Source organism: Mesocricetus auratus, unplaced genomic scaffold (assembly GCF_017639785.1).
Source record: "Mesocricetus auratus isolate SY011 unplaced genomic scaffold, BCM_Maur_2.0 Super-Scaffold_100028, whole genome shotgun sequence".
In the NCBI taxonomy this organism is placed as follows: Eukaryota; Metazoa; Chordata; class Mammalia; order Rodentia; family Cricetidae; genus Mesocricetus; species Mesocricetus auratus.
Genome location: NW_024429209.1, coordinates 14,337,616 through 14,478,953, shown reverse-complemented (window position 1 = coordinate 14,478,953; position 141,338 = coordinate 14,337,616). Strand labels below are relative to the sequence as shown.

Below are 141,338 nucleotides of genomic sequence, written 5' to 3'. Positions count from 1 at the left end.
CAAGACATTTGTCCTGTCCTCATCCTAGACTCCTTTCGCTCTGACCCGTGACAGTTCTAGCAGAGTCACCATGGCGACCTCTCCCACGTCCCTAGCACACATGGATGGAGTTGGTTCTTGGAGTAAAGTTGACACAGGGTAGTAGACAGAGGTCTTCCTCAGACAAAAAAGTGACCCAGGATCCCCGTGTCCCAGGTGAGTGACAAGCCCTCTGGACACTGAAAAAATACTTCTATGTATGTATGTGGGGGGGGGCACAGGCACATGTGAGGCACATGTGTGCCACAGCGTGAGTGTGGTCAGAGGACAGTTAGCTAGATTCAATTCTCTTCTCCCACCACAGGGGTCCTAGGGTTTTCCGGTCTAGGTTCTAGGGGGCCGGGCTTGGCAGCAAGTGCCTTGAGCCATTTTACCAAGTCTGCTTGGGGATTTGACCAGCGTGAAGCCTGAGCAGGTCAGTGTGACGGCCTGACGATTGTTGTTTGTCGCAAAATGTTGAGTAGAAGATGGTAGAATTTCTGATAGCATGTGTACATGTGTGGGTGTATGTGTGCGCACAGGCGAACCTGGCCATGTCTGTGTGTAGGCCAGAGGCTGATGTTGGAATCTTTCTCGATGGCTCTCTACCTTAATCTCCGAGGCAGGGCACCTCTCTGGAATCCCACCCCTGCCATCTCCCTGGGCCAGCGAGTTAGCTTGCTCCAGGGCTCCTGTTTCTGCTCCCACATTCGAGGATGACAGGCAGCTGCTGTGTCCAGCTGGCACTTGCAGGGTACCAGGGACTTAAACTTTTCGTTCTCACTCTTGTGTGGCAAGCGCTTGACCTGCCGGGAACCCCTACACACATACACTCCCCCTCCGTCGCCTTTGCTGGGACTGGATGGCAGAGCCTGGTCCCCAGGAAGGCTGCTGTGTTGGTCATGGGTCTGACCACCATCTGACAGAGGAGACAGTGGCCCATCTCAAACGACTGACGTTTGGGGGTCCTTCCCTGTTCACAGCATGAGCTGTGACTCGGTCCCTAGGCACCTCCCCTGTTCAAAGTGTGTGGTTCAGGGCTGCCTCCTGTCCCAGCACACACAAACTCATTCGCTCATGTAATCCCAGCACTCAGGAGGTGGAGACAGGAGGATCCGGGCTTCAACACTAGCCTCAGCCAGACAGAGACTGCAGGGTCAGCCTGGACTACACAAAACCCTGTCTAAACCAAGGAAAAGAAACTGAGTGTGGTGGGCACATCTTTAACCCCTGGGTTTGGGAAGCAGAGGCAGATCCAGCCAGGGTTACATCGTGAGACTGTCAAAAAAAGAGGAGAGAGGTGCCAGGGCCTATGGCTCAGAGGTTAAGAGCACTGGCTGCCTTCCAGAGATACTGAGTTCAATTCCCAGTAACCACATGGTGCCTCACAGCCATCTGTAATGAGGTCAAGTGCCCTCTTCTGGTCTGAAGGCACACATGCAGGCAGAACACTGTAAAAATAAATCCTTTTTTTTTCTTTTTGGGTTTTTTTTTTTTTTTTGGGCGGGGGTGGTGGTTTCAAGACAGTTTTTCTCTGTATTGCTTTGGAGCCTGTCCTGGAACTCACCTTGTAGACCAGAGATCCGCCTGCCTCTGCCTCTGGAGTGCTGGGATTAAAGGTATGCACCACCACCACCACCACCGCCGCCCGGCCTTAAAGAAATAAATCTTTCAAAAAAGAGGAAAGAAAGTGTCTTAGTTGCTTTTCTATTTCTGTGACGTGCCACCATGGTTGTGGCTAGTCTTGTAAATAAGTGTTTAATTGGGACTGGCTTACGGTTTCAGAGCTTTAGTTCATTATCATCATGGTGGGACCCGGCAGCACTCAGGCAACACCATGCTGGAGACGGAGCTGAGAGTCCTACATCTGGATCCACAGACATCAGGAAGAGAGAGACAGACACTAGGCCTAGCTGGGGCTTTTGACACCTCAAAGCCCACCCCCAGTGACTACAGACAAGGCCACACCTGTGGTGATTTTTTTGTTTTTGATCTAATAAATTAAGCTTGCCTGAAGACCAGAGTGCAAAGCTAGCCACACTAGTCAGCCATAGAGGTCCGGCAGTGTCTACAGTGGCACATACCTCTAATCCCAGCAGCCATGCTAGTTAGCCATAGAGGAGGTGCATGCCTCTAATCCCAGCACTAGAGAGGAATATACGGCGGGCGGAGACCGGAATGCAGGGATCTAGTCTGCAGTCACGCTGAGGACAGGATCGTCCTTTAGGTCTGAGCCTTGGTGGAGGTGAAAACTTCTAGTGGTTGGCTGCTTTGTTTCTCTGATCTTCATCTCGAACCCCAATGTCTGCCTCTGAGATTTTATTATTCGTGCTATACACACCTCCTACTCCTTCCCAACTGGGCACCAAGTATTCAAACATATGGGCGTATGGGTGGGGGGGAGGCGTTCCCAGTCAAATCACCACAGAAAGAAAGGAAAAGAAGAAAAGAAAACCAGACTGCCTGAGGAACCCAGGTGTCCACGGAAGTGGTGATTTCAGAAGAAATCTGAGGAAAAAAATAACAAAAAGAAAAATAATGGTGGCACAAAGCACAATCTCCACTCTTGGGAAGCTGAGGCCCAAGACACCACCTCAGAGTCATCCCTAAATTCACAGCCAGCATACACAGGTGCTTGTCACCAAGCCTGATGACCTGTGTGCAGTCCCCAGAACCCACATGGTGTAAGGAAGGAGAGAGCCAGCTCCTGCAGGCTGTGCTCTGACTGCCCACCTTGTGTTGGTGTGAATAAGAATGTCCCTCGTAGGCTCATATACTTGAATGCTTAGACACTGGGGAGTGGCTCCACTTGGGAAGGATTAGGGGGTGTGGTCTAGTTGGAGTAGTGGGAGGGGCTTGTTGGAGGAAGTGTGTCACTGGGTGGCTCTACTTGAGAAGGATTAGGGGGTGTGGTCTAGTTGGAGTAGTGGGAAGGGCTTGTTGGAGGAAGTGTGTCACTGGGTGGCTCCACTTGAGAAGGATTAGGGGGTGTGGTCTTGTTGGAGTAGTGGGAGGGGCTTGTTGGAGGAAGTGTGTCACTGCGTGGCCGGTTTTGAAGCTTCAAAAGCCCAAGCCAGGCCCAGTGTCTCTCTCTCCCTGAGGATCCAGGTGTGGAACTCTCAGCCCCTTCTCCAGCACCGTGTCTGCCTGCAGACTGCCACTCTTCCCGGCATGACGGCAATGGACTAAAACTCCGAACCGTTAGCCAGCCCTAGTTAAACGTTTTCTTTTATAAGACTCGCCGTGGTCACGGTGTCTCTTCATAGCAGCAGAGCAGTGACTAAGACAGCACCCCCCACACACTAAAATAAATAAAAGTGTAAAAACGAGAAATCATGACACACAGATGACCATGCAACCCCAGCCTCTGGCTCACCCTTGTAGTTCTAGCCTTGGGAGGCTAAGGCGAGATTCTGATTATTAGCTGGAGGCTAGCCTGCGCTACACACTGAGACACTATCTCCAAAACAAGTCAAATAAACCATGCGGCCCAAAGAGAGGTAAATCAGTTTCCCAGCATGCACCTGCATCATTGGCGTGCTCTGACACCATCAGGAGCACAGCATGGAGGACTGTGGGTGCTTCTTCAAGTCGTCTCTGCCACAGCAGTGGCGGAGCCGCAGTGAAGACCCCTCCCGGCACGTGCCCAGTGTCTCCCCGGGAGAACTCCCAGGGGACGAATTGCCAGGTGGAAGGAGATGCTGATTTGGGAAAGGAAAAAGAGATACGCCTCCTCCCTCCCTCCCTCCAACCTCTCTCCTCCCTCCTCTCTTTCACTCCTCCCTTCCTGCCATCCAGTCTGCCCTTATGCTTGCTGTGTAGCCGAAGATGACCTTGAACTTCTGATGCTCCTGCCTCTGCCTCATGAGTGCTGGGGATCACAGGTGTGCATCGCCACCCTTGGCTGATCTGCTTTTCAAAAAGCAATGCTCAAACACAGAAACACAGTTCAGGAAGACTCTATGGGACGCAGACCTGTAGGAAGGGAGCTTGCCTTGTGTGAAACCCGGGTTCCTGCCCTCCCACAACACAGACTCCAGAGGTCCAGGCAGGAGGATCAGAAGTTCAAGGTCATCCCCCACTATGTATTGAGTTTTATACCAGCTGGGGACACATAAGACCCCTCCTCAAACTACACTAAATTAAACGTGTTTAATTTTTGTTGTTACTGTTTTTTGAGACAGGGTTTCTCTGTAACTTTTTGGAGCCTGTCTTGGAACTTGTAGACCAGGGTGGCCTCGAACTCACAGAGATCTGCCTGCTTCTGCCTCCTGAGGGCTGGGATTAATTGCATGTACCACCACCTCGGGGTCTCCACTTCTGTTTTTGAAGCCCAGATAAACTCAAGGGCCAGACAGGAATCCAACATAGTGTAGTTTTTGCTTTGGTTACCTGTGGATGAAACAAAATTGGGCGCTGGGCTGTGACTCAGGGGTTCCAGGTCCCGAGGTAGATTTCTACATGTGAAGCCCCTGGGTTAGCTGCCTACCTAGTATGGAGGCAGAAACCAAAGGGACACAGTCATGTCTACCTGCCAGCAAGTACAATGTACGACAATTAGCAGTAGGAAGAAAAGTCGAGCCAGGCAGATGCCAAGGACGGAAGGCTGTTGGTTGTCTGAGAAACCCTAATGAGGGCAGCAAGGCTTAGGGCCGGAAAGGAGCATCTACGGGGCCATGAATTATGCATGGCTACTGTTAAATATTTCATCCACTCTTAAGCATGGTTTGTCTTAGCACAGCTAAATGAGGAATAAAAAAAAAAAAAAAGGCTGTGGTCGGAAGCCGCATGGGTCTAGTCATCTTCCTAGGCCGTGGAGCAACCACCAAGATCCCAAAGACAGTGTCCTGGGGCACACGGTGCAAGCCAGAGCCCGCAGTATGACCTTTGCCCTCAGGAGGGTGAGGGCTGGCAGAGTGACTTCACCTCCACCTTCCCGATCGGGACCATATTCTTCGGCTCAGCACGCTGGTTTTAAGGCTGTAGGCAGGGCTCCTAAGGGGTCTGAGTTCCCCTGGGAGTAAGTGGGCAGCCCAGCAGGATGTCTGCACTTCACGAGGAGGCGGGAGGCGCCTGCCCCACCTGGCCAGCTGCCCAACCCGGCTGCTGCTGGCGCTGCTCCCTTTACCACGGATTTTCTCCGGCTCCCTTGGCTCTGTGTGCCCGGCTGTTGGAGCCACACGCCAGCCCCACTGGGCACGGGCACTGGGAACACAAGCCAAGGTCTCCTAGGGAGGAGGGCGGGCACCAAGGCAAGCGCCCAGGGAACAGGCTCCTGGGCAGCAGACTGGCATCCACGGAGTATTGTGCGTGCGTGCGTGCGTGAACAAAAACTGGGCTGGCTTAGTGGGTAAAGGCGCTTGCTGCCAAGCCTTATGAGCCAGGTTCCAAACCAGGGACATCTGACCCCCACAAATTGTTCTCTGACCTCCACATGTGTGGGTACAGTGGCAAATGCACACACATACACTTAACAAATAAATAAAAAGCAATGAAGTAAAATTTAGGCCAGTGAGACGGCTCAGTGCTTAAAGATGGATTTATGTGCCGAGTGCAATCCCCAGCTGAAATGTGGGGATATTTTGCTCGACCATCCCCCATCACTTAAAGGTGGAAGGAGAGACTGATGTCACATAGGTGACCTCTGTCTTCCCCACACTCCGTGGTGTGCACTCTCTCCCCAATTAAAAAGAAAGAAAGAGAGAAAGAAAGAGAGAAACCCAAAACAAATGAATAAAGAAACGTGTGCGTCCAGCACTCGGGAGGCAGAGGCAGGTGGATCTCTGTGAGTTCGAGGCCAGCCTGGTCTACCAAGCGAGTTCCAGGACAGCCTCCAAGACAATACAGAGAAACCCTGTCTCGAAAAAAAAAAAAAAAAAAAAAAAAAAAAAGAAACGTGCGCGTGTGGTTTGGAGACAGGCATTCTTACGTAACACAAGGTGACCACTAACTCTCAATCCTCCTGCCTCAACTTTCAGTGTGGGGATTGCAAGTGTGGATTCTCGTTCCTGCCTGTGTGTATTTGTTCATTTACTTATTGACAGGGTATCGAAGCTCAAGCTGGTCTCAAATTTGTTATGCAGCTGAGGATGACCTTTGAACCCCTGACCCTTTGGCCTTTACCTCTAGAATGCTGACAACCCAGGCATGTACCAAAATCCTGGGTTATGCTGTGCTGGGGATAGAACCCAGCACCGTGTGGATTCTAGGCAAGGACTCTACCAACTAAGCCGTCTCCAAGACCATGGGTTTTTACTTATTTTTCTTAAAATTTTGCATTTATTTATGTGTGTGTGTGTAGGTGCCTGTGTGCTGTGATAGAAATTTGGAGGTCAGAAGTCAACTTTCAGGAGTCAGTTTTCTCCCGCCACTGTGTGGATCTTGGGGATCAAACTCGGGCATCAGGATTGGTGGCAGGTGCCTTTGCCTGCTAAAGTTAGCTCTCCAGCCCCGTGTGTTACGAGAACAGAGTTTTCCCCAGGAGTCACCCGAAGAAACAGTCATTGTCTTTGCATGGCACCCCGTGGACTGCAGGGCGCAGATGCTTCTGATTCCAGTCGAGTCCAGGAATCGCGCATCTCTCTGCAAAGCCATGCGGCTGGCACCGCTGCCCTTGTTCAGCATTGTCCTGGCATCCTTGGAAGGCAGGCACTCACGACTCGCCCTCCAGCCCTCCTCGCCCGTCCTCTCAGGCTATCTGCTAAGTTAATGATTTAGTTTCTGAGTCACTAAGCACACACTTGGACAGTCAGTCAGGGCACATACCTGACACAAGCAGCTGGGGGCTGGAAATAGCCTGATTGGTATCTCCGTCCCTCCTGGCCAGGTAGCCTGGGAACAAAAGTTATGTTCTAGAAGAACTCCGTGTAGGCTGCGTGCTTGAGTTGGGAGCAGCCTGCTCAGGGCTTGGAAATGATGGCCTGAGTGCTGTTTGCTCGTGCCGTGCCCTTGAGCAGGGACCCGGGGTTCTGCATGGAAGAAGGAGGTTGTGCCGATGGGCATCAGTGGGTTGTAATGGGTCCAGAGCCAGCCTCTCCCCTAGCAGATGACGCCGCAGCACGGAGATGCTGTTCTCGGGGGCTCGTTGTCTGTTCATCGTCTGCCTGCCTTCAGCGATCCCAGCCCTGCTGCGGGGAGAGGCTGGAGCCTTCCCCACTGCTTCTGAAGGGTCACATTCCTGCACCTTGGTGACTTGCAGGTCAGGACTTCTCTAGGCACAGTTACTGCAGTGAGAACCTGAGCCACACTGGGGCTAGCCTCGTCTACAGAGCCAGCCAATGAATGACACCACTGCAGATGAATTCCAGGCTCCCGGAATGGATGCTCTGAGCCTGATGTGGCACCAGAGCTGACGGGGTCAAAGACAAAGGCCTTGGGGGCTTGTTAAAGCTGGGAATGCTACAGAGCCCAGGGCACCAGTCAACCCTGCAGCATTTGCTTGGCCTGTAGGGCCAGGGGAAGAAAAGACAGGTGTTTTCTCATTCTCAGGACTTGAAAGGCAGAGGCAGGAGGATTAGGGGTTCAAAGTCATCCTGGGGTACATAGGGAGTTTGAGGCCAGCCTAGATTACAGGAGACACTGCCCTAAAGTCAGAGAGGAGGCACAGTGGCTCGAACCCACAGTCCCAGCACTCACGCTGGCGCTCTGATCTGCACTGTATGTTTCAGACCAGCCAGAACCACACAGTTAGACCCCATTTCAAGAAGCAGACAGACAGACAGACACACACACACACACACACACACACACACACTGAGCCAGCAAGAAGGCTCCGTGGTAAAAATGCTTGCTGAGCAATGGAAGGAGAGAATGGACTCCTGGAAGCTATCCTCTGACAAGCACACTCTGGCTCCAAGCTTCCCACTCAGAGACACCACACTCAAACACAAAAGCCCGAAAATGCTACAGCGACGCTCATTACTTTGAATGCTAGCTTAAAAACTCAATAGGGGCCGGAGCAATGGCTCAGCAGTTAGGAGTGCCAGTTGCTCTTGCAGAGGACCCAGGTTCAGGCCTAGCACTCATGGGATCCAGAGAGTTTCTCTGATGTCTGTGGGCAACAGGCACCCATGTAGTGCACAAACACACATGCAGGAAAAACATTCGTACATATAAAATCAAATTTCAAAGTAAATAAGAGTGAATGAGGGCCGGGCGTTGGTGGCGCACTCCTTTAATCCCAGCACTCGGGAGGCAGAGGCAGGCGGATCTCTGTGAGTTTGAGACCAGCCTGGACTACCAATCGAGTTCCAGGACAGCCTCCAAAGTCAAAACCCTGTCTCGAAAAACCAAAAAAAAAAAAAAAAAAAAAAAAAAGAGTGAATGAGGGCAGCCTGAAGAGATGGTTCAGTTGCAGAGGACCGGAATGTTTAATATCAAACTGTGGGTTCCTGGAATCCCCCAAGAGTAGTCTTGGGCCTACACATACCCAAACGGTAGCTCTTGAAGTACTGAACCCCTACTCTGGGGGTCCAGGGGCCCCCACTTGTCAGCCCCATCCACCCTGTCCCACTCTAGCGCCAGGACATGTGGACCAGCAAGAAGACCACTAGCACGATACACTCCCGCCACTGCGGAGGGACGGTTATGTAAGTTACATATGAGATTTGTGTCCATAAGTGAATGTCACGTGTGTGGGCGTCCACAAAGGCTGGAGAGAGCGCTGGGTCCCCTGGATCTCCTGGAGCTGGAGCTGCAGGCTGTTCTGAGCCACCGGTGGGTCATGGGTGCTGGGAATCAAGCCAGGGTCCTCTGGAAGAGCAGCCATTGCTCCTAATCACGGAGCCACCTCTCCAGTCTGTGACTGGTACTCTGGCTGTTTTTCTTGTATTGTCTGTACTTAGCCCTTCTTCCTGTGAGGCTAGCACCTGATGTGAGGGAACACCTCCCCAAGGTTAGGGCAATGACGTCGGCACAGGCACAGATTGAGTCAAGGACTCCGAGGAGCAGAATAGGAGTCTCTAGGGGTCACCTTTGCCAGCACATGGAGGGAACCCTGTACCTGAGAGAAAAGCTAAGTGGGTTCAGAAGAGGAAGCAGGGAAGGTCCTGCCTAGATTGTAGTCACCAGCCACTCACAGCCACTTATTCCCTGTGCATGTATGTGGCATGCTCATGTATGTGACATGTACATATACATAGGAAAACACACGAGTGGAGGCCTAAGGTTGACACTGAATGTCTTCTCAATTGCTCTCCATCTTATTTTTCTTTAGACATTTATTTTTAAGAATTTGTGCCAGGTATGGTGGCACACACCTTTGATCACAGGGCTCTGGAGGCAGAGGCGGGAGGATCTCTGTAATTTCAAGGTCAGACTGGTCTACAGAGTGAGTTCCTGTTTGTTCTATACAGAGAGCCCATCTCAAAAAAACAAAACCAACGAAGAATTTGCATGTGTGAGCGTGCACAGATTGCACAGATGTGGTGAGGGAGTTGGCTTTCTCCTTCCATAATGTGGCTTCTGGGGACCGAACTCAGATTGTTAAGAGTTGGCAGCAATTAGAGGTAGAAAGATGGTTCAGTGGTTTAGAGCACTGACCGCTCTTCCAGAGGTCCTGAGTTCAATTCCCAGCAACCACATGGTGGCTCACAACCATCTGTAATGACATCTGGTGCCCTCTTCTGGCCTGCAGACAGACATGCAGACAGAACACTGTATACATAATAAACAAACAAACAAATAAATCTTAAAAAAAAAAGTTGGCAGCAATCACTGAACCATCTTGCTGGCCCTCCAGCTTGTTTTTCTGATACCAGGTCTCTTGCTAAATTAGGAGCGGATTCCACTAAAGTGACTAGTCAGCCAGTCCCAGGCAGGGCTACACAGCCACACCTGGCTCTTTCGTGAGAGCTGGGGATCTAGACTCAGGTGCTCATGCTTGTATGATGAGCCCCTTCCCGAAGGAAGCACTGCCTCAGTGCTCTGCTTACTTTTTTGGTGTCAGGGCTCGAACCTACAAATTCGTGCACATTAGGCTAGATCTCTACAACTGTGTACACTTTTGAGATGGGAGTCCAGATTGTCCCGGTTGGCCTGGAACATGCCATCCTGCCTCAGCCTATCCCAGTAGCTGGAATGATGGGCCTGTGCTCCTGGGTCTGGCAGCCGTCAATGTTTTCAATCAGTTAACACAGCGGTGCACATCTCTTGGGTGCACTATCTACTTTATTATTTAAAGATTTTATGTATACTGTGTTCTGGCTGCATGTATGCTTGCAGGCCAGAGGAGGGCACCAGATCTCATTATGGATGGTAGTGAGCCACCATGTGGTTGCTGGGAATTGAACTCAGGATCTCTGGAAGAGCAGCCAGTGCTCTTAACCACTGAGCCATCTATCCAGCCCCTTTATTATTATTATTATTATTTTAAGATAATGTTTTGCTGTACAGCCCTGGCATATGCTATTTTGCCTGGCTATTTTTTAAAATTTCTCGGGTATGTGTTTTGCTTGTCTGTGTGTATGTGTGCACCATGTGCATGCCTGGTGTCTGTGGCGGTCAGAAGAGGCATCAGAGCCCCTGGAACTGGAGTCAGATGGTTGTAACTGTCATGTGGGTGCTGGGAATTCAACTAAGGTCCTCTGGAAAAGCAGCCAGTGCTCCTAACTGCTGAGTCATCTCTCAGCCACCACCGTCTACATCTTAAACATGCAGGTGCCACACCAGGCTGGCCACTCTACACATCCTGATAGATAGCAGTTCGAGAAATCCTCACTGGCCAGCCTGGTCTACAAAAGCAAGTTCCAGGACAGCTAGGGCAACACAGAGAAACCCTGTCTCAAAAACAAAACATTTATATAAACACACACTTTAAAAAACAGAAATCCTAGTCTCAGTTATTCGATTCCACAAGACAGGAAATTGCGCTGGCTTTGGAATTACCCCCATCCCCAAACTCCCAAAACCAAGCCTCTTGGTGTAGGCCCATGACCATCACACTGCCCACACACTGGGGTGGCACAGGCCATGATTCAGTCCAGGTCTAGAAACTCACCCACAGACTTAAGAATATTCATACCGGCCTTGGCAAGATGACTCGGTGGTAGAAGCGCTTGGTGTTGAGACCATGGATCCTGGGAGCCCAAGTCGCAGGAGTGGACTCGTTTCTGAGAGCTAGCCTTTGCGTTCTTCATACTTGTGGCCCACTCACCCCTCCCCACAAAATAAAGGATACACATACCTCCAAACCAACCCCAGCTTCTTGGGAGCCCGAGTCAGGACAATGCTGAGTTCAAGGCCAACCTGGGCTACATAGTGAGATCAAAAAAAAAAAAAAAACAAAACAAAATAAAGAGGCCATATGTGATGACACATGATTTTAATCCCAGCACTCAGGAGGCAGAGGCAGGTGAGTCTCATTGAGTTCAAGGCCAGCCTAGTCACATATCAAGTTCCCAGGCCAGATACAAGAAAGAAGCCAAGGCTAGTGGCGTATGCCTTTAATACCGATACCTGGTAGTGGAGAGAGGGTCAAAACTAGTTTTACAAGTTCAAGGCCAGCCTAGGGCTACAGGAAACTTTCTCAAAACAATGCTCCCAGATTAAAAAACTGAAATCAAGTAACAAAAATTCAAAAGAGAAAACCAAATCGTACCCTTTGACATCTGGGTATGGGCCTCTGAGAACCCAGTGCACTGGAGGCAGTGAGAGCCAACTCCTACAAGTCGTCCTCTGCCTTTCACAAGCCAGCTGTGGCACACACACAAATACACGTGTGCTCATACATGAAACAAACACTTCATCTAAATAGCACATGGTCTACTGTTGGATCACAGAGATCCAACTGCCTCTGCCCCGAGTGCTGGGATTAAAGAAAGACATGATACGGTACCTGGCCTAAAATTAAAAAACAGAAAACCGCCTTTAATCCTAGCACTCGGGAGGCAGAGGCAGGCAGATCTCTGAGTTTGAGGCCAGCCTGGTCTACAAAGTGAGTTCCAGGACAGTCTCCAAAACAATACAGAGAAACCCTGTCTCGAAAAACAACAACAAAAACAGAAAACAATGACCCCAGGGAACCGGCAGGATGGCAATGTGCCTGTAATCCCAGCTACAGGAGACTGAGGCCGGCAGTCTGAGGCCAGCCTGGACTATTGTGTGAGGTGTGGTGTGTGGCTTGGGGTGAGCATGTGGTAACTGTGAGATCAGGTAGGTGCTCAGCCCTTAGCACCAGAAAAGGAAGACAGTAAACCAACTGTGGCTCTGTCTCCCACTACGTACCTAATGGACACCTGGTAAATATGCTTAAGTACTCTTCTCATATAATTTCAAACAAGAAAGTAGCCTTTATACAAGTCCGTTTTTATTTGTAAAAAATAATATGTAACTAAAGCTAACTTGATTTTTAAAATCAAAGTTCATTTAGTGATAATGTACACATTATAATAAAATTGTAGTAAAATACTGACATTTGATAGTTTAAACAAAGTATCATTCATGTAAAAATCATGTTATAGCATGTAAAATTTAATTAGAAAATTCATGGTTCACACAGCACAGCGTCTTATTGACACAGGTGACAAGGACAGAAGAGTTCACAGTGAGGCTTGACGTTCACTACAACGGAGTGCAGGCTAAGCTGCTAAGGCTCAGGTTCTCGTCATCAGGTGCGTAAGAACCGAGCCACCGGGACTGGACCCCCACAGCCCAGTCTCACTCACTTCATCAGCGACACCTTGGCGCAAACACTATCGTCCTTACGTTAAGACAGGCGCCAGCAGCTTTGCTCTCCATTTTCAGACAGAAGATAAATCTGTGTTTTACAGTTAAAATTTGTACAAAAGTCAAGCCCTGAAGTTTTCCCCCAAGAGAAAAGCTCTAATGTTAAAACTCTGTTAAAAAAGAGAGAGAAGAGAGGTAGTGCATGGGAGTATTTGTACGTACAATGTTGAGCCTGTGTGCCACTTAGCTCGAGTACAACTGAGCCTTCTACACCTAGCGCTACTTTCCACCTGAGAACCACACTGCGAACTCACGCACGGTGTGAGAGCCAGGATGCTGTCAGCAAGCGGTGCTGTGCGAGAGGAAGAACTCGTGAATTCGACACGAAGTCACTGGGTCGCTGCGCCCAGCCTCGGCTGGGCGTCTGCAAAGAACATGTTCAGCACTGACTGAGTCCAGCTCCCCTCACTGGATCAAGACTTCATTTCTGCCGGCTCTTGCTGTAGAGAAAATGCGTCCTTCACCTTGGAGTCATCGGAGTCTTCGCTGTTGTAATGGTACACAACTGTGAGTGTCTACACTTGCCCCACCATAAGGTTAAGTAATAAATAACTGTCCTCCTGGGAACTTGGGAAGAGTGAGTCCACACACGTGGATCTCGGTGCCTGTGCATGCAACACGGTGGCATCAGGGGAGGGGGATAGCTGCTGTTCCCTCCTCCTGAATGGATGCAGAAGAGAATAAATAACCCATATAATTAACACCCCTTCGGGTGGCGAACTTGACACAGACTTCCTGAAGTGCAGGCAGCACCCTAGGATCCCCAGGAAGAAAAACTCCATCTTTTGTATAAAAGTGCACATCTGTCCTGTTTGTTAGTCTCTCAACCTGGGGTCCTTTTTATTCAACATGATCCACACTGCCTGGTACACTGGAAGAGTGCGGAGCACACTAACTGCACAACACGCGCACACACGCATGCGCACGCGCACACACACATGCACACACACATACGCACGCGCACACATGCACGCAAATGCACACGCGCACACATACGCGCACACACACGCATGCACTCACACACGCGCACACGTACATGCAGGGACAATCTCCACTGGACTGGGGGTACGGAAGCTAAGGGGCAGTCGGTAGGACTGAGGCACCCTGAAACTCTGAAGCACAGGATGGAGACAAGGGGGTGCTCCAGGGCGGGACAGTGGGAGCAGCTCTATACATGACCAGCTAGTTAAAGTCTTCAAAAACAGGAAAACAGAACAAAAACTGCACATGAAAAAACAATCAGTCACACTTAACAGAGGAGCACTGTTAAAGGTCAGAGTATATAAATGCTGGGAAGCCAAGAACTGAGTGAGGTCCCCAGCAGAAAAGGAGACATTAGACTTCACAGAGGACAAGAGGACAGCTCTGCAGGGCACGTGCAAAGACTGCAGCAGGACCCCAGGCAGGAGCAGCATCCAGTGTCACAGAGAGCAGCAAAGGCCTCGCGCCTGCGTCGTCGCAGTCCGGCGGCAGTCACCCCGCCCCAGCCACACTTTAGGCTCGCCCGTGGACACTGAGGCCTGCTCCACGGTGACAGTCTTGTGTCACACTTACAGTGCGTGGAAACACACGTGGTGGGCTCACAACGTTATGATCGTTCCATCTTCCTCTAAAAGCCTCTGGCCCGGAGCGCGGGGTCCCAACTCTGTGTCCAGGCTGCCGGGCACAGGCACCGGGTCCTGTGGAGGAGAGAACCCGTTCTGCCCCGCCTCGAAGCTGAGCTCTATCTGCGTCAGGGACTCCAGGCTCTGGGCATCCGGGGCAGCCTTTGGGATCTGCTGTGGCTCGCCACTGTCTTCAATGATGATGTCGTCCTCATCGCTGTCCTGGTCCTCTGGCTCAAAGCTGGCTTCCACCTGCTGTGGGTAGCCCAGGAGGCTGTTGTCGGTGGACTGGCTGGAGCTGCCGGAAGTGCGACTGTTCCTCACCACGTTGTTCCTCTGGTTAGCTGGCCGCACGGTGATGATGAGGTTGCGGCTGTTGGCTATCATCATGTCGGTCACTTGGTCCAGGCTCTTCCCCGACACCTCTATACCGTTTACTTCTAAAACCTCATCATTGACGGCTAGCAGTCCCGTGCTCTGGGCCAGACCCCCGGGGACAAGCCGGGATATGAAGATCCCGGGGACTTTCTCTAAGCCGTGTGGTGTCACCCGGACACTGGAGCCGTCGCGGATGTAGAAGCCCAGGGGCTTCTCTGTGCCATACTTGTACAGCCGGACCCTTCTGTGGGTCTCCGGGAGGATGTCCACATCTATGATGGACGACACTGGCCGGAAGTCCTGGGGCATGCTGATGACGATGTGGGGCTTCTTCCTGTGGTTGTCAGGACGCAGCACATTGCTCAGCACGTTCTTCTTCCTGATGAGGGTGTCTGTACCAAAGGCACTGTAGTCAGCTTCTTCTGCTCGGGGAGAGAACAACACAAGATGGTTAGAAACCGCTGCAGCACATCTGTCCACAAAGGATCACCCCAGCCAACATACATGCTATAACAAGATCAGCCTGACCGCAAGGACCGCCACCGTGACTGCCACGCTGTAAAGGAAACACTAGAGGACCCTCTCAGACACACCTCGAAGGTCACCAACTACATAACATTAACTGGTCAGCGAAATCCTGATACAGCCAGGCATGGTCCACACATCTGCCATCCCGGTGCTCAGGAGCCTAAGGCAGAAGGTAGGAGGATCTCAAGTTCTAGGCTAGCCTGAGCTATAAAACAACAAGCTTGAGGCCAGCCTGGGTTAGAGAGTGAAATCCTGTCCCCCAAATCTAAAACCCAAACAACAACAACAACACAATAACGGCGGTAGATCTTACAGGCTCACACTTCCTCGCTCCTTTTCTCAGGAGAGTCTCACACTGCCAGGCTGGCTTCAGTCACCCTGACAGCTGAGACACTAAACTTCAGGTGCAGGTATGTCAGCTCCTGGCTACAGCTTCACCCCGTCTTTTTTTTTTTTTTTTTTGGTTTTTGAGACAGGGTTTCTCTGTATTGTTTTGGAGGCTGTCCTGGATTTCACTTTGTAGACCTCATTCTCCTAAGAGCTGGGATTACAGGACGAACCACAATACCCAGCAATTTGTAACAGCTCTGGCTGTCCTGGAACTCACTTTGTAGACCAGGTTGGTCTTAAACTCAGAGATCACCTGCTTCTGCCTCTCAAGTGCAGGGGTTAACAGTGTGGGCTGCCACCACCTGGCTTCATTTTTTTATATAATTTTTTTTTTATTATTATGTACACTGGGGTTTTCCTGCATGTCTGACTGTGTAAGGATGCCAGATCTCCTTGAACTGGAGTTACAGACAGTTGTGAGCTGCCATGTGGGTGCTGGGAATTGAACTCAGGGCTTCTGCAAGAACAGTCAGTCAGTGCTTTTAACCACTGAGTCATCACTCCAAACCCCTAAAAGCTCATTTTAAAAATCAGCTCGGGATCCCAGGACGGGTCAGTAGTGAATTGCTGCCAAGCCTGACGACCCGAGTTAGTTTCACAGGACACTAAACTATGGCAGAATAACGAATCAACTCTTATGCTGCTCTCTGACTACTACACACACTGTTGGCACACATGCACACACAGGTAAGTATCTTAACCAGGTATAGTGGCTCACTGCTGTAATCCCAGCTCCTGTGTAGGAGAGGCCGGAAGATCAGGAACTCAAGAGCAGCCTCAGCTACATAGCGAACCTGGGGTACATGAAGGCTTCTCAAAAATACTTTATTTATTTTTTCCCACTTTTTAAAATTTAAATTAGAAACAAGCTTGCTTCACATGTCAATCAAAAACATTTCATTTAATTTAAAAACATTTACACGTACCCGGTAAGTGCTGGTGCACATCTTTAATCCTAACACTTGGGATGTATGTGGAGGTGGATCTTTGTGAATTCGAGGCCAGCCAGGTCTACAGAGTGAGTTCCAGAACAGCCAGGGCTACACACAGAAATCCCATCCCAAAAAACCAACCAACCAACCAACCAAACAGTGGCACAAACTGAGGCGATCCTCCTGCCTCTGCTTTTGCTGTGCTAGGATTATATTTGTCCCAATGTGACCGCTTAAAACAGCCCTTTAAACTATGTTTTCTTTCATTTAATTAAAACATCTCCACTCTGCATACTTATTACATGCAAAACAAGGACAGGGGAAGGGGTGCTCATTCCAAGGAAACCACGAGAGCAAGATGGCGAGGGTGTGGCCGGCAGGCAGGAAGGGCACTCGCCTTGCACTGCTGAGGCCCTGGGTTCAACGCTAGCTCCAGAGGCTGGGAGGGTGGGAGGGAAGGGTCCTACCCTGCGGCGTCAGCACTCGCGTTTGATTAAGTGAAGCAAGAAGCACACACCTAGAACAGCTGCCTCTCAGCAAAGAGAACTCCTTCTGCCCATGGGCTCCGTACCTCTCACTTCTTACTCCAGCAGAGGCAGAAGAGTGACATCCACTGATGTCACACGGGGGTGGTAAGGACTCTGGCAAACTCGTGGAGCTCTAGCCCCATTTAAATATCACTTCATATTCCCGACATACTCCCACTTGCCCCCCCCCCCCATGATGGAGAGCCTGGTTTTCAGGTAAAACTTTGTTTTTTTTTCTGGTGGGATGGCTCAGTGGTTAGAGTGCTTGCTGCCAAAGTCTGATGACCTGAGTTTGAGCCTCACTGCCCGTAGAGAGAGCTAACTCCTGCAAGTTGTCCCCTGACCTCTCCCTTGTGCACTGTGGCTGGCACGCGCGCACACACACACACACACACACACACACACACACACACACACACACACACACACACACGAGATAAACATAAGGAAGGGGGGGAAAGCGCTGCTCATAAATCACAACAAAGACAAGCGCTGTCTAATTGTGTACCTGCAGCTGAATTAATTCTGAAAGCCAGCTGGGTTTGTCACATGCTAGAGACACCGAGCCCTAGACAGCGCTGTCACAAGGTGAAGGCGGGAAACACACGAAACGTCGGGGAAGGAAGGACAAGGAAAAGGAAAGGAGCAGCAGGCCAGCTGACGGCCACGTCAGGGCTGGGCTTGGTGCTCGGGCCTAGACTCCCGAGGCTTGAGAGGCTCAGAGGGAACACTGAGCTCAGGTTGGGCTGCGCCAGGGACCTTATCTCAAAGAACAAAGCAAAAACCTAGACCAACCAACTGAGCAAAAGCCCAAATCAAAACTCACTGGGAAAATGGTCAAGTAACAAGATACAGTTCACCAAAAAACAAAAACAAAACAAACAAACAAACAAAACCCCACAAAATACAGTTTAGCAATAGGAGAACAGGGCTTGGGACATGGAGGCAGAATCAGGAGCCCAGGGCCACCTGTCCTCAGCCACCCAGTGAGGCCACCCTGGGCTACACCACACTGTGCCTTAAAAAAAACTCAAACCTCTCATGTGCACCTTCATGCCCCAAAATAGCCGGTTGGAAATCCTCGTTCTTTGGAAGCTACAGACAGTCTGGGCCTCGCTGAACTCCAGCCACCTTCTCACAGGACCTGTCCCACAGCCAGGGACACCCTCATTACCTTCAGCTCCCAGCCCAGGGCATTAGAGTTCAAAATAATCTAAGGCAGGGTGAACCCTGGTGTCTTTACTGGACCAGTAACTTCCAGGTTCCCACCATGAAGGTCAGGTATGAGCACCTCAGGGGTGGGAGTTCCTTGGCATCCCCCAGCCTAACCCTCTTACAAGGAGTCTCTGCTGTATTCTTAGGCAGAAATATGCTTTATAGTTTGGTTTGAGAAATAAATCCATTGAAGAAGGAGTTTTTGGCAAAATCTCACTAAAAGCCGTTAGGATTAGTCTTGGACTGAACTGTTTATTTCAGAACAACCAATAGCAGAAGCCTGCGTAACTTGTCTAGGGAAATTCCAGACCACAAAACTGAGAAGGCCACCAAGCGCCCGCTCCTGGGAAACCCTACCAAGAAAACCCAAATCTGCATAATTTGGCACAGCCTAAGACTCCCTCTGAATGCTCTCGCTAAGCTCTCAGAAGCACTGAGCCTGCACAAAGGCTCCCCTGTTCTCCCACCCAGCTAATCAGTTTCCAGCCACTGGGAAAGAAACATGCTGGCAGCAGGCCAAGGCGCAGGGCATGAGTGTAAAGTGTAAAGGTGACCATCCAGGAGGGCCCAGCTGGAGGCCGAGGTCACTCCCAGAGGCCATGGGAGTCCCCGGGACCCACAGCAGACCTGGCCCAGGCCACACAGGAACACCCCATGGAGAACTCTGTCCCCCAGTCAACAATCTCCGTTCACTGAGTGGCCAAATGGGATCTCTTCTTCACTCACGGACTCCCAGCTTGCTAACAGCAAGCCCTGCAGGGCCTCTCTCTGAGCCCAAAGCTCCTTACACTTTAGTTCTGGAAGCTGGTTCCCTCATGTGAGCTCACCGAGGGCCCAGACTCATCATCACAGAAGAAATGCCCACAGTGGGAAGAAAGCGAACCTGGCAAACAAAAGCAAACACCAAGCATCCCTGGACAGGAAACCCCAGCAAACACACAGTACAGTCCTCAGGGGCTCAAGGGCTTGTCACATTAGGAGCTCAGCGGGAGGCAGGGCAGCTGGGCCTGGTGACACGGTCTGTAATGTCAGCTACACGGAGGAGGAGGCAGGAGGATGGTTCCAGGTCGGGCTGGACACCTTATGGAGATGCCGTCTCAAAAGAAAACGGAAAGGCTGGACACCGGGGAGAGGAGGCAACTTGTTACATTCATTGCAAGGTCAAGGCCAGCCCCCATCTTAATGACAACAACCACGAAACACTGGGGCGGGGTGAGGTTGGCATAGAGCTCAGACTTCAATGGTGGACACTGGCCTAGCAGACATGTGGCCCTGGGTTCAATTCCAAGGACCAGGAAAAGGAAAAAGAATGTCATACTCATAACACTGAGAGCTGAGGCACAGGGGACAGGATGGCCACAAGGATAACTACTGTGAGTTCAAGACCATTCTGGGCTACACAGCAAGATCTCATCTGGTTTCCCAGGGCGCATACATAAAGGAGTAAGTAGATGTGTTCCAAGAAAACTTTACAAAAAATGTCAGGCCTCTGCATGCCAATCCTTTTCTAACCCACAAAGATGAAATGAAAGATAATCAGCAACTTTAAGAGGATTAATTATCACTCTAGTCAGCGTTCATTTGATGTAGACCCCCTTCGCTTCCCCACACGGAGGAAGTGCTCAGCCAAGCTTTCAAAGCATGCACGGCAGTGTGCTCTGCAGTAGCCAGAGAACGAGGCAGATGGCACAGCTCCTAGAGAGATGGCATCAGGAAGGAATGTCCAACGGTCAGCATCGGGAGTGGAGTGTGGAGGGGACCTGGTGGGGCTGGCAGAAGTAAGATGTCTCTTGAGATGAGGAGAGCGGTAGCAGGTGACTGGGTAGGAGAGGAAGGGGAAGAAGTTTCCAGATGCAAGAGAGGCTGCGTGTATTTGCGGGTGTGTGTGTGTGTGTGTGTGTGTGTGTGTGTGTGTGTGTGTGTGTAGAAATCTGAAACATCAGGAAGGAAGAGGGGCAGACAGACTCTAAGGACTTCAGTCTTGGGCTGTGAATCCAGAGATGGAAATCTCATCTGTTTTCTTCACGGAGCTCCCTGCAGCAGGGATGGGAGAGCATGTGGAGACTGAATCTGCACATGTAATGGGTGGGCTGAGTGACTGAGAGCCGTCCGTGTGACAGGTGGGCTGAGTGACTGAGGGCAGTCCGTGTGACAGGTGGGCTGAGTGACTGAGGGGAGTCTGCTCAGAGGAGGGACCAGGCTTCCGTAGTGAGCAACCGAGATGATCATCCTGTGAACTGCGGCTCTACAGCTTCCAAAGTAAAAACCTTTTGTGGGCATTTCTATTTTTGTTTTTATTTTAAGACAGGGTCTTATTGCTATGGAGTCTAGGCTGGCCCTGAACTGACTTCCTACTAGGATTAATTACAGGCCTGTACACTAGTTCTGGCCTCTTGTGAAAAGTAACTACTGTGTATCCGTTGGACTATATTAAAATTAAACCCAGGCTCATTAAAATGTAACCTTAAAACACAGCTACAAAGTCACGTCTAGTGCCAGGTCAAGGTCTCAGAGCTGATTTTCTGCCAGTTACAGGTGTGTGAGCCACATGTCCTCCATGAGACTCAGCAGAGCAGGAGGCCCTGGCAGCACTGATCACAAACCCAGGACACAAGCACATCCACCCCCCACACAGAACACCAGCTCAGCCAGAAGGCAGGGAACGGAAACAATCAGACTGGGGGAGGGCCTGTGCTCTCACATGCCTTGGGATCCTATATGGAGCAGGTAGGTCTATCTGGAAAGCTCTAAAGACACATCGCCCAGACTCTGCTCCAACACTACAGGAATAACCTGGTGGGTTTATGTTGTTGCTTTGAGACAGAGGCTCACTATGGAGCCCTGGATGTCACAGAACTCACTCTGTAGACCAGGTTGGATTGGAACTCACCCTGTAAATCAGGCTGGCTTGGATCTCGGAGATCCGCCTGCCTGTACCTACTGAGTGATAGAATTACAGGCATGTGTACCACCGTAACTAAGACATTCATTTATTGCGTGTGACTGCATATGTGTGCACGTGTGTGCCAAGGTTATGGAAGTCATCCCTCTCCTTCCTTCACCTGGGTTCCAGGAATCAGACTCTTGGTTGTTAGGCTTGGTGGCAAGCCCCTTTGCACAGTGAGCCATGTTGCTAGCCCGTAGAGAAACACTGGTGCTGGTGGTAGAGTCCCCATGCCACTGCCCTGACCCAGCATTTCTAACCTGTCTAGTGCAGTCATGTGATAACCATCGAAGAAAAGGGCTCTCCGGGCTGTCTCACCCTCGCCCAGACACAGCAGGACAAACTCCAGCCCCCAGGAAGGAGCTGAGAACCCTCTCTGTGAAAAAACTTTTCAGGTATCAGGTTTTTGTTTTGGCTTCCATGAAGATAATCCAAGAAACAGAGTGTGGAATTTTTCTCCTAACGGAAACTGCCACAACACAGAACTTTCCCAACTGTGTGACATGACTGTCTAGGCACCAGCTGTAGGTATACACACTCAAGCAGTTTTCACCCCACAGAATCTTTACTCAGTAGCATACCAGATGCTGAAAGATTGCCTGCCTTTTAAACTTTCAATGGCTTTGGTTAAGTTTCTAAGGGTAGAGGGGCTGGAGAGATGGCTTGGAGGTTAAGAGCACTGATTGCTCTTCCAGAGGTCCTGAGTTCAGTTCCCAGCAACCACATGGTGGCTCACAACCATCTGTAGTGAAATCTGATGCCCTCTTCTGGCCTGAAGACATCCATGCAGGCAGAACACTGTATACAAAATAAATAATGACATCTTTAAGAAAAGTTTCTGAGGGCATGAGGGCATGGCTCATGGTAGGTGCTTGCCTAGCAGCATGCCGGAGGCCTTAGTTTTGAAACCCAGGACTACCACAAAACAGAAAGGAAAGAAACAACAGCTAAGAAAACAGACTGAGGATGCACTTTAATCCCAGCACACAGGAGGCAGAGGTAGGCAGGTCTGTGAGTCAAGAACACCTTGGTCTATGTAATGAGTTAGAAAGCTCCAGGCTAGCTAGTCTTGAAAGAAAAAATAAGTCAGAAAACAGACTGCAGTAAAATGGAACTAGCCTTAACCCACGCCATCTGCTGGCTCCACACAGGGCCGCTGCCGGCTTGAGCCTCTGTCTGTTTTGTTTAAAAATCAATCTGAATCAGAATTGAGTCTCTGCCTTGGATGCTGGGACCTGATGGTCAACAGCACATGAACAAACCAGGCAGCTTAAGCCTAAGCAAGATTTGCCTAGATCTGCAAGGAAAACTGGTCAGGGAAGTCCCATGAGACAGGGAGCTCCAGTTTACAGGACAGAAGGAGGCACTGGAGTAGACTGGGTGTGAACTCTCGGGTGCTGATGCAGGAAGGGCAGGCTGCACTTGTTCACCCAGGACTCTTAGCTGCAGTGGACACCGAGGCAGGGTGTTTCAAGCAGTAGTTATTCAGGATATGTATGCATAGGCTACATTTGTACACACTGTGCTTTAAGAATTCTCACCATTATATGTGTGTGTGTGTGTACATGTGTGTGTGCACATGCGCATGCCACGGAGCTCACGTGGAGGCCAGAGGACAGTTCTCAGGAGTTTCTGATGTTTTCCACCATGGTGGGCACTGGGGATCAGACTGAGTCACCAGCTTTGGTGGTAAGCATCCTAACGCACTGAGCATTCTCACGGGCTCACTGCACACTTGAGGCTGATTTGGAACTATGCAGCCCTGGGTACATCAACTAACTCAATCTCCTGCTTCAACCTCCTGAGTGCTGTGATTAGAAGGGTCAGCAGCCATGCCTGGCTTAAATTCACACATGCAAACACAAAATCAAACAAACATATAGAATACATATATTTGTATCACATTTATTTTCTTTGTGTGTGTGAGAAGGTAAGACAGCAAACTTCAGAAATGAGTTCTCTCCTTCTACCATGTGTACTCTGAGGATAGAAAAACCCGGGCTGTCAGACTTGGTGGCAAGAGCCCTTATCAGCTGAGCCATCTTTCTGACCCAAAGTCTTATGTTTTAAAATTAAAAATCTGCCAGGAGTGGTGATACAAGTCCTTAATCTCAGCACCTGGGAGGCAGAAGCAAGTGAATCTCTGTGAGTTCGAAGCCTGCCTGGTCTACAGGTTGAGTTCCAGAATAGTCAGGACTACACAGAGAAACTCTGTTGAGGGTGGGGGGAGAGGACATGACAAAACACACCTAATAATAACCTGTGGGTCCCAAGGATGGAACTCGGTACATAACGCTTGGTGACAATCACCTTCTCCACTGAGGCATCTTGCTGGTCCCCTACATCAAATTCTAAGAGCTACTGATTTTTCTGGATATTCTATTTTTATCACATAGAAAACCTTTACCCACATATATAAACAAACTTCTAACCCTTGACAGCCACAAAGCTGACTGTGATGGTACATGCCTGTAACTCAGCACTCAGAAGGCTGGGGTAGGACCAAGCCACGACTGAGGACATCTTGAGCTATAGCATGGGATATACAAAAGTCTCAAAAACAAAAGGCAAATGAAAACAAAGACGAAACCCAATGGACAAATGTGAAATAATGGAATGAAATGTCAATAACCACACCAGCAGCAAGACGGAGACTCACAAAGGAGGACCCTAACAACACGCAGTGGGGTATGCAGCTTAAAAAGCTATTGTCAGTCAACACCACGGTTCACGTGTAATCCCTGACCTTGGGAAGCTGGGGCAGGAGAACTGATGTAAGCTTAAGGCTAGCCTGGGCTACAGAGTAAGACTCTGTCTCAAACAAGGGGAGGGGGCACAATTCAACTGGTAAGGGTATCTGTTGCCAAGCCTGTCTCTCTCTCCTTCTGTAAATGCCCAGAACCTACATGGTGTAAGAAATAATTCCCATGTTGTCCTTAACTTCCACAAGCGTGCTGTGGCATACATGTCCCTCTCCCCTCACAAAACAAATAAACGTAAAAAATGTATATATGTACACATACATTACTGCTAATAAGAGAGGGTTGTTATTAGCTTTAAATGACGAGTCCCATCAAAAGTCTTGCCCTCCCTCTTCTGCCTGTCCATGGGTCACACTCCACCGGCCCCTAGGTCTGGCTTCCAGAGGCCGCCTTGCTCTCCAGTCCTGCTGCTCTTACAGCTTTTATGTTGCTTTGTCTTTTTCAAACAGGGTCTTGTTATGGAGCCCAGGCTAGCCTCGAACTTACAGTACTCTGCCTGCCTTGGGCCCTTGTGCTGAGATTGCAGGCATGAGCCACTGAGTACAGCTGTCACGTTTCTCAACCCCAGACTGTCATTTCTAGAGTGCATGGTGTGGTCAATTCCAAAGCCTGCTGAGATAATTTATTAAGGCTAGGACCTGCAATCCCACTTCTCTGTCGAATTCTGACAATGCACCAGTTAGCGGGCTCAAAACCACATCTATGTTCTGCTGTACCCCTTGCTGCTGGCCAGTTTCCCCGTTCACCTCTCTGCCACCTGCTCCTGGGCTCTGTACACACTGATTCTTGCAAGCAGACACAGGGGCCTCTGCCCACAGCTTACCCACTGTGGAGCCTGCCATCCGCCTATAGGCACTTGGGAGCATTAACACTAACTCTCTCAGAACAGACTGAGTCTCTCAGCAGAAGGGGTGGACAGACTTCAGTCTCCAAACCCAGAAAAGCAAAGCAACCAGGCTGCGGCCATGTCAGCGCCCTGGGAGCAATCTAACGCTCACCGTCCTCCCTTTCAAGCTGCTTTCTGGGTTGGCCTGAAAACTGTAAGGTCTTTATCCCACAACACTCAAAGCTCTTAAGTGAGCTTTTCAAATCTTTCATTTACCAAAGAGAAAGGAGCTAGTGGCCAATAGGATAGGACTATCCATCCTTCCCGTCTGCGGTCTGTCTGTGTCTGTCTCCTTGTCTCATACACAGGGCAGGGGCAGCCTAAAAAAGTTTTACGACTCAAGATACTTTTTATGAGACAACATTTACAGCTCCCAAAGCCAGCATTTCCCTTCTTACTTCCCAGCTAGTTTTATATTCACGCTACTTCTGTGAATAAAAAAATACTCTAAGATGGAAGACTTTGCTGGGTGCCACCAAGGGTTGGGTGCTGTTCTTCCCTCAATCCGTCAGTGTGGGGATGCTACAGGCATTACAGTCACTCCATAAAGAATGGAGATGAGAGTCAGGCATTGGTGGCACATGCCTTTAATCCCAGCACTCAGGAGGCAGAACTCTGTGAGTTCGAGACCAGCCTGGTCTACAAGAGTTAGTTCCAGGACAGCCTCCAAAGCCACAAAGAAACCCTGTCTCGAAAAAGCCAAAAAAAGAAAAAAAAAAAAAAAAAAAAAAAAAAAAAAAAAAAAGCCAAAAAAAGAAAAGAAAGAAAGAAAGGAGATGAGAGGGAGTGAGTGACTTGTTCCCGCTGTCTATGAGACAATGAATGAAGCTCTCGGAGGTGGGTGAGCCTCTGCTATCAAATTCACTGTTCCCCATCAATCCAGCAACAGAATGAAGACTTACTAATATGCCTAGTTTGACACCCCACCCTCCTACCCCCCAGACAGGGTTTCTCTGTGTAGCCTTAGATGTCCTTGAAGAACTCAGGCTGGCCTGGAACTCAGAGATACTCCAAAGGCATACACCACCATTACCACAGGGCTTCTAATTTACTTAAAAAAAACAAAAACAAAACTAAGAGGAGGGTGCCGAAGAGATAACTCAGTGGTCAAGAGCACTGGCTTGTTCTTTCAGAAGTCAGGGTTTGATTCCCACCACCACACAGCGGTTGATATCTCCCTGTACCTCCAGTTCTAGGGAATCCGACACATCTGGCTTCTGAGAACACCTGTACACACATGTGCAGAACCATGCACACACACAGGCACGCACACACACTCAATCTCTCTCTCCACAGACTTTCTTCCATACGTTAAGAGAAGGCTGGCACACTAAGTAAGCTGGTGATATCAGTATGCTTTGGCTCCCTGCAAGGTGTGTATCCACTAGGTCAGAGGCAAAGCTGCTCGCCCGAGGGAGAGTGTGCTCTTCATACAAGGCACTCACCCTTCTTCTGTATGAAAATCCTGAGCAGCGGATTGGCGGTGGAAACCGCCTTGTGGTAGTTGTCGTCATTGTTTATGGGCAGCAGGTCCCCATGGATGTCTGCGTAGCCCACCAGCACGTCAACGTTGGGGATCTTGTGAACATGTTGCAGCAGTCCATAAAACTCCTCAAATTTTCCGGGCTTGGATCTTTCCAGTGAAAACCGACGAAACTCGGCTCCAAACTACAAATATAATAAACATATTAAAAAAACAGAAAGTTAGCCAGACATGGTGGTGCATGCCTTTAGTCCTTTGGGAGACAGAGACAGGAGGATCTCTGTGAATTCGAGGGCACAGAAAACACCCTGCTGAGCCAGGCGATGGTGGCACACACTTTTAATCCCAGCACTCGGAAGGCAGAAGCAGGAGGATCTCTGTGAGTTTGAGACCAGCCTGGTTTACAAAAGCTAGTTCCAGGACAGCCTCCAAAGCCACAGAGAAACCCTGTCTCAAAAAACCAAAAAACACCCTGTTGTAAACCTCTCTGCCAGGAGCAGAGGGCAGAAAGACACAGGAATGTGGCTGCTGCTCCCCCAGGGTGCCCCTGCCAGTAGCTGCTGCCTCAACGCCCCATGCCCAGGTCTCCTAGAGACAGAAAAAAAGATCTTCCCCAAGTTAGTGTAAAAGAAAAGCTTATTAACCAACACATCAGCTTTAAGCCCTTCTCCGTATAGCTAAGGAGAGCATCTGTCTGTCTGTCCCTGTGCTGGGCTGCAGAGACCAGGAGGCTGGCCTGCTTCAAAAGCTCAGAGATTAGTGGGTGAGGAGAATAATCGCCTCAGGGAGGCTGGAGATCACAGGACAAGCAGGAAGCACCCTGTCATCCCTCCATCTACCTTCCAGGTTCCCTAAGGCCACACATTAAAGTACCTCCTGAGTCCCTGTGGGACTGGTATGGTGTGCTTTCAAATAGGGAGCCTAAGAAAGGTTCTCCAGGCTTCTTCAAAAAGTGTCCCATCACATAATTTTAAGCCTCTCTTTAGAAGTCACTGGATATGCTGCACATGTTTAGATAAATGCCAGGGGAGGCGCTGGAGAGATGGCTCAGCAGTTAAGAACACTAGCTGTTCTTGCAGAGGATCTGGGTTCAGGTCCCAGCACCCTCACCGCAGCTCACAACTACCTCTGACTCCAGTTCCAGGGGATCTGATGCCTTCTGACCTCCAAAGGCACCAGGAACACCTGTGTCGAATATACATACATGCACGCAAAGCACTTACACACAGTAAATAGGGGAGAAGGAAAGGAGGGAGGGGCTTTGGCTCATGGCGGGGAGGGGGGGAGTTAAATTCTACTGGTTTTTTTTTTTACTTCAGGTCGGAAACATACGTAGCTCAGTGGTAGAGTATGAACATGGCATGTTCAAGGCTCTCCATCCAGAACCACAAAAAAAGAAAAAAGGGTAAAAGAAAGTATAAACATTGGCTAAACATGTTTGACCGCCAGACTTGTTTTCTGTCTAAATTCCTGAGAGTCGGGAAACATCAATGTTGCAGAGGAACAGCAGGTGCCAGGCAGAGAAAGGCCTCCATCACCAACACCGACCCAGAACACCCAGCCTCCCAGCTGTTTCTCTCCCTATGGCCGACCCTCCTCTTGCACGCATTACTCACTACCCATGGTTTGACATTAAAACAAAATTCACTGGCCACGTCTTCTAACAAATTCAAAGTTTCCAAAACACATTCCTGAGACGTAAACACTAACATTCGTCAAGAAAAATCAGGTGACTCATATCTAAAGCTCTCAAAAAGTTAGTCACACCTACACATTTCAGAGTAAATAAAGCCCAGGGAACACCCTGCATATCAGTCGTCTTCCGATGTTATCAAAGGCAGTTTCTCCCTGGTTTTCTGAAGGCTGGTCTCTCAGCACAGTCCACAGGGCAGGCTGACTCACCCCAGGCTATCACCTCCCTGGCAGTCTGAATGGGAAGACACCTAATGATTTAACCCTTTAGGTCCCCCCCAAAGCTACTGCATGCAAGTTCTTTGCTCATCACCTTCTTCTCTGGCTCACATACTTAGATTAAAAACAGCAGGTGCCCATGCCAGCTAACATTGGCAAGGAGGGGGTGGGGGTGGGAATGGGCTACCTCTTGCAGCAAAGTAGGACTATAAGCACTTCTTAGGACATGAAGAGAAATTAGACAGAGATCAAATTAACCCAATCAACAATTATTCACCATGTGATTTTTGGGAGGAAGGGGGCATGGACCAGTTTGCCTGGAGTCCAGATGCACATGGAGTTGTTTCTGGCATCTCTTGCGTTTTTTGGAGGGAAGGGAAATGAACCCTGGTCCTCTGGAAGAGCAGCCCGTGCCCTTAACCACTGAGCCATCTCTCCATCCCTAATTCTGTTTGTTTAATAGGACCACCCTGTGTAGTTTTAGATGGTCTTGAACTTGCAATGGGAGCTAAAATTAGGAAGTACTTTTAGAAGTACTGTTAATATTCCATTTGCCCATGAACAGCAACTAGGAAGCTGTATGTCTAAGACTGTTCCAAGACTGTCTTTGTCATGCTGGAGATACAACCAAGCCCTAGTATGCCAACCAAGCTCCAGTGCAACAGCTACAGCCCCCTCCCCACCCCAGGATCAAGGTTAACTAAGGACATCACTGTGATTGCGGAGAACTTTCCCGGTTCTGGAGAAACAATCAGGAAGATAAATCAGTTACCAAAGAAATCACCCAGTTGCTGGTATCACACTTCTAAGCAGACCTATATTTACACTATCCATTATTTTATTATCTGTACCATGTCTCCCTTTCTAGAGTAAAGATGATAAAGTTGACTCTATTGTTTCTTTTTCTTTTCTTTTTTTCTTTTTCAAGACAGACAGGGTTTCTCTGTATAGCCCTAGCAGTCCTGGAACTAGTTCTGTAGACCAGGCTGGTCTCAAACTCAGAGATGCACCTGCCTCTGCCTTCTGAATGCTAGAATTAAAGGAGTGAGCCACCACCGCCTGGCGGACACTATTGCTTCTGTGAAGAAGGCTCCAAGTCATGACATGCATAGTATCCAGTTTTAGCTATGATATCTTAATTATGATATTATAAAATTGATATTGGACTAGCACAATGGCTCAGGAGGTGAAGTTACTAAGCCTGACAACCTGAATTCAACACCCAAGACACACATGGCAGTGGGAACCCACTCCTGGATGTGTCCTCTGACCTCTGCACTCACACTATGGTACTGTGAATCAATCCCCATACACTCATGCACACAAGCAAATGATCAAAATGTAATACAAATTTTAAAGAACTTTTACCACTCACATAGCATAAATGTAATTATTTTTTTCAAACCTTAGCTAAGTAAGCTAGGTCTAGTGGCACATATCTTTACTCCCAGCAGAGGCAGGTGGATCTCTGAGTTCGATGCCAGCCTGGTCTACAGAGAGAGTTCCCGTTTTTTTTTTTTTGTTTTGTTTTGTTTTTTTGTTTTTTAATGAGTAATAGAGTTTTGCCATGTGTGTCAGGCCCCTTAGAAATGGAATTACAGACAGTTTAGAGCTGTCATGTGAGTGCTGGGAATTGAACCAGGGTCCTCTGGAAGAGCAGTCAGTGATCTTAACCCCTGAGCCATCGATCCAGCCCCCACCATCACCACCACCCCAGATACCTTGTCTTAAAAAATGAAGAAACAACAACAAATGTAAGGGCCACAGACCTGTTTTTGTTTATCGACAGGTGGGACAGTGGGACCACATCTCACTGAGCATATGTTCTGACTGCCTGTTTTTGTTTATTGACAGGTGTGACAGTGGGACCACATCTCACTGAGCATATGTTCTGACTGCCTGTTTTTGTTTATCGACAGGTGGGACAGTGGGACCACATCTCACTGAGCATATGTTCTCACTGCCCTATGCCCTTTAGAAGAGGGCGCTTGCTAGAAGTACAGGGCGGCAGCTGAAATACACACCACATACTTTGGACAGAACTATGTAAAATATTCAAAAATCAGTAGATGGAAAAGACAAACAAAAAGCCTGAAATTCCAGTCCTCAAGAACTCCGTTTCCTACCTCCAGAGACCCAACCCTACCTGATCTATTGGCACACCTAGGGTCTCTACTCATTTTTCCGATGATAAAAAAATTAAAGACTCACCACGAAGATCAGACCATAAAACTGAGTGTTAGCATTATGCAACATCACAAATGGTTTTCTTTTCTGACCTCAAGTCCCACAAGCAAAACTACAAAAAAAAAAAAAAAAAAAAAGAGCCAGGAGAAAGTGCTTGTGCTAGGCCTGAAACAGCTAGCCAGCCACAACACAGCCAGAGCAAAGATGAACATTTCTGGGGTCGCTGTCCCCCCATTCAAACAAGTCACCTCAGTTTGCTATTAGTCCATGGAGATCCCAGCCCACGAGACTACTCCTCAAACTGCCATAGGATTTATTCTTTTTCTATACTAAGCTGGCCTTGAACTCAAGAGAACCACCTTCGTCTGCCTCCCAAGTGCTGGGACTACAGGCGTGCACCACCATACCAGGTTCAGTTTTAGTCTAAGACAACAAAAAATCTTTAAAAAATTATGTGTGCATGTGGTCTCTGTGTGTGTATGCCATGCACAGGTGCCCTGGGAAGCCAGAATATCAGATCTCCCAGACCTAAGGAGAGAAGGCTCTGTGGTTAAAACCATGGCTGTTCTTCCTAAGGTTCTGAGTTTGGTTCCCAGCACCCACAACATGGTGGTTAAAACTCCTCTGACTTCCTGGAGCATCTGGCATGCAGGTAGTAAACAGACAGACATACACTTATGTACATAAAATAGTAAGTTTTTGAAAATTTACAGGTTCTGGGCTGGAGAGATGGCTCAGTGGTTAAGAGTACTGGCTGCTCTTTCCAAAGGACCTGGGTTCAATTCTCGGTACCCACATGGCAGCTCACAACTGTCTGTAACTCAAGTTCCAGTGGATCTGACTCCCTCACACAGACATGCACACAGGCCAAATACCAACACACATAAAAATTAAATAAATAATTACTTTAAAAACTAAAAACAAATTTACAGGTGCCTTTTGCTTGACAGGGGTGAGAACCGGACCTGGGACCCCTGCAAGAGCAGTGCACACTCGGTGCTATCTTCCCAGCACCAACAGCCCTATTATTATTACACAGACCTGTGTTTCAATCTAGTGCCTATTCTGGTATATAAGTCCCTCCGTCCTCTTTATTAAGACTGGATCTCACCGTATAGGCCAGACTGGCCTGGAACTCTTCCAGCTTCACTCGTCTGCCTACCTGGTGAGTTCCAGATTAGTCTAAGTCAAAGGAGATTTCAAAAAAAGAGATATTAAAAGCAAATGTAGATTTGCGATTCTTAGTAAACAGAACATTGCTCTCAAGCCCAGACATCCCCACACCTCACCCAAAGGCTCCGACAGCTTTCCTCACTTCACTCAAACCACTCCTGGGATCGACATTCCCCCAGGGGTCCCTTAACCATCGCCCCATGGGTGGGGTGTGCACGGCTCCGGTGTATCTAACCTCAATTCTGTCCTAAATTCTCAGGGTCAGTAATGCCCGCTGACCACTGTTCTGCAAGACTTGGTCCTAGAGCGGAGCTAGGAAGTCACACCCTTTAGAAGCTGTTCACCTTGTTATCTCAGAATGCTCAGAGAACCAGGCTGCTTTATCCCAGCTCCTTCTAGCCTTTCAAAGTCAGGGGAAGCTTGCCGACATGTTCCGGTGGCTGCAGATCACCTTCAAATTCCATCTGAAAAGCCCCCTTGGGAAGAACGCATTCCCTAGCTAATCCCCACAGGCTACTCTGCTCACCGGGCCTTGAGACTGAGGAATTCCTCGGACACTATCAGCAGACTGGCACTCCCGCCGAGGGGGAAAGCACTCGACGTGAAGGGTCGGAATAAAAAGAGCGACAGCGTCTCAAACTGTCAAGCGCTACTCCAGAGTAAGGCGATAGTGCTAATTTCAGAGATTAGACGCATACCAAAGTTAGAGCTGGAAAAAGAGGCTCGTCTCCATCCTATGTGCCCCTGAACCCCAAGAAAGGGTGACATAAGGCGACAACAAGGTACTCCGAAAGCCTTTGACTCATTCCCGGGAAGAAGGGCTTCCCCTAAGCTATCGCATCACCTAGCATTCGAGCGGGAATACGAAGGATGGAAAACAGGGGCTGTGATGCGGAACAGACGCCAGGCGCTCCCCGCCGCCGCTCTCCACCAAGTTTGTCTTCTGCGTGCTCCGTCCAGCAGCTCGCCCTCCGCCCGCGTCCGCACCAGGGCAGCCCGGGTCCACCCTCCCGCCACCCCGCGTCCCCGCCGCCCCGCCCGGCCGCGCACCTTGCTCTTCACCTCCATGGTGCCCAGGCAGCCGCTGCTCACCCCGTGCCGGTGGCCGCGGTTCATGCTGAGCGCCGGGCCGGCGGCCGCCTCGTCGGGGGCCGGCCCTCGGGAGCGCGGGCAGCGGGGCCGCGGGGCGCGGGCTCGGGAGTCGGAGCGCCGCACGGCGCCTCGTCACCGCACCTGCCGAGGTCTGCGCGGCGCAGTGCCGGGTGCTCCGCGGCGGCCCGAGGGTCGGACTGGCAACGCGGCAGGCGGGGACACGGGTCCCTCCCAGAGAGGTTCGGGGGCGGCGGCGGCCGCCGTGAGGAGAGGGCGGAGCGCCGTCCCACAGCCGCCGCAGCCCGGCTTCTCCGCTGCCTCCCCCGCGGGCTCGCGCGCGCGCGCGCGGCCCGGCGCTCGTGCACGCAAGCACGGCTGCAGCCGCGGCGCGTGCGCGCGCTCACCTGCAGCCTCCGAGCAGCCTCGGCGGCTCGCGCTCCGCCCACGCCCAATAGGAAGCGCGCACCTGCGCCCGCGGCGCCAGCCAATCGGCACGCGGCCTGCGAGGCTCGCGCGGCGCGTGGGCGGGCCTCGAGGCCCGAAATCCCCGCCCACGGCCTCGCGATTGGCCCTGCGTTGCGAGGGAGGGGCGGGATCACCTGAAGCTGTGGGGCCTCTCTGTAGCGAGCAAGGGAGCAGTAGCACGCATGCGCCGGCCGCGGAGTTTCCGCCCCGAGAAGGCAATCGGGGAAGGCAGGCCGGAAGCGCGAGCGCACCTGGACAGCGGCTCGGGAGGGTGTGTTTCTTGCGCATGCGCGGGAGCGTTCCGGACCGCTGGTTCGGTCCGGAGCTCCCTGGTGTCCTGGTTTGGGGTGTGCGGCCGGATCCGTTGCCGCGATGATCTGAAGCGGCTGGGCTCCTGTGTCCCTCTGCGGCCTCAGCTGCCGTGCTGCGGCTTCTAGGCACCCACTGCAAGTCTTGGTCGCAAGATTCAAGTTTTCCCGCCTCTGCGGCGGTCACTAGGGGAGAGGCTCGGGGCTCTTGGCCTGGTTTCGTCCGAGAAGGCTTGAGCCCTCATCTAGATCACGACCCCTTTGGGAGTGACGACCCTTTCACAGGGTACCACCAGAAAACAGATTTAGATTCATGAGAGTAGCAAGATTATTACGGATTAACAACGAAGTAATTTTATGGTTTGGGTTCCCCGCGACACGAGGAACTGTATTAAAGGGTCGCAGTGTCAGGAAGGTTGAGAATCATTGTGCTTGATCTTTCCTGTCCCCAGGGTGCCCTAGGCACCGGAGGGGACCAGAGAGCTGAGGCCTGCGAGGATCCCTGCAGGCCTGCGAGCCTCAGCATCCGCCCTCGGGGCGATGTCTTCTCTCCACGGAGCCATTTCTTGGCGGTTTGCTGTTTGTACCAACGCCAGCCTCTGGGTTGTGTTCTGTTCCCTCAGCGACCGAGCTGTGTCCCGTGGAAACACAACACCAAATCCTACTCTCTGAGCGCCCCGCACTGGGGCTCCTGCCTCTTTCTTGTTTTGTTTACCTGTTGGCCCTGCTGAGGCTAGGAGCTGGGAGCTGAGAAGTTCATCAGGGCTTCACCCCTGTCCACACGCTCCCTCTTAGCGCTGAGCCTAACACCTGCGCCTTCCCTTGTCCCCTGTGATGGGGCCCAGCCTTCTATTCTCCTAGTGCGTGTGAGTTGAGTGATGTTCCTCTACGTACAATGACAGCTTCCAAAGGTGGGGATACCCCAGCCTTGCTCAACCAAAACATGTTCACACTGCCATTCTCCTGGTGTGTTCTCAGGTATGTCTTTGGGGACAGAGGCCAAGTGTGGCTTCTCCATGCTACACTCTATACTTCAAAGATGAGAAGCCCTTTTCCCATGAACGAAGCGGCCCACCAGATGTTGGCAGGTGACTCTAACGTATCCCTGGCCCTTTGGGGGTAGAAGCACTGGACAGAGAGGGACCTTCCCAGGCTGAATCACGAGACTGCATTCCCCACCAATACCTGTGTGATTGGAGCTCTGGTGGGAATAAGAAACCTGGTTATGAGGGGCGGCCACAGGCCTGGAATCCTGCTACCTGCATCAGCCCGGCAACTGCGGCTATTTGGGTCTCAAGACGCCTTTAACTAACTAAACATTGTGAGGAACCTCAAAGTTAGTGTCTGTCTATGCGTATTTATTGTACCGGAATTAAAAGTGAAACCGCTTTAAAACAATATACAATATAACATTTCAAGCAATCAAAGGTGATGTCATTATTTGTCATGTCCCTTCTGGAAAACTTCATCATTTGCTCCCTAGACCAGGAAGGTGAGACTTAACACCTTAGAATCATGAGAACGAACAATGTGACTTTGGGAAATCCGCTCGCTAGGAAGCATTTCCACCTCTGTGGACCTCCAATCTCGGCTCTCCTGCTTCTGCCCTGAGCAGGGACACGCCTTGAGAATCGTGTGGCCCCAGCTCCGTGTGAATGACGGCTGGGTGGCTGCTATTACTGCTATCGGGATTGCTTTATCAGCGGCTCTAAGGAGGAAGCTCATGGTGCCAACGCACCTGCGTGGGCCCTGCATTCCTGGGGCTGTCGTCACATCCGTCCTCCCATCCCCCCGGGTGTGGCATCCCTCTCTACCTGGACTTTCCTTTCTAGAAGGGAGGGCTAGGCCAGAGCTTCCTGGATCTCTCAGGCAGATCTGCTGTGAGCCAGGGCTGTGTAAGGGAGGAATGTAGAAAATAGTTTGAGTTTGATAAAGGTGTTGTGGGGGAGGGGAACCTTGTCAGTTTTGCTTAAGAAGCCTGAAGACAAGAGAAACTGTGGATTAGGTCTTAACCCCTGCCTCTCCAGTTTACAGACTGATCCTAACCTCTCTCTTCTCCCTGCCCCCAAATCCTCAAGCCAGAGCTGATCCAGGCTGACACGGGGCATGAGAAGCTTCGAGAATTAGTACTCAGTGGGTCGAGAGATAAGTAGAGTGACCAACCCGGCTCCATAAATTACAGAGTCCTGAGATCATGAGTCTGGCGTGGGTCACCAGAGCTCCACACCCACACCCGGCCATCCCAGCCCTGAGACAGACCGCTCAGGCGATAGAATTTCACTTCATCCTCTTCCAGATGGTCTCCCTTTTATGTTATAAACAGCCTGGCTTGGTGGGTCAACATGCGGAATCCCAGCACTTGGGAGGCAGAGGCAGGTGGATCTCTGTGAGTTTGAGGCCAGCCTGGTCTACAGAGTGAGTTCCAGGACAGCCAGGGCTGTTACACAGAGAAACCCTGTCTCAAAAAACAACAACAAAAAAGTTAAATAATAACCGGTATGGTAGTGTATGCCTTTCCTCCCAGCATCTAGCAGGCTGAAGCAGGTGAATGTCTTGTGTTCCACGCCAGCCTGGTCCACATAACAAGTTCCAGGCCAGCCAGCAAGATCTGACAGCACAATGTCTGACAGCCTGAGCTCTATCCCCAGAGCCCACAGAAACAGACTCCCACAGGTTGTCCTCTGACCTCCACACAGAGGCTGTGGCATGGACACCCCAGACATACACACGCACAGGATGAATGTAAATATACACACACAACCAAAAAACAGTCTGATGATGGTTCAGTCAAGTGCTTGTGGAAGCACAGGGAACTACATTCCATCCCCGGAACTCAGGTGGGGAAAAAAAAAAAAATCAGGCCATGGAGGTACACGCTAGCAATCCCAGCACTTGAGGGGCAGAGGCAGGAGGATCTCTGCATCTTGCTCACTGGTCAGCAGCCTACCCTATTTGACAAGTTCCAGAGAAAAAAAGAAAAGAAAACAAACACTGGACAGCGCTTAAGGAAGGACACCTGAAGCTGTCCTGTGACCTCTGCAGGCACGCACACCCTTAGGCACCCACGAGAGCACCTGCACAAACCAAAACTCCAACACTGCTCAGTTCTTTAGAAATCTACTTTGTGTGAGGGAAGCACTTTGTAAATTTCCACAATTACTTTTAAATGAACATTCCACATGATGATCTTCTTCCGAGTCTTAGAGGAGGGGGAGGGGACGTGAAACCCAGAGGTAGCACTAGGTCACACACACAGGCAGGTAAAATTTCTTCAAGAACTGTCTCTACCCGCTCTTGCTCTTTGGCTGCTCGAGCTGCAGTCTTGACGGGGCTGGTTAATGATTTTTTGAGAAAGAGCTGAAGTGCATGTTTATGAATCTCTGGCTACTCACCCAAGCATTTTAAGCCCTTTAGCCGAGGTGGAATTCTGTCACATGTTCTCTTTTCTGGTTAATGGCTTATAATGCTTTACTGGTTTGGAGGCGGCCTGGGGCCGTGGCTAGAGAGTGAATATGTTGCTATTCTCCGTAAACTTTTAGAGGCTAGCTGCTGCTTTAGTCAAGAAAACTGACTTTGCAGGAGTCATCTGGGCCAGGCAGCATGCCTCTGCATTGCCCTGGTTGGCGTGGGTGGGTTTGCATTCTGACCTTAACCCTGTCAGGGACCCAGTTTCTTTATCTGTAAACTTGGGCCCAGGATGAGGTCATCTTCACTATCCCTCCCAACTCAACACTCTATGGCTCCCAGGGATCTCAGAGAGTGATCGGTGTTTCAACATTACCAGGGAGGACTGGATGGAAAGGCTAACCTTCCCATCATCCATGGTCAGGCTGCCATCATTGGCCAAGACACTTTTCCCAGGAGGAGCTGATGAAGATGATGCTTGTATTAGCATTTATATGAAACCTAACAGGTGCCAAGACCAGGCCTAAGTGCCTTTGCATGGGTTAACTAATCATAAATTGCAGGAAAGGGTGCAGTGTTTGGAGGAAGTTTCTGGCTTGTTTTCTAGGCTGCCAGTGCACTGACATCCGTGTTCTGCTCCTCACTGGCTGGGTGGCATTGACCCTGTGCATTCAAGCCCTGGGCACTCTTATCTCCTGTGAAATGGGACAATAGTGCTCTTATCTAGTTGTCACATTGTTCAGATGAGGAATGATACAAGACTGCTTTGCAAACCATCATGTATGGGGCAGGCATGCATGAATCTTACTGGCTAAGACAGTGCCACCAACAGATCTGAGGTAAGTGCCTAGAAATAAAATGGAAATGTGGCAAAACTCTGTTTTTGTTTTCAAAGGGGGCGACTTTATGTATGTATGTGTGTGTGTGTGCGCACGTGTGCGTGTGTGTGTGTGTGTGTGTGTGTGTGTGTGTGTGTGTGTGTCTTATATTCACCTGAGAGTACAGGTCCAAATGCTCACAGATGTGGAGGCCACAGCAGAGCATGGCTGTCTTCCTCCATCACTGTGCCCAGATAGACTTGTTTTTTTTTTTTTTTTTGGTTTTTCGAGAGAGGGTCTTTGGAGGCTGTCCTGGAACTAGGTCTTGTAGATCAGGCTGGTTTCAAACTCACAGAGATCCACCTGCCTCTGCCTCCCGAGTGCTAGGATTAAAGGCGTGTGCCACCACTGCCTGCATCCCCAGATAAACTTTTTTTTTTTTTTTTGGTTTTTCGAGACAAGGTTTCTCTGTGGCTTTGGAGGCTGTCCTGGAACTCACTCTGTAGACCAGGCTGGCCTCGAACTCACAGAGATCCGCCTGCCTCTGCCTCCCGAGTGCTGGGATTAAAGGCGTGTGCCACCAACGCCCGGCTCCAGATAAACTTTTTAATGGAGGTGTCTTTAACAGGCCAACAGTCAACCTGGAATGGCAGGTTTTTTTTTTCTAATTTCATTTATTGTTATATATGGGTTTTACTCTACATGCATTTCTGTGCTAATCATCCTCTTGTTGCCTGCAGAGAGGAGAGAGGGTGTCAGCGCCTCTGGGCCTGGAGTTCAGAGGCTTGTGTGCTGCTGTGTGGGGGCTGGGAATCAAACCTGGGTTTTCTGTAAGAGCAGCTAGTGCTGCTCTTAAATGGTAGCTTTTTGTTTGTTTGTTTGTTGTTTTTGAGACAGGGTCTCTCACAGTTGTGTAGGCTACCCTGAAACTGACTCTGTAGCGCAGGCTAGCCTCCAACTTCCAGTGATCTTCAGGCTCCCACCATGCTGATGACAGGTGTAAGTGACTGGCCATGCCAAGCTGAGAATGCTGTGTGTGTGTGTGTGTGTGTGTGTGTGTGTGTGTGTGTGTGTGTGTGTGTGCATTCGAGTGTTATACGAGCATGTGTGTGCATGTGTGTTTGTATGTATGTGTGTGTGATATGTGCACGCATATGAAGGCGGGGTGGGGGGGAGGGTTGACACCTGGCATCTCCTGTCACCTCCACCTTATTTTCTGAGACACAGTTTCTCACTGAACCTGGAGCTCATTGGTTTGTCTGGGCTGAACCACTCAGGGATCCTTCTGAAACTGCCTCCCCCACCCCTGTTCTGTTGAGTCAACTTTTTTATGAGAGTGCTCAGTATCTCAGCTCAGGCTCTCATGCTTTCAAAGCAAGTGCTTTATTGACCCAGTTGATCATCTCCCCAGCCCTTGGAGAGGTCTAAGAACATGACTTAGGGACAGGGGGGGAAGTTCCCTGGTAGACTACTTGCCAGCATGTGCATGGTCCTAGGTTTAAGTGCCAGTACTGCCAAAAAAAGGCCAGTGTTTTTTGTTTGTTTGTTTGTTTGTTTTGTTTTTTCCAAGATTTAGAATAAAGGAACAAACAGCCAGGTTTCGTGGCTCATGCCTACCCTTGGGAAATTGAGGCAGGAGGATTCAGGGAGTTGTCTTAGTTACTGTCCTATTGTCATGACCATGTAACCATGACCAAAGCAATCTAGTGAGGAAAGGGTTTAGTCACTCACTAATATATAACAGCTCATCATTGACAGCAGTGAGGACAGGATCCTGGAGGCAGGAGCTGATGCAGAGGCCGTGGAGGATGCTGCTGACTTGCTTGCTCCCCATGGCTTTCAAAGCTGCTTTCTTTCTTTTTTGGAGAGTGGGGGGGGGGGTTGACACAGGGTTTCTCTGTGTAACAGCCCTAGCTGACCTGGAACTAGCTCTGTAGAACAGGTTGACCTCGAACTCACAAAGACCTACCTGCCTCTGCCTCCCCAGTGCTGGGATTAAAGGTGTGTGCCACTACTGTCTGTCTCTTAGCCTGCTTTCTTTTTTTTTTTTCAATATTTTATTTATTTGTTGTGTACACAGTCTTCTGCCTGCATTCCGGCGGAGGGCACCAGATCTCATTATAGATGGTTGTGAGCCACCATGTGGTTCCCGGGAATTGAACTCAGGACCTCTGGAAGAACAGTCAGTGCTCTTAACCACTGAGCCATCTCTCCAGCCTCCTAGCCTGCTTTCTTATAAAACCCAGGACCACCTGCCCGGAGTGACACCAACCACAATGGGCTGGACATTCTTCCAGCGACCATTAATCAAGAAAATACTTTATAGGCTTGCCTGCTTACAGCCCAGTCTTCTGGAGGCATTTTCTCAATTGAGGTTCCACAGTTAGTCCTAAACTACAGAATGAAACTGTTAAAAACAACCAATCAATGAAATAAATAAGAACGGCCCTCAGGCTACAGGTTAAGCCTGTGTCTGCTGCCCATAGTGTGGGACCTTAGTCAGTCAAGTTCTCTGATGTTCCATTAACTCATCTGTAAAATCAAGGTAATAAGAGCTAATTGTCTGTGGTCTTAATTCACACACAGCGCACTTAGACTAGATCACAGGAATGAGGACTCCTCGCAGGGCACCTTTGCTCTCATTACTGCTGTCTAATTATTTTTATTGTCAATTGTCTTCCTAGGCTTCATTAGCGTAGTAAATGTCACCGTACCCCCACATGTGCATGGAATACTGGCAGAGATAAAAGTGTAGCAACAACAGAAATGAGTTGCTGGGGAAACCCCATAATCCCACTGGGGAGGTGGATGGATGAAATGGATAGAATGGTGGAAAGCTCCAGGCCTGCAGGGGCTACAGAGACCTTGTCTTGAAACCAAACTCGGAGTCAAACAAGACGAAAGAGTCACCTCTCACCCCCATCCCTTTCTGGTTCATAGACGGTCACCTAAAGAGCAGACGAGGAATGGGGGATTCCAATAGAGTTCCTGCTCTATTAAACCCTTGAGAGGCAACCATGAACTGTCCCTTGGAGGCAGTGGCCCAGGATCGTGAATGGAGGGGGCCGCTAGAGCTGACACCAACCAGAGAATTCTAGGCAGGACATCTCTCCTCAGGGGAGAATCTGGAGAAAGACGCATCCACCTTCCTTCATGCAATAACAGTCACCCGATGGCTGTTCTGTGCCCAGACAGAGAAAAAACATTATAGCCAGGCAGTGGTGGCCCTCATCTTTAATCCCAGCACTCAGGAGGCAGAGGCAGCCCCCTGTGAGTTTAAGACCAGACTGGTCTACAATGGGAATTCCAGGATAGCCAAGGCTACACAGAGAAACCCTGTCTCAAAAACCAAACCAAAATCAAACACTCTGCTTTTCTGGTGCTTATGTTGCAGGGAGACCAAACCCAGATCAACTATTCAGGGGCTAGAAACGACTCAGTGGATAAAGGTGCTTGCAGCCGAAGCCCGTGACCTGAGTTCTATCCCTGAGCCCCGAGTGACAGAGGAGTCTTCCCCCTCCTCCTCCTCTTCCTCCTCTTCCTCCTCCTTTCTTCTTCTTCTGGTTTTCCACGACAGGGTTTCTCTGTGTATCCCTGGTGTCCTGGAACTCACTCTGTGGAATAGGCTACCCTCAAACTCCGAGATCCTCCCACCGCTGCCTCCCAAGTGCTGGGATTTAAAGGAGTGCACCACCACTGCTTGTCAAGAACCAACTTCTGTAAGTTGCTCTCACAAGCACTGGCAACACACACACACACACATCCCTGGAGATTCAGCTCAGTGGTGGATCACTTGCCATGCATGTGGGTATGATTCTGGGTTCAATCCCAACCCTGCAAGGGGAGAAGGGACATGCAGTGGGATACAATAGTTAAATAAGTGTATCGATATGGGGAGCCACAGAGAAAGTAAGGCAGAGAGGTTGCGGAGGTCTGGCGTGGAGTGAGGCATGTGGGAAGAAAAGAAGCTTCCATTAGGGAACTGTGGATCACACCTGGAATTCCAGCTACTAGGGAGGCTGAGGCACGGGATCACTTGAGCCCAGGAGTTGGGGCCACAGAAGTAGGCCCTGTGGATTAATTAATTTAGTAGTGTGGCAAGGCTGCCTCTGGGGAGTTGGGTTTGTGAGCAGGGCTTAAGTCTGCAGCTGGGGGCAGGGCAGCTAACCCAAGTCAAATGAAATAGCCGAGGGTGCTTGCTGGTTGGGTGGGTGCGTGGCACATTCGAGGGTGGCAGGGAAGACACCAGCTACTATTTTGAGCTATTACTCAGAACCCAGGCCGGAGAGAGAAGAGGTAGAACAGAGAGAATGACTAAGTCAGCTGAAGGGTGAATTGTTTCCTGGGTGAAGCGGCCAGGGAAGGAATGAGTGGGAGTCTGCTGGGGAGGGGGTGGGGGCATTCCAGGGACAGAGCACTGGGGAGGGGGCAGGGAGCTGACAGGGTGGGCTGCGCGCCAACTTGGGGCTGGGCAGGGACTGGAGGAGACCTCTGTGGGAAGGTCTATGGTGGCAAGCAGACGGGGAAGCCTCAGAGGCTCCAGGATGCTTAAATCCGGGGGTTGGAAGAATCAGATTTGTGTTTCCCTTTGGTAAGAGCTACAGAGGGAGGCGGGCATGGCGGGGTGGGGAGTTAATGAGTCTGGCAGGCTGAGTGAGATTAGATGGCCAGAGGCGTGGGATGGCCCACGGGAGGAGGGAGGGCATTACTTCAGCTATTAACGTGTGAGAGATGTGTGTGTGTGTGTGTGTGAGAGAGAGAGAGAGAATGTGAGTGATTATGTGTGTGTATGAGAGAGAGAGAATGAATGTAAGTGAGTGATTGTGTGTGTGTGTGAGAGAGAAATAGAGAGACAGAGAGACAGAGAGAGAGAGAGAGACACACACGGGAGGAGGGAGGAGGAAGGAGGGAGGAGGGAGGGCATTCCTTTAGCTATTAATGTGTGTGAGAGATGTGTGTGTGTGTGTGTGTGTGTGTGAGAGAGAGAGAGAGAGAGAGAGAGAGAGAATGTGAGTGATTATGTGTGTGTATGAGAGAGAGAGAATATGAATGTAAGTGAGTGGCTATGTGTGTATGTGAGTGTGTGTGGTGTGGCATGTGTATGTGAGTGTGTGTGGTGTGGCATGTGTATGTGAGTGTGTGTGGTGTGGCATGTGTATATGTGTGTGTGTGGTGTGGCATGTGTATGTGTGTGTGTGTGGTGTGGCATGTGTATGTGAGTGTGTGTGGTGTGGCATGTGTGTGTGAGTGTGTGTGGTGTGGCATGTGTATGTGCTCATTGAGATGGGACTGTGAGCCAGGCACAGGTCGAATGCTAGGCTAGTTTGGGGAATAAAGCTTTGCACAATGGAGACAGGCAAGCCTGGGATGTAGCTCTGTGGAAAAGCGCTTACTCAGTGGCCCGGTATAAATCCCCAGCAAGTCCTTCTAAAAGGTGTGTACTTGGGGGAGGGGAATAAAGTAGACAGGTGATGAACACGCGATAAACTTTATAGGTAATAGGAGAACGCCACCAACCCCAGGCCTCTCAATGGTGAAGGTGCTGTGGGCCTGCAGAGCACGGAGGCTCTGACTGAAGGCCGAGGGCTCACCTTCAGCCCTGTGGCTGAGGGTCAGGCAGCTCCCGATGGAAGCCTCTGTGCTGGACACACTCTTATGTAACTTGGGATTTGTGAACATCAGCTACAGGTCAGTCAGGATTCACGGACAGGAATGAGTGTGTGTGTGTGTGTGTGTGTGTGTGTGTGCGCGCGCGCGTGTACACGTGTGTGTGCTTCTCCTTTGGACCTGCAGAGGAATCTCTGCAAGGCAGACTTCTTTATGGCCCATAAGGTTGTTGAGGTCAGGAGGGAATCTTTGAGAAGAGCCAAGAGCAAAGCCAAGAAACTCTCATATGTGAGAAAGACAGAGCAAACCACGGGCTGCGGTACCAGAGTGTGTACAGGCATGGTCTTGGGTATGAGGCATTGTGGGGGTGGAGAAAGTCTAGGGGTTTTGAGTGAACGAGAATGGGGTACCACCGGTGTGGCCCATCACACAGGCCAGGATGGGTTTTATTCTGAGACCCGTAAGAAGCCATCTTGTTATAACTGGAACTCATTCTGAGGAACTGGGGCTGAGGCTCGGTTGGTGGGGTGCTGGTCTAGCGTGTGCCAGGCCCTGGACTCCATCCCCAGCACGGTAGACACTATCTGGTAGCCCACACTTTTCAGCCCAGCACTTGGGAGTAGATGCAGGAGGATTTAGCATCTCAAGGTCAACCTCAGTGATATACAAGTTCAAGGCCAGCTTGTGATACATGAGACACTGTCACAAATGTGTGTGTGTGTGTGTGTGTGTGTGTGAGGTATGATAATACACACCTTTAATCCTAGCACTTGGGAAGCAGAGGCAGGAGGATTTCTATGAATTCAAAGCCAGCCTGGTCTATAGAGCAAGTTCCAGGATAGCCAGAGCTACACAGAGAAACCTTGTCTCAAAAATATAAAACAAAAGAAAAACCTTTGTACAGAAGGTGCATTTTCTTGGTGTGTATGAGTTTATGTCTGCATGTGCAACACATGTGTTCCTGGGGTTCAGATCCCCTGGAAGTGGGGTTTCAGGCTGTCGTGAGCCACCATGGGGTGATGCAAACCTAATCTGGATCTTCAGGAGGAGCAACCCGTGCCTTTCACCACTGCATAATCTCCCCAGCCCTCTTGTCTTTAAAACAATCAAAGCACAGTTTGGCCTGTGTGTGTGTGTGTGTGTGTGTGTGTGTGTGTGTGTGTGTGTGTGTGCCCAAGCACCCAAGGAGGAGCATTGAATCTTCTGGGGCTGGAGTTACAGTGCTTGGATGCTTGGATCTGAACTCAGGTCCCCCAGAAAGGGCAGTACAAACTTTTAACCCCTGGGGCTATCTCTCCAGTCCTGAGTATCTTATCAGCTGATGTCCTGGGAAGAAATGAAGTTCAGACTTTAGAGTGTAGGAAATTGTAGCTTTCCCACCTCCTAACTCACTTAGGGACCAAGTGTTCCACAAGCCAGGTGACATCAGCCATCTGCCCTCTCAAAGGCTGGAAGCTAGATGTCTGAGATCAAGGAGTGATCAGGGTTGGTCCCTTCTACAGGCTCTTAGGGACAGGCTGTTCCAAGATTGTCTCCCAGCCTCCCGTAGCTGCCAGTTACCATGGGATTCCTGGGACTTCCAGCTGAGTCACTGTGGTCTCTCACCCAACATGATCTGGGCCTTTTCCCCGTAGGTTTTTGAATCTCCAGGCTGTGGATAAGGGTGCCAGTGATTGGATTTAGGGCATGCCTTAAAAGCTTATCTGAAAGTGATAAGTGTTTAAAAGACCCTGGTTCTTTTACAACCCCCTCCCTGCTCCCAGGTCCCTCTCCCCTCTTTCCTTCTTCCTTCTTCGCTCGCCTTCTATTCCCTCCCTCCTTTCCCAGAACAGGGCAAGCAGCTCTCCACCGCCGAGCTATATTCCCAGTTTTGTTTTGTATTTTTTATGTTGAGACAGGATCCCATTACATTGCCTAAACCTGAGCACTCACTATTCCAATAAGCTCCTTATTTTACGATCTGATACTAGTAGAGTCATTTGGGAAGAGGGAAGCCCAGTTGAGGAAATGCCTCCATACACTGGCCTGTGGGCAAGCCTCTTGGGCGTTTTCTTGATTGATGTGGGAGAGTCCAGTCCACTGTGCGCAGGGCCACCCCTGGGCAGGTGGTCCTGGGTGCTAGAAGAAAGCAGGTTGAATAAGCTATAAGTGAGCTGTGTTCTCCTGTGGCGCAAGTTTCAGTCGCGGCCGCTAATCCCTGCTTGAGCTCCCACCTGACTTCCGTCAGTGAGGAGTGTGACCCAAGAGCTGTAAAAAGAAATAAACCCTTTCTCCCCTAAGTGACTTTTTGTTCATGGTGGAGTTTTTTGGTTTGTATGTTTTTGAGACAGGGTCTCATTGTGTGGCCCTGGCTGTGCTGGAACTCACTATGCAGGCCAGCATGGCTTTGAACTCACAGAGATCTGCCTGCCCCGGCCTCCCGAGTGAGCTCTGGGATGAAAGGCGTGCACCTTGTACCACCACACTCAGCTCGGTTATGGTGTTTTATCACAGCAATAGAAAACTTCACTAAGGGGCTGGAGAGAAGGAAGAGTGGTTACGAGCACTGGCTGCCCTCCTAAAGAACCCAGGCTCACAACTGTCTATAACTCCAGTCCTAACAGCACCCTCTCCCGAACTCAGTGGGCACTAGCATGCATACGACGCAGCCAGGCATGGCAGTGCAGGCCTCTAATCCCAGCATTAGGGAGGCAGAGGCAGGCGGATCTCTGTGAACTCAAGGTCATCCTGATCTACATAGTGGGTTCTAGGACAGCTAGAGCCACACATTGAGACCCTGTCTCAAAATAAATAAACCTTGAAAGAAACAAAGAGGGCTAGAGAGGGCTGGAGAGATGGCTCAGCGTTTAAGAGCACTGGCTGCTCTTCCATAGGTCCTGGGTTCAATTCCCAGCACCCATGTAGCAACTGTCAGTAACTCCAGTTCCAAGGGACCTGGCACCCTCACATAGACATATACATAGGCAATACACCAATGCACATAAAATAAAAAGAATGAAAGGAAGAAAGGAAAGAAGAAAGAAAGGAAGGAAGGAAGAGAGAGAGGGAGGGAGGAAGGAAGGAAGAAAGAAAGAAAGAAAGTTGAAAGAAAACCTAATTAAGATCCCCAGGCAGGGTCTGACCTTCCTGCTTCCGCCTCTCCTCAAGCTGGTGTTACAGTCACAGGTCTTTTGGTTTGTTTGGTTTTAGTTTTTTGTCTTGTTTTGTTTTTTCTAGACAGGGTTTCTCTGTGTAGCCCTGGAACTCACTCTGTAGACCAGGCTGGCCGCAAACTCACAGAGATCTGCCTGCCTCTGTTTTAAGACTTCCTCTAAGAAGGCACAAATTTAATCTAGAGCAGGGGCATTTGGATGAGATGACGTCACCATGGCAGCTGTTGGCTCTGTGGGCTATTCCTAGGCAATCCAACAGGAGTCTGGACCAGCCAAGGCTTGAGGAGGTGCAGAAGTCGGGGTCTCACTATGTAGCCCAGGCTAGCCTCAGACTCAGAGGGATCCTTCCTGGGCTGCTGTGAGCTGGGATTACAGATTGAGTTGCCCTGAGAGCCCAGCTTCCTTATTTACATGGGGGTTAGTAATATACCTGCCCTGCCCCTCAGGTCCATCATGGGGACCTGATGCAATGCTCCTAACATGTTTGACTCGGTGCCCAGTATACAGGAAGCTCTCAGAAAAAAAAAAAAAACCTGCCTCTGACCTGGGGTGTGGCTCAGGGTTAGACTGCTTGTCTAGCCTGTGTGAGACCTTGCCTTTGGACCCTAGCACAGGAAAACAAATTGTCTTTATACTTCACACAGTTTAACCCTTAAGAGACAGAGAGTGCTTGCTTGCCAGATGGCTCAGTGGATAAAGGTTTTTGCCACCAACCCTTTAATTCTGGGACCTACAGGATGGAAGGGGAGAACTGTTTCCCCAGAAAGTTTTCCTCTGACCTGGACACTCACCTGATGAGCAGGCATCCCTGTTGGCTCCTCTCCTCAGGGCGTGGCTGCTTACAGGTTTCCTTTCTTAGTTTTGAGACTTTATGTTCCCAGCAAACCCCACACCATCTGCACAAAAATCATATACCGGCACTACTGCCTTCAGCTTGTAAATTTGGGGGTTTGTGCTTGTGGCATGTAGCCCAGGCTAGCTTCAAACTTGCTGTTTAGCCAAGGCTGACCCTGAATTTCAGACCCTCCGGCTTTCACCTCCCAAGTGTGGTGTCACATGCTCAGCTTCACTGGGAATTCTGAAAATTTGCAAGCACAGTCACAGAGAAGGTCAATCCCTGCCCTGCACTGTTGGACAGTCCCTGCTGTTCTCTACATGGGGCATATAGACGTCTGTGGTTGGCTTAGGACCATTTTCTTGTATTTTTACATTTTAATTTGTGTTTTGAGAAAGGATCTCAACACATAACTCTGACTGGCCTTGAACTCACAGCAGCGTGATCCCTCAGCAGCTATGATTCATTTTACTAGCGTTTGACTTTCTCCGCCCTTTTTCTCAGGTGATGAGTTCCACACTGTGGAGGAAAGAAATTTTCCCTGGTGCCACCTTCAAAATCAAGAGCACGCTGGGGGCGGTAATATACATGGGTCTGTTTTGTTGGTTTTTCAAAACAGGGTTTCTCTGTATTCCCCTTGGCTGTCCTGAAACTCTCTCTGTAGACCAGGCTGGCCTCGAACTCACAGAGGCCCATCCGCCTGCCTCTGCCTCCCGAGTGCTGGGACTAAAGGCGAGCCTCTGCTTTCTGAACTCCTGGCCTGAATTGTTCCTTTAAGGGTACAAAGAATAGTACCCTTCTGAAACAATCCACAGGTATAAGGTGAGCTGAGACTCAGGTTGCAAGGCTCATTGCCTTCCAGAACCTTCCAGAAGCCTCTGCCTCACAGCCTGCACCTGAGCAGCAAGCAGGGGTCAGCCATGGAGAAGAGACTAGTGACAAGAAGGAAGAGGACAGGAGAGTATACAGAACTCTTTTTCCCTCAGACATTTAAGAAGTAAACTTTTTTTTTTTAATTCAAGGAATGCCAAGCTTATGTAAAACTAAACCGGCAGTGACAGAGGTTTGGGGACAACAACAAAGCCAGCCAGAGGCAGTTCCCAGGAGGGTACCTCAGAGGAGGCCTAGGAGCACACAGGTACACCCAAGTGGGCAGGGCCGTGCCTGCACCACCCTTGGGGCCTGGATTCCCCTGACAACTCTCTGCAAGCAACTGGCCAAGAGAAAGGCTTTGTGGGTTGTTTGTTTACTTGCTTTTCTAGCTTGTTTTTTTGTTTTGTTTGAGATAGAGTCTCACACTCTAGACCAAGCTAGCCCAGAACTTCCTGTTAGCCCAGGTTGGCCTCAAACTCCTGCCTCAGCCTACTGAGTGCTGGAATTGTTGGCATGTACCATCGCTGGCCTTTTTTTTTTTTTTTTTTTATCTTAGATCAGATGCCCCCTTTTAATTCCAGACCTGTTTGTGTCTGGAGAGCGCCACAGGTATGACTGGCAGTCAGTCTTCTTGACTGAGGCATTTCCCTCTTAAGTTCAAACATTTCAGGTAGAAGGTGTGTCCCGCCCAACCCAAGGGCTTCAAGGCAAAACTGAAAACTGCCCTAGGGACTGAATTAGGATCCAGTTTCATCTCACCCAGAGCTGTCACCTAGCAATCTGATGGGGGTGTTCAGAAGCACCCACCCAACAGCAGAGCTAGCTGCAGGATACCATGTGTGAAGCCCAGGTTCGCTGGTAGGACCTCCAGGGGCTAAGAGGAAAGTTTGCCCCACATGGCAGGCATTCCCATCCGGTTCTTTAACCCTCAGCAGCTACTGATTCATTTTACTAACGTTTGACTTTCTCCTCCCTTTTGCTCAGTTGATGAGTTCCACACTGTTGAGGAAAAAAAAATTCCCTTCAAAATCAAGATCATGCTGGGGGTGGTAACATACATGGGTCTGTTTTGTTTTTGTTTTGTTGGTTTTTCAAGACAGGGTTTCTCTGTGAACCCCTTGGCTGTCCTGAAAGTCTCTCTGTAGACCAGGCTGGCCTAGAACTCACAGAGATCCGCCTGCCTCTGCCTCCCAAGTGCTGGGATTAAAGGCCTGAGCCAGCACAGCCTGGCTTTTTCTGTTGTTTGTTTGGTTTTTTTGTTGTTGTTGTTGTGGTGGTGGTGGTGGAGGTTTTTGAGACAGGTTTCTCTGTGTAGCCTTCCTTGGCTGTCCTGGAACCAGCTATGTAGTAAGTTTAAGGCCAGCTTGTGGTGCATGAAACCCCTTCTGAATCCAAGCAACCAACAATGCCCCCTCATTCCCACTACTTAAATGTGTTTATTTGGATTTATTCTACAGATGAATACAGTTTACCTGCATTATACAAGCAAATTCTTCTGCAGGGGGAACCGCCCTTTCCCCTTCCTTCCAAGGCTTCCATTATACACATACCATACATAACTTCCTGAAGAATCTTGCTAGGTGCACTCTCTACAATGTGTCATAGTGATATTTACTTCCTCTGATGTGCCCTCCTAAATCTTTTTCCTGACTGCCTAGCTTTCCAAGGCACAAGCGTATCATACTTTACTTAGGCATCAGGGTCACTATGGCTCACTGTGCTGCTGGGTGCATCCCTTGGGGTTATTCTGTGATGCACATGTCTCTCTAGGATAGACTCCAAGGGGCCGGAGGGCATGCACGTCTTAGATGTGTCTGAGGAAGACCATCTGCTGATAGACAGAGTCAGGTTCTCCACAGTCTTAGAGAAGCAGTTTGCCCTGGAGCTCCCCACTGCAGGTCAAGAGGCAAAAAGCAGAAGCAATTATCAAGCTATCAGTGAAAAGGCCAAGCTCAGCTGAGGCAGGAGGATTGCTGAGAGTTTAAGGCCCAGCTTGGGCTACTGTATTGAGACCCTGTTTAACCTAACAAAAAGCTTCTACAGTTCCCTGAGCCTAGTGAAGCTGGGATTTCGTGCTGTTAGCTTCTGCTTTGTTTTTCTGGTACTAGATATTCAACCCAGGGCCTTCTGCGTACAGGAGGGCACACTACCAGTCCAGCCACATCCAGCCCATTTTCTCCCCCCCCCCCCCCCCTCTCTGCTTTTGGCTTTTCAAGACAGGGTTTCTCTATATAGTCCTGGCTGTCCTGGGACTCACTATGTAAACCAGGTTGGCCTCGAACTCAGAGATCCAATAGCTGGGATTAAAGGTGTGCACCACCACTGCCTGGCCCATTTTCTTTTAGGGGTTTATTTACTCATGTATTTTATGTATACGGACATTTTGTTTGCCTGTATACACACCAAAGAGGGCATGAGATCCCATGAGACTAGTCATAGATGGTTGTGAGCCCCCATATGGGTGCTGGGAATTGAACTCAGGACTTCTAGAAGAACATTCAGTGCTCTTAACCACTGAGACATCTTTCTAGGCTCTCTGCCTTCCTTCCTTTTTTTTCCTTTTGTTTGTTTTGGGTTTTGAGAGAAGGTCTCACTATGTAGGCTAGACTGAACTTGAACTACAGGGATCCACTTGCCCATGCCTCCTGAGTTGGGGGATTAAACCTTTCAACCTTTGTTTGAAACAAAGTATTGCTATATAGCCCAGGCAGACTTTGAACTTGAACTCCTCCAGGCTCCTGAATGCTGGGTTTACAGGCATGCAGTCAACAAGCCATCTTTATCTGCCTCTTCGAAAGTCCGGTGGTGACTGGCAGAGAGATGGCTCAGTGGTTGAGAATGCCTGCTGCTCTTCTAGAGAATCTGAGTTCAGTTCCCAGCACCCACATCCATAACTCGAGCCCCAAGGACTCCTTCTCAGGCATAAAAATAAAATGTTTTTGAGACAAAGTTTCTCTGTATTGTTTTGGAGGCTGTCCTGGAACTGGCTCTGTAGGCCAGGCTAGTCTCGAACTCACAGAGATCTGCCTGCCTCTGTCTCCCGATTGCTGGGATTAAAGGCTTGTGCCACCACTGCCCAGCTAAGAATAAATCTTAAAAAGACAAAGCTCCTTGGCCAGGCTGGCGAGATGGCTTGGTTGGCACACAGACTCCTCCCCCGTCTGATGCCTGACCCCCACACCGGAATCCCCCGGCCCTCTGTGTTGCCATGCACAGTGATTCCTCTGGTCTCAAGGACTGTGACTTTATTTTGTCCATTCCCTCCTCTTGCTTAGCTCCATGAGTGACAGCAGGTCCCTCTGCGGTGTGTAGCAGCTCCCAGGCTGGACTTCCCTTCTCCTGTCAGAACTAAACACCATACCCCACTGTCTCCTGTTCTGTCTGCAGCCAGATGAACTTGTGCCATCTCTGTCTCTGACTGTCCCCACCCCCAGCGCTCAGGGGTGACACCACTCTCCTCTCAGTGGCTCCAGGCCTGGTCCCAGTCATCTGCTTCTGGTTCCCATCCAGGCTGTTGGACACCTTTACAGGCATGATGTCACTCCCCTCCTACACCTTGGGAGACAGGAACAATTATTATGTTGTATTTCAGGACAAGGAAACCCGGAGCTGGAAGAGTAAGTGAGTGACTCAAGGCTACTTGGCCAGGAAGGGGCAACTCAGGGCTCTAGAGTCCTGTGGGCCCTAGCTGTGTCCCAAGTACTGACCCCATGACCGCTAAGGTCATCCCATGAGCTGAGCACTGTGGTGAACTCCTGTAATCCCAACACTCAGGAGGTGAAGGCAAGAAGATCAGAGGCTCAAGGATAGCCTTGGCTACATAGCAGATTTGAGCTAGCATAAAGAAGGTCCTATAAAATGTCAAAAATGGAAATGGCAGCTAGGTATGGTGGTACACCTTTAGTCCCAGCACTCAGGGGACAATGGCAGAAGGATCTCTGTGAGTTTGAGGCCAGCCTGGTCTACACAGAGAGTCCCAGGATAACTAGAGCTATATAGTAAGACCCTGTCTCAAAAAAAAATATTAAAAAGTCAGGAGCTAGAGATACAACTTATCAGGTAAGATCACTGACTGCTCTTTTTTTTTTTTTTTTTTTTTTTGAGACAGGGTTTCTCTGTATTGTTTTGGAGGCTGTCCTGGAACTCACTCTGTAGACCAGGCTGGCCTGGAACTCACAGCGATCCGCCTGCCTCTGCCTCCCGAGTGCTGGGATTAAAGGCGTGTGCCACCAACGCCCGGCTACACTGACTGCTCTTGTAGAGGGCCTGGGTTCAATTCCCAGCACCCACATGGCACTTCACAAATGTCTATAACTCCAGTTCCAGGGAATCTGAGGCCTTCTTCTAGCCTTCTGGCCAGGCATACACATGATGCATAGACATACATGCAGGCAAAACACCAATACACAGACACACACACACACAGGTACAGGCACAGGCACACACACACACACAGAGGCGGACAGAGAGAGGCACACTCACCAAAGGCACACATACACACATACACACACACAGAGAGGCACACACACATACAGACACACGCATACACACACAAAGAGGCACATATACATACACACAGGCTCACACATACACAGGCACATACACACACATACAAATGCACGCACACACACAGAGGCACACACACACACACACACACATACACACACACGCATATACATACACAGGTCACACAAACCAGCAAGGACTGGAAAGCTGACTCTGGTTAAGAGTACTTCCTGCTCTTGCAGAAGACCTAAGTTCTGTCCCCAGCACTTGAGACAGACAGCTCATGATCACCAGGAGCTCCAGCTCCAGCGGACCCTACGGTGTCTCCCTGCATCCCTGTGTATCCACATAGCATAGTAGAAAACAAATGTACACATAAAATAAATCTTGTAAGATAAATTGCTGGGCATGATGGTGCACACACTTTTAATCCCAGCAGAGGCAGATGGATCGCTTTGAGTTTGAGGCCAGCCTGGTCTACAAAGCAAGCTCCAGGACAGCCAGGGCTATTGCACAGAGAGTCCCTGTCTGGAGAAACAAACAAAAATCCTCCCCCCCAAAAAATACAAAAAACAAAAAGATAAAACTTTGAAATAGTCCAAAGAAACCATGTTTTAAGACATGATGTACAAAGATCCAGCCTTCTTCTCTCTCTCTCTCTCTGTCTCTCTCTCTCTCTCCCTCCCTCCCTCCCTCCCTCCCTCCCTCCCTCTCTCTCTCTCTCTCTGTCTCTCCCTCTCTCCCTCCCTCCCCTCTCTTCCTTTTTTCTTTTTGTTTTTTTGAGACACAGTTTCCCTGTGTATGTTTGGAGCCTGTCCTGGAACTTGCTCTGTAGACCAGACTGGCCTCGAATGCCTCGAACTCACAGAGATCCACCTGCCTCTGCCTCCAGAGTGCTGGGATTAAAGGCGTGCACCACCAATGCCTGGCAATCCACATAGTTTTAAGACATGATGTGAAAGAGATCCAGTCTTTTCCTTCTCTTTTCTCTTTTGAGAAAGGATCTTACTCTGGTGCCAGGCTGACCTGAAACTCACAGCAACCCCCGGTCTCAGCTGCCTGCATGCTAGCATTACGGTACAGCACAACAAACAACCATCCCAAGTTTTCAAAGATCTGAGCAGAGTCAGCTGCGCTCTTGCTCATGCCTTGCAGGAGCTGGATGTGCCCTGTCACCACCTTCCAGTCCTGTGGCCCAGCCTCCACTGTGGCTCAGGATCTGACCGGTTCTCACCACCTCCCGGGCTTACAGGCTCCACTGGCCACCATGGCCTCCCGCTGGACCTTCTTTTCTGAGCTCCTACACTAGCTCTGCTGCGGTCCAGTCTGAAAAGCCAACATTCTGGTAAAATCCAGGCCAGTGCTGCAGATCCTCAGTCTGAGCCAGTGTTAAACTGTCAGGGTATCCCTTGACTTTAACTCCGTATCTCACTTCATCTCCCTGGCACCCACCCCCCAGACCCCTACCTGACCCCAGAGGGGCATAAGCTCCCCGGAAGGCAGGGATGTAAGAATTTTTAACTTCTTTTCTGCTCATGGGAGGTGGAGGCTAGAATTCAAAGCCAGCCTGGGCTACCTGAGCTCCTGTGTCAAAGCACCAAGAAAACAAAACAAGCCTTTTGTTTCAGCATCCAGACCCATTCTGGAACACAGTCCCTGCTAATGAGGGAGGGGCTGAGTACTGTCAATCAAAGCCTGAGGGCTCCATGAGGAAGTGTCAGTTAACTCAAGTTTGAGCAATGGAGTCGAGCATCCCCTCTCTCCCAGTGATGAGTCTACTGTGACACCATAGCTAAGGGAGTTAGTCACTCACGCGTTTCTGTTGCTGTTGGCGCACACACCCCGTGCCGCTGTGGGGTAAACACACAGCACGTGTAATTAGACACAGTTGCAACACATAGTTGTGGTGGCCTGTGAGGTCACATTGTGTGGCTTCTGCGTTGTACCTGTCATTATCTTAGAGTGTTCTCCAGCTGGTGGCAGCTCATCGACCTGTGTGTCATTCTTCTTCGGCTTGATTTAATCGCCATTGTTTTGTTCAAAGTGGCTCCGGAGGGAATGACTGTCATTACACACCAGCCTGGCTCCCTCTTGAGGATTTTTTGCTGAGAGAGAGAGAGAGAGACAGAGAGACAGAGAGACAGAGAGACAGAGAGTCAGAGAGAGACAGAGATCTATCTATCTATCTATCTATCTATCTATCTATCTATCTATCTACCTATAGACAAGGTCTTACTGTATAGCCCTGTCTGGTAACTCACTTCATAGACCAGGTTGGCCTTGAACTCACAGAGATCCAACTGCCTCTGCCTATTGAATGCTGGCTTTAAAAGGGCATGCCACAGCACCTTCTTGTTTGTTTTTTGAGACAGGGTTTCTCTGCCCTGGTTGTCCTGGGTGGCACTTGCTTTGTAGACGTAGCTCACAGAGATCTGTCTGCCTGCCTGATGGGGGAACTCCTTCTGTGTATATGTAAATAAAGTACTGTTGGCCAATAAGGAAGCAAGATAGGTGGGACTAGAAGTCTAGGAGGATTCTGGGAAATGTAATGAAGAGAGTCATTGCAATGTGATCCCAGGAGAAGAGAACGCAAGTCTGGCGTTCTCGGTAAGATAAGTCCTTATAAAAATATATATTAGTAATTATGGGTTAATAATCAAGTCAGAGCTAGCCAATAAGAAACTAAGCAAATGGCCAACAGCTTCATAATTAATATAGTGTCTCGTGTGTTATTTGGGGCCTGAAACTGCAGCAGGACCCAGGCGGGAATCCCACAACACCTGCCTCTGCTTCCTGAGTGCTGGGTCTAAAGGTGTGTGCCACTACCATCCAGTCACAGTTGGGCTTTCTTTTGTTGTTTGTTTGTTTGGGCTTTTTTTTTTCCATAGCACCTTTGAGGTGGGGTTTTGTGCAGCTCAGGCTGACTTTGAACTCTTTTGGGCTGTGCTGACATTACAGGTGTCAATGTCACAGTCTCGCCTGAGCCACCTCAGTAGCCCTTTCCTCTAGTTTTTATTTTGTTTTTGTTTTTCGAGACAAGGTTTCTCTGTATTGTTTTGGAGGCTGTCCTGGAACTCGCTCTGTAGACCAGGCTGGCCTCGAACTCAGAGATCCGCCTGCCTCTGCCTCCCGAGTGCTGGGATTAAAGGCGTGTGCCACCAATGCCTGGCCTATTTCTCTGGTTCTTGAGGCAGCCCTTTTCCAGATATATTTGAGGAGGCTGGAAACCCCTCTGTAGGCTAAGCTGGCCTCTAATTTGAAGTGATCCCCCTGCCCCAGCTTGCAAGTGCTGGGGCCGGCAGCTTCAGATCACATGCTTGACAACGTTGGAAGTAATGATGAAGGATCCAAGCGATTGGCTCATAGTTAGGCCCACCCAGGGGGTGGCAGGGACCAGGGCAGGCTAGGGGAGGTGAGTTGTTGTGAGCAGGGGCCACAGGGAGGGGGCTGGTTTACAAAGGGCACCTGACGCTATTCCTAGTTTCTAACTAAGTATGGAGCAGTCTTCTCTTGACTTCCCGAAGTCCCAGGAAATGCAAATCCTAGGTCCCAGCATTCCCGGGAAACGCAGCCAGTGCAAATCACACAGAGGCTCTTCTGTGCTTCTATGCTTGTGTGCCTGGTATGTTCCTGTCCATGTGGGTGTGTGGGTGAAGTGCAAACAGGAGTGTGCATGGAAGGAAGAGGTTGATGTCAGTGTCTTCCTTAATCTTCCCCCTCAGTTTTGTATTTTATTTGAGGCAGAGTCTCCTTGTGTAGCCTTGGTTGGTCAGAAACTCTCCTTGTAGACTAGGCTGGCCTTGAATTCACAGAGATCCACCTGCCTCTGCCTCCCGAGTGCTGGGGTAAAAGGCATGTGCCACCACACCTGGCTAAATGTATTTTTATTTTAAAAATAGATTAACTTGGTTCCTGCCGAGATCCCGGCTGTTTGTGTATGTGTGTGTGGGGGAGCAGACCCCGTTCTCACGAGGATTTTTAATCAGTTCACTTTACCTGCCCCTTTAAGGGCATCAGGGCCTGGGCTAGCCTTCCTGACACCCTGGCCAGGTGTGTTCTGCACGGCACCAGGGCAGTGACTGCCGCCTTTAACCCCATTAGCAATTTCTCATTTTCTTCCCATGACGTTCTGAAAGTACTTGACCCCTCACAGATTCTAGGCACTCTAGCAGTCTAGATTTGTGACATTCCCGTCATTCTATTTCCAACCCTTAACACAGTGCCAGGAACTCAAATATTTCTTGAATGATCAGATCAGTTTTTTGTTTTTGTTTTAAATCATTGCCGTGCCGGGGATAGAACCCAGGCCTTTGCTCTCCAGGGATATGCTCTATTGCCAAGCTCTCCCCCCACCTAATAAAAAAGACTTCCTTCAGCCGGGCATTGGTGGCACATGCCTTTAATCCCAGCACTCGGGAGGCAGAGGCAGGGGAGCTCTGTGAGTTCGAGGCCAGCCTGGTCTACAGAGGGAGTTCCAGGACAGCCTCCAAAACAATATACAGAAACCCTGTCTTGAAAAAAGAAAAGACTTCCTTCAACCTCCTACTGTTGTTGTAGGAACGGCTAGCACAGGTCTTGTGTCGCCTGAGTCCCCCAGTGCGGTGGACAGCCACTCCTCTACCCTGAGAGCCGTGGTTAGTACACTGAGTAAATTAACGGCAGCAAACCACACTGGACGTTCAGGGTCCTAGTGAGTGACTGAGGGCACATTAGACATGACCCTGTCCCTTCCCTTCTCACCCTCCCTCTCTCCGTGCTCCTCTCCCCCTCCTCCCCCTTTTTTTGAAGCTGAGTCTCACTGTGTAGCCACCTTCAAAGCTTACACTGACAGCCGTTCTCCTGCCTCTGCCTCCTAGCACTGGAATCACTGGAATGAGCTACCCTTGCCTAGTTTATTTTTCTTAATTAATTTCTTCCTTTTTTTTTTAATCGTTGTTGTTTTTGTTTTGTTTTAGAGGCAGGGTTTTGCTATGTAGCCCTGGCCAGCCTGGAACTCACTACCTAGACCAGGCTGGCCTCAGACTTGCAGTGATCCTCCTGCCTCTGCCTCCCGAGTGCTGGAATCACTCGCATGTACCACACTTGGCCATGCTTTGTTGGAAGACACTTATTTGAGGATGGGTTGAGTGTGGGAACGCACACCTATAATTGAAGCAATGGGGATAAGGAGGTAGAAGGATCCTAAGTTCCAGGGCAGCCTGGGCTACATAGTCAGACCCTGTCTCAAGGAAACAAAACCAGGGCCGGGATTGTAGTTTAGCAGAAGAACACTGGCCTAGCACGTGTAAATCTCTGGGTTCAATGCGTAGCACCATGAAACAGACATCTGGAATCTATCTGCTATGAGGTGCAGGATCTGGAGTGGACTCTCATTCTCTGCCTCAGTTTCCTTCTCACTTTGATGGGACTACTCATGCCCATGGGGGCTGGGAGGGTACCCGGAGGGTGCCAGGGTCAGGCAATGCAGGGGGACTGAGCAGGCACCTCCAGTGTGTAAGAGCTGGCTTGGGACACAGCCAGAGGCTGAGCTGGCAGGGTGTCCACTGCATGGGCATGTGTCAGCTGGCAGGTGGCTCAGCAGAAAGCAGTTTGGGGTACCTTAATGTAACCACACACTAGCAACTCCAGCCTGTAATGGTCTGCTCATGGCTGGCTCTCACTTCTAGTCCCATTATGAGGTATCTGTGCTTGGGATATAAATTATAAATCTAAACACAGGCAGGGTTTGTTCCCCACCAAAGGCAGATTCCGAGAAGCGTGAAACCAGCCAACCCAAATAAACTGTGCACTGGCCCATTGTTTCCAGAACCACGTAAACCAGCGGGCTGTGAAGAGGGGCCTGGGAGCCCGCCCCCCACCATCAGGGTTCAATTTAGGCGTGCGTTTTTTGAGGGGTTTACTAGAAGTCTGTGGCAAACACAGGCATGCATGCAGCTGAGGGGCTTGTCACAAACTCAGGCCTCTCACAGAAGTGCTGCACCCCGGGGCCAGCAGGATTCCTCAGCTGGTGGAGTCATCTCTGGAATGCAAGGCTCACTCTCCGTGGAATGTCAGGGAGATGACAGTCACCACGTGGAGAAACACAGGCCCTCCAGATGCCTCTAGAGAAACCCCATGGGTGCTTGTGTGTGTGCAAACAGTTTACTTAAGTGGACTCGGTTTCTGCAGAGATTTAACTCTGGCAAGAGTTGGGGTGGGGGCGTTGTGGGGCTTCTCAGGCCTCGACCTCAGCTAATCGCCCCCTGACTGATAAGGTTCCCAGATTTCAAGGCTGCTTCATTGCTCTGCTAAACAGGTTTCTGCTCCATGCCAGAGATGGACTTTGTCAATCAATCCAAAGGCTTTCCCCGGCTCAGCAGAGCCTCGGGCCTCCAGGATAGCAGTCAGTTTGTCATGGGGGAGGGGGACATCAGAAGGGCCTGGAGTGAGGCTCCAGATGGGTCAGATGAGAGGGCACAGAGATGACATGGGCTGATGCATTAGAACATTTGTCTCCAGGGAGGACCAGGTAATCTGACGTGGTCAGAGTTGAAAGTAGCTGCCATTGATAAGGGCTTCCCCCCTGGTCACTGTCTCCCAGCCCCTCCCCCACAGAGGCCCCTTTCACACTTCTGTCTCTGTCATTCTCAGGAAAGGGATAAACTGCAAAGAGCTCAGCTAACCCAGTCACCTGGTTTCTATCCCACTTTCCCGCATGAATTAGGCAGGGACCCCACAGTGCCTTGGGGCTCTTGACAATAAAGGTTTCTCCTCTCAGCTGCGGGAGATGAGAAAAAAGCCAATATTAAGGGATGATAATGGTGATGTATATTTACTGATTAATTACATTTCCTAGTTATTTATTTATCTATTTTGGTTTATTGAGACAGGGTTTCTCTGTAGCTTTGGAGGGTGTCTTGGAACTTGCTCTGTAGACTAGGCTGGCCTCAAACTCACAGAGATCGTCCTGTCTCTGCCTCCTGAGTGCTGTGATTAAAGGCCTGCACCACCACTGCCCTGCATAGTTAATTTGCTATTTTTTGTTTGTTTTATGTGGTGCTTGCCTTTAATCCCAGCACTCAAGAGGCATGTGTGTGTACGTGTGTAGGCCTGAATGTGTCTGTGCATCATGTGTGTGCAGCTGCCTTCAGAGGCCAGAAGAGGGCATCAGATCCCCTAGAACTGGAGTCATAGGCAGTTGTGAGCTGACATGTGAGCGCTGGGAACCAAACTGGGTCCTCTACAAGAGCAAGTGCTCTTAAACACTGAGTCATCTCTCCAGCCCTTTTTTGTGTTTTGACATCCGTTCTCATGTAGTTAAAGCTGGTGTCTTAGGGTTTCTATTGCTGTGAAGAGACACCACGATCACTTATAAAGGAAACTCTTATAAAGGGAAACATTTAATTGGGGCTGACTTACAGTTTCAGAGATTTAGTCCAATATTGTCACGGCAGGGAGTAAGGCAGCAGGCAGGCAGACTTGTTGCTGGAGAAGGAACTGAGAGTTCTTAAATCTTGAAGCACAGGCAACAGGAAATGGTCTGTCTCACTGGGTATGGCTTGAGCATATATGAGCCCTCAAAGCCCGCCTCCACAATGACAGGTTTCCTCCAACAAGACCACACCCACTCCAACAAGGCCACACCTCCCATTAGCATCACTCCCTTTGGTGGCCATTGCCTTTCAAACCACACAGCTGGCCCAAAACTTCTGATCGTCCTGCCATTGTGCCCACCTCCATCACATATGTGCTGGGATTACAGGTGTGTGCCACGATGCCCCATTCAACTTTTATTTTGACAAATTTAAAGCCTGAAGAAAAAGTGAAAGGATAGTATTTAAAATACCCACAGGCCAGCCGGACGTTGGCGGTGCAAGCCTTTAATCCCAGCACTCGGGAGGCAGAGGCAGGCGGATCTCTGTGAGTTCGAGGCCAGCCTGGTCTACAAAGTGAGTTCCAGGACAGTCTCCAAAGCTACAGAGAAACCCTGTCTCGGAAACCCCCCCCCAAAAAAAACCCACAAGCCATTGGTGCACCAATTGTTGACATTTTGTCATGCTTGCTTTCTTTTTCTAATTCCATAAATAAGTCTTAAAAATGCCGGGCGTTGGTGGCACACGCCTTTAATCCCAGCACTCGGGAGGCAGAGGCAGGCGGATCTCTGTGAGTTCGAGGCCAGCCTGGTCTACAGAGCGAGTTCCAGGACAGCCTCCAAGTCAATACAGAGAAACCCTGTCTCGAAAAACCAAAAAAAAAAAAAAAAAAAAAAAAAAAAAAAGCTAGCCAGAAGAGCCTAAGCTAGGCTGAGCATTCAAAATTAATAAGAAGTCTCCATGTCAGCTTCGGGGTAGGGGTTGGGGGGTGGCGGCACACCCCTTTAATCCCAGCACTCTGGAGGTAGAGTCAGGCGGATCTCCGTGAGTTTGAGGCCAGCCTAATCTACAGAGTGAGTTCCAGGACAGCCTCCAAAGTCACAGAGAAACCCTGTCTCAAAAAACCAACCCCCCCCCCAAAAAAAGAAGTCTCCATGTCATGATTTGGGAGCTGGTTGGTGAACCAAAAGAAAAGGCCTGTTCAAAACAAAAACAAAAACAAACAAAAAAAGACTTTCAGCTGGGCATGGGGTACACACTTTTAATCCCAGCACTTGGGAAGCAGAGGCCCGTAGATCTCTATGAGTTTGAGGAGGCCAGTCTCGTTTATAGAGTGAGTTCTAGGACTATGTAGACAGGTCCTGTGCTGTGGAATAATCCTTCTGTACCCTGTGAAAATGTGTTGCTCTCGTTGTTAGTAAGACGCTGATGGGATGACAGTTAGGCAGGAATATGGGCGCAGAGTCTGAGGGGCCTTGGGCCAGACAGGGAAGACATAGGAGGCCAGACATGGGAAGTTCCTAGATAAAGTGAAGTAGCCTCGGGGCAGCACATAGATGAACAGAAAAGGGTTAATTTAAATTGTAAGAACTGGCTGGAGACAAGCCTACACTATTGTCTGAACACTTATAATTAGTGTTAAGTTTCAGCGTGGTTATTTCGTAGCAGCTGCTGGGTCAGAGCTAACTGGTGGTCCTGACAAAAAACTCTACTTACAACCCTGTCTCAAAAATAAACAAACAAGCAAATAAACAAAAAACATGTTTCCCTTTACGGTGGGCCCATTAAAGGTATTTGTAATGGTGAGGGTGTAGTTAGTGAGGGCCCTTGTCTAGCATGTACCAGACCCTAGGTTCATCTCCAGCACTGCATAAGTAAGGAAATATTTAAAACATTCTAGGGCTGGCATGATAATGTACATCCAAAATCTCAGCACTTGAAGCCTACGGTAGGAGGATCTCCTCAAGTTTGAGGTCAGCCTGGACTACATAGCAAATTCAAGGTCAACCTGGGTTACATATCCAGACAAAAAAATAAGGGAGGGGGAAGTCCTAAAGTTTAAATGACCATTTGTTTTGTTTTGTTTGGGCCCCATGCAGCCCAGGTTGGCCTTGAACTCACATAGTGCCTGAAGATGGTCTTGAAATCTTCCTGTCTCTGTCTTCCAGGTACAGCAGCCACTGTGTCCTAATGAACCTTTTTTTTTTGAGACAGGGTTCTCAGGGTAACTGTCCTGCTGACTGTCCTGCCACTCACTTTGTAGACCAGGCTGGCCTCTAACTCACAGAGATCCGCCTGGCTCTGCCTCCTGAATGACAGGATTAAAGGGCTGTCTTTAGTTCTAGGATGGCTGCTGTGTGTGGAGGGGTCTGCATAGATTTCTTGTTGTTCCCTCATGGGCCTGCTTTCGTCACTGTGCAATGCTCACCACAGCTAAGGGACAAATGCTAGCACAGTCATTATCTAAACCCCATGTCTCCTTAGGGTTGAATTTATTTTCCCTTATCAGGTGACTCCATTTTTAAACTTTAAAATATTAAAGATAGGCGACCCACAGATAGCTCAGTGGATAAAGGTACTCACTACCAAACCCAGCGACATGAGTTTAATCCTCAGGACCTGTGAGAACTGATCCCGACTTCTGAATACACACTGTGGCACTTAAACAGACAGACAGATAGACAGACACACATACATACACATGCACACACATACACACATGCATGCACACACACATACACACGAGCATGCACACACACATACACACACGAGCACGCATGCATGCAGCACAGTACATGGATACATGTACAAAGGGAGCGTGTCCGCAGCAGATATAATTTCTGGTCCTCTTGATTTCTCCTAGGTTCTGTGTGTACAGGGAGGGCCCTAAGCCTGGGGCTGCTGTTTCTGCACTAACTCTCTTTGTTAGGAAGAGAAACTAGCCAGTCTCGTGGAGGTGTGAAAGGCAGGTCTGTTCAAAGGGAGACTCTCCAGACCTATTGGGACTGGGAGATTTCCCCAGGAGACCCCGGGCTGCCGCCTTGCTCAGCCTACCTTGTCACATGATATCAGTGTCAGCATGGGTCCCATCCCGGTGGGACTCCCCCACAGGAAAACACCGTGACATCTGGTTATGCTGGGAACCAGAGGACAGACTCAGGCCTGGCACGGGGGAGCACGTCATTTGTCTTCTATGGTGACTGCCCTGCAGGGCTCTACCATCAGCAGGGATTTGCCCAGTGCAGAATGGGACAGCGCCCCCTGGAGGAGTCCCGTGATATCACAGAACAAACTCAGCAAGGGTCAGGAACCCTGGGCAGTAAAAGGGACGGGATGCCTGGCTGAAACGGGCTATCTTAGGGCCTTCCTGTGACCTCTGAACTTGCACTTATTCCGTCAAATGCTCCCCATGGTTTGTGAGCTTGAGAAGGTAATGTTGCTGAAACTGAGCTGTCACCCAGCACAGAACCTTGTGATTGGGGAGTACCCTGGGACACTCAGCTCCTGGGGGTGACCAGTTGCTGTCCAACCTGGAAGACTGTCAGCCTGTGGTGGTGGTTCACTGTTGCTCAGGCCCCTGAAAACCTCTCAGTGTGATTCAAGGTAGAGTTCACAGAATTCCAAGGTGAAGTTGGAGCCTAATGCTTGCCTTGAAAATTTTTTAAAGGTTTATTTATTTTATTTTATGTTTATGGGTATTTGCCTGCGTGTATGTATGTCCATCAAGAGGACACATTTCAGCTTGGTTTGCAGTCATTCCGGGCTTCTTTCTCTCTTCCTATATTTATTTTAATAATGTTTCATCTCATTAGTGTGTTAGGGACATCCTACACAGTCAAGATTATATTAGCTGGGCACCAGGGCACATGACATAGGCCAGTTTCTTGGGAGGCTCACTTGAGTCCAGGAGTTGGAGGCCAGCTTGGACAACATCTAAAGACTTTGTTCTTTTCTTTATTTGCTTTTTGAGATAGGTTTCATGTAGCCCAGGCTGGCCTCAAACTTGCTATGTAGCTGAGGATGTCCTTGAACTTCTGATGCTCCTGCCCCTACCTCCCCAGTGCTAGAATTACAGACGCCTACACCATACCTTGCTTTTCTTTTTCTTTTCTTTTCTTTTCTTTTTTTTTTTTTTTTTTTTGGTTTTTTGAGACAGGGTTTCTCTGTGGCTTTGGAGGCTGTCCTGGAACTCGCTTGGTAGTCCAGGCTGGTCTCGAACTCACAGAGATCCGCCTGCCTCTGCCTCCCGAGTGCTGGGATTAAAGGCGTGTGCCACCAACACCCGGCTCATACCTTGCTTTTCTGTTTTAGAGACATGGTCTTATGTAGCCCAGGCTGGCCTTGAGTTCCTGGTCTCCCTGCCCTAGCTTCTTGAGTGCTGCGATTAGATGTGTGAGTTGTCACTCCACTTGAGTCCCCTGTGTTAAAAACATAAGATGGGAGTCGGGGCTTGGTGCTGTAGTCCTGTAATTCCCGACATTTGCTACTCTGGGGGCTGAGGCGGGAGAACGAGCTCAAGGCCTGCCTGAATCACAGGGTGAACTTGAGGTTCATATGAACTTCAGGTTCATATGGGCAACCAGGAAAGATCCTGTCCCCAAAAGTGAGAAGAACATCGGGGTGTACCCACCTGTCATGTGGCAGGCCCGCACACAGCAAAAAAAAAAAAAAAAAAAAGAGACTTAGTCAATTAACTGACTAAATGGATTAAATTAAGCAACTTAAAAACCACCACTCTGTTCCAGTTGCGTGTGCCACACTGGTGATTGTGCGTGTGCACGTGTGCGTGGAGGGACAGAGTGCCAGCGTGCCTCCTCGGGGCCTCCACTCAGTCCGTCATGGCCCGCAGCTGCTGTGTCGGCCGGGCTGGCTCCCACCTGGATCGTTGCCTTCCTTCCCTGGGCAGGGTTGCAGGAGGTCATTTCTGTGTTTTCTGAGGATTGAACCCAGGTCCTAACGTGTGCAAGATGAGCTCTCTCCCCACAGAGCTTCAGCCCCCCCCCCTCCCCCGGCCTTCACACTTAGCACACAGGCTTGAGGCTCTGTTTTTTCTACAAGTACGGGGGTTTTGGGCTTTTGTTTTTGCTGTTATTGCTATGTCCCGTCTAGCCTCCCACTTACCATTACAAACGCAGGCCACAGCATCCTTCTAGGGGTTGCCTCCTGCCCTGGAGTCCAATTCACTTCCCTTTTAGTCTACTGGCTGTTATGTAAAGGCTAAGGTCAGCGATTCTCCATTTCTTGTACCAACCTGCGCGCGTGTGTCTGTGTGTGTGGGCATATATGTGTATATGCATGTATGTGCGCACATGTCTATATATGTGTATGTTCGTGTGTACGTGTGTATATGTACATGCATGTGTGTATGTGTATATGTATGTATATGTGACAATGTGTATATGTATGTGTGTGTACATGTGTGTATGTGTATATATGCATGTATATGTATGTATGTGTGTACATGTATATGTATGTGTGTACATGTGTGTATGTGTATATATGCATGTATATGTATGTGTGTACGTGTATATTTATGTGTATGTGTATATATGCATGTATATGTATGTATATGTGTATGTGTATATACGTATGTGTGTATGTGTATATGTATGCATGTGGATGTTCTGCTGTTTGGAGATGCTCATTCCTGCTGTTCAAAGTTCCTGTCAAGCTGGGTGTGGCAGATGGCTTGAGTCTGTCATCCTCAGCTACACAGTGAATTCGAGGCCATCCTGGGCTACTTGAGACCTTGTCTCAAAAAAAAAAAAAAGAACACAAAATTCAAAAACCCGAATTGCTGGCTGCCAAGCCTGACAACTTGAGCTGGCTCCCCAGGTGTGTTCTGGCATGTGCTCTCTCCTCATGAGTGAGAGTGAGTGAATGAGTGAGGAGTGAGTGAATGAGTGAATGAGTGAGTGAATGAGTGAGTGAGTGAGTGAGGAGTGAGTGAGTGAATGAATGAGTGAATGAGTGAGTGAGTGACCAACTGACAAGACAAAAAACTAAAGGGGTCTGCAGAAGCTGGGACCCTCCCTTTGCCCCACCCCCACCCCACAAAGCGTGGTGCAGAGGGGGATCCCCGGCTGGGAAACCGGGTCAGCTCACACTTGTCCCAAGCAAAGGACTAGGGCCTGAGGGAGGTACATGGCAGAAGCTGGGGAGAGGGAGCCGGTCCCTGCCTGTGAGTGATTAGCTGCAGCCCCGCTGCTCGCAGTAAACAGAAACTTGCAGGCGTCCCCTCCACTCCCTTAGAAGCCAGGCAGGCATCGGACCCCCGCGTAATTAATTTGAATCTTCGAGGGCCACGAGACTTGCACAGACTTGGAATCAGTCGAGATGTGAGTAGGAGGTGGCCTCCTGCAGCTACGGCAGGGGAGTGTCCGTGCAGCGCGGTGACACGAAGGGCCAGCGCGGCATCCGGGGGCGCAGGGCCGGGGCTGGAGGCTTCCGGGAACCCTGGTCCCTCGGCCGCTGCACCCTGACACCCGCCAGATAAGCTCTATCGCAGCGGCCAGAGCTGGGGACAGCCGGATACAGGGGCCACCGAGTGCATTCCCAGAACCAGCACTCGCGGTGGCCAGTCGGCCGCGGGGAGCTCCGCCCGCCCGCACACAGTGACAGCCAGCCGGCGCAGGACCGAGGGGAGCTCGGTCCGGGAGGTTTAGACCCGCTCCACGGTGAGTACCAATGCTGTCCCCAGGAGGCTGGCGCGTGCAGGTGGAGAGAGGAGGGGCCACTTCCTCGAACTCACCTAGAGCGCTGGGGCCTGGAGAGGGAGTCTGGATGCGAGCCGAGATAACATCGCTGTGTAGCCTTGGGCAAATTCTTTTCCCTCTCTGGGCCTCCCGGTGTCCCTTTCCATCTTTAAACAGAGTGGTTATCCGGAAGATCTTTAAGGGGCTCTCGCACGTCTCAGGCATAGTGCCGGGCACTGGTGGAGCGGGCTACTACGGGAATATTTAGGGAGTTCCAGGGATTCCCCCTTCCTAGTAGAGGGTATGACTCTTTTTCTCCCACTTCTTGTATGCTATGACTCAGAGAGATGGAACGACTTGTCTAGGTCACACAACCCATCAGTGCCATCGACAAGCAACAGAGCTGGGTCTTTATTCCAGGCATGGGGCGAGGGGAGGAAGTGTGGACAGAACAGACTGGACTGAGTATGTATTGCCTTAGGAAGGGGCAGAGGAGGCAAGCAGCCTCGGTTCTTCAAGCCGCTTTCAGCTGTCAGGAAGGCGATGTCGGGGCACTAGCTGGGCCAGGCGCTCTCTGCTAGGAGGGAGTACCCATTGCCGCTACCTCACCTTGCTGCCTAGAGGGTCCCCAGGGCTTGAGAGGAAAAGGGTTGCCGTCAGGGGTGGGAGAGCGCTGGGGGTGGGGAGTGTGGCTCATGCCTTGACTAGGTTTTGTTCCAATTTTATTTTGCCTTTTCAAAAATCTGTTTTAAATCACTCTGGGCCCCCGCGCGGCTCCTCTGGACAAAACAGAATTGTGAAACACACCAGCACTTTCCACACGCCTCCCCTGGGGGGAATCTCGTATTAATACCAGGGCAGGCTATTTGCATATCCGTCTCTGCTGCCTTGGCTAGCTGTGGTCAGGGAGTGGGTTGTAGACAAAGTTAGTTTGGGCACTAGGGAGGAGGCTCTGTTATGTTCCAGGGCCAGGAAGTCCTCAGCAGCATGGTTGGCAGGTGGGAAGCCCCCAGGGCAGGCTCCCAGTCAGAGGTGAAGGTCGGAACACCCAGATGGGGCCTGTGTTTCTTCCTTTGGAATGTCCCGCTGGGCAGCAGCCCTGGGGTGGGCCCATGCCTCCTTCCCTTTCCAGGTGGGCCCAGAACCCCTGCATTGAGGGTAAATGGATGGTCCTAGGTTTTTGTGACTTTACTCTTAGCCTTATTTCCTCATCTGCAAGACAATGGGTTTATTTGAGGGACTCTCTCCTTACTATAGTCTGGATTCTGGGACTCTGGGCAGGAGTATTCCCAGGGCAGGGATACTGTAGGTCAGGACAATGCCCTGGCCTGGACTCTCCTCCCCAGCCTGTGAGGGGGGTGGGGTGGCCTCGGAGAGCACTCTGTCGCCCGGTCCCACACGTGTCTGGGAAGGGGGATGTACAGGGAGAATCCCAGCGCAGTGGGACAGTGGGATGCCAGGAATCAGGTGGGTTTGGAGGCACAGCTGCTGGCCCATCAGTTGCAGGGCAGGCTTGGAGGCTTGAGTCCTCAGGGCTAAACGGCCCAGGAGGTTGACAAGATGGACCTGGCTGCCTGGGCTCCTGATTATCGATTTTACCCATTGCTCCCTGATCTCTTGCTCTTGTGGGTCCCAGAGCTAAAACACCAGACTTGAGGAGGCAAGTGCCTCTATCACTCAGTGCTCTAAACTCACCCAATAGGACTTTTTTGGCTTGTGGTTCCTTCACAGGGGTAGGAAGCCTTGCTGAGAAAGCCCACTCTCAGACTCTTAGGAATTGGGTGAGAACTGGTTGCTAAACCCAGAATTATGTAGACTCACCATAGATTCTGTTTAAACCAGGTGACAAGTACACAGAGCTCATCACTTCCGCTTTTCACTTGTGGTGGTGGGGACTGACCCTGGGCTTGCACATGGTAGGCAAGTACTCTGCCTCTGGTCTTACCAAGTAGACTCCCCATTTTTGTTTTTAATATGTATAAGAGTTTTGCCTGTAGGTATGCTATATGCACCACAGCTATGCCTGGTGTCCTCAGAGGCCAGAAGAGGGCACTGAATCCTGCATCTCCCTAGAACTGGAGTTACAGATCGTTGTGAGCCTCCATGTGGGTGCTGGGAATTGAACCCTGGTCCTCTGGAGGAGCAACTGGTGCTCTTAACCACTGAGTCATCTCTCTGGCTCCCCAGTCAGTAATTTTGAAGCCTGTGTGTGTGTGTGTGTGTGTGTGTGTGTGTGTGTGTGCACTAGGAACAAAGCCCTTCAATTGTGCTAAACGTGTAGTCTATCTCCGGTATCACCAAGTCATGTCCTGGTTCCTCACAACTCACTGTGCCATTTCCAAACCCCTCATATACACCCTATCACATTTGAATGGCAGGAACATTGAAGGGTGGCAGGTCACCGTACAGTCCTTCCCAATTCCATGTTCAGCAATTTTATCTCGGAAGTTTGAAGTTGGCTTTGGTAGGAAATTTCCCAAAGGCCCAATCCAGGGATTGCCTTGTTATTCTGTGTGCTACTGGGTTTGAGAAAGCGGCCAACCTTGAGGGCTTTCCTCAAACATCAGTTCTTGCCTCTGCCAGCTTCTCAGGGAAGGGGCTGCCTACATCTTGGTGACCCAGTGAATCCCCACATGCTGTTGTTTGAGGCACAGGCACTGCCCACCCGTTTTCCCGAGAAGTCACACTACTTCACTCACTGTTGATGTAGGAGTCGGGATGAGAATTGCCAAAAAGGTTCCATGCAAGCTGGGCGTTGGTGGTTCACGCCTTTGATCCCAGCAGGCAGGCGGATCTCTGTGAGTTTGAGGTCAGCCTGGTGTACTGAGCAAGTTCCAGGACAGGCTCCAAAACAATACAGAGAAAAAGGTTCCATGCAAATGAACTAATCATTTGAAATCTTCAGAAAAGTAGAATCGATGTCCCTACTTCAGCCTCCTGAGGGCTAGGACAAGAGCACATGTCATCATGCTTGGCTATGTAAATCTATTGATGCTATTGTTATTATTTTAATTTTTAAATATGCTGTTTTATTTTGCTTGAGATGGGGTTTCTCTGTGAATACCTGGCTGTCCTGGAACTCACTCTGTAGATCAGACTGGCTTCAAACTGAGAGATCCTCCTGCCTCTGCCTCCTGAGTGCTGGGACTGAAGTCATGCACCATCGCACCTAGCTACAAGTATTTATTTCTATTTCTGTGTCTGTCGGCCCTGCCTGCACGTGTGTCTGTGTACCATATGTGTGCAGTATTAGGGAGGCCAGGAGGGGCCGAGTCTCTGGAACTGGAGTCACAGACGGTTGTGAGCCACCAACTGGGTGTTGGGAACTGAACCTAGGTCCTCTGGAGGATCAGCCAGTGCTCTTAAACACTGAGCCATCTCTCCAGCCCCTGTAGATTTTATTTTTATTAGCAAAGTATATGATACACATTCTTTTTTTTTTTTTTTTTTTTGGTTTTTCGAGACAGGGTTTCTCTGTGGCTTTGGAGGCTGTCCTGGAACTAGCTCTTGTAGACCAGGCTGGTCTCGAACTCACAAAGATCCGCCTGTCTCTGCCTCCCAAGTGCTGGGATTAAAGGCGTGCGCCACCAACGCCCGGCTGATACACATTCTTGATAGCCATGCATTGCTGTGTGTGTGTGTGTGTGTGTGTGTGTGTGTGTGTGTGTGCATGTGCATGAACACAGAGCTGGTTGATACACATTCTTGATAGCCATGCATTGCTGTGTGTGTGTGTGTGTGTGTGCATGAACACGGAGCTGGTTGATACACATTCTTGATAGCCATGCATTGCTGTGTGTGTGTGTGTGTGTGTGTGTGTGTGTGTGTGCATGAACACGGAGCTGGTTGATACACATTCTTGATAGCCATGCATTGCTGTGTGTGTGTGTGTGTGTGTGTGTGTGTGTGTGTGCATGAACACGGAGCTGGTTGATACACATTCTTGATAGCCATGCATTGCTGTGTGTGTGTGTGTGTGTGTGTGTGCATGAACACGGAGCTGGTTGATACACATTCTTGATAGCCATGCATTGCTGTGTGTGTGTGTGTGTGTGTGTGTGTGTGTGTGTGCATGAACACGGAGCTGGTTGATACACATTCTTGATAGCCATGCATTGCTGTGTGTGTGTGTGTGTGTGTGTGTGTGTGTGTGTGTGCATGAACACGGAGCTGGTTGATACACATTCTTGATAGCCATGCATTGCTGTGTGTGTGTGTGTGTGTGTGTGTGTGTGCATGAACACGGAGCTGGTTGATACACATTCTTGATAGCCATGCATTGCTGTGTGTGTGTGTGTGTGTGTGTGTGTGTGTGTGTGTGTGTGCATGAACACGGAGCTGGTTGATACACATTCTTGATAGCCATGCATTGCTGTGTGTGTGTGTGTGTGTGTGTGTGTGTGTGTGCATGAACACGGAGCTGGTTGATACACATTCTTGATAGCCATGCATTGCTGTGTGTGTGTGTGTGTGTGTGTGTGCATGAACACGGAGCTGGTTGATACACATTCTTGATAGCCATGCATTGCTGTGTGTGTGTGTGTGTGTGTGTGTGTGTGTGTGTGTGTGCATGAACACGGAGCTGGTTGATACACATTCTTGATAGCCATGCATTGCTGTGTGTGTGTGTGTGTGTGTGTGTGTGTGTGTGTGTGCATGAACACGGAGCTGGTTGATAAGCCTTTGGCACCACATCCCTGGATCCCTGATGTACATACCACTGCCCAGGGGCCCAGAGACCTTCCTGCAGTTTCAGACCCAAGTCCTTGCTTCTTTCTTTCAGTGAAGAACAAACAACCAAACCTGCCCTCTGTCTCCAGCCCGGGGGTGAGAACAGGGGACACTGTCCCTAGGGTTGACATCTAGGCTCCCACCAGGGCCATCAGAGCACCCTTGTTCACTGCACCCTCGGTCTTTGCCTCTAGGCTTCTGTACCTGTGGTCCTTGCAGCAACATCATCACAGCAACAGCTTCTGGTTAATTCCATGCCATTTCAGGTCTTGATCTTGCCAGCCTCTAATTTCCCCGTGCACAGAATGACGGTACTAATAGAAACAATGTCTTGGAACAATTCAAAGGAACAGCTAAGCCAGCCCTATAGAGGAGTTAAGACAGCGTTCTATTTTTAGAAACCCTAGGAGCCAGGTGGGCCCTTTCCAGCCACCCTGGAGCCGGCCAGAGCAAGGAAAATCTTTCTCACGCCCAAGTCCCGCCTCTCCGCCCTGGCCAAGGAGGAGGCCCAGGTGGGGGCGTTAGCTAAACTGTGTGGCTGTGATAGAGGAGGGGACCGCAGTGATTTTAAAAGGGCTAAGACAGTGTCACGTTTATTATTTGCTGTGATAGGAAGTGTACAGAGGAGGCATGTGATCGCCTGGGCAAGAGGACATCCTAAATGTCCATGTGGCTTCCCACCAATATCCTCAGGACTGTGCCTGGTGACCCGTAGGAAGTCAGGGCCTGGTAATCTGTATGAAGTCAGGTGTCTCTGCCTGCACGACCACACCCCCACCCCACCCCCCCATCCCTGTCCCCGACTCTTTACCTCCCTCCTTCCTTTTGGAACTTTGCAGTTGCAGGCTGGGCGGGATGTAGTTCAGGGCAGAATGCTCGCCCAGCCTGTGTGGGCTCCGCATTCCATCCCCAGCACCGCGTGCTGGATTGCACGCCTGAGCGCACCCTGAGGCCAGTCCACCCATGAGCCCACACCTCTTCCTTTCCCTTGGCGTCTATCCTGGATGTTTTTCACATCCAGATTTGAATGTTCCGGTCTGGTGAGGTGGCTCAGTGGTAAAGGTGCTTGCCACCAAACTTCACATGCCAGAAGAGGAGAAACCGATTCCCAAAATCTGTCCTGTGATCTCCACATGTCCACTTTTGAGTACATGTGCCTGCGCACACACACACACACACACACACACACACACACACACACACACACACACACAGACACACACCTCCACTGTCTGCCTTCTAAACTGGGTTTACAGGGGTCAAACAGTGTGACAAACATTTTCTAATCAGATTCCATACTTTTTTCCTTTTTGACACACCTGCCTGTGTAGAGCCCATTAGCTTTTACTTTTCAGTGAAAAAAAAAAAAAAAGGAACTGTGGTAGTGCCGTCTTCAACAGGGATCCAGAAACCCATGGCTTCTGGTCACCTCCACTGTCCCAGCCGAGTCACATCCTTTGTTCTTGCCTGTTTCTTCCAGGCCTGGCTCCTGTCACTCAGACACAAGGCCTGAAGGATCCAAACCCTTCTAACTCCAGGTCAACCTACCTTCTCCACAAACTGCCTCTCTCAGTCAGACGAGGCAGCGCTGCCCCAGGGCCTTTGCATAGCCTCTCCTCTCCCGTTGCCCCTCCCTTGGACCCTCCAGGGCCTGCACAAATGCCACCTTCTCAGACTGGGCTTGGTCTCAGGTACTTGCCTCAAACGCAGGAGGCTTGGGTTCCACACCCTGCAAAACCAACTAACAACACCTCCTTATTCCAGATAAAGCCAAGGCAAGTGGCGTATGGGCTCGGATTCCATAGTGGCTGCGACTGCCAGCATGTAGTCCCTTGAGGACCCCCTGCTATTACTGACCACATGTCCAGGGTCTTTGTGTTGTGGGGGCTCTCAGAGGGAGCTAAACTGCAGGGGGACCTGTCAGGTAGACTTAGGACCCGATGGCACCTGCCCTTGTGGGACACTGTGGGAACAGGACAAGTTTTTAGTCTGTGATGGACACTGCACACCCCACACTCACAGGCTCACCCTTTCCTTGGATCCTAAAACTGGGGGTGCCTTACAAGATTGTGCAGGGGTGGAGACTGAGGCCCAGAGAGTGATGGCCACAAGGCTTGTAAGTGACAGAAGAGGTGGGTGTCCAGCTCCTCTGGCTCTCCCCACCCTGAGTGTGACAGTGTTGCTATTATCATTATGGGGGTATGGTGTGTGTGTGTGTGTGTGTGTGTGTGTGTGTGTGTGTGTGTGTGTGCGCACATGCATAACATGGTGTATGTATGGAGGTCAGATGACAGCTTTGCTGAGTCAGGTCTCTCTCCTTCTATCTTTATGTGGGTGCCAGGGATTGAACTCGGGGTTCCAAGGTGTGGCAAGCACCTCAATTCACTGAGTCATCTCTCCTGGTGAGATTACCTCCCATCAGTGACACACACATGCTCTCCCCCTCTCCCCTTCCTCTCTCCCCCCTCCCCCTTCCTCTCTCCCCCTCTCCCCCTCTCCCCCTCTCCCTCTCTCCCCTCTCTCCCTCTTTCCCTCTCTTCCTCTCTCTCTCTCCCTCTCTCCATCTATCCCTCTCCCCCTTCCCTCTCCCCCTCTCCCCTTTCTCCCTCTTTCCCTTTCTCCCTCTCTCCCCCTTCCTCTCTCCCTCTCTCCCCTTCTCCCCCCTCTCCCTCTCCCCCTTCCCTCTCCCCCTTCCCTCTCCCCCTCTCCCCTTTCTCCCTCTTTCCCTTTCTCCCTCTCTCCCCCTTCCTCTCTCCCTCTCTCCCCTTCTCCCCCCTCCCCCTCTCCCCCTCTCCCCCTCTCTCCCTCTCCCCCCTCTCCCTCTCCCCCCTCTTCCTCTCTCCCTCTGCATGCATGTATGTATGTGCATCATGTGTATCACGGTGTCTGCAGAAGTCAGAAGTCAGATGCCCTGGAACTTGAGTTACTATGGTTGTAAGACACCGTGTGGCTGCTGGGAATTGAACCCAAATTCTCTGAAAGAGTAAAAAGTGCTAAAAACAAACAAACAAACAAACAAACAAACAAAAGAGCTGAGCCATCTCTCCAGCTCCCAGTAGTGAGTCTCAATGTATCTAAGGTGGAAACAGCTCTCTTCCAGAAGCCTGATCACACGGTTTTTGTTTTCAGACAGACTCTTGCCCTGCCCAGGTTTTACTTAGTAGCAACTCAAAGCAGGAAAAATGTGAGTTTATCTGGGGTTGAGGCTGCGTGTTGGAGCACCTTGCCTAGCACGCAGGAAGCCCTGGGTTCCACATAAACCTGGTATGAGGTGCACACCTGCGATCCCAGCACTTGGGAGGCAGAGGCAGATGGATCTCTGTGAGTTCAAGGTCAGCCTAGTGTACAGAGTGACTTCCAGGGCAGTCAGGGCTGTTATACAGAGAAACCCTGTCTCAAAAAACCAACAAAGAAACAAAGTTCAAGGTAGAGACCCTGTCAGCATTCACCCCACAACACACAATGTACTTTCCTCTAACAGACTAGCCACGAAGCAGACAGCTAGTGGTGAGAGGTCTCACTAGGTCTACCGCTGGCGATGAGGGGGGGGTGCCACAGAGCTGACTGCTGGTGATGGGGGGGTTGCACAGAACTGCCCGCTAGTGATGGGGGAGTCCTGCAGACTGTTTGGTTTTCTGGAAGCTACGTAGGCCATCAGGAACTGTGGAGAGCAGGTGTCGTCCCTGTCACCCTAAGTGGCTGTCTATACTAGTTTCATTGCTCCCATTTAGCACCCAAGCTGTTAGCCAGGAACCTCGCACAGGGGACTGGGCCAATTGGTGCCTCAGTGAATGTGTATTGAAGGGATGGTTAGAGGGAGGAGCAGATGCAGAGTCCTTCAGGACACTGGTTTTGGGGGTTGACTCATTGCCCCGTTCCTCCTCCCTTCACAGGAGTCCAGCTTACCCCTGTTCCCTGGTAGTGGTGGTGGTGGTGTATGTAGGGGCGAGTACTGGCTCAGGTACTCCCTGGCTGAATGCCCATGGCTTTGTGTGCCCTGCTCAGATATGTGAATCCTGGATACGCAGGACAAGGAGCCAGGAGCGCATGCCAGCCCTGCCTGGTACGTACATGGACTTGTGGGGTGGGACAGGAGGCTGGCAGGGAAGAGTCTTCCCAAGTCCCTTGATGAGTGAGGTGCCATTGGGCATTTCAGCAGGGTGAGGCAGGCAGGGCCACTGAGGCCCCAGCTTCCTGGAAGGTGCTTTTGTGTGTCTGGGCAGAGGAAGCCGATGTGTGAGACTTCGTTGGTCCTTCCAAAGTCTCCTCCCCCAGGGCCCAGTGTCATCTGCCTTACCCGTCACCAATGTAGACCCTCATATCTGGAGAGGAAGAGCCTGAGATGTGAGGTCAGAGTTGCTGATTTCAGCTCTGGTGCCTGCACCCTCTAAAGCCCCAGCCCGTATGTCCTCATCAAAAACCCCGGGAACTTAGTTACACTAGGGACGACCCACAGAGGTCTGGGAGCCTCAGCGACACAAGGTGCATGGAACACAAGAAATCCAAAGCAGTGCTGGGAGATGTCCTGTCTGGACCACGGGGACCTGCAGGCTGCAGGAAACAGAATGGGAAGAGACTTGTGGCTCTGCGGTCTCCACCACCAGTCTCTCTGCTGGCTGCTCTTGGATACCAAGCTGCTGCTAACACAGAGCTCCAGGGCAGTGTGAGATAAGTGAGGTTGAAAGCACACAGCTTCGGTCCTGGCAAATGCCATGGTGGCTTGTCGGTGTGTGGAGCAGGAGTTGGTGTTCCTCCAGGCAGGCATGCAATTGGCTCTCAGTGAATGCAAAGGGATGGACTTAGAGCTGAGCGCACCAGGGATAGCTGGACCTTGGGGCTCGACGGGCTCCTCCCTGTGTTGTTCACCTTCATGGTTAACTTGTTATAACTATCATTTGCTTTATATGAGACAGGGTTTCTCTGAGGGTACCGAGTATGAGCCTGGACCTTGGGGCTTGACGGGTTAGTCCCTGTGTTGTTCACCCTCATGGTTAACTTGTTATAACTATCATTTGCTTTATATGAGACAGGGTTTCTCTGAGCGTACCGAGTATGAGCCTGGACCTTGGGGCCACACGGATTACTCCCTGTGTTGTTCCCCCTCATGGTTAACTTGCTGCTACCTGGACCTTGGGGCTAGACAGATTACTCCCTGTGTTGTTCACCCACATGGTTAACTTGTTGTTATATAATTATCACTTGCTTTATATGAGACAGGGTTTCTCTGTGTAGCCCTGGCCATCTTGGAGCTCACTCTGTAGACCAGGCTGCCCCTGAACCCAGAGATCTACCTGCCTCTGCCTCCTGAGTGCTGGGACTAAAGGTGTGCGCCACCACTACCTGGTCTTGTTATTATATATTTTTTTAATATTTATTTATTTTGTACATCTACACATACAGCCTACATGCCAGAAGAGGACAGTATCAGATCTCATTACGGAGGTGAGGGGACAGCTTTCTGAGCTGACTCTCTTTGACCCTTTGTGTGGGCTTTGGAGGTCAAACTCTGGTTCCAGAGTTGTGCTGTCAAGCATCTGGCTGGCGCAGTCACTGCAGAGCTCAGCCAGCCAGGCACTCGCTCGGCAGCTGTGCTAGCCTGGAGCCCCTGGTAACCGTTCTGCCTCACCCCTGCTCCTGGCTTGTTGTTGAGACTCAAGAGAGTAAAGGAGGAAGCCTGGGAGACAGATGGGTGCCTTGTGGCCTGACAGGGCATGGCCATTCCATTTCCAAGGTGGCAAGCCAAAGCCTAGGGTTGGGCTTCACCCCACCTCCATCCCAGGGGAAGAATGTGGCAAGCCCAAGTCAGACCCTCTTCCCAGAGGCAGCTCCTGACCCCCCACCCCTTGCAGGAAGTGTATGGACATGGGGTGAGCTTGTGTCCCTCTGTGACAGAGCCCTTGTGCATTTCTGACATTTTTGCGTCTTGGGACAAAGGGTGAAAAAACTCAGATGAACCGGATTGCTTCCTAGTGGAAAAACACTGTAGACCCCAGTGGGGATCTTCCAGCAAGCAAGCTTGGTCTACCCTCTGTCTCCGTCTGTCCCTTCTGCTGCTCGCTGGAAGGATGATAGAAAATCCAGGCTTGGGGATCCAGTTGTTGGGACTCAGGGACTCAAAACTGAGTGTATGGGGTGGGCCATCCGTGTGAGCCCTACCTCTACTATCAGAAGTCCTGGAGTGAATATGGGTGCACTGATGTGTTGGGGCATTTGGCCACTGTCCCTGCCCAGACCCCATGGTCACTCCCAGCACAACCACCAAGGCTGCCCAGAGTGACCTGACACAGGCCTGAGAGACAGACCCAGCTTTGCCCGTCCCCAAGTCCTGTGATGTAGGACGAGCTGTGACACCGGTCTTAGGATGTAAACAGGGAACCTGTCCCTACAAGGCCTGCATGAGAAAGTGGCTCCCAGCTTGGCGCACAGAGCCAGCTCCAGGAGGGTTTTTGTGACCATAGTCTAAATAAATACAAATTTAGTTTCAACTATGAGTCTCATCATCCCCTCGGCAAACTGGGATGGATGTCTTTGTATACATGTCTATCAGCACATGAATCACACATAAATAGTAGTGGGCTTTATTATGGTGGTTTCATTTTCACTGTACACAGTGTGTTCTTTTTTTTTAACTATTAATTTTATTTTATTTGCATTGGTATGGAGGGTGTGAGATCCCCTGAAACCGGAGTTACAGACAGTTGTGAGCTGCCATATGGGTGCTGGGAATTGAACTGGGGTCCTCTGGAAGAACAGATCAGTGCTCTTAACCTCTGAGCCATCTCTCCAGCCCCCACACAGAGTGTTCTTATCGTAGTCAATCCTTACCCCTCTTTGATCCCTCCCACTCTTGCTGGCCCCTTCCTAACTAGCTCTCTATTTCTAATTTGATGTCTTTTTTTTTTTTTTTTGGCCCAATGTGCTCATTATGTGACTGTGACCTCCTTACAAGCAGCTACACCAGTGAAGAAAATGTCTTCTCCTTCCTCCGCAGCTGTGAACTGCCAGTAGGTCACCAGGGAGGGGCCTCGTGACTCACTCTCCCTGAGTCTCCTGGCCTAGTCCTGGATGGCCTAGGACCTGGAACTTGCTATGTAGACCAGGCTGTACTGAAAATTAGAGATTCGCCTGCCTCTGCCTCTAGAGTGCTGGGGTCAAAGGCATGCACCACCAAGTCAGGGAAATCTTCCCCTAGTTTTGAGACCCAGTCACATGTAGCCCAGGCTAGCTTCAAAGTAGCTGGGGATGGCCTTGAACTTCTGACCCTGCCTCCGTCTCCTGAGTGCTGGGATCAAAGGACTGTCTTGTGTTGCTGCTTGGTGCAGTGGGTTCATAGTGTTCAGAGAACTCCTGGGCTTAGCAGCCATCTGTGTCTGTTTCTTGGTGATGCTGAGAGTCCCTCGGACTCTCACTAAAAACCACAGTCATTGATTCTCTTAGAGTTCTGTATGCCTGAAGCCCTGAGGTGGTAGGAGCCCTGTTGCTCCTTGGCTTGTGGCTCCATCCCTCCAAACCCCACCTTGGCCTTAAGGGTGTTTTTGTTGTTGTTTTGTGGTGCTGCTAGGGACTGAACCCAGGACCTTGCGCATGCTAAGTGCACGCTCTACCACTGAACTGTATCCCTTGGAAGTCGATGGCTTTCCTCTGTGTGTCCTGCCTTTGCGTGAGGACACAGACTGGGCCCAATGCAGGACTATCTCCCCTTCACCGAGCATCTCTAAAGACCTATTTCCAAATCTGGTCACAGGCCTATAGTGCTTTTCACAACTCATTTCATCCCCGGACAGTCCCCACTGTTGATGGGGTCCCCTTTCCACTGTGACCTCACCCACACTGCGTGCCCAGCGTGGTCCAGGTCCCTCTGTTCCAGCTACCATTCTGTGCTGGCTACTGGCCTGTCATGATCTCCAAGGAACAGAGAAGAGAACTCAGTTCCTGAGGTCACACAGTCAGCAGATGCTAAATCTGGAAGACTTCTCTCTCTGCCTCCGAAGCTGGCTGGGCTTTGAGACCCTCCCACCCCAACCCACAGCCAGGATCGCACAAGTGAGACACTCTTTCCTGCCTTGTACCTTCTGCCAGGCGCACCTCCCACTGCCTTAGGCCGGTCCTGTTGCCTTCCCAACGGGGAAAAGCCATGGTGCCAGGGTTGGTGGAGGGACAGGGAGATCATTCTGCAGTTAAAAACTTCTGCAGAGGGTCGGAATTACATTCCCAGAACCCACTGTGGGCAGCTCATAACTGCCTGAACTCAGCTCCGGGGAGTCCGATGCCCTGTCCAAGGGCACCTGAGGATATGCATGCTGCACACATGCACATGCTTGTGCACACACACACACACACACACACTTTTTAGACTATCAGACATGAGTACTGTATTTTACGTCATTTCCATTGGTTCTGCCTCCCAAGTCCTCCAGTGAACCTCTTACCTCTTTTTTATTTTTATTTATTTATTTATTGTTTTTTTGAGGCAGGGTTTCCCTGTATTGTTTTGGAGCCTGTCCTGGAACGCACTCTGTAGACCAGGCTGGCCTTGAACTCACAGAGATCCACCGGCCTCTGCCTCCCAAGTGCTGGGATTAAAGGCGTGCGCCACCAACGCCCGGCTCACCTCTTTTTTAATTCATAGCCTCTTCTATAGTTATTACCATTATACACACACACAGACACACACACAGACACACACACACACACCCTTCTGAGTCCATTTAGTGTTATTCTTATGTACATGTGCTTAGGGATGATCCTTTGGGATGGCATTGCCTGTCAGGGCACTCATCCCTGGAGAAAACTGACTCTTGGAAGCCACTGGTTGTCTGTAGATCTTCATATAGCGATGAAGCCCTGAGAAACTTCTCCTGTCCACGCTGGCATAGTGACCGGTGTGGTTACTGTGCAGGTCTTGTACAGGCAACCATATTGGTGGGATTTCGTGAGTGCCACATCTCTGTGTCTTGCCTCGAAGACACTGTCTCTTGGCAGGATAAAATAAACCTTAAAAAAAAAAAAAGACAGGGAAACGCAGGAATGTGTGGTAGTATGCATAGCACCCGTGAATCTGGCAGCATTTGGGGAGCCTCAGTATTGGGGCTACACATTGCAAAGTGACTCATTAAAAGTGTGATTTGTGGCTGGGTGCGGTGGCACACACCTTTAATCCCAGCACTTGGGAGGCAGGGGTGGGTGGATCTGTGGGAGTTTGAGGCCAGCCTGGTCTATGTGGTGAGTTTGTTCTAAGACGGCCAGGGCTATGTAGAGGGATCTGTGAAACAGAATAAAAAGTGGCCTGTTTGTTCTGGGACGATGCTGTTAAGCGCTCTGAAGCAGTTTCCTCTGCCTGGTCAGTGTCAGGACCCTCTTGGGTCAGGCCTGGAAAACACAGTGAAAGAATGGCCGTTGCTTGATATGGAGGAGAGCACAGAGGCCGCACAGAGCTGACAGAGAAATGACTGAGCCACCAGAGGAGGTAGAAATTTTCATCCCGAATTCATGGCTCCCAGTCTTGGATCTAGCTGCCAGGGCTGCTGTCTGCCGTTCTGAGATGTTTGAGCTGGGGTGGGGTGGGCAGGGTTCTAATTTTGGGACTCTGGGACCAGGAAATAGCTGCTGTGTCAGCAGGGAGAGCAGTGTGCCGGCTGGAGGCCCCGAAGGAGATGAGGGTTTCCCAAGGACTTTGCTGGGGGCAGCTGGCAAGTGGGTCAGGAGCCAGCCACATGCCTGGGTATGAGTCCAGCCAAGTGGGCCTTTGGGAACTATGGGATTCCATGAGCTGAAGGCCCCCAGTGAGCTCTCATTAAAGGTTAACCACTACTATCGTGGTAACAAAGGCTGTGGTGACAGTCTGAGGAAGCGCCTGTGACAAGCCTCAGAGGGCATCTGTGAGGCCCTCAGCACTCAGCCCAGTAGCCACGAGCCTCGTGTGAGACCAGCCGAGGGTAGTGGACCTGTGTGGAAGCCCGCAGTGTCCCCCAAGCCTGCTGCAGCCCGTCCCACATCTGAAGCTCAGGCCTGTGTCCACCTCTGTCTAGAAGGGGCAGGCCACCAGGCACTTGGGCCCTCCTGCCCACGGGAAGGTGGCAAGACAGATGTACACTTGAGGTCTGTCCCATAGGTCATGGGCTGGAGAAGGGTTGAGTTGATGCTTCTGATGCACAGGTAGAGAACTTGGCGGTTTCAGACCAGATTTGGGGGTCATGGAGACACTGTTCCGGGAACCCCTACACACTTAGGGAGCCTCGACTGTATCATGGAACCTGGGCCAGTTAGCGCTGATGCTGGAGGTGGTTTAATGAGGATGGGTTCCCAAAGGCTCTTAGATTTGAACTTTTTGTTCCCCGATGGTGGCTGTTTAGGAGATATTAGGAGGTGTGGCCTTGCTGGAGGAGGTGTGGCCTTGCTGGAGATGGTGTATCACTGGGGGTGGAGTTTCAAAAGCCCAAGCCTGGCCGGGTCTCTCTCGATGTCTGCAACTGTGGATCAGATGAGAGTTCTCAGCTTCTTCTCCAGCTCCATGCCTGCCTTCCTGCCATCAAGACCCCTGCCATGATGGAATGGACTCATCCTCTGATACCGTAAGCAAACCCCCAACTAAATGATTTCTTTTATAAGTTACCCTGGTCCTGGTGTCGCTTCATAGCAATAGAACAGTAAGGAAGACATGCCCCCATGAGGGTGAGATTTTAGCTATACAATGCTGTTGATTTGTTCGTCTCCACCTAGCCAAGTGCAGGCTTATGGGCCACAGTGGGCCCCAGGCCAATCATGCAGGGAGAAGGCAGCGCCCAGGAAGGCATGGCCAAGAGCACTTGGACACACCCCCCCATGGCCTTTTGCAGGCCTCTAGGCTAATCCTGGCCACAGGCATATTCAGCCACTGGTTCTCTGAGGCCCTACGAGCTTGCCCAGTGGAGCGAGGGTGTGGGCTTCCTCCGAGAACACCTTCCTTTCTCTCGTGGGCTCACTGAATAGGCTAGGCAGGCTGGCCAGCGACCCCCAGGAACATTTCTACTACTGCCTCACAGGCCCTGGGATTACAAGTGTGTAGGCCACACCCTGCGTTCACACGGGTGCTGGGAATCAAACCCAGGCTCAGGCCAGTTCTTTATGGACGGAACCATCTCCCCAGCCAGGATTGTTTTTTAGCTCTGAGAAAAGGTCTCAGGATGTAGCCTTCGCTGGCCTCAAACTCACAATCCTTTCGCCTCAGTCTCTTGGGCACAGGGATGACAGAGTGACGGTATGCCACCATACCATTAAGTGCTATTTAATGTTCATAAAAGTGACATGGGGCCAGGCGGTGGTGGCGCACGCCTTTAATCCCAGCACTCGGGAGACAGAGGCAGGCGGATCTCTGTGAGTTCGAGGCCAGCCTGGTCTACAGAGCGAGCTCCAGGACAGCCTCCAAAACAATACAGAGAAACCCTGTCTTGAAAAAGCAAAAAAAAAAAAAAAAAAAAAAAAAAAAGTAGCATGGGACTAAGAAAATGCTGGGTCCTAACAGCGAGCCTCTGATGTGGGAGGGTGCTTACATCACACCCGGCTTAACTTTGTTTTTCGGGGCTGGGAATGGAACCCAGGGCCCTGATCATGTTGAGCACACATACCTCCACTGAGCTACACCCCCTGCCCGATTTTAGATGAGGTGACACAGTCAGAGATCAGGTAGGTAACTGGTTCAGTGTTCAGGAGCTAACGAGGGTGTGAGTGTCTCCCACCGAATACCACAACTGGTGGATTTGGGCACACATTTGTTATTTCATGCTTTCTGCGGGGTAAGGACAGTGCCCTGGGTGTGCTACTTCAGGGACTGTCATGGAACTGTATCCAGGGATCAGCAGAGGCTGCTCCCCACATCTCTTGAGGGAGTGTTGGGGTTTCATTTTTTCTGTCACCATGATAAAATACCCTGACAAAAGCAGCTTAAGGAGGGAGGGGCCATTCTGGTCCATAGTTCCTGGTACAGTCCATCGCGGTGGGGAAGTCCTGGTGGCAGGCGCGTGAGGCAGCCGGTCAGTGTCGTCCACAGTCGGGAGGCGGAGAGACGATGCTGTCCTCAGCCTTTTATTCAGCCGGGCCTTGGCCCCTGGAATGGCCTCCCACATTCAGAATGGATCTCCCTGCGTCCTAACCTACTTAAGATGACCACTCACAGGCACATCAGAGGCTTGTCTCATGGGTGGCTTTGGACCCAGTCAAGTGACAATCTTTGCTGTCACTCGGGGTTCGGGTTTTCTGGAGGCTGCTGGCTGCAGGTGCTCTTAGTGTGTTAGCCTCAGGGAATCTTCAGCATGGTGGCTTGCTTTGTTCTGTTGAGCAAGCCTTGGAGGAGGAGGCAGGAAGGGATGAAGGGAGAGGGAAGGTGCTATCTTATACCTGGTTTAACTTTTGTTTTGTGGGCTTGGGGATAGAACCCAGGGGTTGAGCATGCTAAGCACACATTCCGCAACTCCCTCCCTCCTGACCTAAAGGTCAGCAGGGAGATTAACATCTCACGTTGTTCTCTTCCTGTCAGTACTGAGCAGGCTTTGCCCTAGGCGCCTAGGCACACACTCCCCCCCCCCCCAGGCAGGGTTTCTCTGTGGCTTTGGAGGCTGTCTCAGAACTTGCTCTTGTAGACCAGACTGGCCTCGAACTCACAGAGATCCACCTGCCTCTACCTCCCGAGTGCTGGGATTAAAGGCGTGCGCCACCACTGCCCAGTTTAGGCTCACACTCTTATCTCTGAGTACATCTGCTGCCTTACGTCTTTGTAGACAAGTGTCTTACTTTGTAACACATGCTGGCTGCTGATTTGCAATCCTCCTGCCTCAGCCTCCATAGTAAATGGGTTATAGGCGTGTGCTACTGTACCCTGCAGTAGCCTCTCCTGAGCTCACTTTGCCATGTTCCAGCCATTAGGTGTGTCCCCCACACACATCAGGAAGGGGACTGGCTGGTAGTTACGCGGAAGCCACCCACTGCCGGGCAGAGCCCAGGTCGACAGCGTGGTTTGACTTCAGTGCCTGTTCTCTGTGGAAGCCGAGGCTGGCTGGTCCTCGTCTGCAGACACACTGTCCAGCTCGGCACAGTGCTTGGCAGACCAACTGTTGAGGACCCTTGAGTTTACTCAGCTCCTCAGGGATGTGCAGAGAAAGCTACCTGTTAACTTCCTGCCTCCCTTTCGCTCTCCTTGCTGTCTTCCCCGCGACCATCTGGCATTTCTCAGATACCACCGAAGAACAAGGAACAGGGAGACTATATCCAGTGTGGCCCGTTTCGCCCTTTGGCTTAGGTAGTGCCCTGTCCCAGACTTCCCTCTGCTCCTTGTAGCCCTCCCTAAGTGGGGAACTGGCGCTTCAGGGCAGGTGGCAGTGGGGAGAGGGGACACTCTGGGCCCAGAATGCAACTGGGTGTTTCCTCCACCTGGGTTGGCACTCCATCGTTTCCATTGCATCTGAGCCACTGCCAGTCCCTCTGCAGCCGCTCTGAGTCCTGCCCTGTCGAGGTGTCCCCTACCTAAGGAGGTGCATATTGCTCCCCAGCCTGACCACGGGGACCAGTGTAGCCAGGGAAAGCAGAGCCCAGCCTTCCTTTCAATCCAGTGCTTCCTGGTCCCATCCCCGGCTGCTGGGGAGGTGTCAGGGTCACACCTGGTGGTGACAGCTCAGGTCACTGTCTGGCAGCAACATGCAACACTTGAGTGGCTGGGGTCCCTCCTCCCTGCAAACCTCCCCCAGGCAGGTGGCGCCTGGGTCCCCAGAAAAGCCAGAGGGAGGAAGTAGGCAAGTCTTACCTGTCATGGAAGCTGTCATGTGTATAGTCTGCCACAGTCTTGTCCCTTGTGTGGGACAGTGACATCTACCATAGTGCAGGGGTCAGGGGAGGTGAACCTGAGCCAGGGACCCTCAGAGGTCAAATGAGCAGTGGATAGCTGATGATTCTAGTGTGTGTTTACCTGCCTACACACATATATATGTATGTATATGTATGTATGTATGTATGAACACTTGTGTGAGTGTTCACAATGTGCACATTTGCTCCTGGGTGCATATGGGTGTGAGCGTGTATATTTGCACTCCAGTGAGCATTCATCTATCTTTTTTTTTAAGATTTATTTATTTATTACATATACAGTGTTTTGCCTACGTGCCAGAAGAGGGCACCAGATTGAATTGTAGATGGTTGTGAGCCACTATGTGGGTGCTGGGAATTGAACTCAGGTCCTCTGGAAGAGCAGTCAGTGCTCTTAACCTCTGAGCCATCTCTCCAGCCCGAGCATTCACCTATCTTGCATGTGTTCCTGTGTCCATGTGTGAACAAATGTGTTTGTGTGTACTCTCGTGAGTGTTCACATGTGTGGATATAAAACCTCATTGGCTCCCAGGTTCCAGGCCGTCCACCCTCAGCATGCCTGGATAGCCCCTCCATGAAGAGCAGGAGGGAGCAGATTAAAGGAGGGCGTGACAACAGGGAAGCCTCTGAGGGAAGGTCTGGTCACCATGGGCCTGGAGACACACAGCGTGGGGGTAGATTGAAAGCTGGGAGGCTGCCAGGGGGAGACTGACTGGGAAGTCGCTGGCAGGGGAAGGCTGGAAGGGGAGGCTGGCAGGGGGCGGGGAGGAAACCCTGTGGAGGCCTGAGCCTCCACGGGAGGGTCACTACCCACCCCTTACAATGCCTTTCCCTCCGTCCTGGTAGCCTCAGTGCTGAGGTCCAGGATGCTGTGGCCAGAAGCTTCTGTCAACTGACTATAGGAACTAGGCAAAGACCCAGCCTCAGTTTCCCCACCTGTGCACTGGGGAGAATGAGGTACACCACCTATGGATTGACAGGGGCTGACAGGGCGAGTCCCAAACTGAGAGTGGCTGTGGCAGTTGGTGAGGACTTCATGGCAGAAAGAAGAAGCTAAGGTCCCAAACACTTCCTTTTCCCGGCACCCTAGCCTAAGCCCATCTAAGGGAGGAGCCAGAGCACTAGTGCTTGCCTGACATCTGCTGTGGCTGGCATCTGCCCTGGCGTCCTCAGACAGTCGGCACGGCGGGAAGTGTCAGCATCCCCAGTTTCACAGAAGAGTGAGAAGAAGCTCAGAGAGCTTAAGTGACTTGCTCATGGTCACAAAACGAGAAAGTGGCAGGCTGGGCTTGTACCCAGGTCTGTCTGATTCAGGAACCTCTGCTATCCTGGTTCCCCTGGAGAAGACGTCGCTTAGGGCCAGGCATCAGGCATGCTCTGGTGGCTGACTCCTGGACATCAGACCTAAGCCTGCCCCTCGAATCGTCTGAGTAGGAGCTAGTGCAGAGAACTGGGAAGTACCTCTGGGTGGGGGTGGGGGATGGGAATGTGTGGGTGGGAGGAGACTTTGCCAACTGATGGTTCTCCTTCCCAAAGAGGCTTCCACGGCCCAGAAGCCAAGGAGGAGTGTGGGAACATTGGCACAAGTTTTTACTGGGGGAAGGTGGGATGGACTCAGAAGATTCCAGATACCTTGTTTCTTCTTAGACTCTTCAGGAGAGCAGGGGTCCTTGGGCCACAGTGGACTGTGAGGTGTTCAGGTGTGACGGCGCAGGCCTGTGATCCCAGTGTTGAGAGGGAAGCAGAGGCAGGAGGATGGCGAGTCTGACGTCAATCTGGGCTACATGATGAGCTATTAAAATGTAGAAGAAACAACAGCAAACAGCAAACATCCAGAATGTTCTCTCCTGCGTTCCCAGAAACCAACATCCTTTTAAATCTGAATCCTAGGCCTCTGGGCTTGTTGGATTAAAGAGGAAATCCACAAAGCCATGACACCACTTCCATTAGCCAGACCCTCCCTTAGTCTCTGTCCTGGAGCCAGACTTGATATTACAAGCTAGGAAACCCTGAGTCATACTGGAGAGAGAGAGGAGGGGGGCACAGAGTGGGGTCTTTCACCCTAAGAATTCTTATCTGTTAGAAGAAAGGTTAAGCCAGGCGTGGTAACTCACTCTGGGGCAGGAGGATTGCCCTGAGTTGGAGGCTAGGCTGACCTACACAGTGAGCTCTTGGCCAGTCTGGGTTATAGAGTAAGACTCTCAAAACAATAAAACAACAGCCTCTTCAATTTATGGCAGGGGCTACAAATAGAACACAGAACCCCGAAGGGCGGTGGTGGCGCACGCCTTTAAACCCAGCACTTGGGAGGCAGAGGCAGGCGGGTCTCTGTGAGTTCGAGGCCAGCCTCATCTACAGAGCAAGTTCCAGGACAGCCTTCAAAGCCACAGAGAAACCCTGAATCGGGTTAAAAACAAAAAACAAAAAACAAAAAACCCAACAACACAGAACCCCTTACAAACCCAAACTCAGAGCCTATCTCCTCAGCATTACAGACCCAAAATAACAATCGTCATCAGCTGGTACAGCAACTTGAACCAAAATCTCTCTGTGGTGATCCTATGAGCCTGTGAGAGAAGACTGCGAACAAGAGTTCAGGGACTTGCACAATCCCAATCCTCAGCCTGTCCATCTTTTTGAATTTTTAAGGTTATTTATTTATTATATTCTGCCTGCATGTATCCCTGCAGGCCAGAAGAGGACACCAGATCTCATTACAGATGGTTGTGAGCCACCATGTGGTTGCTGGGAATTGAAACTCAGGACCTTTGGAAGAGCAGTAACCACTGAGCCATCTCTCCAGCCCGGCCTGTTCATCTTTTAAGAGTTGAGGTAACAGGGAGTCAGGGCTGCTGGTGCTTCAGAACAGGCCAGCACATCTCAGAACAAGCGTTCAGACCCCGACATCCACAGATGACTCAGGGCACATTGGTGTCCTCTTTCATTGTGACATTATGAACACTGGCAGTCAGCCCTGGGAGACCCCCAGTCCCAAGCGGGGCAACATGGCGGCTCCTCCATCAAAGAGAAGCCAGTTTGCCAGTTTTCTTGGAAGGAAAACAAATTTCTGGTGTTCCTGTTCTCCTGTTCAAGTATCCCCCAACCAGAGGGCGACAGTCCCGAAGGGGTCCCCACTCAGAGCCCTGTGATGTGTGCAGGAAGGAGGGCGGCCACAGTGGACCGCTGCTGAGCTCTCTCTCTCTCTCTCTCTCTCTCTCTCTCTCTCTCTCTCTCTCTCTCTCTCTCTCTCTCTCTCTCTCGCTCTCTCTCTGACATGAGCTTAGAATGCTGACCTAGTCAGTGTTCTCACCAGGACCCTCTAAAGAGGGAAGGGGAACCCTGTGGGCAGCTGCCGACCCACAGGCCTGGTCTTGGTGCCTGTCCCTGCCCCTTGACTACTGTGTCTGCTACATGGGCATCGCCTTGGGAGGAAGAGGACAGTGACACCTGGGGTGACAGCAGCTTTGTGTGAGGGACTGAGTGTGAGGTCCAAGGGCAGATGGGGCATCCCCAGGAAGTATGGAGTACACGTGCGAAGTCAGGACTGCAGAGGCGGGATCACACAGAAACATCTGGCCTGGGTCTGCTGCCCTCACATCTCACTGAAGCTGAAAGTCTTCCTGACATGGGTGGCAACCTTGAGGCTCAGGGAGGGTAAGTAACTACACTCAAATCACACAGCCAGGGAACTCGGGGGCAGGGTGAAAACTCCACCTGGGAGCTTGTGAGCTGACCCTGTGGGAGCCCATGAGGGACACTGTGAGCCTGGGTGAGCAGAGATATGCCCAATAGAAGCTGGAGAAATCGAGGACAGGATGGGATTATAACCCTACCTGTGAAGCTAACACCCAGGTTCAAGTCCAGGGGTGACCCAAGTGTGACCTAGCAGCTTCTGGAGCCTTGGCACACCCCTCCCAGCCACACTGTGAGCCGCATGGAAGTCTAGGACAGCCTGACCTGGCACTCACACCCTGATTTTACTGGTGTGGCCCGTGATGATTATTATTGATTGCACGCGGAACTTTACTTTTCTTCTTTTTGTGGGGCTGGCCACGGAAGCTGAGGTCCTGCTGTGCTGTGACCCCCAGGTCCAGGAAGTTTATTTGCAAATCTATTTGTTTTCTCTTTCTTTTCTGAATGTTCTGTTTTTGGGGCGTCCGATGACCAAAGCAGCTGCTCCTGGATTGTCTGGGTCCCACCCACGCTTCCCTGGGGTCTAGAAGAGGCAGGAGAAGGGTCAAGTTTGTGGTTGATCCCTTTCCGCCTCCACAGTCAGCTTCAGGAGCCTCACAAACCATCAAGTCTGCTGGGCGCTGATGGGAGAAGCAGATGGAAGAGTAAGGATGGATGGGTGTGGCTCCACGGAGGCCTGGAGTCAGGAGACCAGGGCAGTGTGTACTGAAAGGGGCCGTGCCAGGGCTGCAGACCCAGGTTCCAGCACCAGTGTTCACTACTGAAACTCACTCTAGTGAAACTCGTGCAAGCTCATTGCCTTTCCTCCCTGTTTTTTTTTTTTTTTTTTTTTTTTTTTGGTTTTACGAGACAGGGTTTCTCTGTATTGTTTTGGAGGCTATCAGTCCAGCCCGGCCTCGAACTCACAGAGATCCGCCTGGCTCTGATGGGATTAAAGGCGTGTGCCAGCACCGTCCGGCGCCTTTCCTCCCTGTTATCACCACACGCGCCTCGCCATGGACCACAGCTGTGCGGCATGAGCCCCAGGGAAGGGTAGACACACCTCTGCCTGGACCCTGCCTTTCCCCTATCCCCCACCCCACCCCCATTGCCCTGTGATCTCCATTTCACCCCCTGTCCTGGAGACAATGATAACAGCGGTTCTGAGGCTGGGACAGCATGTTCCTAAACCTCTTTGTCTCTTCAGTAGAGGGGAAGGTCAGGTCACTTGGGACACACAGGAGCATCTTCTGCCTTCTGGGAGGTGTGTTTGTATCCCATGAGTCAAAAATAAACAAAATTCTCACTCCTGTTGGCCACAGTGGGGCACACCTGTCAATCCCAGCACTTGGGAAGTACAGACAGGAAGATCAGGAGCTCAGGGCTGGCCTGGGTTATGTGAAGCCTTGTCTCAACACACACACACACACACACACACACACACACACACACACACACACACACCAGGGTCTAAGAGAGAGGATGGCTCAGCAGCTAAAGGCATTGACTGATCCTACAGAGGTCGTTTGGTTTCCAGCACCCACTTGGCAGCTTGCAACCATCTGTAATTTCCATTTCAGGGGATCTGACACCCTCTTCTGGCCTCTGTGAGGACCTGCACACACACGGTGTACATACAGAAACAGTCACACAAACACATACATTCACACACACAAATGAATAAAAACAAAAATCAAAAACCCAAACTAAAACTCAGGCTAAGAAGGGCTACATTCATTCTATGGAGCTACAGATATTTCTTTGGGATAGAGAAGACATTGAAAACCCCAAACTTCAGCAGAGTTCATCAGAAGAACCACTAGTTGGTTCATGCAGCTGGGGAGTCTAGGGGTGAGGGGATGTGCTGGTCAGTTTAATTGTCACCTTGACACCATCTACAGTCATATGGGAAGAGAGTCTTGCTGAGTTATCTAGGTCAGGTTGGCTGGTGGGCATGTCTTTGGGGACTGAATTGATTGTTAATCGCCCACTGTGGGCGGCACCATACCCTAGGCAGAGAGGGTCCCAAGCTCCTAAGCATTATAAAAGGGAAGAAGGCTACCTGAGTGCAAACACAGCCAGGATCTGTGTCTGTTCTCTCTGCTCTCCACTGTGGCTGCGATGCCTTGAGTCCCCGGCTTGACTTCCTGCAATAGCCTGGGATGTAAACCACCCACCCCCTCTTCCCTGTGTTGCTTCTCATCAGGGTGTTTGTAGAGACAGGGGGTTTTGTCTCAGGGATGGATTCAGCTGGTATGACCTTACTTTTAACAAGTCTTCATCCAGCCAGCTCCCAAAAAATGACATGGAGACTTTTTTAGTAGTTATGCAAGCTCAGCCTATAGCTTAGGCATGTTCCTAACTGGTTCTTATACCTTAAATTAACCCGTTTATGCTAATCTACGCTCTGCCGTGTGGCTGTGGCTCTTACCTCTCCTGCTGCACATTCTGCTTTTTTTGCTGTCTCTGGCATCTCTACCCTTCTCTTCCCAGAGTCCTCTCTGTCCCCAGAAGTCCCGCCTATCCCTCCTGCCTAGGTATTGGCCATCTCTGCCCAGAAGTCCCGCCTACACCTCCTGCCTAGCTATTGGCCATCTAGCTTATTATTACACTAAGCACAGCTGTGCATCTTCACACAGTGTACCAATACCCCACAACATTTTCCTGACTCCAGAGTCACATTTTTGAGGGAGGAAGCTAACGTCCAGGCTTGTCCTTTAGGATTAGACATCCAACGTCATGTTTATGACCAGTGAGCCCATGGTCTGTTCCGGGGCCAGTGACAGCGGAGTGTTCAGTTGCTGGTGACCTGACATGTGCTGCCTCCTAGTGGAGGCTTTGAGTAGGGTACAGGCAGGTCAGTCCCCCAGGACTCAGCCAGTCAGTCGCCAAGGACCCCGAGATGCCTACTTGCTGTGGTCTCCCAGGATTGTCTTCCTCCTCGATTGTAGGAAAAGTTTAAGCTTGGTTTTGGTTAGAATGTTGACTCACCGGTAGTGGTGCATGACTGTAATCCCAGCACTCGGGAGGCAGAGGCAGAGGCAGGCAGATCTCTGTGAGTTCAAGGCCAGCCTGGCCTACAGAATGAGTTCCAGGACAACCAGGGTTACAAAGAGAAACTCTGTTTCAAAACAAACAAACAAACAGAACATTGACTCCTAGACTGTTTTGAGACATCATTTCACTCTTTAGTCAGGTTGGCCTCAAGCTCACAAAGTATCTCCGACGGTGGCAATCCTCCTGCCTCAGTTTCCCGAGTGTTGGGATTACAAGCATGAGCTGGCATGCCCAGCTCTCAGATATTTGTTTCTGGCTCCCTCACAAGTGCCATTTAGACTGTGTTTCAGGAAGTGTTTTAACCACGGTCCCTGAAAAGGCAGTCAATACTACACGTCCATCATCACCAGGAGGGGCCGAGGGTCTACGTCAGATGGTGGTTAGCAGGCCGGCTTCTGCAAACAGCCACATTCTTTTATTACTTCCACACCAGGAAAAGGTTTTGATCCTGTAATAGTGTACCCGTGTCATCAATCCGGCTGGAAGAACTTGTTTGGCTAAATTTAGAACCCGCAAGGAGGTCAGAGTGGATACATTAAGAGCGGAACTTTGAGCCTCTGTAGCTCCTCCTGGTGAACTTGGCTGTGAGGGCCCCGGAGTTCATGAGTGCAGTGTAGAACAGGATCTCATCTCCTCTACCTGTGCGCTGTGGGGACTCTGCTGGGGAGATTGGCTCCTACCGTAGCTCTGCTACCCTTCAAAGAATGGAGAGGACTATAAGATGTACTTGTAGGATGCTGCCAGATCTGGCCAGACATTTTCCTGTTTATTTATTTAGAGTGTGTGTGCACCCTCCTGTGTGCATGCGAACACGTGTGCGTATGTATGTGTGTGCGTGTGTGTGGCATGTATACATGGGTGTGTGTGTGTGTGTGTGTGTGTGTCTGTCTGTCTGTCTGTCTGTAAGTGAGTGCACCATGGCTTCAGAGGACAACTTCAGGAATCAATTCTTCTCTCCCATCAGGTTATCAGACTTGGTGGCAAGTGCCTTTGTCCACCAAATCTTGCCAGCTTCAGACTTTTTTTTTCTTTCTTTCCTTCTTTCTTTCTTCCTTTCTCTCTCTCTCTCTTTCGTTCTATAAATTTATTTTATTTTATATGTATGGGTGTTTAGTCTTCGTGTATGTCTGTGTACCATGTGCATGCAGTGCTTATAGAGGCCAGAAGAGGGCGTCAGATTCTCTGGAACTGGAGTTACGAATGGTTGTGAACCACTTCCTGAGTGATGAGAATCGAACCCTGGTCCCCTACAAGAACAAGCGCTCTTAACCGCTGAGTCATCTCTCCAGTTCCCCCAGACCTTTCCTTTTGAGACAGGGTTTTGATAACAGTGCAGTGTGGTGATGTATTGTTCATGATCTAATAAAGCTTGTCTAGAGCTCAAACTGCAAAGTTAGGCACAGCCACAGAAGGCAGGCAGTGGTGGCACACACCTTTAATCCCAGGACTCAGGAGACAGAGGCAGATGGATCTCTGTGAGTTCAAGGCCACCCGGAGCTACATGAGAGTGAATCAGTCTAAAAGAGAAGCAGAGCTCACAGCTTTAATCCCAGAACTGGAGAGAATGTAAGGAGTTCAGTGCAGTCTCATGAGCAGTCTGAGATTTGGTGAGGAGCAGTGCAGTCTGGAGATGCAGTCTGAGGTTCAGTGGATGCCCCTTCCGTCTGAGCACTGGTAGAGGTGAGAGCTCTCTGGTGGCTTAGCCTATTTGCTTCTCTGATTTTCAGCTTGAACTCCGATATCTGTCTCTGGGCTTATATTATTTGTGCTAAAATGCAGGCCGGCCATGACTTTGCCCATCCCCTGCCCCAGGTTCCTGAGTGCTAGATTTCATTTGTCTATTTATTTTAGTTTTTCAAGACAGGATTTCTCTGTGTAGGCTTGGCTATCCATGAACTCACTCTGTAGTCCAGGCTGGCCTCAAACTCACAGAGATCTGCCTACCTCTGCCTTCTGAGTGCTGGGACTAAAGGTGTGCGCCACCACACCTGTAGTGCTGGATTGTAGATGTGTGACTCTGGTCCTGTTTTTTACTTACTTCCCCATGCTTCTCTGTTTTTCTGTTTTGTTGTTGTCGTTGATTTAAAATAGGGTCTTATTATGTAAGCTGGACCAGGCTGGCATCAAACGCACAGACTTGCTTAACTCTGCCTTACAAGGGCTGGGATTAAAGGCGTGTGCTGCCAAGTCCAGCTGTACTTTTCCCCTCTCAAACCTGGGGGTAGGAGGAAAGGACAGAAAGCAGGGTATTAGGTCAAAAGAGAAGGCAGGGGTAACCTAGCTGCTCCTCCACAGTATCTGAGGACAGCTCACCAGGACCATGGCTAAGCCACTCTTGTTTTCTGGCTGCGGGCTCTGGCTGTCCTCTAGCTGATTGCTTACTAGTGGGAGTGTGTGCTGTGGATGAGCAACACACACACACACACACACACACACACACACACACACACACAGCCCACGCAGACAGAGACTGGAGACAGACAAAACCCAGCCATAGCCAAAACTCTGCTAAATCGATGTGTGCTGTTATAGCCACAGCCTTCCAAAAAGCAGACCTCAGTGAAATAAATATTTTTCCTGTGAGAAGAGGCTCAATTCTGTGAGTTTAACAACCCGACTCGTTCCAGACTTGCTCCCAGCAGCTGGCGTCAGCGTGCCCATCTTGATGTACTTAAAGTGCCTGGGTGACCACAGTGCATTGTTTCTTCTCTCTCTCTCTCTCTCTCTCTCTCTCTCTCTCTCTCTCTCTCTCTCTCTCTCTCTCTCTCTCTCTCTCTCTCTCTCTCTCTCTCTCTCTCCACCATGTCTTTCTCTCCACCATGTTTCAGGGGCACTGGATGGGACAAGCATCACTCCTGGGGAATGACAGTTCTAAGCCCTTTGGGCTCCTAGTCATCTCTTGGGGTCCTGACACTCTTTTCCTGGGCAGTCTGCAGTAATTTTTTTTCTTTTCAAGAAAGATGGGGTCTCAAGTGATCCAGGCTTGCCTCCGTTCTGTGTTGCCCGGGATGATCCAGAATTCCTAATTCTCCTGCGTTCACTTCCTGAACGCCAGCATTGCAAGTGTGTGCCGAAACACCCAGGATGAAATGCCAGAGACGGAGTCCAGGGCTTTGCGCAAGCTGGGCAAGCGCTCTACCGAGCAAACTACATCCCCAACCCTCCTCTACCATTCAAAACAGAGGCTTGGGCAGGCGGGGTGACTCGGTGCACAAAGCTGACGCCTCTGACGACCCCTGGTGACCTGTGTCCAATGGAATTCAATACTAAAGGGAAATTAAATTAGGGACACAGAGCCAGGCATGGTGCACACCTGTTATCCCCCCCACCCCGAATGCCTGAGTTCAAGGCCAGCCAGGGCCACATAGCGAGACTCTGTCAAATAAAACAAAACAAGCACACCAAAAAAATTAGGAACAGGCAGGGTGGGACAGGGTGGTGACATTTTTAGATAAGGGATAGGGAAGGCGTCATGAGAAAGTGGTAGTTAAGTCAGAGATGGGAAGGTATTAATTATCAGTGACTAACTACCCCCTAAGTCTCTTTCCCAAGGACCTTTCAGGCTTGATTGTGCTGGTCCGAAAGTCCCTCTGCGGTCACTGTGACTTCAGATACCCATCTCCCCTTTGGCACTGCAGAGGCACTGGTGGCTGGTGTGTGCTGGACACACTCTCTCAGCGTCGAGGGCCTCCTGTCAGCGGAAAGACGCTGATCCAGCCGTGCGTGACACGTAGCTTCAGGACGCACTTATCTGGGGAAAGTGAGCTGACATAAGGGGCCATGTTGACACGTGACACAGGCAGTGCTGGACCGGGACATTGGTGAATGTGCCATGTGAGTGACAGCTGGGGCTCCCTGGGCAGGCTATAAGCCCGCTGGCTGCTCCGCCTGGCTCAGAGTGGCTGGATGGAGAGCTGAGCCCCTGCTCTCATAGGACAAGGAGCGCTGCCCACAGAGGCTGTCTCTGGGACTCATCTCTGATGAGTTTGTACTGTCACCGGTGGAAGCTCGTGGCTGGGCATGGTGACCCGCAATAGGAATCGTGGTGTTTGGGATGCTGAGGCAGGAGGATTGCTGAGAGTAGTGAGGCTGGGCTGGGTCTACGGAGTGAGACCCCCATCTCAGAAAACAAAAGGGGAGTAGGAAGAGGATCATCCAGCCCATTACAGACAGAGAAGCTGCGTGAACTGAGATGGGGTGAAAGGTCAGGGGTACAAGGTCAAGGGTGAAAGGTAAGGAGTTAAAGTCAGGGGTAGAGGTCAGGGGATCAAAGTCAGAGGGTATAAAATAATGCGTTAAACTTTCTGTTTTGTTGAGATAGGCAGGGAGGGTTTCTCTGTGTAGCCCCAGCTGTCCTGGAACTAGCTCTTGTAGACCAGGCTGGCCTTGAGCTCACAGAGATCCACCTGCCTCTGCCTCCTGAGTGCTGGGATTAAAGACGTGCGCGCCACTACTGCCTGCTTACGTTAAACATTTTTAAAAGAACCCCCACCAGAAAAAAAATACCTTTATTAAGAGGAGATGCCATTCATGTGAGCTTTACCCTTTCTTCAGGAACATTTGGTTGATTGGTGCTAGTTCCAGAATTGTCTTCATCACCCAGTGATACTCACCTCCACACCCTCTTACAGTCACTGTCCGGTTTCTTCCCCTCTTTCCCAGGCATTACTTACCTTTTTCTGACCCCGAGTGGGGGGCCTGTCATGTAAACATGCGACCCACCAGCTTGCCTGTTGTGTCTGCTTCAACACAAGGCTCCCCTGCCATTTGGGTCGCAGGTTTAACACTTGGCTCCCCAGTGGTTGCAGAGCATTTGGGGTGTAGGGCTGGGCTAGCAGACGTGTCTCCCTCGGGGCTAGGTTTGTGGGTGACAGCTGCCCTTGCTGCCTGTTCCACCAAAATGTGAACAAACCATAGCGCCAGCTGCCACCATGATGGACTGTAGCCCCATACCATGATCAGTCTCTCACTGATTCAGCTAGGTTGACCGGTCGTGAGCTCTAGGGACCCACCTGCCTCTTCCTCTCCTGTACTGAGATCCCAGAATGCATTGCTGGAGCCAGCTTTTTGTGTGGGTGCTGGGGATCCAAGCTAGGGCACAGGAATGTCACCGACAGCCATGTCCCCAGTCAGCCCTGCTGGAGTACCTGTTGTTGGCTGCAACCGGGAGTGTAGACAGTCTACACTGGCTTATCCATCTACAGCTGAGGAGTATCTGTGTCTTTTTCCTCTTGGGTGCTGTGGACGTTTGCTGTAGTGCGAATTCTACTTGGTCTTGATAAATAAAAACCTGGAGTCAGAGCAGCCAGCCATTAGATCTTACCTCTACTGAATCCTCAGACCAAATGGGTGACCCTGTCCCTAGGAATCCTCAGACTGAATGCAATGAGCTGCTGTCTCCTCCCACCTTATATTCCTGTCTCCACCCACCCATATCACTCCTGTCCCTACCTCCCTAGTGCTGGGATTAAAGGCATATGACTTCCAAGTACTGGGATTAACAGTGTGAGCCACCACCGCCTGGCTCTGTTTCTCTTTGAGACCAGATAAATTTCGTATAGCCTTGAACTCACAGAGATCCACCGGTCTCTGCCTCCTGAGCGCTGGCATTAAAGGTGTGTGCATCACCACTCTCTGTCCCCTGTGGCTAGCTAGTGCCTGGCTCTGTGCGCTGATCTTCAGGCGAGCTTTATTTGTTAAAGCACAAACAAAACATCACCACAGTTTGTTTCTTTGCTATAATCCTCCTGGGATGGCTGGGTCAGATGGTTGCTCCGAGTCGCCTGGGTTCCAGCCTTGGCCTGTGTTTGTCTCTCCTGAGCTGTCTTGGGATTCTCGTGACTCCGCATTCTCGAAGTACTTGCTATACCTCGTCTTAAACATGGATGAGCCTGGTGATTGCTGACTCCTACAGAAGGGTCAGGAAGACCTCAGAGCGTGAAGCCTGAAAGAATTCAGGGGTGCAAGGGATCTGGGGAGGCTGCATGCAGAAGATAGCTGGTAGACTGGGCTGCTCCACACGTCCCAGGGCCAGTCAGCTTCTCCCTCTGGGGGCCTCAGACAGGCCACAGCAGTCTAAGGAGGCTTGACTGCAGAATGCTGCCAACTCGTTGTTCCAAGGAAAGCCAGCACAAAGGGGCCAGCGGTAGGCGCTGGGCTTGGCCTGTGTTGATGGACCCTGAGTGGTGCTAATCTTATGTGCTCACTCAGAACAAGACGGCCATGCTTTCTGTTTCCCACAGGAGGAAACACCTCTGTCCTACCTCCCTGTCAGACTGTGGCTCTCTGTGTGGGCAGCCATGCCCAGCTCTGATCCCACATGGCCTTCTCGGTGTTTTTTTTGTTTTTTGTTTGTTTTGGTTTTTCGAGACAGGGTTTTTCTCTGGCTTTGGAGGCTGTCCTGGAACTCACTCTGTAGACCAAGCTGGTCTTGAACTCACAGAGATCCGCCTGCCTCTGCCTCCCGAGTGCTGGGATTAAAGACGTGCGCCACCACTGCCCGGCTCTGAGTAGAGATCTTAATTGAGGAATTGTCTGTACTTGTTGGCCTGCTGGCTGGCTTACTATGGGTTACACCATGCCTAGACAGGGGGTCCTGAAGTGTGTGGGTGGGGAAACTGAGCTGGACACAAGCATGTCTGCATCCCCTGTGCTCCTGACTGGATGCGATGTGACCAGCTGTCCCCAGTCCCTGCCTTGACGTCCCCACGTTGATGGGTTATAACCGGGAATTGTAAGTCCAACAACCGTTCTTCCCTAAGTTGCTTTTTGTTGGAGTGTTCTGCTTGTCACAGGAGCCGAAATGGAACTGGCATAGTCCCCATCATCTCTGTAGTTGTCCCCATCACCTCCATAGTTGTCCCCATCACCTCCGTAGTTGTCCCCATCACCTCCATAGTTGTCCCCATCACCTCCATAGTTGTCCCCATCACCTCCGTAGTTGTCCCCATCACCTCTGTAGTTGTCCCCATCACCTCTGTAGTTGTCCCCATCACCTCCGTAGTTGTCCCCATCACCTCCATAGTTGTCCCCATCACCTCCGTAGTTGTCCCCATCACCTCCATAGTTGTCCCTATCACCTCCGTAGTTGTCCCCATCACCTCTGTAGTTGTCCCCATCACCTCTGTAGTTGTCCCCATCACCTCTGTAGTTGTCCCCATCACCTCCGTAGTTGTCCCCATCACCTCCATAGTTGTCCCCATCACCTCCGTAGTTGTCCCCATCACCTCTGTAGTTGTCCCCATCATCTCTGTAGTAGTCCTTCAGCTTCTGGAGGCTCCTATATCCTTCACAGGTGCCCCTGAGTCTCCAAGGCCACTGACCGAGAGGCTGCCACCTGAAGTCCCCCTCATCCACGGAACCACTGTCCGGCTTGCTCTTTCCCTGTAGCATGGCTCCATGCTGTGTCTGGAAGGGAGGGTTTCAGACACAGAACTGAGCATAGCAGTGGGGTGCTCAGAACTTTGTAGAGTCAGATGAGCTCAACACCTGCTACACGGGAGACCGGGTGCCACTCGAGTATCTGTGTCATCCTGAGGCTCCAGCTCACACACTGATGTCCTCACACTCTGGGGTGGTGACAGCGCTAGGACAGGGGCCCTTTGGAAGTGATGGGGGCTGGAGGGCGGAGTCTCCCTGAATGGAACCAGTGCCGTGAAAAAGAGGTCCCAGAGGGATGCCCCCAACCACACACACACACACACACACACACACACATATTTGATCAGGAGGACTGCATGTGTTGGTGCAACTTCCTAGACTATCATATGGCCAGTGACATGCATAAAGATGACACATTTGAAAAAAATGTTTTTATTTTACTTTCTTTTTTCCATATGTTGCAAATGTTTTACCCTTGGATTTATTTTTTCCTTAAATATTCTATTTATTTTGATATGTCTTGAGTATTTTGGCCTGGAATCCATTACGTGGCTGAAGAGGACTTGGGAACCCTGATCCTCCTGCCTCCACTTCCATGGGACTGGAACTGCAGACGTGAGACTGGGTTTTGGTGTGTGTACATTCATGTACATGAGACTGGGTTTTGGTGTGTGTACATTCATGTACATGAGACTGGGTTTTGGTGTGTGTACATTCATGTGGGGGCCAGAGGTGTCCCTCAGCTGTCCCCCAGATCTTTTTTAGCCTGGAACTCATTGGTTGGACTAGGCTAGGTGACCACAAAGCCCCGGTGAGCAGGTCCCCACTTGCTTAGCTTCAGATTTATAGGAACATTGCCACCATGCCTGGCTTAAAAACAACAACAGCCCATGGCGTCTAGGGATCAAATTCAGGTCTTCAGGAGTAATTAACCCACTGAACCATCTCTCCCATCCCTCCGCCGTCCCCCCACCACATAGCCCCTCCTGACTGGCTTTAAATCTCCTGCTTCAGCCTCCTGAGTGCTGGGACTGCGTGCACCACACTGGTTCCTCCAGAGAACTCTTTCGTTGTCTCTCTACTGCTTGGCAAGCATGCAAGCCCAAACTCCACTCTTTCCCTCCTAGGATCCACCGTGTCGGGCTCTGGTCCACTACTGGTTCAGGATCCGTCCAGCCCGGGATGCTCCAGCCTTGGGAGGCTGCAGCTGAGCCTTGGCCTGTGGTGATTCTGTCCCCAGTTCACCCTCTAGGAGCACGGCTCTGACAGACAGCTGGAGTGAGCCACTGGGGCCCAGATCCGCAGGCCCCTGGCCAGGGCTCGCACCCACAGCAGCCCTGCCTCCTCCCTATTAGAAGCCAGGCCTCTCTGTTGCTCTCTCTGGAAGGGAAGGGTCCACCTCCTGCCAGCGGGGGTGGGGCGGGGCTCCAGGGCATCCATCCCTGGAAACTCATCCAGGAGATGGGCAGTCTCCAGCTCAGCTCAGCTCAGCATTTGCAGGAACTGCCACTGGGCCAAGTGGATCCACCTCCTTAGGCAGGAAAAGCAATAGAGTCCAGGGTATGGGACCCAAGCAGCATGTGGTGGGAAGGACTGGAGGGGGTGTGGGCTTGGGGTGGGTGTGGCCCACGCAAGGGTTCCTACATGCCAGAACAACTCAGTGATCACACATCTGTGTGAGCTGGCACATAGCTGCCTGGCTCCCGACTCTCCCATCCTGTGTTTTCACAGTTAGAGAACTGACTGAAACATGCCTTCTTATGCCGTCTTCTTCCTCTTCCTCTTCCTCTTCTTCTTCTTCCTCTTCTTCTCCTCCTCCTCCTTTTGTTTTTCGAGACAGGGTTTCTCTGTGACTTTGGAGGCTCTCCTGGAACTAGCTCTTTTAGACCAGGCTGGTCTTGAACTCACAAAGATCTGCCTGCCTCTGCCTCCTAAGTGCTGGGATTAAAAACATGCACCACCACTGCCCCGCAAAACATGCCCCCTTCTAATTCCTCTATTTGTTCCTTTATCCTTCTTTCTTTCTCTTCTTTTGTTTCTTCCTTTTTTTTTTTTTTTTTTTTTTTTTTGGTTTTTTGAGACAGGGTTTCTCTGTGGCTTTGGAGGCTGTCCTGGAACTCGCTTGGTAGTCCAGGCTGGTCTCAAACTCACAGAGATCCGCCTACCTCTGCCTCCTGAGTGCTGGGATTAAAGGCGTGCGCCACCAACGCCTGGCTTTGCTGTTGTTTGTTATGAGACAGGTCTCATGTAGCTCAGGCTGGCCTTGAACTCAGTATGTAGCTGAGGCTGACCTTGAATTCCTGATCCTACTTTACAGGGGTGTGCCATAAGGCCTGGCTGCCACTAAGAATTGAGTTTAGAGTCTCATGCATGCTAGGCATTCTTCCACTGAGATATGGAGACTTACACCCACCTTTTAATTTTTATCCTGGGACAGGATCTTCCTACACTTGCCAAACTGTTACAGGCTGGGCTACCAGACCCAGTTTGACTTGTTAATTTGTTGTTGTTTGAGACAAAGTCTCACTCTATAGCTCAGTCTGGCCCCAAACTCATGAAAATCCTCCTGCCTCAGGCTCCCAAGTGCCGGAATCATAGAAGTGAGTGGGTATACACAGAGCGTCATTGTATGTATGCATGTATGTATGTATGTGTATTGACAGGGCTTCTCTGTGTAACAGTCCTGGCTGTCCTGGAACTTGCACTGTAGACCAGGCTGGCTTCGAACTCACGGAGATCAGGTGCCTCTGCCTCTGCCTCCAGAGTGCCCCACCACCGCCTGTCCATTTATTATAATCTTATTATTGTAATGTGTGTGGATGAGTGGATGTGCACACGCAGCATGGTTTACTTAGTGAGTTCCAGGCCAGCTGTGACTTCTTAGTAAGATCTTATCTAAAAACCCAAATCAAAACAAAACAAAACCCTTAACCCTGCTCACATCGCTCCCTCCCCTCCTCTCCACTCTGACATTGCTCTATTTCTTCATGTTTCCTGAAGCTTTGCTGGCACAGGGCTGCAGGGAGAGTGGCCCCCAGGTGGGTCGCCTGGGGGTCACTGTGGAAGATTTTGCTGTAACCCTGGGGTGCAGCCCATGGTGGGTGAGGGGGGCATATGCCTGTCTCATGAGTCATTAGCTGTCTTCCAGAGCCCCCAACTCTAGTGTGTTCCCAGATGTCATTTTTCTCTTCCACAGAAACTCAAATCTTAGTAACGGGGCTGAGGAGATGTCACGGTGGGTTAAGCACATGCAGAGACCCTAGCTTGGAGCCTCAGATCCCAGTCAAGTCAGACATGGCTTAAGTGGTCGTGTCAGTGCTCCTGTGGGGAGATGGAAGTTGGTGAGCCAGCTGGTACACAGCCACCATGAGGCCCTGTCTCAGACAGAGTGGAAGGGGAGGACCGAAACCTGAGGTTGTCCTTTGACCTCCACACTCTTACACACACACACACACACACACACACACACACACACACACACACACACGTACTCTCTCTCTCCTGAGTGGATATACCTCTTCCAGTCAGTGACTGCTCCACTGCGAGCAAACCTTCATCTTCTGCTGATTTCCATTCAGTTACCATGCATTCCTGACCAAACCATCTCCCGGGAGACCCAGACAAGAATGTTTGGCAAACAGGGGACTAATTGATAAACAGTTCGTGGTCCACAATGTAGCGTTAGCTTAGAATGTTCTGCAATACTTTGGAAATTCCAGGATTATGATTTCAGTCCAGGCTGTACAACCACACACATCTGTCCCGTGCTTGGGACCCACCGACCTCACTGTGAGCGTGGGAACAGAGCCTCACCCTCCTTTGGGTGGGTATTTGTCCCGGCCGGTGAAGCAAGGATGTAATATTGAAGGTGACCAGTAGAGGACTCCCTTGATGGAAAAGAGGTTTGCACTCTAAGGACTGGAGAGATAACCAGAGCCCTTGCCCAGCAGATGTAAGGTTCTAGGTTCCAACTCTTGCAGTCCAAAAACAACACCCACCACACACAGGGAGAGAACGCTGAGTTCTAGAAAATATTCTGTCCCTTTCGGAGGAAATCACCCTGCTGGGGAGGTGAGTCGACCATCTGGCATAGTCCCTGAGAAGGGAGAGGAGAAACGGAAGCGCAGATGTGCCGCAGGCCAGGGCAGCTCTTGGGCTGGGTCTGAGGTCCTGGACCGTCCCCTGTCCCCTCAGGAGCCAGGATGAGAGAGAAACATTTCACTGGACTAAAGCCGGAGCAGGCTGTCTGTAGCACTCTCGTGACTTGTTTGTTGTGGAGCGACCAGATGGCTGCTTCCCGGGCTGTGAACGGTCTTGGTCAGCAAACAAGCAGGCTGGCTGGAGAGCCCTGCTCTCCGGAGTGTGGGGAAGCAGGGTACTGGGGCCTGAGAGCCAGGTGATGGCTGGGGCAGGGCAGTGCGGATCAGGGACTGGCGGGCCCTGAGTCCCTAGCACAGACCCACTCAGATGGAACCTCTTCAGTCTGGGGATGAGTGCCCACCGCCTGAGTCCTGCTGGCCGCACAGCTAGTGTCTGCAGAAATGATTGTCGTCTGTCAGTCCTCGCCTTACTGTGGCAGGACCTGGTGGTAACCTCACATGTGAGGATGTGTGTCGTGTGTGTGTGCACGCATGTGAGGATGTGTGTCATGCGTGCATGCACGCGTCTTCATGTATGAGTGCAGGCAAGCATATACCACAGCCCACGTGTGGAGATCTGAAGACACCCTCAGACGTGGCTTTCTCTGTTGTTCCTTGCCCACAGCAGAGAAACTTCTGAACTTCCAGTGATTCCCTGTCTCTGCAATCCCTCTCACTGTGGAGAGCGCCGGTGCTGCCGTAGCCAGGTTTATGTGGGTTCTGGCAACCCAGGCTCAGATCCCCACACTCTCACAGAGCCCAGCACATGCACTGAGCCACCTCCCCAGGTCTGGGGATTTATTTCTGAGAAGCAGAGAGGGACATAGGGTTGTAGGCATCGAGCTCCTGACTGACCTGCCCTGTTCCTCCATGAGTCACCGTAGAAGCTGGCCTTTCTGGGTTAGTTGCCAGCCCTGATTTTGATTCTTTGATTTGGCAGAGCCCTCCTCCTCCTCCTCCTCATCCTCCTCCTCTCCCCCTCCTCTTCCTCCTTCTCCTCCTCCTCCTCCCCCTCCTCTTCCTCCTTCTCCTCCTCCCCCTCCTCTTCCTCCTTCTCCTCCTCCTCCCCCTCCTCTTCCTCCTCCTCCTCCTCCCCTCCTCCTCCTCCTCTTCCTCCTCCTCCTTCCCCTCCTCCCCCTCCTCCTCCCCCTCCTCCTCCTCCTCCTCATCTTCCTCCTCTTCCTCCTCCCTCCCCCTCCTCTTCCTCCCCCTCCTCCTCCTCCTCCCCCTCCTCTTCCTCCTCCTCCTCTTCCTCCTCCTCCTCCCCTCCCTCTGTTCTTTGAGATGAGGTTGCATGTAACCCAGGCTGATCTCAAACTTGCTGTGTAGCTGAGGGTGGCCTGAAATGTCAGTCTGCGTCTCACAAGTGCAGGGGTCAGAGGCAGATGTGCATCACCACATCTGGATCACACAATTCTTATAATAAGAAACGGCTAATGAAAGGCCGGGGGTGGTGTCACACACAGGTGATCCCAGCACTCGGGAGGCAGAGGCAGGTGGATCTCTGAGTTTGAAGCCAGCCTGGTCTACAAAACCAGCTTCAGAACAGCCGAACTGTTACACAGAGAAACCCTATTTCAAAAAACCAACCAAATAAAAAAGTACCTAATCTGTTAATATATTAACCAATTGATGTCCTCTGTCACGAACACTCTGTGTATATACTTATGCCTTGACAAAACTGGGGAAGGAGGAGGGGCAGTGATTAGTTCTCTGCACAGGAAAAGACTAGAAGAATTGTTTTGTCTTGTTTTGTTTTTTGAAAAGCAGATGCAAAATTTCACATTCTTAGTGTCAAAAGTGTTCCTTGGGAATTTTTGAAAAAGCAATGTCTTGTTTTGTATGTAGCTACGTGTCACTGTACTGAAATAACCCCAAGTGTAGGGTTTAATTTTTTCCCAATTATTATTACTGCAGGGATGGCACACATGCATGGTGTGTGTATGCATGCATGCGTGTGTGTGTGTGTGTGTGTGTATGTGTGTGTATGTATGTGTGTGCGTGCGCGTGGTCAGAAGACAACTTTGTGTGTGTGTGTGTGTGGTCAGAGGACAACTTTGTGGAGTCACGTCTCTCCTTCCAGGATGAAGTTCTGGTCGCCAGGCTTGGGCAAACAAGCACCTTTACCCCCTGAGCCATCGTGCCTGCCCATATTCAAGGATTCCCTTTGTTTTTCGTTTTGATCCTGGGGATGGATCCCAGGCAGTATGCTGAGCTATCCCCTAGCCTTATTTTGGTTTATTTTTAATCACTCTTGTGATCCTGTTTGTGGCCCAGCACTTAAAGCATAAGGGATAGAGCCCAGCGTGGTGGTGCACATCTTCAATCCCAGCATCCTGAGGCAGGGGCAGGCTGATCTCTGTGAGTGGGAGGTCAGCATGGTTTACATAGCAAGTTCCAAGACAGCCAGGACTACATAGAGTGACCTTGTCTCAAAAAACAAAAACCTAACAAGCCGGGCAATGGTGGTACAGGCCTTTAGTCCCAGCACTCAGGAGGCAGAGACTGGAGGATCTCTGTAAGTTTGAGCCCAGCCTGCTCTACAGATGGAGTTCGTTCCAGAATAGCCAGGGCCACACAGAGAAACTGTGTTTCAAAAGACCAAAACAACAACAACAAAATCCAACCAACCAGGGCTGGAGAGATGGCTCAGAGGTTAAGAGCACTGACTGCTCTTTCAGAGATCCTGAGTTCAATTCCCAGCAACCACATGATGGTTCACAACCATCTACAATTCAATCTGGTGCCCTCTTCTGGTATGTAAGCAGAATACTGTATATGTAATAAATAAATAAATCTAAAAAAAAAAAAAAGCCGGCGCACGCCTTTAATCCCAGCACTTGGGAGGCAGAGGCAGGTGGATCTCTGTGAGTTCAAGACCAAGCCTGGTCTACCGAGCGAGTTCCAGGACAGGCTCCAAAACAATACAGAAAAACCCTGTCTGGAAAAAACCAAAAAAAAAAAAAAAAATCCAACCAACCAGCCAAACAAACAAACAAAAAATCCAAACACTACTACCAATAACAACAACATCAACAAAAAAGCAATTATAATAAAATAGAATGGGGGGATGGGCCTGGAGCGCTGACCCCGCAGTTAAGAGCCCTGGCTCTATCAGAGGATCCGGGTTCGACTTCCAGCACCCACATGGTGGCTCAGAAACGTCAGTTCCAAGGAATCTGATGCCCTCTTCTGACCTCTGTGGACACCAGGAATGCACAGTGCACAGAAAAAACTGTGCACAACACTTATACATGCAAAATAAAAAGAAGTTTAAAGGGCTGGGACGGAACTGGCCTCCCTCTGCTGCTCCAGTGCGCACTCTAGAGGCAGTCCCTGGGATTTCCACCTTGCCCGATGATGCCCTGAACACCACCACCTTATGGTGGTCACCGAGGAGGGTGTGGCAGCAGTGAGAGTCACAGTCTGAGGGTCATCACTTGGGGAGCTACGATGATTCCTGTTAAAACTCCCAGAGTGGGTGTAGCAAGCCTGGTGAATGCTTTTACTTATGCTTTCTGCTATTTTGCTTTCTATTTTATGTGAGTTTACCTTCTTTATTTTTGCGGCACTGGGACTGGACTCCAGGGCCTTTCGTATGGTCACTCTGCCATTGAGCTACAGCAGTGTCTACAGTCGCATCAGCTAGCGGATGGCCCAGCGTGAGGGGGTGACAGATTGCCTGGGTAGAGTGGGCTGGGGGAGGGGGACTTTGGTGTGTCTGAGAAGAGGGGACTCTGGTTGTGGTCTCTTGCAGGGGACGGGGGTAGGTAGGACACTGCTGGCTACAAAGTTGAAAGGAGATGCAGGTTTTGCCAGGGCACTCTGCCTCTGAGGGGTACAGGGAAGAAGCTTGCCCACTCTAAAACATGAGCTGGAAGGAGGGGGAGCTTGGTCACATGTGTCTTTTTTAGTCATGTGCATGTTCACGTGGGTATGTGTGCACCTGTGCACGTGTGTGTGTGTGTGTGTGTGTGTGTGTGTGTGTGTGTGTACAGAGGTTGACCTGAGAAGTCTTTTTCAATGTCTCTTTGCTATGGCAGTGAGGACTGACCTCCACGTATGCAAGACAAGCACGGAGCTACCACCCCAACTCCACGCTACATCTTTAACCCCAGCGCCTCCTTCCAGCATCGGCCATCCGTGTACATCGATTCCAGGAACCCCATGCTTTTCCCCTTAGGGCCACACACGGCTGGCCTTTCCCTTCCCCATGTTTGGCCGTGAGTGACTGTGCTCACACTCTGTAAATTGGGCCAGGCGCTGTGGCCGCCATTGAGGGGATCCATGTGTCCACCCACAGCACAGGTCCTTAGTGAGTCTCTGAGTTTCGAGTCAAGGGTTGGGCGCAGGCTGAGCCGGGCAGGAAGGTGTCAGGGCTGTGGGCTGTGCTGGGCAGAGGAATCCCTGGTCCTTCCCCCATGGCTGCCACCCTGGAGGACAACACAGCCAGGGGCAAGGCTGCGACAGGAGCTCTGCTCTGCTTCAGCTAAGGCCTGTGTTTAATACCTGCCAGGCACAAATACACAGACAGTCTGCGTTAAACAGAGGTTTCCTTAAAATAAGTCAGCAGCCAGGTGTGCTGGCACTCGCTTGCCACCCCAGTGTTCAGGAGCCAGAAGCAGCTAGTTAGAGGCCAGCGGGTACTAAGTAGCAAGACCTTGGATTAAAAAGAAATCAACGTGTGTGTGTGTGTGTGTGTGTGTGTGTACAGAGGTTGACCTGAGAAGTCTTTTTTGCCACCCCAAAACTCCACAAAACCACCAATGAAGCCAGCCTTTCTCTGTGACCCCCAGAAACTAGGCTTGGCAGCATGGAGTTGGCTGGCTACTTAGTCTAGTAGAATTGGCAAGCCTAGTGGTCTAGTACAACTGTGTGCCCAGGGTCTGCACACAGTAGGTACTCAGTACATGCTAATGGTGGAGGTTTGAACAGCTATGGCCTCCATATGTGGTCTATAGGGAGTGGCACTGTTAGGAGGTGTGGCCTTGTTGGAGGAAGTGTGTCGCTGTGGGGTGGGCTTTGAGGTCTTACAAGCTCAAGTCTGGCGATTGTGACACAGTTCACTTCCTGCTGCCTGTGGACTGAGATGTAGAAAACTCTCGGCTCCTTCTCCAGCACCGTTTCTGTCTGCCTGAAGGCCACCATGATGATGATGGACTGAGCATCTGAAACTGTAAGCCAGCCCCAATTAAATGTTTTCCTTTATAACAGCTGCTGTGGTTGTGGTGTCTCTTCGCAGGGATAGAAACCCTCACTAAGACACGCACTGAGCAAGTAGAACCCTCAGCAATATCCTTCCTTTATTCATTAAATCACTACTAGGCCATGCCCAGAGGTGTGCATGGGACAGAAATGGTCCAGTCTGGGAGCAGAAATTCTTGTGAAGGATGTAATGAGCCCTAACCTACATTTAGGCAAGACAGCCAGAGTCCTCTCCCTGGGCTCTGGAAGAACGAGGGATGAGGCTTCTCCAGCCAGGGCTCGCTCAGGGATGTCTCTGGGAAGAAGTGGCCTCAGCCGTGAGACCTGAAGGCTTCGAGGCTTCGAGGGAGCTGGCAGGAGGGCAGTCAGTGCAAAAGCCCGAGACAGCCCCAACGGAGGGTTTGCATGGTGCACTGGATCCACTCAGCTGGGGAGAGTTCGTTTCTTCTTGCTCTTCCAGGCAAGCCACGTGAGCATGCCGTGAAATGAGAGGTTGGCTCCCTCGGGCCCCCTCTGGGTCAGACAGTCTGGTTCCAGGGCGTTCTGCTGGGTCATCCGCAACTCTTGTTTAGGCTCATTCCCATCCGGGTCTGATTTAGCAGTTCCTCTCAGGCTGTACCAAGGGAGCTATTTCAGAAACTCCCAAAGGCAATTCAAGCCCTGGCCATCATTTAGGGGAGGAAGAAAAGAGCCCTAAGTGAGGGACTCAGTCATAAAAGCCGCCTAGCCCCACAAGCCTGCCATGCTAAATTTAGCCGCTTCACCCCGAAATGAGGTGAAATTGCAGGTTTCTGGTGGGCGGTGACGCGGGTGGCTGTGGACAGAAGTTTCTGCTTCCTCTGCCTGCACCTGAGGGCAGAGACCCAGGACTGTGTCCAGGGTTCCCAGAGGAAAGCAGGTCCAGGTGAAGCCGCCTTCAGCTGGTCTGCAGGGTCCAGCGGTACCGGGTGCCACCAGAGCCAGGCAGCAAGGGGCAGGACGGAGAAGAGGTTGCCCCGTCTGCCACCAAAGGTTTGGGAACTATGGCTGCTGTGCCCGCTCCTCTGCCCAGGGGTCCCACAGGTCCTAGCTGCTCACCTTGCCTCCTGCAGACAACTGGCTGCCCAGGGTGGCTCAGAGCCACCCAAAGGTCCCTCTGCACAGCCTGGGCCTCCTTGTTTGCAGACAGCAGCTTTGTGGAGTTGGTGCCGGCCAAAACAGAGGTAGTTGGGTGAGCCCAGGGGTCCTCAAGGGGCCCCAGTAGCCCACCTTGCTTTTCGTTTTTTGGTACCCCTGTGTGCGGTGCCTGATACAAAGCTAGCATCAGGGGTTCTAGAACGTTCCCTGGGGCTTGTCAGCGTCTGCTCATGAATCCTAGTCTGGGGAGCCCAAACTCAATCCTTCTCTCTCCCACTTGGGGGGTTGGGGAATAGCCTTACCTGGCTGGCCAGGATGGGGTGCTGCTGACTGCATAGCTCAGTTGCTGCTATGTGGTCAGGGAGCTTCCCAGCCCTGCCCCCATTTCAGGCTCTCCCCTCTCCTCGACTGCTGGGTGGAGGGGTCTTCAGGGCACCCGGGAGGTGAGCACAGCCCAGCTCCTGTGTAGGGCGCAGTCTCAGCTCTGGGGTTTCCTGTCAGCAGAGGTGCAGGAGCCATCCGTCTCCCAGACTGTTTCTTTTGTTTTCTGTTGTTGGTTTGAGAAATCTGTAGCTTTGGCTTGCCTGGGAGTCACAGCAATCCTGCTTCAGCGTCCCAGGTAATAGAATAATGACTTCAGTTCAGTTGCTTTTCTTTTTAAAGATTTATTTATTTTATGTGTGTGTGCATGGAGGAGCCCTCAGAGGTCAGTGAGAGAGAGTGTCGGGGGCCCTGAAGCTGGGGTTATAGGTGATTGTGAGCTGTCATGTGTGTGCTGGGGACCGAACCTGGGTCCCCTGCAAGATCAGCCAGCCCTCTTAACTGTTGAGCCATCTCTCCAGTCCCAGCCTCGGCGTCTTTTTTTTTGGTTTTTCGAGACAGGGTTTCTCTGTAGCTTTGGAGGCTGTCCTGGAACTCACTTTGTAGACCAGGCTGGCCTCGAACTCACAGAGATCCGCCTGCCTCTGTCTCCCAAGTGCTGGGATTAAAGGTGTGTGCCACCAACGCCCGGCTTCAGCCTCGGCGTCTTTATCTAAGAGAACTTGTCTTGGGAATGGACCAAGCTGGTCCAGCCTCAGGCAGGGAGCAGGCCGTGGGCTGTGAGGCCTGTGGCGTGTGGGAGTCACAGGGGCACGTCTGCAGCAGAGCCAGGGATTGGCATCCAGCAGGCACCGGCTCTGTGGATACAATGTCATTGGTGTCTCGGTGGGTAGAGCGCTTGCCCAGCATCTCTGAGGTCCCAGGCTCTGGCGCTACATCAATTGGGTGTGTATGTGATGTAATTTACTCAGGAGGTAGAGGCAGGTGGGTTAGCCTTAACTACATAGCAAGTCTGAGGCTAGCCTGGGCTACATGAAACCCAGTTCCAAAAAACAAACCAAAAAACAAAAACAAAAACAACAACAGCAACAAAAAACACACCCTTTTATCTCTGTTACTCAAGTTCCTTTAGTTCTGAAGTGGCTGAGCTAAGCAAAAGTAACCAATGCGTGTGGCCGGAAAAGACACCCACATGCCCTATCTACCCTCTATCTGCCCTCTGCCCACCTCCCTGTTGGTCATTGTTCGAGGGGGCTGCTGGGGGATTAGAGGGTAGGCTTAGCCTCTCTTGTGGGTCTCAGCACCCTGATGATGAACTGGGGTCTTCCAGGTACCCCAAGCTCACATAGCCACTTGAGGGAGCCTCATCTCAGATGAGGGCAAGTCCACAGTCTGTCTGTGGTGACTGAAGGATCCAAGGATTCTGAGGAAAAGGATTCTGACCCCAGCCCAGACCTAGAGACCCCAAATAGGAGATACCGAAGAAGGCTGTCCTGAGAGGTGTCCAGGAACAGAGGGCAGAACTGGCCAGGAAGTCAGCCCATGGGGCCAACTGCAGAGTAAGAAACAGGTCTCTGAGCTCTGTCCCTGTCACAGGGAGATGAGTAGGGTCCTAGGACCTCATAGTGCTGGCCTGTGGGGATCCCCTTAGGGGGACACTGGCTGTCACTGGCCTGTGGGGACCCCAGCCTCCCTAGCCCTCAGGGGACAATGGCTGTCGCTGTCAGAGACCAGGAATGCCCACCAGCTGGACAGAGCCCGAATGAAGACTTTGAGGACTCCAGGGTGGCCCTGACTTCCTCTTTCCCTGGCCCAGCATTGGGAGAAGGTGACAGCCATTCTGGAGTGGGCTGAGGGCAGGAGCCTTGGTGGGTTGGTGACACCCAGCAGAAGGAGGGACAGCCTAAGATGGAGTGTTCATAATTCCCACTGAAGCCAGGAAGAGGATACCAGTGCCTCAAACGCCTCCCTGAACAAGTCAACGGGGCGGGGAGCTGTGTCCCCAGCGATGGTACCTGGGTGCCAGGTGAGACGCACACACTTCCGGGTTCCAAGCAGGCTTTGCAGTTCCCCCATAAGAGTCCCGGAAGGTCTTTGCTGCCCTCCGGCCCTCAGTTTCCCCCATCTGAGGAGCTGAGGCATCAGTTGTTCCTGCTCCTTAGGAGGTAGTGTGGGTTGAATAAGGGGCTTTGTCTGCTGCATTTCTCACAGGGCTTCATACCTCCTCACATCGCCTCAACTTCCCCATCGGTGTGCAGGAAGCACGTGAACCCTGGGCAGCCAGCAGGGACTGAGCGGACACTGACTGCATTCAGGGCTCTGGTCCCCTCAGTCAAATGTCCAGTGAGTCATTTTACACACACACACACACACACACACACACACACACACACACACACACACACACACACACACATTCACAGGTACACACTCCTTGTACATGGAGGACTCCCAGCACATCTTGTTCTTGGTGAGAACCTCTGAGCCCATTTTACAGTTGTGAACACCAAGGCCCAGGCCCAGAGCTGAGGCTAGCTTTGTGCTTTAGATGCCTTCCTGTATACTGTGCCGTGTGGTGGTGCCTCAGGATAGGAGGCAGACGGCAAAGGCTTGTAGGATTGCACCGGCGTGCAGAGATGCAGCATGGGTGAGCAGAGGAGCAGCACGGGCCTCTGAACCCCCGAGAGGGACAGACTCTAAACAAAATGCGAGACCAACACCGGCAGCTGTGAACAGGCTGCAGCAGGCCAAGGCGTGGAGGTGAAGGAGATACCGGGGGACAGGGTCACTACAGGGGAAGGAGCCTCGGGGGGTGGAGGTGTTGGGAGGCCGTGTGTGGGCATTCGAGTCCCTGGAACCCTTAGACTGGCACCGTCCTGGCTAAGGAACAGAGTATGAAACGGCAGCAGGAGAGATTTAGGTTAGATACGGAGAAGTTTCCGACTGTCTGTGCTAGAAGATGCCAGCTCGCCGGGCTGTGCTCCCCAGGGATTTTTTCCATCTGGAGATGGTTTGGAAAATAGAGAAGCTAGCCGGGACCCCGTGGGCGGCCTCATTGCAGCCTGGATCCCAGATAGGCAGTGAGCCCAGGCTGGTAGCAGCCATTGATGTGTTTGTCACTGTTGCTTCAAATCCACCCATGGCTCCCCACTACCTCTGCCCAGCTGGAAGGCCAAAGTCCTCCCTAGGCGACCTGCTCTCTGGGGACCTGTGTCTGCAGCCCCTCCAGTCCTGTGTCTGCGGCCCCTCCAGTCCTACAAGGGGTTGTAGCCCTGCTCTGTCTCTGGGCTACAGCTGATCCTCTGGTGCCACAGGGCCTTTGCCCACGCTGCTGCCATCTTGTTTGTGCACTCAGTGTGTCCGGTACAGAGCTTGCACACAGTAGGTGCTTAGTGCTGGCTCTGCATGTGGGGGAGGGGAGAGCGGAAGGCTCGTGGGCTCAGCATTGAGATGCACAGAGGCCTGGCTTTGAACCCCACGTCCCCTCTCCTCATGCAGCCGCAGCCGGCTCCGGTGTGAGTGGAGGCAGGGCCCGCGTGCGCTCTCGAAGCTGTTGCAGACTGTCTAGCCATGCTGACTTCCTGTCCTCTCCTCTCAGGTGACAGCCATGTCTGTGAGGTTGCACTTCCTGTCTCCGGGGGATGCCGGGGCTGTGGGGACTGTGGGCCGCAGCGCCTCCTTCGCTGGCTTCGGCGTGCAAACCCGGAGGGTCTCGTAAGTCTCCTGGGGTTGGAGAGTGGGGTGGGGGAGGGCACAGAGCTCAGCCAGTGACCCGGACATCAAAGTATGGGGGGTGCGCCTGCTCCTGGAGGAACTTCTCATTTCATTTCCCACCAGCCTGGTCTACATCATTTCACTTCCACAGCCAACCGCTGAGCTTATCACCACACAGCAAATGAGGAAAAAAGCTCAGAGAGGTAGCGCCACTACTCGAGGGTCACACAGCAAAATGTCTTCTCAGTTGGCCTTAGCCACCTAGGGGTGGGGTATGAAGGAATGTTCTTCCTGTTTAGTAACCTGGCTGATGGGGCCACCTGACCTGGCTGTGGCCTCAGGCAAGTGACTTCACCTCTCTGAGCCCAGGTTTCCTCACTCTTGAACATGGGAGGTTGTGGCTTCCCCTATGGTTGTTGTGAAGGGGAGTTGACACTGGGCAGGCTGCTGGCTTCAGCTGCTACCCTGGGGACTGGGGGTGTGGCTTTCTGATGACAGCAGCTGGCTGGGCGATGTGGGCTGGTGTCCTCACAGGGTGGCTGTTGGGTGGGTGTGGGGCACCTGCCTGAGCAGGGCCTGGGGTCCTCCCCCGGACATGCTGTGACAGCAGGAGCTGGCCAGGGAGAGACTCAGCTGGGACACAGCACATGCGAGGGCCTGGGAGAGAGAAGCCAGAGTGACTGGAGCACAGGCGGAGCTAACCCAGGGCCTGTGGTCACGAGGCCATGAGGGGCCTCCAGGTCCGAGGGGCCGCTGAGGTCTTTAAGTACAAGCGTGTGTGTGTGTGTGTGTGTGTGTGTGTGTGTGTTTGTGTGTGTGTGTGTGTGTGTGTGTCATTGTGGAAATTGACTGTTGATCAGCTAACCAACCAGCCGAGCTCTGCGCCCTCTGTGGTGGGGACCTGTCCACCCGTCTGCTCAGGCGCTGTTTGGGGCCTTTGGCTGTGCCCTGGGGGCTTGTTCAGTGTCCCATTGAGGCCATTGAATCTGGGCTGTTGGGCCCGAGCTCATGGGGCAGAAGGGACGGAGAGGACGGAGCACTGGTTTCGAACTCACAGAGATCCACCTGCCTCTGCCTCCCGAGTGCTGGGATTAATGGGGTGTGCCACCAACACTCAGCTAACCAGTGCTCTCACTGCACCTTCTTCCTCTTCCTCTTCCTCCTCGTCCTCTTCCTTTTTCTTTCTTTCTTTCTTTTTTTTTGGAGACAGGGTTTCTCTGTGTAGTCCTCGCTGTCATCTGTAGACCGGGTTGACCTTGAACTCACAGAGATACACCTGCCTCTGCCTCCCAAGTGCTGGGACTAAAGGCATGCGCCACCACCATGGGCCTGCATGGCTGTTGCGCCACCACCACTGGGCCTGCATGGCTGTTTTTAACTCCCTTTCCATCTCCCTGGTGTCTGACACCAGTTTGACCTGGATTGGGCTGCAGGCCTCACCTCTGTCCCGGATTCTCAGATTTCTTACCAGGCAGGGACACAGCTGCAGAGATGAGGGGCCACATGAGGGCAAAGCGACCCTGGACGCCTAGCACGACTCCATCTCAGTGGGACACACTTCTGCGTTGCACCCTGTCCCTCCCCAGTTCTTTGACCAGCCCAGGCTTTGTACCCCACAGAAGGAAGTTACCTGATAGAATTAACACTAAGGTGTGCTAAAGCCATTTCCCTCTTCCAGGCTCTGAGGGGGTAGAGCTGCACCAGGTGCCCACAGAGATCTAGTAGTTTCTACCAGCAGGCTCAGCAGCAGCTTGGCATCCAGGCTGCCCTCCCCGGTACTGCCGGGCAGGTGCCTCTGTAGCCAGGAGTTGGGTGGGGTCATCAGACTTGGTTTTAAACCACTCCTGGTGACAGGCTCAAAGATCCATAGAGTGAAGGCGGTATCGTTCGTCTGAAGCGTGCAGAGTTGAGTCTCAGCATGGTAAAGCTGTCATTGTCCTCCACCACGGGTCACCGGGCACAGAACCGTGGCCAGCCTGGTTGATGGGTGCAGTCAGGGGTCTATGTGGTCAGTCCAGTGCCTGCCCTGCCTGGAGGCTGGGGCAGGTTCAGCATGTGACCAGATCCTGCCCAGGCAGGGTCAGCACAAGGCTGGGGACAGTCATGACAGACAGAGGCTGCTTGTGAGTACCAGGCACTAGGCTTCACGTGCCGGGAAGCCTGTCTGGCAGGCCTGGGGCTGTTTAATATTTACTGAGTCCTCCTGGAGCTGGTGACACATCCGCCCCCAGAGGCTGCTCCCAGCCCTGTGACAGCAGCCAGCGTGCAGCATGTAGCCTCATTTCAGCATCCAGGCTGCGCTGTGCCAGCCCTTGGAGCCACTGTCTTCAGAGGCTCAGAGACAGCGCTGGGCTTGGACCCTCAAGAGCCCCAGGGAGAGGGAAGGGGTGGCCGAGGGGCACAGCTTCGGGGCCTGTGGACCTCTGAAGTGAGCTGCAGCTCCACCCAGAGCCACCTCCCGCCTCACTGCCCTCTGGCTGCCTGGACTGTCTTCATCTGTCAGAAACCCACTTGTCCCCTTGTCTGCCGTGTGGCCTGTCAGTGCCTGAGATGGCAACTCTGTGGAGGGCCCGGTCCAAGAGGTGGGTGACGTGGGGGAGGGGGAGGGGAGGGGTGGGGGAGGGGGAGGGGAAGCGGGAGAAGGGGGTTTCCAAAAGCCATTCCAGTACAGTGTGAATGTCAGCACCAGAGACAAAGCAATGGTGACATCCCTGCCCTAGCCACTGCTGGGACAGCTGTCCCCTCCCTGCCCACTTGGCTTTTCTCTTCTCTCTCTTCTCTTCTCTTCTCTTCTCTTCTCTTCTCTTCTCTTCTCTTCTCTTCTCTCTCTTCTCTTCTCTTCTCTTCCCTTCCCTCCCCTCCCTTCCCCCCTCCTCTCCCCTCCCCTCCTCTCCCCTCTTCTCTCTCCTCTCCTCTCCTCTGCATCAGGCCCTATCTGATAGGCTTGCTCCAAACTTACCTCCTCAACTTTGGCACATATGTGGTGCCTGCTGTTTACCACACACTGCTTGGAGCAGAGCCTCCCTGGACCCCATTCCACAGAGAGACAACCGAAACCCAGAGAGACTCCATCACTTCCTTACCTAGGGCCACACAGCTTGGTCGTGGGACAGCCAGATCATGACCACACCAGCTGGCCTATATCTCTCAGGGTGGGCGTTTGTTTATTTCGTTACTGCTCTGTCCTGTCCTAGTCCCTGGAATAGTCGGCACCATCTAGTAAACGTCTGCTGAGGGACGGCCATGACACATCTCAGGGCAGCGTTCTTAACTCTGCTCTAGGAAACTGAGGCTGAGCGGGTTAAGTATCCAGAGCTGTGGCACTGGGGTTTGGACACAGGCTAAGTACAGACACAGGCTCCTGTGGGGTTTGGACAGGGACTGAGTACAGACACAGGCTCCTGTGGGGTTTGGACAGGGACTGAGTACAGACACAGGCTCCTGTGGGGTTTGGACAGGGATTGAGTACAGACATAGGCTCCTGTGGGGTTTGGACACAGCCTGAGTACAGACATAGGCTCCTGTGGGGTTTGGACAGGGACTGAGTACAGGTACAGGCTCCTGTGGGGTTTGGACACAGCCTGAGTACAGACATAGGCTCCTGTGGGGTTTGGACAGGGACTGAGTACAAACTCAGGCTCCTGTGGGGTTTGGACATGGACTGAGTACAGGTACAGGCTCCTGTGGGGTTTGGACACAGCCTGAGTACAGACACAGGCTCCTGTGGGGTTTGGACAGGGACTGAGTACAGCCATAGGCTCCTGTGGGGTTTGGACACAGCCTGAGTACAGACATAGGCTCCTGTGGGGTTTGGACACAGCCTGAGTACAGACTCAGGCTCCTGTGGATTGGTATGTGCTGGGTTGGTCCCCAAGCAGGGTGACAAGCAGGCCTGGCTTGAGTAAGCTGCCCGTCTGTGTTGTGTCTCCCACGTGTGGAATGCTCAGCATCTCACCCAGCCGGAACTAACCTAGTGGCTTTTCTCAGGGCTGAGGAAAGAGCAGAGCCATGGCCTGTGCCCCGCCCCTGCCTGCCTCATTAACCCTCACTCCTCTCCTCGAGAGGTAGACTGTGACCCTCAGGGACACTCAGACCACCAGGGGCTGCTCAGTGAGCGCCTATTGGATGGACACTCCCTGAGCTCCTGGTTTCTAAAAGTACGCTTGAGATGCTGAGGCAGGAGGACTGCTGTGAGCTTGAGGCCAGCCTGGGTGACGGAGAGACACTATCTAAAAAAGAAAGGACAATGAGAAAATGCTCAAGGACGTCAGAAAGACCCCTAGACAGGCCGTGTCTTCAGTGTGTGTGTGACTCCCAAAAGCCCAGGGTCAGTGAGCCCCAGAGGCAGAAGGCCATATGTATGCACTGCTAATAAATGAACCCAACGGTTTATTTTACAATTATGCAGATGGGCTCTCATGTGCCTGGGACTGGCCTTGAACTCTATGTTGCTAATGACTCCCTTGGACTCCCTAGCCTCCTACCTCTACCTCCCCACACTGAGATTAGAGACCTGTACCTCAGGCCTGGCTGTACCTTTGTTAAGGCAGGGTAGGCCTCCTAAGTTCCCGGTGTTGAGGAGGGGTTTGCAGTGTGACTGAGCAGTCTGTACTGAGTGACCACCCTGTGCGGCCTGTGCCCTGTGCCCCACCTCCTGCTGGGTCCTCCTGTTCCTGGAGCAGGGTTTGGAATGTGGCCCGTCCACCCTCCTGTCTCTGTCCTCTGGTCCCTGTGGCCGTAGCCTTCCCTGCGTCTGTGTGGCACACTGTTAGCTGAGCATCTGGGAACCGTGACTGGGATGCAGTTGTTCCCATCAGCTCACGTATAAAAAGCACCTGCTAATGACTGACCCACATGTGACAGTCACAGAACTATGGTCTCAGCTTCCCTGCTTTACAGGTGACAAAACAGAGGCCTGTGTGCATGCTAGCTAGCACCCAAGGAAGCTGTTTTAACTAAAGGCAGAAGCTTAAATGAGCTGTAACTGCTCAGACACCCACGGCCATGAGTGGCGGTTCTGAATGGGGATTGGGGTCTTCCCTTCCAGGCTGCCCAGGCCCATGCTTCTCTGCCCTCATGTTGCTTAGCCAATGGCGGCTCCCTTTCCCTAGCATGAAGGAAGGCTCCTGCCTCCTAGAGTGAATGGAGCTGTCTGTCCAGATGGGCTAATGGCTTCTTCCCTCTGGGAACCAACTTTGCGATTACGTTTTCTTTTCTTCTTCCTTCTTTCCTTCTTTCTTTCCTTCTTTCTTTCTTTCTTTCTTTCCTTCTTTCCTTCTTTCTTTCTTCCTTCCTTCCTTTCTTTCTTTCTTTCTTTCTTTCTTTCTTTCTTTCTTTCTTTCTTTCTTTCTTTCGTTCGTTCTTCGAGACGGGGTTTCTCTGTATTGTTTTGGAGGCTGTCCTGGAACTCACTCTGTAGATCAGGCTGGCCTCGAATTCACAGGGATCTGCCTGCCTCTGCCTTCGAAGTGCTAGGATTAAAGGTGTGCTTTTTCTTTTAAATTTCATTTATTCATATTTTTTATGTATGGTTGCTCTGCATGGATACCTGCAGGCCAGAAGAGGGCACCAGATCTCACTACAGATGGTTGTCAGCCACCATGTGGTTGCTGGGAATTGAACTCAGGACCTCTGGAAGAGCAGCAAGTGCTCTTAACCGCTGAGTCATCTCTCCAGCCCTGAGAACCAACTTTGTGGTGGTTCCAGACACACTTGCATCAGGTTTCTTCTAAGATTGTAGCCCTGAAGCTGCCACAGTGAAAACCACCAGGAAAAGTCTGAGGAGGCTGAAAGCAAAGCTGAAGGCAGCATGCCTAGTCCTCCAGCCTCTGGAGGGACAAGTGCACACGCACGCACACACACACACACACACACACACACACACACACACACACACACACACACACACGTGTGCAGACAGACACTCTGGCCACTGTCCTGACTGCTTTTGTCGCTGTGATAACAGATCCTCATCAAAAGCAATTCAGGGCAGAGAAGGCTTATTCTGCTCACAGCTGCAGGTCACAGGAGGGAAATCAAGGCAGGAACCAGAGGCAGCTGGTCACATGACTTCACAGTCACGAGCAGAGAGAAAGGAATGGGCACATGTTGACTGTTGGCTTCTCTACTCTTCCACGGTCCAGGGCCCAAACCTAGGGAATGGTGCCGCCCACTTCAGGCTGTGTCCTCCCACATCAGTGAAGGCCACCAAGACAGCATGTGCACTGACCAGCCTGGTCTGCACAAGCCCTCACTGAGACTCAGCTCCCTGGTGGCCATACATGATGTCACCTTGACAATTACCATCCCTACTACTTTCTTTCTCTAAAATCCACAAGTGAAAAAGCAGACCTGGGGGCTGTGTCTGGGGAGGTTAGAGCTGAGCAGGAAGCTGCATCCTGCAGGAGCCCAGGGGCTGCGATTCTCAGGGCTGCTTTGTGTGTCCCTGGAAGCTCCTCTCTCCTCTCTCTCCCTCTCCCTCCCTCCCTCCCTCCCTCCCTCCCTCCCTCCCTCCCTCCCTTCCTTCCTTCCTTTTCTTTTCTTTTTGAGACAGTGTTTCTCTGTGTGACAGCCTGGCTGTCCTAGAACTTACTTTGTAGTCCAGGCTGACCTCAAACTCACAGAGATCCGCCTGCCTCTGCTTCCTGAGGGCTGGGATTAAAGGCGTGCACCACCACCGCCCAGCAGGAGCTTGCTTCTAAGGTTTGTAACTGTCCTCTTCATCTTCAAACCCAGTCCTCCTATTTTCCAGATGGGGAAACTGAGGCTCCGAGAACCTCAGCTTTCTGAAGAGCACACAGTTTGGAGGTGATGGAAGTGGAGCCCAGCCAGCTGTCCTGACTCTCTGTCCCCTCCCACAGAAAGTCCATCAACAGGAACTCTGTGAGGTCACGGCTGCCCGCCAAGTCCTCCAAGGCTTACGGTACACTGCGCAAGGGCTCGCTCTGTCTGGACCCCCGGCCGCAGCAGGTGAAGAAGATCTTTGATGCTTTGAAGAGAGGCCTCAGGTGAGTAGGGAGAGACAGACGGACAGGCAGCAGTACTGAGCAGTATGTCAGGTGTAGGCAGAAAAGTCAGGCGTGGTTCTAAAGGGACTGCTCCACACCACCTCAGCCACAGCACAGCCACAGGACAGGAAGTAAGTCTCCTGGGGATAACGGGAAGGCCAGAGGCCTCCAACTTCAGGGACCCTAGGACAAGAGAAGCAGGGATGCAGAGTGACATCAGAGGGACAAAGGACAGAACTACAGGACCGTGTGAGCTGTGGAGGCCTTCGCTGCCCATCTTGAGAGAGCTGGGAGCCACAGAAGGTCCTGTGGGTCCTGTGGTGAGGGAGGAGGCGCCAGGCTTTCGGGCCTGGGCCTCAAGACCCATCCTCTGACGGTTATGAGCTGACGGTGGACTTGTATGTGGTGTTTGGGGGAGTGAGAAGGAGACAGGATCAGCTTGGGTCACATGGGGAAGCATGTGGGGCTTCAGGCTTGGGAAGGAGAGAGGGGAGAGGTGGCCCCAGAGACAATAGCAGGATTTGTCTTTATTCCGAGCAGAGGTAGATGTCACTGGGCTCCAGCTCTGTGAGTACGGAGTGTGGCCTGAAGGGGGCGCTGGTGTCCCAGCTAGGAGAGCCGCACAGGCCGAGTTAGAAGGAAAATGAACAAACCCATCTGTTGGGGCAGCTGATGTCACTGTCAGTCAGTAAGCTGACCTTGATAGGATAAACGGGGTGGGGGTGGGGTGGGTTCCACGCTGTGGATGTGGCAGGAACAGTCACAGGGGAAGGGACACACCTTGCCCCCACAGGACAGTGGCCTCTGGAGGCATTTCCCACACACAGTGACACCTAAGTCCCCAAATGTCAGAGTGGAGGGCACACCCCCTTCTCCACCCTCTCTAGAGACCGCCCTGACCTAGTCGACGCTGTGAAAGGAGCGGTTTTCAAAACTCTGGCTCTGACTTAGACAGTGCTCTCCAGAGAAGGAGAGGTTGAGGTTCCGAGAAAGTGCTAGCAGGCCCTGCTTGGGCTGTAGACCCTGCTGAGACAGGTGTGTGCCCTTCGCCTCAGGAGGGAAGGAACCTCGAGAAGGGCCGCCTGGCTCCCTGCTTCCTTGTTGCTTAACCCGGACACCACAAACCCCCGAAGCACCCTCCCTTCTTATCTGGAGCAGGGAGGAGGGGCAGGGCCCAGCCAATATGGTCAGATAGCCAGCTGCCTTGAATGAGCACTGTAAGAGGAGCCCAGCCCTGGGTTGTCACTTGGAAAGGGACTTTCCCTTCCCCCAGCCACAGGCTCGATTCTGCCACTCAACACTCCACCGACCTCCTCCTTCCTGGCCCTGGGTCCATGGCCTCATTTCCCTCCCCTGTCAGCTCTCTGTTTGTTCTGACATCTCTGCCCCCCCCACCCCCCAAACCCCACCCACCACGCCCTCCTCATCTTAGGCCTCCCTAGCCAGTTCCTCGCTGCCCGCAAGGATCCATGTGTGGCCGACCATCTTCACAACGTGCCTAGTCATGGTTAGACTGATTTATGGGGGTTTGGGGGTGACAGAGGAGAACCCCAGGCAGAGAGCTAGCCAACCCTTACGCTGGCCAGCTATCCCGTTCCTCCTATCTGCTCAGATCTCCGTCCGTTGCTCCACCCCCCCCACAACTCCCCACCCACTGTCTACCTTAGGGAACACCTGTGTGAGCAGCAGGCTGAGCTGGATTACCTGTGCGGACGCCACACAGACTCTCAGAGGAGCTCCAGGCTGGTGAGTGGCCGGGATGAAGATGGAGCTGCTCACAGTGGTCTCCATCTCAGGCCTGAGGTATCTGCAGTGAACTTTCTCACCTGGATTCTGGGAGGAGCGGTCAGACAGGTGACTGCAGAGGTGCGTGTGTGTCTGATGGCGCCATCCCTCAGGGTTTGGCCATCAGACACCAGATCCAGGCAGTTCATGTGACTCAGGAAAGTGATCATTTCTGTGTGTCATGGGCCCTGCTCCTGCCTCAAAGTGAGCCCGTATGTCATGGTGTCCAGGGTGATAGTTTTCTGTGGATAGCAGGGTGTGGGGTTCACAGACTGAGAGTTGTTGCTCAGTGTATCAAAAACCAAAATCAAACAGCAGAAAGACAGGATGCCCAGTTAAATCTGATCTCGGACAAGCAAAGACTCTGCTACTCTAGGTCTATGGCCCTGTGAGCTGTGTGCACCAGAAGCTTAAGTCCCCAGGAGGTGCCCTGTACTGTATCTCCCATAAGGGACCCCTGTCCCTGTCTCTGTCTCTGTGGCTCCGATGATCCCCTCTCACTCATCTTTAACTTAGGGTCAGAACCCGGGTCCCAAGTCAGGTCCCACTACCAGCCCTTACTAAGCCAATTAAAAGCCAAATAAAAAGAGGAAAGCAGAAAAAGGAGACTTATTCAATGTGTTAAGAAGAGGAAGGAACGGATCCAGAAACCCCAGAAGTCCACCAGTCTTTTAAAGTTTAAATAGAGGCAGGGATATAGACATCTAAGCGGCCCCAGCAAGGCGTGGTCCTGCCCACCACTGGGGACTTCAGTCTCATCCTGTAGAACCGTGTGGAATTTCCTGGGAAGACAAGTCCCCCACATCGGGCAGGAGTCCTTTTCCTTTCCCCTGCATGAACTTCCTGAGAGATTCCCATTTCTCTGGTATCTGTTGTTTCAATAGTTGAATAGACAGATTGGAAGACACACCTTAGACTGTCTTCATTTCTGCAAAGCAAATTATGTCACCTGCTGCTGTCTGGGGGAAGTGCCACCCAGCCTGTCTTGGTCACACGCCAGGAGCAAAGCTGGCATGTCTTGTCATAAACCCTGGGCTTCCCACGAGCTGTGTCCCCATGTCCCTCCTCCACATGCAGCCTTATGCAGGCCTTCAGTATGGGGTTGGGAGAATGGGAGGAAACGGTGGATTGTCCGGCTCCCACGGACTCGGAAGACTTGGGTGTCAGCAGGGTGGAAGGCCCCAGCCTCCTGTGGGTGTGCCTGGTGAGCTTGGTGCCTCCCTCTGTAGGCGACTGGGTGGTGGCCAGAATAGGGGGAGGGGAAAGGCACGTCTAAGATCCCATCCATTCCCAGTACCTCCTCACCCCAGGGAGTGCCACTGATTCCACAGCCTGCCCCTTCCCTGGGGTGTACAAGTCTCTCGGGCAGACAACGTATAAAGAGACCTGTCTCAACAGTCCCACTGCCTGATGCTAAGTGACACTGGCGTTGGGAAAGGGAAGGTCCCACAATGAGGACAGAATGCCCGGGCCCCACAGGGAGGGTTTTATGGTCTCTAAGAAGCCCAAATCAGAGTACCTCTTCAAAATCGCAGCTCCTTCCTAGCTCTTCATCTGGATTTTCTAAAAGATTTATTTATTTACTATGTATGCAGTGTTCTGTCTGCAAGTCAGAAGGGGACACCACATCTCGTTAGAGACAGTTGTGAACCACCATGTGGGTGAGCTCAGGTCCTGGGGAAGAGCAGTCAGTGCTCTTAACCACAGAGCCATCTCTCCAGCCCCACCTTATTTTTTGTTTTGTTTTTGTTTTTTATTTTGGTTTTACGAGACAGGGTTTCTCTGTATTGTTTTGGAGGCTGTCGGTCCAGCCCAGCCTTGAACTCACAGAGATCCGTCTGCCTCTGCCTCCCGAGTGCTGGGATTAAAGGCGTGTGCCACCACCACCCAGCGTCCACCTTATTTTTTAATGTTACATTTATTTATCGGTGAGAGGGAGGGGAGAAAGAGCAGCAATGCACTGTCCCAGTGCCCCTGTGTAGTCAGAGGACAACTGTGGGGGCCTAGATGTCGAACTCAGGTCATCAGGCTTGGCGGTAACTTCCTTTGCCCATGAGCCATCCGGCTGGCCCAGTGTTTCGTTTCTTAGCTGAAGTTTGACTTTTATGATCTTGCAGTCACTCATGTAGCTACTACTGCTCTCCTTGTCATGGCAGAATGCCCGGCACTAGTTTTGGCTCAAGGCATGGCATCAGGAGGGTGGGACAGCCCACTGCGTCTGTCCGTGGTCAGGAAACAGAGACATGGAAGTTGCTATTCAGCTGCTGTTTCCTTGCTGTGTAGCCCAGGACCCCAGCCTCTGGGACGCTACCACTCTCATCTAGGGTGGGTCTCCCCACTTCAACCACCCAGTCTTAGAAACTCCCTCCCGTCCAGAGGCAAACTGTCTTCAAGGCGATTCTAGACACAGGCTGTCATGTTGACCATTACAGTGACTGATGCCCATTTTACATGGGAAGAGAGGGGGCTCAGAGAGGTTGAAAACTTGCCTGGGGCACACGGGGAAATAGTGCCTGACCTAGAATTGGCTTGCCCACAATGCACACATATTTCCTGGGTGTCCATGACCATGAGCAGGGCAAGCTGCAGGCACTGGCGTCTGTCCTTGAAGCTCAGGCATCAGTGATGCGGGCTCTCCGGGACTCTGACACCCTTCCTCTGTGCAGGCTTTCTACTATGACCTGGACAAGGTGAGCCCGTGTCCCTGCATGGTCTCCAGAGTGGGTAAGACTGTCTGAGGTGGCCTTCCATCCCAGCTGCCCTTGGGCAGAACACTTGGGCTTCCTCTCATGTTTATAAACAGGGAAAAAGGCCTAACGTGAACCTCTCTGAGAACCGAGACCAGTGCTCTGATGCAGGGGAGGCGGTGGGGGGTTGGGAGCCTGGCAGCTTCCAAAGCAACTTTTCTTTTTTTGGGAGAAGCAAACACGCTTGGTAGAGAGACACATCCGGAAGGTGGAGTTCCACATCAGTAAGGTGGGTGTCTTGGGCATCACGGGGCATCATGGGGGGTGTCAAGGGGATTAATGGGGGCATCATGTAGGTGCCACGGGGAGTCATGTGGATATCTCTTGTGAGTCAGGGAGAGCCATGTGGTGTCACCGGACATCATGCGGGTAAGACAGGGCACGGTGGGGGTGTCATGAGGACGGTTGGGTGTCAGGCTGGGTGGTCACTGGTAGCTACAGAGTGGGTGGACAGTGTTACAGAGCTACAGTGACTGACAGGAGCTTAGTCCTGGGGTGGGGCTTGCCACTGGTCAGTACAGAGGGCTTGCTGCTTGGTCTTGGAACACTCCAACTGTCCCTATGTAGACAGGAAGGTAGAGGCTCAACCCACAGGGATGCGCCCACAGTCCCCTAGCAAGCCTGTTAGGCTTGCCTTCTCCTCCTCCCTCATCCTTCTTCTTCTGGAGACAGGGACTCACTGTGTAGCCCTGGCTATCCTGGAAGTCACAACACAGACCAGCCAGAACTTGAACTCACAGAGAACTGTTTGCCTCTCCTTCCTAAGTACTGGGATTAAAGCCATGCATCAACACTCTTAGCTTCCTTTAGGCTTTTCTTTTCTTTTCTTTCTCCCCTGGTTTCTCTGTATAACAGCTCTGGCTGTCCTGGAACTCACTTTGTAAACTAGGCTGGCATGGAACTCAGAGATCCGCCTGGCTCTGCCTCCCGAGTGCTGGGAGTAAAGGTGGGCACCACCATGCTCAGCTCGTTTGGGCTTTCTTAAAGTCAGTTTGCAAATGCTTCTATGAGCTCACCTTCCTCCCCAGACCCACAGGGTGGGCAGCTGTCATAGCTCACTTTGCATTCCACAGCCGGGACTCAGGCTGGTGGGCGACACAGTCACTAGCGTCTACTGTGCTAAGCGTGTGAGTGTCCTAGGTGCCGGGGTGTTAGGTGGTGGCTAAGGGCCATGAGTACCACAGGGCGAGGCTGGGTTAGGGGCAGTTCTTGGAGGGACAGATGGTGGGCAGGGGCTGTCCCTTGGAGTGGCCCACAGCCTGCGTGTCTGCTGCAGGTGGATGAGCTCTATGAAGGATATTGTATCCAGTGGCGTCTGCGAGATGGTGCCTCCAATATGCAGCGTGCCTTCAGCAACGGCACCCAGAGCCGCGCCTCCCGGGAGAGCCTGCAGGAGCTGGGTCGCAGCTTACAGGAGTGCATGGAGGTGGGCCAGCCCCGAAGTCTCTGCCCCAGCCCCTGGTCTGGGCTCCCAGTAGGCGCCGGGGCTGGCAAGTGACTGATCCACTTGCGGACCTTGCAGGACATGTGTCTCATAGAGGGGGCCTTGGAAGTTCACCTGGGCGAGTTCCATGTCAAGATGAAAGGTGAGCACCAGGCCAGGCCAGGCTTGGTATCGGTTCTTCCTAGCTGCCAGGAGAGCCTGCTGAGGGTGGGTGGTGCAGGCCAGAGCGCCAGGTTCTAGAGACCCAGCCCTGGCTGTTCACCTTGTGACAGGAGGTAGACTCATTGCCCTCCACTCTCTTGCCTGTCGGAGCCTCCAATCTTTCTCGTGTTTCCAGGCACACCCCTGTGCCCCGGGGTCCCCATGGTCCCTGGGCAGGGGTGGAGAGGAGACTAGCCCATTTCTGTGTTCCAGGCTTGGTGGGCTATGCACGCCTCTGTCCCGGAGACCAGTATGAGGTACAGCCAGGACGGTCCTGGGAGGGGGGCCCGGGCAGGCAGTGAGGGGATTCTCCTGGGGCTGCCTCTGCACCTCTTCCTGTACCTCACTCGCAGGTGCTCATGCGCCTGGGCCGTCAGCGGTGGCGGCTGAAGGGCCGGATAGAGCCAGATGACAGCCAGACCTGGGATGAGGAGGAGAAGGGCTTTGTGCCCACGGTGCATGAGAACCTGGAGATCAAGGTGGGGCAGGGCCCAGGGTGGGACCTGGCACCTGGGTGCTAGGCTCAGATGCCACCGTCCTGTCCCTCATGCCCAGGTGACTGAGCTCCGAGGCCTGAGCTCAGTGGTGGTGGGTGCTGTGACATGTGACATCGCCGACTTCTTCACAGCGAGGCCCCAGCTTGTGGTGGTGGACATCACTGAGTTGGGCACCATCAAGCTGCAGCTGGAGCTGCTGTGGAAGTGAGTGGTTGCCGTGTCACCCCTGTCCTCACCAAGGCCACCCCAGCTCCCAGTGCAGGGGGCCAGGTGTCCCCGGCTGCTCCCCAGGGGTCTGATGCACTCCAGACCTGCTCCCGCAGAGCCCTCTCTGTCCTTGCCCATCCTACCCCACAGCCAGGCTTGCCTGGCCTTACAGCGGGCCTGTCTCCTCCCCCATGCCTCCTGTGACCTTGAATTCTCACGTTTGGACACAGGACAGCACCATTGAGCCAGGACATTTCTAGGCACATTTTCTTGCTCAGTTCCTTAGGGGAACTCCCCTCTGCAAGCCTCCTCTTTACCATCCCGTTCCTTCCGGTCCTGGGCTGAACTGTCAGCTTGAGGCCCAGGCTCAGAACAGCCAGTGCTGGGTTTGGGGCTTCTTCCTGCAGAGTTTTTGTTGTCAGCACCTTGCATTTCCAGGGTGCCCCTGCCCTGCCCCCAGGGTGTCATGGCAGGGAAGGGAAGAGCTGAGAACATAGTCCAACCTAGTCACCTAGGATCCCTAGTAAGTGCATGCTACAACCCTAGACCAGTCACTCTTTTTCTTTCTAAAGATTTATTTATTTGTTATGTATACAGTGTTCTGTCTGCATTTATGCCTGCAGGCCAGAAGAGGGCATCATTACAGATGGTTGTGAGGCACCATGTGGTTGCTGGGAATCAAACTCAGGACCTCTGGAAGAGCAGTCAGTGCTCTTAACCTCTGAGCCATCTCTCCAGCCCCGACCAGTGACTCTTTAAGTCCCCGAGTCCTGCTGGCCACAGGTGCCCTTGGAGGGTGGAGGGGGTGTGCCTCTGGGCTCCAGGCCCTCATGGTACTTACCTCAGCTGATGGCTATGCTGCCTCCTTGGGTCTACCCTGAACCTTGCCCGCTATGCTATAAATGTAGCATGAACATCACTTCTAGCTGACATGAAGGCTTTTGGGATGAGAGAAAATGGGGTGAATTCAGTTCTGGCCCTGCTTACTGGAGGGGCCAATGGTCCATGCAAATGCCCTGTCTCAGAGCCATCATTTCATTCCATGTAAATAACCCAGCCACTCACCAGCCGGTGGGGTTGTGGGACGATAGCAGAGCTCTTACACACAAAGGTTACTTTGAAAGCCAAGGCAACTGGGTCCCATCTGAGTCCCTGTGGTCTCTATCTCCTCTGTAGCCCCTTGGACTCTGAGTGCAGGCTGGTGTCGCCCAGCCCCACTGGCAGGTTCTCCATAGGCAGCAGGAAGGGCTCCCTGTACACCTGGACACCACCTAGCACCCCCAGCTTCCGGGACAAATACTATCTGGTAAGCCGGTGTGTTCTCAGTAGGGTGAGATGCTCTGGGACTGGACAGTGAGGGGCCTGCTCGGGGCTCAGTCTCTGGGGCTACAGGGTTGTATGGCTCAATCTTCTGCTGCTTGAAGCCATGGGAACTGGGCTGAGTCTAGACCTGTGTGTGTGTGTGTGTGTGTGTATGTGTGTGTGTGTGTGTGTCCTCTGCCCAGACATGGTTGATTTAGAGCTCCCAGGAGTGTGATCTAGAGCCACGTACAAGAAAGCAACCTCCCCATCACCTCCAGGGCCAAGGTCCCCTTGGCGACAGGGCCACCATCTTTTCCTTGGGGGGGGTACTGAGAGGTGTGCACACAGGCACCCTCAGCATTTCTCTTGGTGATGTCCTTGGGATGTTCCCTCACTTACAGGGTCCATTCTTAACACCCCCCCACACTACTCCACACGTGACTGTGTGTTTACTCCACAGACATGGGGGTCACTTCAATGTGGTGCTGTGCCTGTCCACAGGTCACAAGCAGTCCTCAGCGAGAGTATCTCTCCTAAGCTTGCACCCACATCAGCACACAGGTGGGGAGATACAGAGCCTGGGCACAGAGACCAGAGCAGGTGGGAAGGGGACCACTGGAGCATTTGGGGTGTCCGGGGACATGTTCCCAGAGCATCTGAGTTGGGACCCTCAGTGTTGAGGGCATGTATGCGGTGTAGTTCGAGGCAGAGAGCATGGTCAGTGCAAAGGTCCTGAGGCAGGCACATGGCGAAGCCGGAACAATGACGTTGAGGCTACGGGGAGAGTTTGAGGACAGCTCTGGTGCCAGCTGCCTTGCCAGATCACCACCACCTGTGCACCTGGGCCCATAGGGTGTCAGCACAGTCCCGGGGTGGCTGCTGAGGTTGCTCTGTGTCCCCTCCCAGTCTGCCCTCCAGCAGCCAGTGCAGCAGGCCTTGCTGCTGGATGGGCCCAGGGCCACCTCCATCCTCGGCTACCTGTCTGACAGTGAGCTCCAGGGTCCCCGCCTGCGGAGCCGGAGCCAGGAGCTACTGGAGATGGACTCCTTCAGCTCTGAGGACCCCAGAGATACCGAGACCAGCACGTCGGCATCCACCTCAGATGTGGGGTTCCTGACCGTGCCTGTGGGACCCACGGCTTCCATAGAAGAGGGGACTAGGGAGGAGCCCCCACCCCTGGGCCTGCTGCCCAGCCTGGCTCACCCAGCTGGGGCTGTGCTTGCAGAACAGCCTGGCTGGAGGGACTTGGGAGGAGAGAGGGGGGCCCTGCTACAAGATGTCCCGGTCCAGAGCCCCACGATGCCACAGAACCGGAAGGGCCAGGAGGAGGAAGATGAGGGGGACGGAGTGGAGAGGCCTGTGCAGGAGGTCCTGGATCTGCTGCGGTCTGCTGACCCCACACAGCCCCAGCTCCGGGAGCTGGAGTACCAAGTCCTTGGCCTCAGGGACCGGCTGAAGGTATGCCCACCCTGCATGGGACAGCAGTACCACTTTGCTGCCGGCCTGAGGCCTGGGAGCAGGTGCAGGGCCCAGCCAGTCCACGTGAGCATCCCAGCCTCGCCCCTATGTGACCTGGGTGGGCGGAGCCTTTCTCGTCCACAGTCTCCTCACTTTCCAAGGCCCAGGAGAATACCAAGGGGAGGCCGGAGCGCACAGTGAGTCATTTGCTCCTCGTCCCATCAGAACCTGGCTTCACTGAGAATCTTCTGATGTGGGTGGGTGCTCAGGGCTGTAATTTAGGCTTCAGCTTTGGGCCGACAGAGCTGAATTCCCGGAAGGCTCTGCAGCTACCTGCCATCCTCATCTGTACGGCCACCCAGAACCTTCAGCCGCCACTCAGCCAGCGGACATTCTCTGGCCACCTGCAGGAGCTCTCAGAGCTGCTGGCCTGGACCGATGGCTTTGTTTCCATTTTTAAATATACAAAATGAAATTTAGACCACCCACTAATTTCTATAGGTGTTGAAGAGCCCATGCTTGGGGGTGACACATTTTCACTCAGAACTATCCGACGCAGACGTCTCCAAAAATCCTCTCTTACTATGATGCTGCTTTGTTTTGCTCATTCTCAGACTGAACCTCACAACATCAGCACAGCTGAGAGTGCCACTTCCCACGGTCCACCTAGCTCTTAAAGCAATCCACCCTGCCCCCCACCTTAAAAAGGCCCCACCCACTGCTCCAGGAACAAGAATTTGAGGACAAATGCCACCTTTATTTGTACTGTCCCAGTGTTTGTGTTTGAGTTGCAGTCACAGAGCTTCTGTTGCACTCCTGTATTTTGAAAAATCACACACACTCTGTATGACCCTGAATTACACAGTCATCCAAAACACCAAGAGACACTTCTCTTTTCTGGAAAACAGCTAAGGGCAATAAAAACAATGACAGGTCCCACCTTCAACTTGGATTTGAAAGGCAAGTCATCAAAGAGCACTCCTAGACTTCACTTCTAGACAAATGGTCTTGTCTTGCTAAGAGGCCCAGGCTGGCCTTGAACTCCAGATCCCCCTGCTTCAGCCCCCAGAGGCTAGAAGGATGGGTATGTGCCACCACATCTGGCTAACTTATGCACATTTATTACTATTTATGTATATGGTATTTGTGTGTACGCACATACATGTGTCAGGCGTTCGAGGCCAGGTGAGGGCATCAGATCCTCTGGAGCTGGACTTACAGATGGTTGTGAGCCACCATATATGTACTGGGAATCGAACCCAGGTCCTCTGCAAGAACAGCCAGTGCTTTTAACCACTGCACCATCTCTCCAGCCTCACACACATTTATAGATGCACGTGTATACAGCTACACACACACACACACACACACACACACACTCGCACGCCTGGGCACACAGTCATCCTCTCCCTCATTCTGAAACTCACATACTTTTGAAGACTCATGTTTAGCCCTGGGAAGGATGAGCGGGCTCTGCTGCTGTCGTTTTCTGAGGGAAAAAATTCCAAGTCACCCAATGTGTGCAGCTTGGGCTGAGGGCGGCTGAATGGCTCTGCCTCCCCGCACCTGCCATCCTTTCCCTAGTCACCGTCACACGCTCGGCCACCTGTGCCGTCTGTCAGGACTTCTGCTGTGTAGGGCTGGCTGTTCGTGGGCTCACAGTCCCACACAAGCCCTGGCGTGTCTGGTGGTAAAAACCCGAGATTGTTAGATGGGTCTCCTTCAGGCGGGAGGTGCCGAGCACCCGCAGGAGCCCAAGGGTAATGCCACAGCAGCACCTATTAAACAAGCTGTCTTTAGGGCTGGGGAGGCCATTCACTCGGCAGCGTACTTGCTGTGCAAACGTTGATGCCCTGAGTCCTCACCCCCAGGACCCACATAAAGAAAAGTCAGGCTTGACGGCAGGCACAAGCACTTCAGCTGGGGAATTGGAGACTGGAAGCTTCCTGGGGCTCAATGGTCAGTGTAGCCCAATTGGCAAACTCCAGGTCCCAGTAGGAGGGACCTCAAAAGCAAACACATTAAAAAAAAAATCCGGCCAGGCGTTGGTGGCACACACCTTTAATCCCAGCACTTAGGAGGCAGAGGCAGGTGGATCTCTGTGAGTTCGAGGCCAGCCAGGTCTACACAGTTAGTTCCAGGACGGCCTCCAAAGCTACAGAGAAACCCTGTCTCTGAAAAAAATGCAATGAAACAAGATGGACAGTTCTTGAGGCATGACACCCATGCATGGCCTCTCTGCACACACAAGCACACATGTACAATATGCACCCCCCACACACACACTGGAAAAATAAACAGTTTTTAAACAGAGGCACACACATGGGCCTTGTACTTGCTCTCTGGGAGTGTCCAATGTGGCCTAGGGGCCATGGCTCAGTGTTTGCTAATTTGCTGACATAACTACCTCAGTTGATAAGAGCCCACCTTGTCCATCCGTGTCTGTGCACATACATGCACACATGTGCTTGCGGAGTTTTGCTTTAGTGGAAGTAAAGTCTTCATGGTCAGGTCTGTTACTTCGTTGTGGCTGCTTTCGTTTTGTTTCGTTTTGTCTGGGGGCTCAGCTTCGAACACCCATTTCAGGTTTGCAGTCTTGCCAGGCTAGGTTTGGGGTGTGGTTGGTGCGGACTGAGGCCTGGCTACTGGATTGCAGAGGGACCCGGGCCTGCAGGCAGAGGTCTCTGGATGACTTGAGCGGTGGCAGGTCGTGGTTCCCACGTGCCTCTTCATTGACAGCCCACCCATCACCTCTGAATCTCCTTAGCGTGACCGTCAGCATGAGTACAGGGCAGTTTCTAGATTTGCTGAGAAACGAGCCACTGAGTCATTGGGCAGGTGTCAGCCGGGATGCAGTGGCGCCTCCTTGTGGAGGAAGTCCTGCCCTGCATGTTCCACACCTGGGCCTCTCTCCCTGCGGTTTGTCCCATGGCTGTAGGGGACAAACAGGTGAAGACTTTCGAGTCTGTCTCTCTGGTGACCTTCCTTTGTCTCAGGCCATGTTGGGGGGCACTGGAAGTGCCACCTTGCAGGCTCCGTCTGCTGGGCTGGCCTGTGCTGGGGCTGCCACATCCTGGAGGGCAAGGCCCTCATTCTGGTGCTTGTCCACAGCCCCGAGGGGTGCAGCTGGAGCCCGCGTCAGTGCAGAGCCTGATGGACTGTATCCTTGAGAGCTTTGCCTTTCTTAACGCCGACCTCGCCAGCGACGAGCTGTCCCTGTTTGGGGGCTCTCAGGCTCCTGAGTGAGTGCACACCACGCGGGGACATCTCTGGGCCGCTGTGGCTTCACGCTAGTCTCCAGTCCTTGTCCCCGCCACCTGTGGCTTTACTGTGCATGCTGCCTCTCTCCAATCACTGTCCCCGCATAGCAAGGCGTCATGACCACTGTGGGGACCTCGGGCAGTAACAGCAGCACACAACAAAACCCTGACCTTGACCTCAGCGGCTGACCAACCTCCCTAGTGACTGCCCTGCCCAGAGCTCTCTGGAGGCCCATCCACCCTTCTTACTACCTACCCTGGTGGCCCAGGGCTACTTCTGTCCCCAGACCCCAGCATTGCAGAAGGGACAGTCTCCATTTCTTCCTCTCATCCAGTGGTTCCCCAAGTGTGACGAGCCAGTTGGCCCTCGGTGGGGTTCAGCTCTGCCCTGTGAGCCATGCTATCCCCCCCTGAGTCTGGGCTTCCTGCCCATTTCACAGAAGAGCAAAATGAGGCTCTGGACACCCTGCCCTCCACACCTGTGTGACTTCAGCCAACTTTCTCCCCCTTCCCTCCAATGAACCCTGTACCTGGGGCCCAACTCTCTCATCTGGAGCTCCGGGATGGGGTGGGGGTGGGGCCAGGGCAGGGGTCCCTTTGCTAACCCAATGGTCACTCAGTTCTTTTGTCTCCTCAGGAGGGACAGCCCCCCGCCCCCTCAGCCATCACTGAAGGTGTCACCCAGCGAGCTCACTGCTGGAGCCCCTGAGCTGGACACGTTGCTCACTGCCCACCTTCGAGTCTGCAAGGCCTTGCTTCAGGTGTCTGGGTGGGGCCTGGCCTGGGTGGGGCCTGGGTTCAAAGGTGGCAAAAAGTCCACTGTCAGGTAAAAGGGGGCCACCCTGAGAGCCAATGCCATGAAGTTCTGTGGCAGGAGGGGAGGAACCATGTGGGTCTCAGGGAGCCAAGCTTTGAACCAAGTGGGCCGTTCAGGTGTACATGCCATACCAGTCCAAACTGGCTCAACCATAGGGCGCATCCAAGGTGGGGTTCAGGCTACACCACTCCCAGGGGTCCAAGTGCTATGAGATGAGCCTGGCACTCTTCCCACTGCCTTGTGACATGGGTGGGTTGACCCCGGGGACTCAGCTTATTGAAGAGGAGGATGCTTAGGTCATAGTCTGGAAGCCACATCTAGGACAGGGCAGTCGGATCATCCGGGAGCCGACACGTGTGAGACAGACTAACCTGAGTATCCCGGCTGATTCTAGAAGCTGGCCACCCCTAATCTGTCGAGGATGGTCCAGGACTGCCTCCTAGAGGAAGCAGAGCAACAAAGGCAGGTTCTGGAAGTGCTTTCCGACCTTGACTTTGAGCAGGTCAGCAAGGCCAGGTCGGTTGAAGAGAGTAAGTAGCAACCAGCCACAAGCCCAAGGCCTCGCCCCTCTGTCCACTGATGGCGTATTATGTGGGCTTGCACACCTGTGTCTCTGTATGCTGGGGAGGCTGCTGCCTGGGTCACTGAAGCCATTCCTCCCACACCCTGGTGTCTCTCCAAGGAGCAATGGCTTTCACCTCAGTTCTTTGTCTCCCCTTGTGGACCTCTCTGGAAGTCCAGCTTCCTATTCCTAGTCCATTAGGGTGGCTGTGAGAGAGGCTGACCTTATGAGTGGGGACATGGAAGGTGTCTGAAACCAACACTTCCCGTGGAGTGACACAGTCCTGACAGGAGGCCCTCGGGGTTTCCGGCCGCCCCTGCCCGAGCTGCTGAGCAGCTGTTCTCTCTCAGTCATCCCACAGGTTCCTCACAGGAAGGGTGGCCTGGCACTGTGGCGAGGCTGCACACAGCCTGGAGGAGTCCTGGCTTGCCCTGCCTCCACACTCCTCAGCCAGCTCAAGAAGATGTTCCTGCATCGAGTCCGAGGGAAGTACCCAGGCCAGCTGGAAATAGGTAGCGTCCTCCGTGCCTGCCCTGTCACAGGAACGGTGACGCTGCCCGTGCTTGCCCTGTCACAGGAACAGTGACGCTGCAACTGGGGTCTTCACTGCTCTGCCCCCTGGGAAAGCAGGCTGAGTCCCTGTGCCTCCCACCAAGCCTTGGGAGGTTGTTAGAGGAGGGTGTGCAGGCAGAGCCATCCAGGTGTCCTGAAAGCAGGCTGAGCCCTTCCTGAGGGCAGCTGTAGCGTTTCCCTGAGGAGCACATGAAGGGTGGAGCTCCAGACGGGGACATGTGAAGTCTGACAGTTCTTCCCATTGTCTGGGCGGCTTGCTGTCATCTGATTCCAGGGCTCTGGCTCCAGGACTCAGAGTTAACTGGCTAACAGTACATTTCTCTTCTCTGTCAGTTAAAGGATTAAGACAGGAAAACAGCCTAGAGCTGAGGACTTTATTTGCCAGAGCTACCAACTCCTGAAGTAGAGAAGGCTCTAGAAGCCCCAGTCTGCAGACTCTAAAGAGCCTCCCTGGGATCCTTTCCCAGAGTCCCTTTTAGCTGACACAAACCTGTTCATTGAGAGTCCAGATGAGACCTCAGCTCAGTCATGGCCCTTCCCTCCGCCAGTGTGTCGCAGGCTCCTGGAGCAGGTGGTCGGCTGTGGTGGGCTCTTGGCCACAGCAGGGCTCCAGGAAGAGCAGATGGTCACCTGGTTCCAGTTCCACAGCTATCTGCAGCGGCAGAGTGTCTCTGACCTAGAGAAACACCTCACCCAGCTCTCCAAGGAAGGTAGGGCCTGGCCACGGCCATGGCACGGAAGAAGGCGAGTTACGGCACACCCTGGGGCTTTGTCCCTTCTGGCTCAGGCTATGATTCGGATGGCATGCAGATTTCTCTCCACCCATAACAGCTGTGGAAGGGAAGTAAAAAGACCAGAGCAGCCCCAGGGGGAGGAGGTGGGAGCTGGGAACTGCGCTTCGGGTTTCTTTTTGAGTCAGGGTCTCCCTATGCAGCCTAGACTGACTTCAAACTCTCCATCCTCCTGCCTCAGCCTCCCAAGTACTGGGATTACAGGTGTTTACCACTTCGCCCAGGCTGACTAGTGGTTCTGTTCGTTTTCAGGGTGTGTCTGACCCACTTCTGTCTAAAGTGTCTGTCGGGACATGGTGATGCCCCTCCGTCCTGGAGTTGCCACTGTGGCTATGGTAGCCGAGCCCCCCCCCCCCCACTGATGGTCCCTGCCGCTCTCTTTTCCAGTTACTCTCATCGAGGAGTTGCAGTGTGCAGGCCCAGCCAAGGCCCTGAGGAAGCTGCACGGGAAACGTCTGGGCCAGCTGCAGCCCCTGCCCCAGACTCTCCAAGCTTGGGCATTGCTGCAGCTGGATGGACCCCCGAGGGTGTGCAGGGCTGCCAGAGCACGCCTGGCCAGCGCGGCCAGGAACAGGCGCTTCCGGGAGAAGGTGCGGTGCGCACACGGGCATTCTGGGGTGACGGGGCACACACAGCAGACTGGAGGATAAGTGCCTGAAGAAGCCTGAACCTGGAACTGGAACCACAAGGGTGGAGTCTCAGCCCTCCTAACACCGGGGCCCTTAGACGGCTCCTTGTGCCGTGGTGACCCCAACCCTAAAATCACCTAATCGCTACTTCACACCTGTCATTTTGCTACTGTTGAGTTAGTTGTAATGTAAATATCTAATATGTGACCCCAGAGGGGGTTGAGACCAACAGGATAAGGGATATACCCAACACCAGCTCACACCCTGCGCATGTATATATGTATGTATGCATTTATTTATTGATTGATTGATTGACTGTGAGTGCTGGAGGTCAGAGGGCAACCTGAGGGAGTCACTTTTCTCCCTCTACAACATGGGTTCCAGGGTTGAAATTCAGGTGGGGCTGGGGTAATGATAAACGCCTTTAATCCCAGCACCTGGGAGACAGAGGCAGGTGAATCGCTGTGAGTTCGAGGCCAGCCTGGTCTATAGAGTGTGTTCTAGGACAGAGAATCCTGTCTTGGAAAACAAAACCAAGAAAGCTTTGCAGGGTTCATTTACTAAGCCAGCTAGTAAACAATCTTCTGTTAGCCCACCTCTTGACAATACACCTGGACAAAGATTGACAGGTCTCACCCCACTGCAGCATCTGCAGTGTGTTTGACCCAGCTGGGGACCTGCCTGCCCTGACCTCTGTCCAATGCTGGTGTCTTCCCTCAGGCTCTGCTGTACTACACCAACGCCTTAAACGACAGTGATGCCAAGCTCCAGCAGGCGGCGTGCATGGCGCTGCAGCAGCTTGGGGTGAGTCTACCATCTTCCCTAGCGGTGAGCGCTGCAGCAGCAGCAGCTTCAAAATGCTTTCACTGGAACGGACAGGAATGGTAGACTGGTAGAGGGTGTCACCAGCAGCCAGAGGACACTAGTAACAGCCAGCCCCCAGACTCTAACAGCAGAGGTCCCCACACCAAGGGACTCCCTGCCCAGTTCAGCATGTTTTAACTACGTAAATGAGAAAAAGACAAAATAGGGAAATATGAAAGCTGCCTGTCACCCCAACCCCAACCCTCAGAAGTGACTGGCTACCTCTGACACATTTCCTTTTTGCTTCCAGGGACATGAGCACCCTGAAGAATTGCTATTAAACATGACTTTACAGTGCGCCAAGGCCTATGTGCCTACAAGCATGAGGGACTGAGTGGAATCCCCAGAATTCCAGAAAAAAGTCCCAAGTGGCAGCACAGGCTTGCGATTCAAGTGCGGGGAAGGTAGAAGCAGGGAATTCCGGGTCAGCTGGTCAGCAGGGAATTCTGGGTCAGCTGGTCAGCAGGGAATTCCGGGTAAGCTGGTCAGCCAGCCACTGTCGCTTATTTGTGAGCTCCAGGCTAGGAGAGACCCTGTCTTAAAACATGGTGTGGATGGCACCCGCACACTCTCATTTTGTTCACAATGTGTGTGGAGGTGTGCTGTGTATGTGCGCACATGCGTACTCTTCACAGTCACAGAAAAATGCAGTTTTCATGCATTGGGGGCAAAGAACAGCCAGGTGTGGTGGCACACACCCGTGACCCACTGTGACCCACGGCTAGCCTTGGCTTCATAGTGAGACCCTGTCTCATAACAAACAAACAAACAAACACCCCATGCATGCCACATCAGCACTTTTGTAAATAAGGTTTTATGAAAAGCCACACTGGGTTCCTGATCATCTTGCTGGACTAGATGACAAAGGTTGCTTCAGGGCCGGTGAACCATGCCTTCCCTACACTCCCTGCACTCTGGCGGTGGAGGTGAGGGGATCGTGTTAGTTCATCTACACCCATGCTGGGGATCCACCTTGTATAACCCTGTTGTCCACTTTGCATGGGAATTGGCTCAACACAGAGGAAACCTACCACCTCCCCTCGCTCACGGCTGCCCCAGGAGGTCCTGTGGGACAGCTGTTTGTGGATGTGTGGCAGTCAGGCCCTGGTTCTCCAGGGAGGACAGTCAGCGCTCAGCCAGTCCCAGAAGGCATCTGGGTTTGTTAGATAGTGTCGACAGACAAGCTCATGGCAAGGCCTGCACTGGGGTGTGGGAGAGACTTCCAACGGTGTGGCTGAAGGACCTGAGGCAAAGGAGGAAGCCGGAAGGCCCTAGAGAAAGGCAGACAAGGCCCCAGGAACCATGCCAGGGTCAGGATGGCAGTTAGGTCTGTCTGCTGCTTGACGAGCCCTTCTTCCTGACCTCACAGGGTAGCGAGAGTGTTGAGCAGATCGCCAGTCTGTGTGGGTCTGACCTGGAGGCCGTGCGAGCGGCAGCGCGGGAGGCAACGTTGTCGTTTGGTAAAGTGCAGCCCGCGGGCGGGGTCCCAGGGTCCCCTGGGAGACGGTGAGAAGAGACCACCTCCGATGTCAATACCGGGCTGCTGGGGACCCTGCTGCCAGCCCCCTGTGCTTTGTAGTCCCTGCTCAGTAGAGTCCCTTCACAGCAGGGTGACAGTCAGGGCGTAACCTTTTTATGCTTTGTTTACGATCCTTGGCAAATGGAAGGCAGGGGCAGAGCCAGGCCAGTGCCCAGGAGGCCTCAGACAGAGAAGGCTGTTCTGGCTGTGAACAGTCTTCAGTCAACAGCAGGGGCAGGAGACTCCCCCACCACTACTGCCCTGCCTCTCTAGAGATCCGAGACCCGGCACAAAGCGGAATAGTGACAGGCACCGCTGTGTTCCAGGTGAGAAAGGCCGCCTAGCTTTTGAGAAGATGGACAAACTCCAGTCAGAACAAGACATCTACCAGGAAGCAGATGTTGAAATCACAATTTTCTAAGAAGCTATGGCACGGCCAGTGAGCTCCAATACAGCACCTCTCTTCCTCGAAGCTGCCCAGCTTCCATAGTGCCCACGTCTTGGGTGGAGCACCCTAGGCACTCCCTCACAAGTATGAGCTGCTCAGGATGGCTGCCTGAGACTTGACTCAGTACCCAGCCCAAGGGCACAGTGGTGTACTCAGAGCAGGAAGAAGTGGCGTGTGTGGCCTCCCCCAAATGCTGCTTTTGCCTGTTGTGCCTTCCTGGGGTGCAGTGTCAGGGGTAGCTAGCACTGGCTGAGACCAAGGGTCTAAGACAAAGTGAGGTTCGAAACAGACACATTTGGAATGTGAGTTCCCCACACACGCTGAACTGAGGCAGAACGGGTCTGATAAACATGGGCTGAGACCGATAGCCGGTGGCGGGCCCACTTCTGACACATGACAACCTGTGGCCATTAGATGAATTGCTTCAAAAGCCAGAGCTGAGGTGAAGTCCACTGAGGTAGCTATGGAGGCACACGAAGTGTTTCCACCGCAGTAGGAAACCATTCAAAACCATGCGTCTGAGATGTCCACAAGGAGTGGGGTGACTCTCGGGGCTGACTTAAGACGCAGCAGTTAGAGTCATGTGGACGTGTGTGCTGACTTATCTTGGTTATTTATTTGCCTCATTCATGTCCATTTTCTGAAATCTCAATTAAAAACTGCTCAAGTACATAAGGTTGTGTCCATATAGCCACACAGGAGAGGGTGGCCAAGGCCCATCGGGGATCCTGCCCACACTCCTCTGGGGATACTCTGAAGACACCCCAGGCCTTTGCCAAGCCTTTACCTCACTGGATTTGTCCCAGTTACACATCATGCTGATGTGACCTGTGAAAGTTCAGACACCACCTTCCATAGCCGAAGCTTTCAGTCGGACTGTAGACACGGCACTTCCATGGTTCTCTGGCTCCTGGACCACAGTGGGGACCACTAACTGCACAAGCAGTGGGAATCCCTGAGAGGTTCAGGGCTGTGCTTGCTCTCTGTAGACCAGGCTGGCCTCGAACTCGAGATCCGCCTGCCTCTGCCTTTCTGAGTGCTGGGGTTGGAGGTGTGAGCCGCCACTGTAGGGCTGTGCTGCCTACTACATCCGTCACTGCAAAGTCTGACGCGAATTTGAAACAGTCACCTGGGGACCCCACATGCTTAGTCTTGCACACCAAAGGGAGGTCACGCTACTTTTGGGGTCTTATTTCCATTTCTGTCAAGTATACATAAATGTGACTTCATGGATGTCCTGAGATATGTATGACAGGCAGCTGGATGAGGCGCGGTTTGGAGCCTGAGACAGGG

At 51.8% G+C, this 141,338-nt stretch overlaps 2 protein-coding genes and 1 long non-coding RNA gene across 5 annotated transcripts; 2 read left to right on the top strand and 1 right to left on the bottom strand.

The window, feature by feature from the left end:
• Positions 1–12,465: 12,465 nt before the first annotated feature.
• Pard6b (par-6 family cell polarity regulator beta) lies at positions 12,466–33,090 on the bottom strand. Its single transcript, XM_005074431.4, has 3 exons — positions 32,712–33,090; positions 26,353–26,575; positions 12,466–15,145 (listed from the first exon to the last, which is right to left on the bottom strand). Exons 1-3 carry the CDS (start codon positions 32,775–32,777, stop codon positions 14,322–14,324), a joined length of 1,113 nt encoding a protein of 370 aa, XP_005074488.1. The 5' UTR covers positions 32,778–33,090; the 3' UTR covers positions 12,466–14,321.
• Positions 33,091–33,498: 408 nt separating this feature from the next.
• LOC121134479 lies at positions 33,499–34,953 on the top strand. The gene is made up of 2 exons (XR_005871574.1): positions 33,499–34,392; positions 34,505–34,953. It is a non-coding gene; the product is annotated as an uncharacterized LOC121134479 (long non-coding RNA).
• Positions 34,954–66,286: 31,333 nt separating this feature from the next.
• Ripor3 (RIPOR family member 3) lies at positions 66,287–140,717 on the top strand. 3 transcript variants are annotated; one of them, XM_005074429.4, is made up of 22 exons: positions 66,287–66,751; positions 113,819–113,934; positions 120,795–120,941; positions 122,609–122,687; positions 125,393–125,416; positions 125,649–125,702; positions 126,750–126,899; positions 126,996–127,059; positions 127,332–127,375; positions 127,472–127,597; positions 127,674–127,819; positions 128,999–129,128; positions 130,031–130,582; positions 133,694–133,824; positions 134,480–134,603; positions 135,054–135,189; positions 135,572–135,733; positions 136,343–136,504; positions 136,973–137,175; positions 137,935–138,018; positions 139,448–139,538; positions 139,924–140,717. In XM_005074429.4, exons 2-22 carry the CDS (start codon positions 113,828–113,830, stop codon positions 140,016–140,018), a joined length of 2,811 nt encoding a protein of 936 aa, XP_005074486.1. In that variant the 5' UTR covers positions 66,287–66,751; positions 113,819–113,827; the 3' UTR covers positions 140,019–140,717. The 3 variants fall into 3 exon arrangements, with proteins under 3 accessions (XP_005074486.1, XP_040589043.1, XP_040589044.1); XM_040733109.1 differs by lacking the exon at positions 66,287–66,751 and adding an exon at positions 81,893–82,071; XM_040733110.1 differs by lacking the exons at positions 66,287–66,751; positions 113,819–113,934 and adding an exon at positions 116,191–116,516.
• The last annotated feature ends 621 nt before the right edge of the window (positions 140,718–141,338 follow it).

What these genes read in the sequence shown, in the direction of transcription:
- Pard6b (XM_005074431.4), bottom strand. Translation starts at nt 32,777, where the DNA reads ATGAACCGCGGCCACCGGCACGGGGTGAGCAGCGGCTGCCTGGGCACC. An exon ending in CCATGGAGGTGAAGAGCAAG is followed by an intron (nt 26,576 to 32,711) that starts GTGCGCGGCCGG and finishes TTATATTTGTAG; the next exon opens with TTTGGAGCCGAGTTTCGTCG. An exon ending in GATTTTCATACAGAAGAAGG is followed by an intron (nt 15,146 to 26,352) that starts GTGAGTGCCTTG and finishes CTCCCCGAGCAG; the next exon opens with AAGAAGCTGACTACAGTGCC.
- Ripor3 (XM_040733109.1), top strand. Translation starts at nt 82,051, where the DNA reads ATGGACTCATCCTCTGATACC. An exon ending in CTCAGAGGAGCTCCAGGCTG is followed by an intron (nt 122,688 to 125,392) that starts GTGAGTGGCCGG and finishes TCCTCTGTGCAG; the next exon opens with GCTTTCTACTATGACCTGGA. An exon ending in GTCCCGGAGACCAGTATGAG is followed by an intron (nt 127,376 to 127,471) that starts GTACAGCCAGGA and finishes CCTCACTCGCAG; the next exon opens with GTGCTCATGCGCCTGGGCCG.